The sequence below is a fragment of the Mixophyes fleayi genome, chromosome 4 (genome assembly GCF_038048845.1).
Source record: "Mixophyes fleayi isolate aMixFle1 chromosome 4, aMixFle1.hap1, whole genome shotgun sequence".
Lineage (NCBI taxonomy): Eukaryota > Metazoa > Chordata > Amphibia > Anura > Limnodynastidae > Mixophyes > Mixophyes fleayi.
In genome coordinates this window covers 126,357,882-126,479,255 of record NC_134405.1, presented here as the reverse complement: position 1 = coordinate 126,479,255, position 121,374 = coordinate 126,357,882, and the positions used below count along the sequence as shown (strand labels likewise).

The following is a 121,374-nucleotide window of genomic DNA, read 5'->3' as shown; positions in this document are numbered from 1 at the left end:
GATATAGCATATAGAGCTTGTGTTATACACTGCTTGCTCATAGAGAATTGTGCTTGATCATAGATAATTTTGTTGTGTTAGTAATAGAGATGAGCGCACTCGGATTTCTGAAATCCGAGCCCACCCGAACGTTGCCGATCCGAGACAGATCCTGGTATTGGCGCCAAATTCAAATCTGAAACTGAGGCTCTGACTCATAATCCCGTTGTCGGATCTCGCGATACTCGGATCCTATAAATTCCCCGCTAGTCACCGCCATCTTCACTCGGGCATTGATCAGGGTAGAGGGAGGGTGTGTTAGGTGGTCCTCTCTCCTGCTATATCTCGTGCTGTTCAGTTCTGTGCTGTGCTGTGCTGTGCTCAGTCCAGTGGTGCTGTGTCCTGTGCTCTGTCCTGCTGAGTTCAGTAGTGCTGCTGGGTCCTGTGCTGTGTCCTGTTCAGTCCAGTGGTGCTGTGTCCTGTGCTCTGTGCTTCTAAGAGCATAGTTATTTCCCCAATATTCCCAAGTGTTTAAAAAAATAAAAAAAGTTTTTTTAAAACATACAAAAAACTAATTTAATTTTTTTTTAATTACAACAAAATTTGCACAACCAATCCTGCAGTATAAGCCCATTGGTACTGCAATATTACCAAGTTCACACATTCAGCAGTAAAAGTCCAGTGGTACTGCAATATTACAAAGTTCACACATTCTGCAGTATCAGTCCAGTGGTGCTGTGTCCTGTGCTCTGTCCTGCTGAGTTCAGTAGTGCTGCTGGGTCCTGTGCTGTGTCCTGTTCAGTCCAGTGGTGCTGTGTCCTGTGCTCTGTGCTTCTAAGGGCATAGTTATTTCCCCAATATTCCCAAGTGTTTAAAAAAATAAAAAAAGTTTTTTTAAAACATACAAAAAACTAATTTAATTTTTTTTTAATTACAACAAAATTTGCACAACCAATCCTGCAGTATAAGCCCATTGGTACTGCAATATTACCAAGTTCACACATTCAGCAGTAAAAGTCCAGTGGTACTGCAATATTACAAAGTTCACACATTCTGCAGTATCAGTCCAGTGGTGCTGTGTCCTGTGCTCTGTCCTGCTGAGTTCAGTGGTGCTGCTGGGTCCTGTGCTGTGTCCTGTTCAGTCCAGTGGTGCTGTGTCCTGTGCTCTGTGCTTCTAAGGGCATAGTTATTTCCCCATTATTCCCAAGTTTTTAAAAAATAAAAAAAAAGTTATATAAAAAATAAAGAATTAAAAAATAAAATAATTATAACCAAATTTGCAAAACCAATCCAGCAGTATAAGTCCATTGGTACTGCAATATTACCAAGTTCACACATTCTGCAGTATCTTGTGCTACATATAATGGAGACCAAAAATTTGGAGGATAAAGTAGGGAAAGATCAAGACCCACTTCCTCCTAATGCTGAAGCTACTGCCACTAGTCATGACATAGACGATGAAATGCCATCAACGTCGTCTTCCAAGCCCGATGCCCAATCTCGTAGTACCGTCATGTAAAATCCAAAAAGCCCAAGTTAAGAAAAAGTAGAAAACAGAGAAACTTAAAATCATCTGAGGAGAAACGTAAAGTTGCCAATAAGCCATTTACGACACGGAGTGGCAAGGAACGGCTTAGGCCCTGGCCCGTGTTCATGACTAGTGGTTCAGCTTCACCCACGGATCTTAGCCCTCCTCCTCCTCACCCCCCTACAAAAAATTGAAGAGAGTTATGCTGTCAGCAACAAAACAGCAAACAACTCTGCCTTCTAAAGAGAAATTATCACAAATCCCCAAGGCGAGTCCAAGGGTGTTGGTGGTTGTGAAGCCTGACCTTCCCCTCACTGTACGGGAAGAGGTGGCTCGGGAGGAGCCTATTGATGATGTAGCTGGCGCTGTGGAGGAACTTGATGATGAGGATGGTGATGTGGTTATTGTAAATGAGGCACCAGGGGGGAAAACAGCTGATGTCCATGGGATGAAAAAGCCCATCGTCATGCCTGGTCAGAAGACCAAAAAATGCACCTCTTCGGTCTGGAGTTATTTTTATCCAAATCCAGACAACCAATGTATGGCCATATGTAGCTTATGTAAAGCTCAAATAAGCAGGGGTAAGGATCTTGCCCACCTAGGAACATCCTCCCTTATACGTCACCTGAATAACCTTCATAGTTCAGTGGTTAGTTCAGGAACTGGGGCTAGGACCCTCATCGGTACAGGGACACCTAAATCCCGTGGTCCAGTTGGATACACACCAGCAACACCCTCCTCATCATCTTCCTCCACGATCTCCATCAGATTCAGTCCAGCAGCCAGACTGAGTCCTCCTCAATACGGGATTCATCCGAGGAATCCTGCAGCGGTACGCCTACTACTGCCACTGCTGCTGTTGCTGCTGTTAGTCGGTCATCTTCCCAGAGGGGAAGTCGTAAAACCGCTAAGTCTTTCACAAAACAATTGACCGTCCAACAGTCGTTTGCCATGACCACAAAATACGATAATAGTCACCCTATTGCTAAGCGTATAACTGCGGCTGTAACTGCAATGTTGGTGTTAGACGTGCGCCCGGTGTCCGCCATCAGTGGAGTGGGATTTAGAGGGTTGATGGAGGTATTGTGTCCCCGGTACCAAATCCCGTCGAGATTCCACTTCACTAGGCAGGCGATACCAAAAATGTACAGAGTAGTACGATCAAGTGTCCTCAGTGCTCTAAAAAATGCGGTTGTACCCACTGTCCACTTAACCACGGACATGTGGACAAGTGGTTCTGGGCAAACGAAGGACTATATGACTGTGACAGCCCACTGGGTAGATGCATCCCCTTCCGCAGCAACAGCAACAGCTGCATCAGTAGCAGCATCTACAAAATGGCTGCTCGTGCAAAGGCAGGCAACATTGTGTATTACAGGGTTTAATAAGAGGCACAACGCTGACAACATATTAGAGAAACTGAGGGAAATTATCTCCCAGTGGCTTACCCCACTTAGACTCTCATGGGGATTTGTGGTGTCAGACAATGCCAGTAACATTGTGCGGGCATTAAATATGGGCAATTTCCAGCACGTCCCATGTTTTGCCCACACCATTAATTTGGTGGTGCAGCATTACCTCAAGAGTGACAGGGGTGTGAAGGAGATGCTTGCGGTGGCGCGCAAAATTGCTGGACACTTTCGGCATTCAGCCAGTGCCTACCGCAGACTAGAGGCACATCAAAAAAGCATGAACCTGCCCTGCCATCACCTCAAACAAGAGGTTGTGACACGCTGGAACTCCACCCTCTATATGCTGCAGAGGATGGAGGAGCAGCAAAAGACCATTCAGGCCTACACAGCCACCTACGACAGGCAAAGGAGTGGGGATGCGCCTGAGTCAAGCGCAGTGGAGACTGATTTCCGTGTTGTGCAAGGTTCTGCAGCCATTTGAACTTGCCACACGAGAAGTCAGTTCCGACACTGCCAGCTTGAGTCAGGTGATTCCCCTGATCAGGCTGTTGCAGAAGCAGCTGGAGAAAGTGAGGGAGGAGCTGGTAAGCCATTGCGATTACACCAAGCATGTAGCTCTTGTGGATGTAGCCCTTCGTACGCTTTGCCAGGATCCGAGGGTGGTCACTCTTTTAAAGTCAGAGGAATACATTCGGGCCACCGTGCTCGATCCTCGGTTTAAAGCGTATGTTGTGTCTCTGTTTCCAGCGGACACAAGTCTACAGCGGTGCAAAGACCTGCTGGTCAGGAGATTGTCCTCTGAAGAGGACCGTGACATGCCAACAGCTCCACCCTCATTTTCTACCACATCTATGGCTGCAAGGAAAAAATCTCAGTTTTCCTAAAAGAGGCGCTGGCGGGGATGCTGATAACATCAGGTTCGGACTGAAGGACCTGCCAACCATTGCAGACATGTCTACTCTCGCTGCATTGGATGCTGTCACAATTGAAAAAATTGTGGAGGATTACTTTGCTGACACCATCCAAGTAGACATGTCAGACAGTCCATATTGTTACTGGCAGGAAAAAAAGGCAGTTTGGAAGCCTCTGTACAAACTGGCTCTATTTTACCTGAGTTGTCCCCCCTCCAGTGTGTACTCAGAAAGAGTTTTTAGTGCAGCAGGGAACCTGGTCAGTGAGCGGCGAAGGAGGTTGCTTCCTCATAACGTTGAAAAAATGATGTTTATAAAAATGAATAATCAATTCCTCAATGAAGTACAGCACTGCCCTCCAGATAGCACAGAGGGATCTGTGGTTGTGGAGTCCAGCGGGGACGAATTGATAATGTGTGATGAGGAGGAAGTACACACTGTAGGGGGAGAGGAATCAGAGGTTGAGGATGAGGACGACATCTTGCCTCAGTAGAGCCTGTTTAGTCTGTACAGGGAGAGATGAATAGCTTTTTTGGTGTGGGGGCCCAAACAAACCAATCATTTCAGCCAAAGTTGTTTGGTAGGCCCTGTCGCTGAAATGATTGGTTTGTTAAAGTGTGCATGTCCTATTTCAACAACATAAGGTTGGGTGGGAGGGCCCAAGGACAATTCCATCTTGGAACTTTTTTTTTTGCATTATATGACCAATCAACAGTCGTTTGCCATGTTCAAAAAGTAAAACCAAATTTAAACAAATTCAAGAAATTAAACCAAAAGTAAAATGCCCTGTCATAATTTAAAACAAGAGGTATTGACGTGCTCTAAAACTACTGTATTGTTGTTTATATTTTATAAACACTACACTTGAAAGCTTGAGTCTTTCAATGAAAAAGTAACTCTCCATTGCACGAATATTTGCAACAGGGACAATTTTAGGGTTAAGAAAGTCAACAAATAACACTTCGACGCTGTGTGTCTTTATAAACACTACACTTGGAAGTTGGAGGAGGTATTGTGGCCCCGGCACCAAATTTACTACCGGGGCCACTCCACTGTGCAGTCCATATTTAGGTGTATCAGATATTAAACAACGGTGACAGTTGATGCCCAATTTTTTAATTATATTGTAAAAAATTGTGTTCCGGGCACACCACACTACGCAGTCCATACCCTTTTTAGGTGGAATTCTGACCCGTGGAGGGTTTTTTAATTATATTGTGGCCTCGGTACCAAATTGTGTACCGGGGCCACCACACTACGCAGTCAAGAAAGTTAGATGCGTTTCATAGATAAAGTACATTCAGTGTTGTGGGGCAAATTGAAAAATATTCAAAATGCACTGTCATTATCAAAAACAAGAGGTTTTCACACGCTGAAACTCCAACATGTATATGATGGAGAGGATGGAGGAGCAGCCGTATGTGCAGTGTAATGCAGACCTGTTGAAGGTTTTCTATATATTTTTTATTGTGGTGGCCAGTGCCCACTACTCTACGCAGTCCAGATACTATTTTTGGGTGTAATGCAGACCTGTTGAAGGTTTTCTATATATTATATTGTGGTGGCCAGTGGCCAGTCCTCTACGCAGTCCAGATACTATTTTTGGGTGTAATGCAGACCTGTTGAAGGTTTTCTATATATTTTATTGTGGTGCCCAGTGCCCACTACTCTACGCAGTAAAGATACTATTTTTGGGTGTAATGCAGACCTGTTGAAGGTTTTCTATATATTATATTGTGGTGGCCAGTGGCCAGTCCTCTACGCAGTCCAGATACTATTTTTGGGTGTAATGCAGACCTGTTGAAGGTTTTCTATATATTTTATTGTGGTGCCCAGTGCCCACTACTCTACGCAGTAAAGATACTATTTTTGGGTGTAATTCAGACCAGTTGATGGGTTTTTAATTATATTGTGGGGAACACTCCTCTACGCAGTCCAGAAAGATACCTCGTTGCAACGTTTGTTATTGAATGTTATTGAAGTTAATAATAGCGTAGGAGTGAAAATAAGCCCAAAAATTTGATTTTTACACTTTTTAGTTTTTTTTCAAAAAAAATCCGAATCCAAAACCTTAAATCCGAACCAAATCCTTTTGGCAGGTGTTTTGCGAAACAAATCCGAACCCAAAACATCGCGAAAATCCGGATCCAAAACACAAAACACGAGAACTCAAAAGTCGCCGGTGCACATCTCTAGTTAGTAATAGGAGTTGTAAATAGTTTCTTATATAAGGACTTGAGAAAGATTTAAGTAATGTACACTGTATATTGAAGTAGGAGTGATTAGAAGTAGGGCTGTCTTACTGCATGAACATGCTGGGCAGTTGCCCAGGGGCCCCACGAGCATAGGAGCCTTATAGGCCTATCAACTTTTTTCCTGTTCTATATATATGTATTTACAGAAGCGACCCAGCATTGCACTATGTGTGGCCCTAGCTAATGGGGCTGGTCCTAACATTGATTTGCTTCCTTGTGGCTGGCTCCTCCCCAGGAACTAGCCATTTTAATCCGTGTACCGTGTGGATCAGCCCAGGGCTGCTCTGGCTCTGACTTCCTGATCCTTACCTCCTTGCCTCCTACTAACATCTCTCCTGGGCTTCCGGCGGGTGCATGCATCTTGGAAGTCTGCCAGTCTTTAAGATCAAAGGAGTAATGACAGCTGCGGATTCCTCCGCAGCTGGCGAGCCCAATACTATTGGGCCAGTAGGAGTTCAGAACACATGTTACTAGGTATCTTAAAATATTTTTCTGTATGCAGTGTATGTTAATTACTTTTTAATCATCCTTTCTTGTACTGGGGGAACTACTGTATAGCATAATATGATTTGGGGGCAGTAATGTGGCATAATATTAACTGTGGGCACTATTGTGGCATAATATGAACTGGAGGCACTATTGCGGCATATTATGAACTGCGGTCAATACTGTGTGGCATAATTGCAACCAGGGGCACTACAATATAGCATAATATGATTTGAGGGCAGTACTGCATGTTTTTCAATGTTTACAATTGTAATGTATACAATGTAGCAATATCACCTCAAATCAGTGCCATCTTAACAGTATTATAGGCCCCCAGGCAAGGCAGCGCACTGGGCCCTAACTACATAACCACTCAAAGGAATAAAAATGAAAATTATTGTTAAAATTAAGCTTATATTCATTGGTATCTCCAGCAAAATCAATGATCTCAAGAACTCTCTCTGTGTATTGCATACCGGACACAAGAATGTTCTTTGTATTGTATGACGGTCATAAGGATGTCCTCTCTATTGCATGGCAGTCACTAGGATGCTATTTGTATTGTATGGCGGTCATAAGAATGCTCTGTGCTGTATTGTGGATACAAGAATGCTCTTTGTACCATAGCGGTCACTAGGATGCTTTTGGTATTAGATGGCGGTCACTAGGAGGCTCTTTGTACTGTATGACAGTCACTAGAATGCTGTTTGTATTCTATATGTATAATTAATTCTGGCCAAATTATCATGTAGAACAGTATAAACATTGCAATATATTTGGAACAATGCATCCATGAAAGTATTTTGCTTAAATTGGAAAAACAAATGTTTTAATAGTTCATGCTAGTATGCTTACATGTAATCACAGCTTGATTTAAAAGTATGTGTTTTTTATCTTTGAAATCACACCTCTAATTCCAAAAAGAGTTACAGAGGTCATTGGGATATAATAGAAGGCTTTGGGAGAGAGGATAAGGGCACACACCACCATGGTTGGGACCTAAAGTTTTGCATTCAGGTAGGCAGAGGCAATGTATTGTTTTATTTATTTGTACTGTTAGTGATACTTTTGAACAGGTGAGAGACTTAACTACTATTACATTAATGGTAAACCTGGGAGCTCCCTGCTGCTGGATTAAGCTGCTCCACTCATAACCAATGTGTATAATTCACCAGTGGACTATATATATATATATATATATATATATACAAGTTAACCCATGCATGATACTCATGCATTCTAGTCAAATCAAGCTATTTAAGGTGTTAAAAAGGTTCTTGTCATGCATTTGGGCCTAGCCCAGGCCTCCTCAGGGGAAGAACTTTACTTCCCGACGCAAGCGCCCTTTTTTAACGTGGTTAAAATGAAAAATGTTTGTTCCCCGGGGCGATGTTAGGGCGGGGCGATTTAGGCCCCGCCCCCTTTCCGACTTCTGAGGCTGACGGGGCTGCACAGTATGTGCAGGTCCACTCGGCAGTGACAGTGTGCTGCCCGGCTGCTCTGATTGTGTTTAAAACACAATCAGAGCAGCCGGACAGCACACTGTCACTGCCAAACGGACCTGCACATACTGTGTAGCCGTCGGCAGCAAACCCCTGCTAGGGGGGGCGATTGCCCTGATCGCACCCTACTGGATCCGCCACTGTACACATGTGTGTTCATGAGATAAAATTACCTCACGAAAATGAGTTTGACCCCTCAACTCGTCAATAATGTCAGTATACCAAATTTCAACCCTTTTTGAGGTTTTTTTCCACACACACTAAGAATTTAGTAGGTCAGTTAACCCGTGCATGATACTCATACATTCTAGTCAAATCAAGCTACTTATGGTGTTAAAAACTCCCCACTGTCACCCCCGGCAACCACCAACCACTCCCAATTGTCACTTCTCCTTCAAGAAATATATAGGTCAGTGTATAACTCTGCCCAGCAGGTAGCGCTGCAGCTTTCCACACACGCCACTAGGCATTTATATAGTATATATATATATATATATATATATATATATATGGAATACAAAAAGACAGGGGGCGCCACACATAGTGTATTACAGAAAATTGACAATGCATAAAACTCTCCAAAGATAGATATTTTCCGTACCAGATATTGGTAGACGTAGAGCCAGTAGAATAAAATTCTCATTAGAAATACTGGAAATTTGTGCCAAGCCTGGATAGCAGATGTATCCTTCCAATATGAGCAGAGTAGTATCCAGGAGACCTGCGGAATAAAAACAGTTAAAATTAGCTTATCTGTGCCCGTCACACAATCGTAGAAGAGGGTTCCAGCCGGCGACACCTCTAACAGAGGTCACAGGAAACAGACGTGGCAGAACTCTTCGATGCGTTTCGTCTTATCAATAAGACTTTTTCAAGGAGTAATATCATCAACATGACTGCGGTCTCCTAAATACTCAAGTCCTCTTTAACAAAGGCCAATCCAAGTGCGGTACCCGATCAGTGGGCGGCGATCTCCTGAGCCCGATACATCACATCCGGTTTTGTCACTTCCGGTATCAGAAGCATTACAACGCCCGGACTGTAGGAAATGATCTCTATAGCCTGATATGTCACATCCGGTTTAGCATTTCAGATTGAATACCTGATGTAAATCACTAACTGGATAACAGTAGAACCAACAATAAAAACAAAGGATATCACAAAAATAGAAGAGATCAGGACACAATGTCCAATCTTAACAAAAACAATCTATACAAATATAAATATAGAACAGATGCTAAATACACCAATACCACCAATTTAAATGGAAATAGTTAACTGTCTAATACATCAAAGAACTGACTAAATGTAAAGAAACACAAAATATATATATATATATATATATATATATATATATATATATATATATATATATATATATATATTCCACAATATGTGCCCCTAACATTGCCAGAGCTGCCTAGGAGGAAAAGAGACAAATGTTAATTACCAAAAACAGTACGATTTAAACTAAGAAAGAGGCCATCTCAAAAGCTTCATTAAGGCCTTTTGGTGCCATAGTGTCCAATCTATACACCCAATACATTACTCTACAAGTGAGTCTTTTAGCTAGATCTCCACCTCGTGAACCCAGCACCACATGCTCAATCCCTTTAAATTTAAGACCACTGGGATCAGCATTTTGACAAAACATAAAGTGTCTAGAAACTGTGTGTAGATCTGATCTATTTTTTATCCCCCTCACATGCTCCTGAAGGCGAAACTTGAGAGCCCTCTTAGTCTTGCCTATATAAATCTTTCCACAAGGGCATTCCAGTTGGTAAATCACTGACATTGTAAGGCAATCAATACGATCATTGATTTTTTATTCCTTCTGATGTGATGAATCATAAAAAACTTTATTCAATGGAGAAGTAAATTTACACATATTACAACTATTGCATTTGAAGAAACCTTTTCCCAGGTTCTTCAAAAAAGTACCCTTATTTGTCTTTACCTCTTTTAATAAACTAGGTGCTAGCATAGATTATAGATTTCTAGTTTTCTTGAAGACAATATCTGGTTTTGATGGAACCACAGAACCCAAAATAGGGTCCATACAAATCAGCTTCCAATGTTTATTTAAAACAGATTTTATTTTCCTCTCATCTTTACTATATTCCGTAATAAACGGGACAATATCTTTACGTCCCTCCTGATTTTTATTCTTATAAGCTAGCATTTCTTTTCTATCCGTATCAGATGTTTTGGTTAATGCATCTGTAATAATCGGATCAGGGTACCCTCTCTCCCTAAATCTATCAGCAAAGATGAGGGATTGTTCCTTAAAAGAGTTGTCATCTGAACAATTTCGTTTAATATGGTTAAATTGTGATCTGGGAATATTGTCCTTCCATTTCATAAGGTGACAGCTGTCATAGTGCAGATAGCTATTTATATCTACCTCTTTAATGAAAGTTTTTGTATGAATCTCAGAACCTTTACTTTCGAGAACCAAATCTAGATATTCTTTGCTGGTATCGTTAATCTTAGATGTGAACCTCAGATTGAAATCATTTACATTTAGATAGCAAAAAAATCCTCCAAAGGTTTAAGGGGACCATCCCAGATTAAAATAATATTGTCTATGTATCTACAATAAAAAATAATATACGTAGAGAAAGGATTACTCTCGCCATAGATAAACTTAGATTCCCATCTCCCCATGAGAAGATTGGCGAAACTGGGGGCAAACATAGTCCCCATCGCCGTCCCGCATGTTTGTAAATAAAAGTTCTCCAAAAACTTAAAGTAATTCCGAGATAGAATAAAACCAATCATTTTACAAATAAAGCTCTTATGTCCATCCTCTAAGTTCTCATCTAGCTGGAGATAGTAATTCACAGCTTCTATTCCTTTAGCATGATCAATAGAAGTGTACATATATATATATATATATATATATATATATACCTCCTGACGAAGTCCTCAAGGATGAAACGCGTAGAGGTGATTGTGGAATACCTGTGAGGATCACACTGATATGATATCCCCACTTGGATGCTAGATACCTACTGATTTATGCCTGAAAACTTTTCAGTTCTGGTACGTGCAATTTTAATGTTTTGGGAATAAACATTTTACTTGGATTTTACACTATGGAAGCGCCCCTGTCTTTTTGATGTTATAGGTGTGTTGCTGTTTCCACGTGGAGATCGGGTGTTTGAAGGGAATGACGCGCAAAGTATGGTCTGCTGGTGTTTAAAGTATCGTGGACTTATACAACGATTAAGAATTAGCACTACCAAATACTGAACTTTTAACTATCGTGCGCACCGTTTCTGTATTTAATATATATATATATATATATATATATATATATATATATATGTTCCTGGTGGAGGATTTATCACAATTTAGTTTCATATCATATAAACATACTACACAATATGTTTTTTTTTCCATTTTCTGCATTGTTGTCATTCTGCTGGAGAGTGGGAGGTATTACCTCTGAAGAGGAACTCCTACTATACCATAAGATCTCTGACGCCATCCTTACGGTACGCAGTTTATTACATCTTCCCAATTTATATTTGATACCACACATTGGGGCGCCCTACTTGTTTTTATTTGCAGTTACTACAGTCTTCCGGACTAACCATCTGGATACAAGTCATCTGAGGCTGCCGCTCCTAATTGAGCTATGTGTTTTCTCTTTCGGGACTGATCATTTAGTACATCATTTTACCAATAATTTATGTATTGGTGGTTACGTTGTGGTTATGCAGAGCACTGCATATCCTGAATCCTCTTGAAAAAGTCGAGTGACGAAACGCGTTGAGGGGGATAAGGCGTCTTCTCGCTCTTTCCTTTGGATTACCATACCTACCTTGGCCAGGTGGATTTGAGAGATCCGTGACTACCATCTGGAAAGATTGCAGATAAGCCTATATATGTTATATATTATATACGGGCGCATTTTATACAATTTTATCTTTGTAATAAATTTTTAATGAATTGACTCTGTTATGAGTTTATGTAGGTACCCACATTTGAGGAACTGTTGGTAGCCTTATTTGGCATACTGCACCATAATAGTTTTGTTCTGAGTCCATAGCGATCTGAATATCTGGAGCCATAAGGACTGGACATCAAGGATCTTTACTATATAGGATGTCGGGAATCTAATTACAGATAAGCTGTTTATTATTCGCTTTTTCGTACTAGGCCAATTCACTTGTTGTTGCACTGAGAAGATTACCTGTTGGTCATTTAATACACTAGGCACTTCTCTCTCTTTTTTTGTTTTTTAGAAATATATATATATGTATTTATATATATGTGTATGTATATATATATAATATATATATATATATATGTATATATATATGTATGTGTATATATGTGTATATATATTAGAGATGGTCAATGACCCCCGTGTTTTGGTTTTGTATTCTGTTTTGGATCTGGATTACCGTCGTGTTTTGGTTTTGGTTTTGCAAAACCGCCATTGCGTGTTTTGGTTTTGGTTTTGGTTTTGTATGGTTTTGTTTTGCTATTTTGTTGGAAAATAAATGTTTTTGGGCCTAACATAACCAAATTTAGTGCTCCACCTGTTTCTTGGATAAGTAATGTAATTGTAAAGCTAATAAATTATCCAAAAAACAGTTTAATTCCTGGTAGGTAGGCCTTCATTAATTCTACACACAAACCAGATTGTCTTCCTCTCCATTTATGCATATTGGCAATGCAGTCATTGTCTTTGGGTGTATATTACACCCTACACTAATAGTTAAATATGTAAAAAAAATGGACATAGGCAGTTTGGCTTCTGTCTCTATAGGCCCCCCCTCCACTTGTTGAAAATACAAAAAAAATCAGCCGTTATAGACTGTACAATATTATTTGAAATGGACAAAGGCAGTTTGGGGTCAGTCTGTGTATGACACCCTACCCATAATGAGAAATTGCCAAAACAGCAGCCTTTCAAGACGGTATGTGATATAGAAATGCCACAAGTCCTTGTCCTCTTTGGGGTTAGATTGCAACCTAGACTTAAATAGAAAGTTTTAAAAACATGTTATCATCATCATCTGGAGCTTCATCCTCACCCTCATCAGTGTATACGTCATCATCACAAACTATCAATTCATCGCCGCTTGAATCCGCCATTAGAGAACAGTCAGTGCTTGGATGTCTTGGATGGTGAAGGCGTTCCTCGTGGAAGATGTAGTTCATTTTATAAACATCATTTTCTCCACACTTTTGGGAAGTAACCTTCTACGGCGATCACTGACTAAGTTCCTGGCTGTGGTGAACACTCGTTCAGAGTACACACTGGAGGGTGGGCAGCTAAGGTATTGCAAAGCAAGTTTGTACATGGGTTTCCAAATGGCCTGCTTTTCCTCCCAGTAAGGAAAGGGACTGTCTGACATTTCCATATCAATTAACTCTTGAAAATAATCCTCCACCATCCTTTGCATGTTTATACTCGTATTGGATGGAGTTATGGGCAAGGTGACACATTTTTTTGAAAAATCCTTCAAACCAGCCCAGATGTTAAATTGTTCTGGTCTGCCCCCTGCGTCTTCCCTGCTTCTTTTTGGGAAATTTAATTTTTTACGAGCAGCAGCAGCTTGAGAAAGTGAAGGAGGACACGTCGTCAAGCCGAGGCCCAGTTCAGCGGCCAACTTGCTGAACAATAGCTACTTGCAAAAGTTCACATCTCACTCATTTACAAGTAAAGACTCAATGTAGGTCTTAAACCTTGGATCAAGCACAGTGGCCAAAACGTATTGATCCGAGTTCAAGATCTTAATAACTCGAGGATCATTGTGAAGCGAATTAAGTACTTGATCGACAAGGCCAACATACTTTGCTGAATTGCTTGCTTTCATTTCCTCCTTCAGTTTCTCAAGCTGCTTTTCCAATAGTCTAATTAAAGGAATGACTTGGCTCAAACTAGCAGAGTGGGCACTCACTTCTCACGTCACAACTTCAAATGGTTTCAGCACCTTGCACAGCACTGAAAAGATTCCCCACTGTGCAAGACTGAAATACATCCGCCCTCCTTTCCCAATGTCATGGCTTGTGCAATACACTTGGATGGCTTTGCACTGTTCCTCCATCCTCTGAAGCATGTACAGGGTGGAATTCCACCTAGTTACCACCTCTTGCTTAAGTTGGTGGCAGGGCAAGTTAAACTGCTCTTGGAGCTGCTGCAATCTCCTACATGCTGTGGCAGAATGCCTGAAATGGCCTGAAATCTTACTGGCCACCGAATGCATCTCCTGCACCTCATGGTTATTTCGTAGGAGGCTCTGCACCACCAAGTTGATGGTGTGAGCAAAACAGGGAATGTGCTGGAAATCACCCAGCTGTAAGGCTCGCACTATATTGTTGGCGTTCCAAGAAATGACATATCCTGGGGAGAGTCCAAGTGGTATAAGCCATGTATCAATCACATCTCTTAGTTTGTGTAACAAATTGTCAGCTGTATGTCTGTTAGTGAAGCCGGTGATACAAAAAGTGGCCTGCCTGTGACAAATGTTACGTAGTGGTGTACATGCTGCTGCTGTTGCTGCTGGTGAAGGTGAATGACCAACCCAGTGGGCTGTCACAGTCATATAGTCTTTGGTTTGGCCACTTCCACTTGTCCACATATCTGTGGTTAAGTGGACAGTGGGCAGAATGGCATTTTTCAGCGCAATCTCTACATTTTTGCACACTTTTTGGTATAGTTGTGGAATTGCTTTACGGGAGAAATGGTGTCGCAATGGAATTCTGTAACGCAGACAAAAAAACTCAATTACTGTGAAAAACCAGCTGCGTTTATTGTGGAGATTGGACGCAGATCTAACACTAACTGTCACGACTTGCACTCTGCAGCTGCTGTCTGCAGTGACTTTATTGGAATCATTATGTATTCTATTTGTAATACCACTGCCCACCAAAGGGGCCACTGTGCTACTTTGATCATTGTCCTTGATTGCTGAGAGTTGTGTCACCTGCATGAGGCCTATATCAACCTGCTTGCTTCGTACGGTCTGTGCCAGATCATCAGGTCACTCATGTGAGCATTTCCATGTGCTCAGCTCCAGTCTGCATTTCCATGTGCTCAGCTCCAGTCTGCATTTCCATGTGCTCAGCTCCAGTCTGCATTTCCATGTGCTCAGCTCCAGTCTGCATTTCCATGTGCTCAGCTCCAGTCTGCATTTCCATGTGCTCAGCTCCAGTCTGAATTTCTATGTGCTCCGCTCCAGTCTGCATTTCCATGTGCTCCGCTCCAGTCTGCATTACCAAGTTGTCAGCTGCTGTCTGCATTACCAAGTTGTCATCTACTGTCTGCATTACCAAGTTGTCATCTACTGTCTGCATTACCAAGTTGTCATCTACTGTCTGCATTACCAAGTTGTAAGCTACTGTCTGCATTACCAAGTTGTCAGCTACTATCTGCTATCTGGACTCCTGCATATTTCTTCATTGAATTCACTACTGCTGTTATCTGCTATCTGGACTCCTGCAAATTACTTCATTTTATTTTCTACTGCTGTAACCTGCTACTGGATTCCTGCATCTTCAACCATTATACCTGGTACTTGTAGTTCTACGCTGCCTGTTGAAATCTACTATTGCAGTTACCTGTTGTTTCTCATCTGCACATTGAACTGTCTCGTGGATTACCTTGTCATCTGTGTTTGTTAATAAAGTCATTATAACCACTTATCCCCTCTCCGTGGTCATACCTGGGAAATCCTGACCCTAACATTGCAGCCATGGCGTCTGTGATTCGCTTGGTGACTGGGTGACTGCTGTCATATTTGCTTCCCCTAGCAAATGATTGTTTCACAGTTAATTACTGAAATGTAGGACTGCTCATTTTCTTGACCTGCCTCTGGGCTGACGATTCACCCCCAGCAGCAGCAACAGCAGCAGCAGCAGTGGGACTAACGCTTTCTTCAGAGGAATCAACAATAGTGCAGGAGTCATCCAGCCTTAATAAATGAATGCCGGGCTAACTCTGAGCGCTACTGAGGATATTGATGAGGATGGTGTGGTGGGTGTATTTTGTAGCCGTTGTGATGTCGGTGATCGAAGGGTCTTAGCTGATGATGGAGTGGTTGTAATTTTTTTGGAAGAACTTTCAGCTTTTCCCAACACTTTGCCATGAACTCTCGTCAAATGGCGTAACATAGACGAGGTTTCAAAATGGTTAAGGTCCCTCCCTCGACTGACTGTGGCTTGACATACACTACAAATGGCTATACAATTGTTGTCTGGATTTGAGTAGAAATAATTCCACACATAAGAAGTGGATTTTTTTGTTTTATGCCCAGGCATGACAATGGCCTTTTTCTTGTCACGTGCCAAAACTGCTGCCACTGGTGCAGGACTTACACAAACAACCTCATCCTCATCAACATCCTCATTAGCGCCCTCGTCACCTACACAAATCTTAACTTTTGCTCAGTAACACTTCTTTTTCGCTTCAACACAGTACATTTTTTGGGGGTTTTTGTTTTTTGGACTGATTTCGAAACACTGTGTAGTTTGACATCGCCTTGCCCAGATGACGTACTGGGAACACGAACATCAGGACTAGTGACAGAACCTGGTTGCTCATTCTGATCATATGTGGACTGCTTTGAATCCATTCTGAGCGCAAAGCACTTGTAGTGGTAAAAATGATTTGGTAAGATACTGCTGATAAATATGACTTTTGACAGCCAGAAATATTTATGCACAATTATGGGGGACACCCCAAAAGCACTTGGGAGTGCTAAAAATTATTTGGTAGATACTGCTGACAAATATGACTTTTTACAGCCAGAAATATTTATGCACAATTATGGGGGACACCCAAAAAGCACTGGGGAGTGCTAAAAATTATTTGGTAGATACTGCTGACAGATAGTAATTTTGACAGCCAGAAATATTTAAGCACAATTATGGGGGACACCCCAAAAGCACTGGGGAGTGCTAAAAATTATTTGGTAGATACTGCTGACAGATAGTAATTTTGACAGCCAGAAATATTTAAGCACAATTATGGGGGACACCCCAAAAGCACTGGGGAGTGCTAAAAATTATTTGGTAGATACTGCTGACAAATATGACTTTTGACAGCCAGAAATATTTATGCACATTTATGAGGGACACCCCAAAAGCACTGGGGAGTGCTAAAAATTATTTGGTAGATACTGCTGACAGATAGTAATTTTGACAGCCAGAAATATTTAAGCACAATTATGGGGGACACCCCAAAAGCACTAGGGAGTGCTAAAAATTATTTGGTAGATACTGCTGACAAATATGACTTTTGACAGCCAGAAATATTTATGCACATTTATGAGGGACACCCCAAAAGCACTGGGGAGTGCTAAAAATTATTTGGTAGATACTGCTGACAGATAGTAATTTTGACAGCCAGAAATATTTATGCAGAATTATGGGGGACACTCCAAAAGCACTGGGGAGTGCTAAAAATTATTTGGTAGATACTGCTGACAGATAGTAATTTTGACAGCCAGAAATATTTATGCACATTTATGAGGGACACCCCAAAAGCACTGGGGAGTGCTAAAAATTATTTGGTAGATACTGCTGACATATAGTAATTTTGACAGCCAGAAATATTTATGCACAATTTTGGGGGACACTCCAAAAGCACTGGGGAGTGCTAAAAATTATTTGGTAGATACTGCTGACAAATATGACTTTTGACAGCCAGAAATATTTATGCACAATTATGGGGGACACCCCAAAAGCACTGGGGAGTGCCAAATATTGAAAAAAGAAAAAAAACTCTATCCTCCTCTCTTCTCTAGCGATTCTTGTTACAACAATTGGAATCAGAATATTGGATCCTCTGTCCCTGCTCTAATCAGCCTGTGACTACACCCTGCTCTCTCCCTCTGTCAAATGGCGATGGATTGCTGTGGAGGCGGGTATTTATAATCTTGAAGTATCGCGAGAACCGAGCCCTGAGAACCGACGACATCACAATGACGTTCGGCCTCGATTTGGATTCGGAGCGGGCGGGAGAGTAGCGAGCTACTCAGCTGGATCACTGATAAATAGCTTTTGGTAGAAATGTATTTAAAGAAAATAGCGCAGGAAGCTTATTTATATAAATTGCCAATGCACTTATTTTTAATATTGTATATATTGTGAGATAGGAAATCGTTATTTCTGAGACAGGTTAGAAAATTAGTTTTTTCTGTTTTAACCTTTCAAAAGCAAATACCTTATTTCTGATGTATAAATGATACAATAAGTCTTTGCTTTGAAAGCCTTTTTCATATCTTGTTGCAAGGAAATGCATTCATGTCTAAGGTATATGTTTGATTTCTGATAAGCATTTATAAGTCTGTTGTGTAGTCTAAAGGATGTCCTCATTAAGGATAATTAAGTCTATTCAATGTGAGTGACCAACACTTGAATGCCCTACAGGGGGGCTTTACCTGAATGCAGGTACTGTTAGACAGACAGGAACTCTAAACAATGGAGATCTGAGGGAATATTCTAGATGGGTTGGAGCCAGCTAGTTCCACTGGGCTGGCTTACCTCTGCTAGGAGTTATTACAGAACTGTATAAAAGGTGAACTGTTTGAGCATGTAATGTATCATTCTGATGTTCTATCTGACCTGACCACTGATACCTTAAATCAGTGGAACTGTCCTTGTCAGGACATTTGAGCAATAAACATCACTCTGCTTCAAGACCCTGCTTTACAACTTCTTCAATACTGCTGTAATCCTGTGACTTGCTGATTAGACCCTAAAATCTAATCCGTTCTCCGGCTGATTCTGAGGTTGGACCCAGCTCTCCAGTACCACCGCTCTGCTGCTACCCTGCAGCAGGGCCGGATTTACCGCTAGGCAACCTAGGCACCTGCCTAGGGCCTAGCGGCTGTCAGTGGGCTGAGAGGGTGAGGACAAGAGAAAATAAAAAAAAAAATAATAAAAGAAAAATAATTTTAAAAAAAATTGTGGCCCCTCCCCCGACTCGCGGCACCACCCCCCGAGTTGGGGGAGGGGCAGCTGGGTGCCACAAGTCGGGGGAGGGGCTAGTGTGGTGGCTGGTCTCCCTCCCTCCTCTGTGTGGCCTGCTCTGTGAGAGGGAAGAGTGCACAGCTGTGGATACAAAAAGGTAAGTTGTAGTATATTGCTATTGTGTGTGTGTGTGTATATTATATAATGTACAGGCATAAATATTAGAAATTATCCCCCGCACAATAAATTTTCTTAATGTGTTTTGTAATATACACAAGGACAACGTTAAGATATTAATACTGCTAGGTGCTACTTCCAGTAGTAATATATTACAATAAGGTTGAAAAGAAAAAGGTACTACTTAAATGGAAGGCACACTAGAAACATGGATATTAGTCTAATGATAAACAAACATTCCACATCAAACAGGAGTTCATTAAGGTGGATAATAAATAGACATCACACATCAAAAAACAAATATTTATTGATATGCACTAAAAATAATAGTTAAAAAAGCGAAATATTAAAATATCGGAGTCTGGGACAGGCTAATTGATTCAAAATAAATGTATTGAAATAAGCCCACGCTCGGTATATCACATATTATAGATGGTACCAGCTGCATGACAATATAAATGCCCATATATGTGTACAAAATAAAAAGACAGTTGTCAGCGTTTATCTTTAACACTGCATGTTTGTGTGAATCTAGCAAAATTATTCAAAATTATTTTGAACTTTGGCTTTTACTATTCCTCTGCTTGCTCATTCTGTTTGTCTAATCTGCATCCTGCTGACCTCAGCTATTCTGACTTTTCTGTCTTAAGTAGTCAGAAAACCCCAACATGTAGGAGGTACTGGGGAAGTCTCACTAAGCATATTATCTTGTATCAACAACAAACAAAACTCTCTACCGTGTTCATTTATAGTGCAATTTAATACCCCTAAGAGGCTAATTAACTCCTGCTGCCTTCCATGATACTGGGGCAGCAGGGATATTATACTCATAGATTACATATGAATAAAGTCTTGAGTCAAATGACAGATAATCAATTATTTTGCAAGCTAGAGAAGTGTTAATTCAAGTGTGAAAGAGTATAGTTCCTGGCTTAGATGATTTTGAGTTCCACTCTTTACAGATCCAGTAAAACTACATGCCTTTCTGAAATGGGCTAAACCAACATAGCTTAAAGCAACCCAGAGGCTTTTTGGTTTTACCAGTTATTACCAGCAATTCATCAGGAACTATTCCACCCGGATAGCTCCCATCAAAGCTCGCACTAGCAAGAACACTAATGCTGAACAGTGGCCTCTGGAAGCTGTTCTTACTTTTAAGCAGTTGAAGCAAACCTTTACATCCAGTCCCATCCTTCAACAGCTAGACTTGTCCCAATTCTTTTTTCTGGAAATTGATGTATCCTCCTTGGGGGTTGGAGCCATGCTTTCCTGCAAAGTAGTTTCTGGGAGACTCCATCCTTGTGTGTTCTTCTCGCATAAGTTTCTCCCTGATAAAAAAAAAGTTATAGGATCGGGGAAAGGGAGCTATTGGCCATCAAATTATTAAGACTACAGTATACCAGGACTGTGAAACTGGAGTATTTACAGGCAGTCCTCCGTCTGAATCCAAGACAGTTGAGGCTGGAAATCTTTTTCTCTCAATTAAACTTTGAGATTAACTTCCTTCCTGGTACTCAAAATAATAAAGCCAATGCTTCCTCTAGATTGTTTGATTCAGATGATGTTGAGGAATCTAACAAACCAAAGCTCACATTGGTTCTTGCTTGAATTGTGGGTAGAATTACTATAATTCCACAGGGGAAAACTTTTGTTGTGCCTAAAGTAAATACTAAGCTATTTCAGTGGGCACATCAATCTAAATTTTATGGTCATTCCGGTATCAGGTAGATGTTATCATTTATTTCTAGAAGCTACTGGTGTCCTACTCTCCGCAAAGATATCTTTGATTTGTGGCTTCCTGTGACACTTGTGCTCAACATAAAGGGGTCAGGGAAAAAACAGCAGGCCTATTGCAAGCCTTACCTAAGCCGGCCTAAGTTGGCCATGGACTCACATCTCTATGGACTTTGTAGTTGAGCTCCCATTGTCAGCAGGATGCTGTACTAAATGGGTTGCGGTAGACTGATACTCTAAAATGCCCCATTTTGTGCCTCTCTAGGATTTACCTTTTGCTGCCTCTCAAGCTGTTTGTAAATGAGATCTCTTGGCTTTATGGCTGCCTTGAAAAGATCATATCAGACTGAGTGACAAAATTTACATCTAAGTTTCGGTACTTAGAAAAAAAAAATATGGGCACAGAGCTCAAATTCTGTTCAGCATATTACCCTCAGACCAATGGGCAATTCAAGAGCGTAAACCAAGATCTTGAGAAATATTTTAGAGTGTATGTCAGTATAATCAGGATAACTGAGTAGAATTATTACCATGGGCAGAGTTTGCTCATAATTTTCATACCCATTGTAGTACCGCTAGGTCCCCTTTCTTTACTCTTTATGGGTATCATCCATGCCCAGCCCTGCTGTCTTCCTCCCAGCATTGAAAGTTCCTACGGTGAATTCTGCTGTATGCAAATTTGCAAATATTTGGTCTTGAGTCAGGAAGGAATTGAATGAGAGTTCAATACTGTATAAAGTAGTCACTGATAAGACAAGGCGTGTAACACCATGGTATTTCTCTGGAGATTGGGTATGGTTGTACGGTTATCTGCTCGCAATCTTAGACTTAGGATACCTTCCATAAAATTTGCACCTAGCTTCATAGGACCCTTCAAGACAATAAAAAAATAAATTCAGTAGAATATAAATTGGATTTACATGCGGCTCTGATGATACAAAACTCATTTCATGTTTCGCTACTGAAACCATTAGTCATCAACAGATATTCATCTTCTTGTCATCCTCCCCCTCCGATAATTGTCAGCAATAGGAGGAACATGAAGTTAAGCAAATACTGGATTCTTGCATCTCTAGGGGACTCTTGCAATTTTTGGTAGAGGGGAAAGGATACGGTCCTGAAGATCGTTCTTGGGTTAAAGCTTCAGACATACATACACCTATAGCCTTGAAAACATTTCATAAGCAGCATCCAGGGAAACATTTATTGTGTGTTTGGAGCCCACCTTTAAGAGGGGGAGGGCTGTTTTGACCAGCTTGTTGTCTTCGTGATTGGTTGGTGACTTGGGTCACCGACTATGTACTGTGCTGACAGATTGAATTTGGCTTTTGGATTTTCCTGACTATTCCTCTGGTTGCTGATTCTGTTAATTTAATCTGCATTCTGTTGACCTGCATAAGTCTGACTATTCTGCCTTACCTGTAGTGCTCCATCCACCACACTAAAAGCCATTGGACCACAAATTAGTTACTGCATGCTGTTAAATCCATCCTACTTTGTGGAGGGTTCTGGTGAATACTGGTAGTAACTTAGACTCCACACCATTGCTCTCTGGCTTTGTCAATCTTAGCTGATGTTGCTTCCAGACTTGATAGGTATATATGATCCCATAACAGGGTTTCTCTACTGCATCCGTACCATTACCTAAATGTCCATGGTCACACATTTACCTGGATTTTGTTTGGGAGCTTCTAGTTTCCAAAGTCTTTGCTCTTATTTGGGCAGTTATTAATAGATTTAGCAAGTTGGCCCACTTTGTACCTCTGTCTCATATCCCTACTGCTGAGATGCTAGACCCATTTTTTGACCAGCATATACTGAGGCTCCATGGCATTCCTAAAAATATTGTGTCTGAAAGGTTTACAATTCACAGCACATTTTTGAAAAGCCTTCTGTAATTTTTTTGGGCTAGAGCTCAACATCTCGTCTTCATATCATCCACAGATGAATGGGCAGATAGAGAGAGTTAATTAGACCATGGAACAATATTTAAGATGCTACCTCTCTTTTGTAGGCTTATTGAGCAGAATATCTACCATGGGATGAATTTGCTTACAATAACTCTCCACAGTTTGCCTCTGAAAATATTATCTTTCTACTGCATATATGGGTTCATCATCAATTCTTTTTCTACTACTGATCACGCATAATATTCTGGACTGTGATGCTGCCAGAACTCTTAAATCCATCGGGCAGGCAGTTCACAAAGCCTTGTCCCTAGCTGCTGTTCACGTCAAAAAGTTTTTTGACAAACATCACAGACCGTTTAAATTTCACAAAAGGGACCTTGTTTGGCTTTTGACAAAACACTGCTAAATTGGGACCATGGTTTATTGGTCCATATAAGATTATCAAGAGAATTAACCAAGTCACAGTACAGTTGGCTATACCCAGAACTTTTAAGATTCCAAACGCTTTCCATTGATCGTTGTTGAAACTGGCTTACAGAGCCCAAACCTTTAAGAGAACTCATTTCAAAGCTCCACCTCCATTACTTGTTGACGATCTCCTGAGTATATAGTGGAGAAAATATTAGATTCAAGAAAAGTTTGATCCCTCCTCAAGGGTGGGAAGTATTGTTAGGTTTTCATATTCTGTGCCTTCTGTTTTTTATTCTTACCTAGTATGCAGTTCAGTTGTGTCTCCCTCTGAGTGCTGAATGGAGGGCTGCACTTTGTAAGCTCTCACCTGTCCTGCACTCAATCCCATTGATAGCATTACACACTAGCGTCCTGGTTCGTGAATCTGCATTCTGTGGGTTTCTGACCTTTCATTGGTAGTTCCTGGCTCTGCAATCATTTGTCTTTTGTTTCCTTATACCTGGCTTTGCATCTTATATTCTGCTGGTTCCTGGCTTTGTATCTGCACGCTATTCATTCATTGCTTGTCAGATACGTGAACTATCCTGTGTCCTGTTCTATTAAATTAGCATCTCTAATATGTCAAGGAGCTACTCCTCGCTAACTTTTATTTGTCACAAACTGTACTCAGCACACGCATGACTTTGAGCTATTGTAAGGGGCCACACAGAATTACGGCACTGTCTTTTACTGACCTATCTCATAGCCTACACATCTAACTGGATCCCTCCCGAACACAGACAGTCTCTTCCAAACTCACCTACAGCTGCCACCATCTACTGTTTTAAGCCAATAGAAGCCTGTAAATTAATTGATCATATGCGCACTCTCTGAGTTCTGATAGCTAAAAGAGTTAAAACTTCCATACTTGCATTTAAAGGGTTAACAGTCAAGCAATCTATCTCTTCTAAAAAGACTATGGATTCGTCTAGAGCAATCAGAACATGGATTTATTAAATTGAAATTCAAGATATAAAGAAAGGGTACAATGCTTACAGAATATAAAAACAATTGACAACAATGACATGCAACATGGAGCAATAACAATTATAAAATAAAAAGAGATAATTCATTATATGAACAAGTTATATATCCGGCGTCTGGGAATGGCAGGAAAGATGGATAACTTACAATTTGATTGTGCTCCCAAAAGACTGACCTCGGTTATTAGGTGAACTGGTCTTTTTAAAGACTCTTTCTCAATGTCCTTCCCCATGAGATGTAACTGTCTGTGATTGGTCAATACTGATGACAGAAGTTTACAACCTCACCTGTACAACTCTCTTTTTAATCCCCAATGCTTATAAATTGCATATTTTTTTCTGGCGGGTGCCATAGCAGCTCAATTTCTTTTTAATTTTTTTTTTAAATATTTTTATTTGTAACATCTTATATTGAAAAGTTTTACAAAATCCTTGAAAGATACATCAGTTACATAGTTTACATGTATATATTAATACAGGACGTACAACACTCTCTCACAATGCTTTTACAATAGGAAGTTAACTGTGCATCAATCTGGAACTGTAAAGATGTAGTTTTTTAGCATTTCAAACAGTAGGGAATGGGGGGTATAAGACGGTGGAGAAGAAAAAAAAAAAAAGGGAAAGGGTGTAATATAGGATTATAGGGGGAGGGTGAAAAGAACAAGATGAGGATATGGGGAAGAATAGGGAATTCATGCATCAAGTAGTAAGGAATAGTCTTATCCGGTGGTTCTGGTCCAGGCCCAGTTCCTGTCAGAATTGGAGCAAAGGTTGGTTGTGGTATGAAGCCCATGGGGATCAGACTTTATAGAAGGACACGGAGGAGCCCCTCAATATGCTGGTGATGTGCTTCATCTGGTAGGTATGCCAAACCCGACCACAGACTATTTGGAGTGTTGTTGGTGTGGGATTTTTAAAGGAGGCAGCTATTTAACAAGTGGCTGCGCTGATGATATGTCGGAGGAGTTTGTGGGCATGAGAGGGAAGGTCTGGGAGAGGTAGTGGCAACAGTACATGCTTAGGATCAGAGGGTATGGGGGTGTCAAGGATTGTTGAAGCTAGTGTGAGCACTGCTGTCCAGTATGGGCATATTTTGGGTTTGTCCCACCAAATATGCATAAAGGTTCCAGTTTGGTTACAATGTACTTTAGAAAGCGTTCTACATTGTATATGGCTGCATACTTATATTACCCCCTTAACTGCAGCGATAACAGCATCGCGGATCTGAGTGACATCATCAAGTCGCGCCGGGTTATTGCTTCATCGCCATTGGGCAGCACGGTGGCGTAGTGGTTAGCACTTCTGACTTACAGCACTGGGGTCATGAGTTCAATTCCCGACCATGGCCTTATCTGTGAGGAGTTTGTATGTTCTCCCTGTGTTTGCGTGGGTTTCCTCCGGGTGCTTCGATTTCCTCCCACACTCCAAAAACATACTAGTAGGTTAATTGGCTGCTAACAAAATTGACCCTAGTTTGTGTGTGTGTGTGTGTCTGTTAGGGAATTTAGACTGTAAGCTCCAATGGGGCAGGGACTGATGTGACTGAGTTCTCTGTACAGCTCTGCGGAATTAGTGGCGCTATATAAATAAATGATGATGATGATGGTTCAAGTCGCTTCTAACACCAGTCGTCCTTGATCCTCGTCGGCAAGCAGCGATTCGGTGTACACATGTCGGGGTAAGTGGTGTCGGTGTAGTCAGCATCGATATGGTGACTACCACCGGTCTTTTGAGTGTGATTCTTTCCTGCATTACCTCAGAGCCTGTGTTATCACCTGTCTACATTTTGATTACTATCAAATCCATTGTGTTTGATTTCTGTCCCTCATTATATGCAAGCAATAAACTCCATATTGTTTTACTACATGACCACTTCATTATTCCTGTGTATTCCTAATTGCAAAGACTTGTCTATGTGTTTGTGCAAAATATCAACATTATTTAATTAAACATCCTATATGTTTCTTTAACCTCTCAATATTAATTACAAGGGGAGTCTTCTAAATTGCCTGAAGAATCACACTCTAATTGAGAGTATTTATCCTCAAATTCCATTCTTGTCTGAGACCTTGCCCTTTTTATGACTTGCACAGATATCTTCCTTGGTCACAAATGATTCCTTCAACCAGGCTATAAGTTACTTAAGCTTATCAGTGGGCTGATTTTTTCCTGTAGTTTAATAACTAATCTTAGTACAAAAGACTCCTTCAGATTAAGTTGTTAAAGGTTTATCACAGGCTCCACAAATTCTATGTTGCTGTACTTTGCTCTCCTTGATCCCTTCCATAGGTTATACGAAAAGTACTAAAGGAATAGGATATTATTAAAAGCTAACTACAAGAGTAATGCAGGAAACAAATACCCTTAACTTAGGGAAATAGCTAGAGCGGGTGCTCTTTGGGTGTTTGGGATTGGAATCAGGCTCTTGCACAAGGTATACAGTTGCTGTATATGAAAATAAAGTGAAGGTAACAGTGCTCTACCTCCAGGAACAGGGAACACTAAGAACAGTTCCGAGTCCTATTCCAGCCCGGTCCTCAATCTTGGCACCTGAGTACTCATAATGTGGCGCATATGCATATGCAAACGCCTGACTTCAGAGAACTGGCGTTGGATTTGAATAACAAACCAGATCTGCTCCCGGAGGTAGCAGACTGACGTTTCTGGTTATCCAACCCTGTCCTGATGATTTTAATGTTTCAAAAAAGTAATTGCTGCTCAAGGGGCTCACAACAGTCACATACTTTTTCCGACAAAGAAAAATAATGTTGGTTCATTTCGTTCAATATATTAAAGAAAAAGTATATCCTTTTGTGTGTTACTTGACTTATTGGGTTTTTATCTATTTTTACAACTCAGATGAACACATTTAAAGTCACATTTATGCAGAAATTCAGAAAATTCTAAAAGGTTCACAAACTTTCTAGCACCACTGTAGTCCCAATTTTTAAGAAAAAGTCATACAACTCTAGATTCACATTTTATAACAAGAAAAAGAAACAAAGGATGAAAAGGAGAATGAAGTTATACACTTTACTCAACAAACACATAATTAATGCTGTACTAAATACTGTTCTATATTAAAAACAGGAAATATTAGTTCCACATATTGCAATATATGTTAAGCTGACCAACTCATGCCAAAGTCTTCCCAATCTGGTCAGTCCTAACATGATCAAATGCTATGCTATTTATCTTGGCTTAAGGCTTACCTGCACACAGCTTTTAAAGGCAAGTCTTTCCCAAGCACTAGCAGCCATGGGAGACCTAGGACTCACCGGACACAAGTTGGAATTAATTAACGTAAAGAGGTGGGGTGCAAGAGTGATGGGACTTACATTGCATAAACAAAAACAGACATAGAGGTTAGAGAGCTCCAGGAGCGGCAGGCCAGGGACTGCTGCTCCAAGATCTAGTCCCTCTCCCTCTGGAACTGTTTGCGGCCAGGAGGGTGAGCCAGGCTCAGAGGCAGAGTTCCTGAAAGTATTTTGGACAGGAGATTCAAAAGATAAATCTCCAGCAGTAGACTCACTGGGACCAGGGAAAGTGAGGATGCCCTCCTCTCCCTGGCAACTTCTGGATGGGGGGGGGAGTACACTCCCCCGTCATTAGCAACATTGTAAAAAGGCATTAACCCCGCCAGACACTGATTCACATGCAGACTGCATGAATCAGTCTGGATTGGTTAAAGATTGGTTAAAGAGGCTGGATTACCTCCTGTCTGGGTAAGTGTCCCAAACTGTATAAAAAGAGCACCGTTTTACCGTAATATGTATTATGCCATCTGTACTTCTGGAAGATCATTAGTACCTAAACTAGTGTGTAACTGTCATTCCAAGAACTACTTGAGCTAATAAAACATCACTGCTTCAAGATCCTGCTTTGATGCCTACTTACCTGATTAGACTCTGTTATCCGGCTGTTCTGAGGTTGGTACCCAGCATCTAGTTCAAATGGCCACTGTGATAGACCAGGCGGAAATATCCACAGCCTGATCTAAAGGAAGAGGTCATGTGTACCAACCCAGGTGCCCAGCAACGGGGTACACTAGCAATAATATTTACTCAGAAGGAAGTGGTTCTAGGTGCCGTTGAAGAAACGGCACCTAGAAACAGCAGCCCCTCCTACTGTGTTTAGAGGAGTGCAAATGGGAACACGAAAGGTGATGGTGGCAAGGCAAGCCCAGCGGTCCCCAGCAACACGGACTGGGTACCATAGGAGGTCCATCTGTCAACAGAAAGTATTGGTAGTGAAAACAAAGTGTCTTTATTGTGAACATAGATCACACAAATATAAATATGGGCAGTCAATGCAGTCAACAGAATTGCATAGACTATAGAAACAGCAGATACCAGGTGCAGGTTGGAAACTGCAGCAGGAAAGACTGGTGTCCATGTACACAGATGAAGTACAGGGGACAAGGAGACTGAATACCAGGATAGTCAGGAGGCACAAGGCACTGGATGTCAGGCACTAGTGCAAATGCAGGTTACCAGGTTACCAAGAGATGATCCACAGGAGAATCAGGAAGAGTAAGGTCAGCCAAGCCAGGGGTTAGAAGGCGGAAGATCCACAATGATACAAGGGAGTATGCAGAAGTGAGATCAAATGACGACGGGGTCACCGCCAAAAGTGCAAAACGATGGAACAGGCAAAAGTCAGATTATCAGGAAAACAACAGGCACAAATAAACAGGAGTACAGACAGGGACCAGAAGTAGTAAACAATTGATGAACTGCAAGGATCAATGTTTGGGGTGAGTATATAAGGCAGAGGAGCAGGTGCAGGAGACGATCAGAGAAGGAGGTTAACTCCTGCAGGTGAGATGAAACTGTCCAGGCATCTCTGGTAGTACAGAGGTACTACAGGCCTAATTCAAAACAAGGACAGAGTCCTAACATACTAACTGTAACATCCTCACCCTGTCACCAGAAAAAAAAATATCATACATTTTAAAATCATCTTACCTATCTTTCTCTGCTTCTATTAACTGGTGATATATCACTTAATCCAGGTGCCCCCCACATCCCCCATACATGTATATCAGAAAATTGCCCAAATCAGCAAACCTCAAACACATCACCTATCTTCGATCACTTCCAAAGTCCTTTGAAATGCACGGTCGGCTTGTAACAAACTTAACTCCATACATGACCTCTTCCTCTCAAAAAACCTAACTCTTCTGACAATAACAAAAACATTGCTTACACAATCAGATACTAGCACACATGCAGCCCTTTCACATGTTGGCCTTCATTTTATCCACACCTCCAGACATGAAAGCAGACAAGGAGATGGGGTTGGATTATTTCTTTCCCCACACTGCTCATTCACCTTTCTACTTAATGCCCTATCATTCACGTTCACCTCTTTTGTACATGCTATATGGTTTTTTTAACCCATTCTCTATGCGTGTTGCTGTGATCTATCAACCCACTGGATCATACCAAAATAAATTGAACATTTCTTTGAATGGTTCCTTCATTTCTTATTTTTTGACATCCCCACCATCATTGTGGGGGATTTTAACATCCCCATTGATAATCCACATTCCACGTGCTTCCAAACTACTTTTTCTAGCTTTCTCCCTCAGCATCTCCAAGTGGACTGAATCCTCTCCTCATCAGGATGGCCACTGGCTTGAGCTTGTTTTCTGTAGTTTGTTGAGTTTCTGATTTCCTTGACACTTGTTTCCACATCTTGCATCATCACCTTATTAGCTACAACTATTTCCCAGTACTTTAACCTCTCTGCTGTCTAACTTTATCAAGCCTGCTCATGCCCACAGAAATCCTTGGCAGTACCTCACTTTCACTAAACCCTAGCAACAGCCTTTGATCAAGTGGCTCCAGCTACTCTTCATGCTCCATGTCGACTTCGATGTCAGCTGTGGCACACTAAAGCAACACAAAATCTAAAATAAACTCTTTCAAATCAGAAAATCAATGGCGTAAATCTTGTACCTTTATTGTTGTCACGGGCACTAGGAGTTTTACCCAGAATTCACCAGGTGTAACTACACTTACCAGAAGTGCGGACCTCTGGGTAGTGTGGTGAATCAGTGGAACCATACAGTAGAAAAGAGGAAAGGAATGTCAATAGTATAAATGCTGAGTCTTGGCACCGTGGAACTATGATGGTTCAGCAGTTTAGTAAACAGGATCAAATGAGAAAAGAGTCCAATTGCCTTAGCACGCAGGTAGCATATAGTAGGCCAGTACTTGATAACTGGATAACATTAGGCAACGACCAATCAACAATATAGTAGAAAAGTCAGCGACTTGCAGCTACAATACAGAGGCACTTGTAGACTTTAGTCCAGCCACTTTTTCAGAAGAGCTGGAGCATTAAGATCATCTGTACGGATCTAAGAGCGCTCCTCTGGACCAAAACCTTTCCAATGCACTAGGAAGCGAAGGACTCCCCTAGAGATTTTAGCATCAAGTATATGAGTAATCTCAAACTCCTCCTCTTGTTGAGCTTGAACTGGGCGAGATACTGAAGAAGGAACAGAAAATCGGTTGATGATGAGAGGTTTGAGTAATGAAACGTGGAAGGAATTGGAGATACGAAGGTTCTTTGGTAAAGACAGCTTAAAAAAACAGGATTTATCACTTGAACCATTTTATAAGGACCAATAAAAAGTGGAGCAAACTTCATGGAAGGAACCTTCAGGCAAATATTCTTGGTAGAAAGCCATACACGATCTCCAATTTTAAGTGCTGGCATTGCTCGCCTCTTTCTATCAGCAAAAAATGTATATCTTGAAGATGCCTTTTTCAAAGAGAATTTAACCTGAGCCCAAATGGATTTAAACTTTTGACATAAACCCTCCACAGCAGGAACTTGGGTGGGAGGGAGGGCAGGAAATTCTGGGAGAGGCGGATGGTGACCGTATACAACAAAAAATGGTGTTTTAGAAGATGACTCATGATACATATTATTATGGGCGAATTCGGCCCATGGAAGCAAATCTACCCAATTGTCCAATTGTTGGCTGAAGAAAAAATTCTTATGAAAGTCTCTAGATCTTGATTGACTCTCTCGGTCTGTCCATTTGATTGAGGATGGTATGACGATGATAGTGACAGTTGGATACCCAAGGTTTTGCAAAGGGCTCGCCAAAATCTGGAGACAAACTGCACTCCTCTGTCCGAAACGATTTCAGATGGACATCCATGAATTCGAAATATTTCCCTGATGAAATGATCAGCCATTGTAGCAGAAGAAGGTAATCCTATCAAAGGGACGAAATGAGCCATCTTAGAGAATCTATCTACCACTACCCAAATGGTATTGCATTTCTTGCTGAGAGGAAGATCAGTAACAAAATCCATACTTATATGGGTCCATGGTTTAGAAGGAATGGGTAGTGGTTGAAGTAGACCTGCCGGTGTTCTACAGGAAACTTTAAATTGGGAACAAACATCACAAGCAGCCACAAACTCCTTGACATCTTTCCTAATAGAGGGCCACCAGTAACTTCGAGAGAGAATCTCTAATGTTTTTCGTTCTCCAGAATGCCCAGCAAAATGAGAGGAATGATACCATGACAAAATCTTTTTGCGAAGAAGTGGGGGAACAAAGGTTTTCCCAAACGGTAGAACATTGGTGGAAGAAGCAGCTAAACTGACACATTTAGGATCCAGTATGGGATGATCAAAACAATCTTCAATATCAGAGGAAGAGGCCACCGCCCGAGACAATGCATCCGCTTTTTTATTCTTAGAAGCCGATTTGAAGGTTATAATTAAGTCAAAGCGAGAGAAAAAAAGTGACCATCTTGCTTGTCAGGGGTTCATACATTGAGCTGACTGTAGATAGAGAAGATTTTTATGGTCAGTAAAAATAGTCACAGGGTGACGAGCACCCTCTAGTAGGTATCTCCACTCCTCCAAAGCCACCTTTATGGCTAATAGCTCCTTATCTCCGATAGTATAATTCTTCTCAGCAGATAATAAACTTCGTGAGTAGAAAGCACAAGGATGGAATTTCTTTTGTTCAGATTTCTGAGATAGAATGGCTCCTAGTCCAACATTAGAGGCATCTACCTCAAGGAAAAAAGGAAGGGTAACATCAGGTTGTCGAAGAATAGGAGCAGTTGAAAACGCCTTCTTGAGGAACTGAAATGCTTGAGGAGCCTCAGGAGACCATTGCTTGGTATTAGCACCCTTGCGGGTAAGCGCCACAATAGAAGAGACAATGGAGGAGAAACCTTGAATAAAACGTCGATACTAGTTAGCAAATCCTAAAAAGCGTTGAATAGCTCTGAGAGTAGTTGGCTGGGGCCAATGTAACACTGCATTCACTTTCTCCGGATCCATCTCCAGACCTACTCCAGACACAATATATCCCTGGAAGGGAATCTGAGATAATTCAAAGGAACATTTCTCCAGTTTACAGAATAACGAATTTTCCCGGAGTCTAGAAAGGACCTCTGCCACATGTAATCGATGGGATGAAAGATCTTGAGAGAATATCAATATGTCGTCTAGATAGACAACGACACAAACATACAAGTACCGGAAAATCTCATTCACAAACCCCTGGAAGACAGCTAGGGCGTTACACAACCCAAAGGGCATGACAAGATATTCATAATGTCCATCCCTGGTGTTAAAAGCTGTCTTCCATTCGTCTCCGGCCTTGATCCGAATTAAATTATAAGCACCACGAAGATCCATTTTAGTGAATATCCGAGCTCCCTTAATGCGATCAAAAAGTTCAGTAATTAACGGAATGGGGTAACGATTTTTGATGGTTATGGCATTAAGACCTCGATAATCTATACATGGTCTCAAAGACCCGTCCTTCTTCTTAACAAAAAAGAAACCCGCTCCAGCGGGAGAAATGGACGGTCGAATAAACCCACGGTGGAGATTTTCCTTGACATAGTCAGACATCGCCTGGGTCTCTGGTAACGCAAGGGGGTAAACACGACCCCTAGGAGGATTTTTTGCCAGGTTGTAAATCTATTGGACAATCCCAAGCCCGGTGAGGCGGAAGACGTTCTGACTGGGCTTTATCAAATACAACAGCAAAGGAGTTGTACTGTGGCGGAAGACCAGGTGGACAAGGTGTTATAGATGATTTATTTATTTTCACTGGAACCACTTAAGTCAAACATCTGTGATGACAATCCGAACCCCAGGATATAACTTGCGGAACATTCCAGTCAATCTGTGGAGAATGGAGTTGAAGCCACAGAAAGCCAAGTACAATAGGACTAGTAGTAACCGGAAGAACTAAAAACGAAATTTGCTCTTGATGTAAAGCCCCGATTTGAAGGTTTACAGGAATGGTACGTTGAGTAATAGTTCCATTGATAATTCGTGAACCATCTATGGCCGCAACAGCAATAGCTGTTTTTAAAGGAGTCACAGGTAAAGACCACTGACACACTAAGGAACTTGAAATAAAACTCCCAGCAGCTCCAGAGTCCAGAAGTGCTTGCGATGTAAAAGACTTAGTAGAAGTGGAAACAGTAACAGCAAACGAGCAAACTTTAGAATTCAAAAGGTGTGGAGAGGATTCCAGGGACCCCAACCTTACCTCTCCAGAACAGGTTAGGGCCCCGCATTTCCCGACTTTCTAGGGCATGAGTTCAGCAAGTGATTAGGATCAGCACAATAAATACAGAGCTTATTCTTCAACCGTCGTTCCCTCTCTTCTAAAGTCAATCTAGAACGTCCGACCTCCATGGGTTCCACTGAAGGTGAGGGATGACGAAATCGAGAAGGCAGGCGACCCGATACTTTAGGTGAAGACTCCTTTTCGGAATTTCTTTCTCGGAATCTCATGTCCACTCTGTTGCACAAAGATATCAACGCATCCAAAGAAGATGGTAACTCTTGGGAAGCCAGCACGTCTTTAATCTTGTCAGCAAGACCTTGCCAGAAGGCAGCTATCAATGCCTCACTATTCCATTGGAGTTCAGAGGCAAGTGTGCGAAATTGAATTACGTACTGTGCTACTGAACGGGATCCTTGGCGTAATCGAAGAATACTAGAGGCAGCAGAAATAACACGACCAGGTTCATCAAAAATTCTTCGGAAAGTTGAAATGAACATGGCACTATCCTCCAGCAGGGGGTCATTTCTTTCCCACAAAGGAGAGGCCCATGCCAGAGCCTGTCCAGAAAACAGAGAGATTAAATAGGCCACTTTAGAGCGATGAGTAAGGAAATTTTGAGGTTGGAGCTCAAAATGAATAGAGCACTGATTGAGAAAGCCCCTACAAGCTTTTGAATCTCCATCAAATTTTGAGGGAGTAGGCAGGTGTAGAGTAGAAGCAACAGACACCTGGGATGGCACTGGGAGAGAAGAAGACTCCGGGGGATTATTAGTAGAAGATTCATTTTGCACAGGATTTCCCCGAGAGACTAGAGACTGCAAACATTGAAATAATTGTTGCTGACGAGCATCTTGTTGTTCAACCCGAGTAACCAGGTCCTTAGCTGTTGGTTCCGATCCTGGGTATGTCATGCCTGTTCTTACTGTCACGGGCACTAGGAGTTTTACCCAGAATTCACCAGGTGTAACTACACTTACCAGAAGTGCGGATCTCTAGGTAGTGTGGTGAATCAGTGGAACCATACAGTAGAATAGAGGAAAGGAATGTCAATAGTATAAATGCTGAGTCTTGGCACCGTGGAACTATGATGGTTCAGCGGTTTAGTAAACAGGATCAAATGAGAAAAGAGTCCAAGTGCCTTAGCACGCAGGTAGCATATAGCAGGCCAGTACTTGATAACTGGATAACGTTAGGCAACGACCAATCAACAATATAGTAGAAAAGTCAGCGACTTGCAGCTACAATACAGAGGCACTTGTAGACTTTAGTCCAGCCAATAGGTACCATACAGAGTAGTAGCTATATCACAAGGAAACATGAATGGTCTGCAGCTGGTAAGTTTCACCACGGATATGTAGAGAAGACTTGTGCAGCGCAGATGTGTAACAGAATAGCGTGAGTGGTCTGCAATTGGCAAGTTGTACCACTAATGTGAAGGGAAGACTTGTCCAGGCGCAGGCAGGGAGCGGAGTAACGTGAGTGGTCTGCAATAGGCAAGTTGTACCACTGATGTGTAGGGAAGACTTGTCCAGGTGTAGGCGTGGAACGGAGTAACGTGAGTGGTCTGCAATAGGCAAGTTGTACCACTGATGTGAAGGGAAGACTTATCCAGGTGCAGGCGGGTAACGGAGGTAGCGAGAGTAGTCTGCAGCGGGTAAGTTCTACTACCGATGTGGAGAGGAGACTTGTCCAGAAGCAGGCAGATAATGGAGATAGCGAGAGTAGTCTGCAGCGGGTAAGTTCTACTACCGATGTAGAGAGGAGACTTGTCCAGAAGCAGGCAGGTAACGGAGGTAGCGAGAGTAGTCTGCAGCAGGTAAGTTCTACTACCAATGTGGAGAGGAGACTTGTCCAGAAGCAAACGGATAACACGAGCAGAAACAGGAAACACCTCAGAGTCTCAAGGAATGAGAACCAAGAACAGGCAAAGGTAATAGGGCAACAGGTGCCTTAAGTACTGAGAGGTGATTAATTAACCAATGAGACTAGAGGCGAGGTATTAACAGTTCAGGGTTTCTGCACATGCGCAATCTTAGTCAAGATGGTGGACGGCCGCGGCTCAGGAGAGGCGCCTGTAGGAGCAAGAGAGGCCCATGTCCCAACCCAGAGGCACTAACAGTCCGGTGAGTGACAAATGTATCCTCACATATACTGCTTTCTAACACATACTGAAATTCTCTGGACACAGCAATACAAACATACTTCCAAACTGTCATCTCTGCTTAGGCTTCTAATCCCAAAAACCTTTTTAACACATTTAAATCTCTTGTCACTCCTCCTACCCTTAACCCTCTTACTACTTTCAGTGCCCAAGATCTTGCTTCCTGCTTCAAGGACAAGATTGATGATGGATTCATCTTCCTCAACAAACAACCAACTCAATTCCTTCCCAGCATCCCACACATGAAGATGAAGTATCTACTTTTTTATTGTCTTCCTATTCTACCAGCTGTCCTCTTGACCCTATACCTTCCCAAATCGGTTTGATGTCCTTGAAACGCATCAGGCTCTCATGTCCTGTTACTCACCCCTTAGCTGTCTTTCTAAGCTGTCCCTGTGGTCTGCAGGCTCTGACTGTCTCAGGTCTCTCTGCAGGGTGCTGCCCAGTCTATCTTTATTACAGCGATGCCTGCAAAACTAGTACATGGGCGCTGTCTTCTTTGTTTCAGTCACCTGCTCTCCCTCAGCCAGTCAGAGTACTGCTTCAGGTCAGCTGACTGCATCTTAAAATCAGGGGATAGCAGTCTCCACTCCAGGCATCCCTCTGAAACCAGTTGCTGGGTGCTGCTATCTTGGATCTAGTCCCCTGATCCCTCTCAGCCAGTCAGAGTGCTGCTTCAGCCCAGATGACTGCAGCCTCCAATCAGGTGACTACAGTTAGTAAAAAAAGGACTGCATGGAGCCTTATCTGGTTGCCAGTGTAACATTGATTCTTCAGACACCAACTTGGTTGCCAGATCTCTGCAGTCTTCCCAGTTATTCCTGCTCAGACAGTGCAGTCTGCAATTCGCTTTCAGTCTGGTCTAGCATTCTGGTTCCATTCTGGTCTCCTTTACTAAATCTGACCACCGTCATGCTATTCTTCACTACTTGCTAGTCTCCTGTGCCATTCATATACTCCAAAACTCACAAAAACCACCATATGTACCAGTCCTTTTTCTTCTATGCAAAGGAATGTAATCAAGCCATCAACTTTCACCAGTTCTGCTCCTGAGACACAACCCTTTCGCCAACTGAAACTCAGTCTTTGAAAAAGAGAATTAATAATACAAGTTACCTAGCTGACATTTCTATTTCTGTTGAGAACATGACAAAGTATCCCACCATGCAAGTTCGCTGCCTAGGTATGATTAGGGCTGCCAAGAGGAATTCAGGCCCCGGTACAGCAACTTCATGGGGACCCACTTATAGTTGATCATGGCAAAAAAAATTGCACCAGCGCTGTTGAAGTGTGTGTGGTCATACAATTGGGGAGTGGCTATGCATCATTGGGGAGTGGCTAGCAGGTGAAAAGTTCTAGGCTATCCTCTCACAAAAAAAAACCTGCATTGTTGTGTACACCATTGACACAAGGGTGCAGTGCCCGCTTGGCGGAGCGTGACATATGTCCCAGCACTCCTGACTTTCAGGACATCTAGCGCCATAGTGTAGTATATAAAGAATGCAGTGCGTACATAAAGAGTTCACAGTCTTGGCCTGCCCCTTACATTGGGCAGAACAGTCAGCAAAAATTGGGATTGTCCCACTACAATCCTAACATTTCACAGACTCTCCTGCTCTCTCCTACCTGTTCTTGTCACTTTCACCACCTGTGGCTGCTGGTTTCTTTAGTTGCGGTCTGTCTGGATCCTGGAATGTTAGGGACCCTATATGGGAAAAAAATGGGTACATTTAGAAAATTCAAACCAGCCCCACTGTTAAATAGCAACCATAAGTAATAATTAGGCCTTCCTCCAGCCCCAACATTAAAATACTAGTATTCACATTTAATAAATAAACCTATTTCCCTCACTGCAAACAGTCACAGAAAAAAATTAATAGTATTTACATTTCATAAATATACCTATTTCCCGCAACCATCACTGCCATTAAATAATTCATAGTAACATTTAATAGATACCTCATTCTCCCCAAACTCACCCATACAATCCCTTAGATTGTACGCTCCTCTGAGCAGGGCCATCTCTCCTCCTGTTTCCACCACTTCTAACTCTGCTCTCCAGCTACTTAGCCCTCCTCGAGGGTCCTCCACCCCACGTCCACTCTCGCTCCCTCCTCCCCCCTGGGGGTCTCCCTGTCTTCCGCGCCCTCCTTCTTGGGCCCCGTCGTTTGCGGATCCTCCCTCCCCCTTCCCCGCCCTCTCTAGCTGTGCATTGAGCGTACTGAGTTGCTGTGTTTACTGTACTGTGCTGTCTCCCATTGTATTGTGATTTTGTTTGTCTCTGTACGGCGCTGCGGAGGCCTTGTGGCGCCTTATAAATAAATATTAATAATAATAATAAATACATTCAATAGCCTCCAAACCACCTTAAATTAATAGTCCCCACTATGAAATTGCCACACCATCACCCCACAAACAAAATATCACTCATTAATTAGCCACCACCTACCTCACATACACACACTACATTGCAACAAGCCCCCTATACCATCACACAAACATTACTGTGCCCCTTCATCATCACCATGCGGTGCCCCATTATTATCACACTGCGCCCTCCATGCCGCTTTTCCCCCATCACCTGGCCCCCCTTCATCACACTGTGGCTCTCTCTCCCCCCTTCTTCATCACACTGTGCCTCTCTCTCCCCCTTCTTCATCACACTGTGCCTCTCTCCCCCCTTCTTCATCACACTGTGCCTCTCTTCCCCCCTTCTTCATCACACAGTGTCTTTCTGCTTTCCTCCCCTTGCCTCTGTTCCTTTACTTACATTTGCATTAGCTTCTTTCATCTCTTCTCTTTTCTTCTGTCTTCTGTCTTCTTGCTTGGTCCTCTCTGCGTGGCTCCTCACTGAATGTCGGGCGTGACTTGATGACGTCACGCCCGACATTCAGTGTGAACGGAGCAGAGAGGAGGAAAGGACGCTGGCGCAGCGATCACGTGAGTATTTTTTTTTAACTACTCCGCTCCCCCCACCAACTAACAGGGCGGAGCCAACCTCAAAGTCCCCCTCCCCAGTACAAAAAAAGACAAAAGCAAAAATTATTTGAGGCCCGGGATGAGCCCCCTGACATGTCCGGGTCCAGGTAAATAGTACCCGCTCCTCCCCCCCGCTCCTTTCAGCGGCCCTGGGTGTGATTCTTGACTCAGAACTAGTCTTTGCTCCCCCCATCAACCCTTTATCTAAATTTTGTTACATACATATAAAAATGATTTCCAGAATAAGCGCATGTCTCACACAAGACACTGCAAAACAACTCACATAAAGCAGCGCTGTAATGTGATAGATAAGTAAGTGACCAAAATAAAAATCAATGAAATTGAACCAAGGCAGGATACATATAGATCGGTCAAACCAGAGATATTACAATAAAATATTTAATAAATCAATATTTAGCAATACATTAACATCACAAGATGTAACAGCCAATAATTAAAAAACAAGAGAATAAAATCGTTGGAATCCAAGCTGCATAAGTAAAAATCATGAAAAGTTCTTATGTAAAAAACTATACTGTAGTCATAGTTCATATACACCTGATAATAATATGGCAGTCCATATACTAGGATAATCCAAGTGTAATCCTCCCAAGATGATAAGTGTAAGAAACAAATTTGCTGAATCGCATATACTTATCAAAATAGTGCAGTAGTCTCTCATGTAAATATTTTATTGTAATGCCTCTGATTTGACCGATCTATATCTATCCTGCCTTGGTTCAATTTGATTGATTTTTAATTTGGTCCCTTACTTATCTATCACATTCCAGCACTGCTAAAGCAGCGTGTGTGTGTGTTCTGCAGCTGCAGTGTGTGGATTTTAAGTGTGGTGTAGCCCAGCGCTGGATTTTTTTCCCTTATTTTACAAGACACTGCAAATATTTTAATTTATGCACTCATCATCTCCACGTTGACTATTGCAATCATCTACTTACTGATCTTCCCATGAATCAAAGTCACACCCCTACAATCTATTTTGCACACAGCAGCTGACCCACTCCGTTAGTTTCTACGGGTGGGGTATCTTTTTCCGGCTGAAATATTGCCAACAGCAGTTAAAACCATTTATAAAAGAAAAAGCAGATTACTGTGAGACCGACATAGAGGAAATGCAGACTTACCCTAAACACGGTTGATGCTAATTGTGACTGGAGAAGAAGCCCGCTATGGGATTCTCGTTACTTAAAATGGCCTCACGGAGACAGTTTTAAGGGGGCAATGGCAGGACCCGCTGCGTCGATAATATATGGAACACTTAATCCTAACCCTAACTGTAAGCCTAATTGCAAACCCTAACCCTAAACCTAGAGCTAAATGTTAGATTAGATTATAAACACGGGGGGTCCTGCTATTGCCCCCTTAATATTCCTCAACCATCCTCTTAACCTCTCTAGGTTACCTTATTACCATCCCTGCTGTGTGTCTGAATAATATAGCCAGTGTCGGACTGGGGCATGAAGGGCCCACCGGGGAATGCAACACTATGGGCCCACCAAAGGGGGTGTGGTCCGCCATCATAGAGGCGGAACCAGACACTAGAGGGGGAGTGGTCAGTCCACGAAAGACAGCTAGCACCTTAGTGTAGTGAAACTACAAGCCCCAGCATGCTTTGCCAATATATAGCAGCTTATTGCTGTGAGGATATGCTGGGACTTGTAGTTTCACAACACCTGGAGTACCACAAGTTAGCCAAGCCTGCACTAGACTCAGATCATTTGACAGACTGTCCTACCTGTTGTTGTCACTTTTACCACCTGTGGCTGCTGGTTTCTTTAGTTGCGGCTTGTCTGGATACAGGAATGTTGAGGGACCTATTTGGAAAAAATAATGGGTACATTTAGAAATGCCAACCATCCCTGCCATTAAATCAGCAGCACCCACATTCAATTATAGACCCAAACCACCTCAGCATTAAAGGTCCCATCACCCCCTCCCTATAGTGTTCTCTGTGCAGCCCCCCCTCACTAGAGTTTAGTATATTCATGCCCCCCTATAGTTTAGTATAGACAGGCAGCCCCCCTATGCCACATAGTAGTGCCCCCAAAACAATGCTATGCCACACGGTAGTGCCCACAATGTTACGCCACGCAAGTGTCCCCGATTCATATTATGCCTGCAATAGTCCTCTCAATTCACACACATTATATATATATATATATATATATATATATATATATATATATATAATGTATATATATATATATATATATATATATATATTGAGAACAGATGTAATGGGAGACCCCATTTACTTTTTACGATGAGCGCTACCTTAGTACTTTCTGGTAAAAATAAAAAGAAGGTGAAGAGGGTGATGCTGCCACTATTCCCAGGGGGTAGAGTATCCTGACAGTACTCAAAAAAATTAAAATTTACAGGGTTTTATGTAGGGATGAGCGGGCTCGGATATCTGAAATCCGAGCCCACCCGAACCTTGCCGATCCGAGCCGGATCCGAGACAGATCCGGGTATTCCCGCCAATTGCAAAACTGAAAGCGAGGCTCCGAGTCATAATCCCGTTGTCGGATCTCGCGATACTCGGATTCTATAAATTCCCCGCTGGCCGCCGCCATCTTCACTCAGGCATTGATCAGGGTAGAGGGAGGTTGTGTTAGGTGGTCCTCTGCCCTGCTATATCCTGTGCTGTGCTGTGCTGTGCTGTGCTGTGCTCAGTCCAGTGGTGCTGTGTCCTGTGCTCTGTCCTTCTGAGTTCAGTGGTGCTGCTGGGTCCTGTGCTGTGTCCTGTTCAGTCCAGTGGTGCTGTGTCCTGTGCTCTGTCCTTCTGAGTTCAGTGGTGCTGCTGGGTCCTGTGCTGTGTCCTGTTCAGTCCAGTGGTGCTGTGTCCTGTGCTCTGTCCTTCTAAGGGCATTGTCATTTCCCCATTATTCCCAAGTTACAAAAAAATTTAAAAAAAGTTATAAAAAAATAAAAAAGAAATAATTATAAAAAAAAGAAATTAAAAAAAATATCCAAAAACAATCCTGCAGTATAAGTCCATTGGTACTGCAATATTACAAAGTTCACTGATTCTGCAGTATAAGTCCACCAGTGGTACTGCAATATTACAAAGTTCAATGATTCTGCAGTATAAGTCCAGTGGTACTGCAATATTACAAAGTTCACTGATTCTGCAGTATAAGTCCAGTGGTACTCTCCTGTGCCGCATATAATTTTTAAAGGCTTTGCCGAGTGTGTGTGGCTTAGGGATACGCTCTCTTGTGCTACATATAATGGAAAACAAAATTTGGAGGATAAAGCTGCGAGGAAAAAGCTCAGTTTTCCTAAAAGACCCGCTGGCGGGGATGCTGATCACATCTGGTCCGGACTGAAGGACCTGCCAATCATTGCAGGCATGTCTACTGTTGCTGCATTGGATGCTGTCACAATAGAAAAAATGGTGGAGGATTATTTTGCTGACACCATCCAAATAGACATGTCAGACAGTCCATATTGTTACTGGCAGGAAAAAAAGGCAGTTTGGAAGCCCCTGTACAAACTGGCTCTATTTTACCTGAGTTGTCCCCCCTCCAGTGTGTACTCGGAAAGAGTTTTTAGTGCAGCGGGGAACCTGGTCAGTGAGCGTCGAAGGAGGTTGCTTCCTCAGAACGTTGAAAAAATTATGTTCATAAAAATGAATAATCAATTCCTCAATCAAGTACAGCACTGCCCTCCAGATACTACAGAGGAACCTGTGGTTGTGGAGTCCAGCGGGGACGAATTGATAATGTGTGAGGAGGAGGAAGTACACACTGTAGGGGGAGAGGAATCAGAGGTTGAGGATGAGGACGACATCTTGCCTCAGTAGAGCCTGTTTTGGACTAAAAACAATATTGTGAGGTGTGAGGTGTTCAGAATAGACTGGGAATTAGTGGAAATGATTGTTATTGAATGTTATTGAGGGTAATAATAGCGTAGGAGTGAAAATAAACCCAAAAACTTGATTTTAACACTTTTTATGTTTTTTTCAAAATAAATCCGAATCCAAAACCTTTAAATCCGAACCAAAACCTTTCGTCAGGTGTTTTGCGAAACAAATCCAAACCCAAAACCTCAAGGAAATCCGAATCCAAAACACAAAAAACGAGACACCAAAAGTGGCCGGTGCACATCCCTAGTTTTATGGGATGGGCGCAAATCAGGGGGGAAGTGGGACACACAAGGATACAAACATACGCACCTATTTGGACTGTAATGTGTATCTAATACTGGGTGTGTGTAATGATCAACAAAGCTAAATTAATATCAAAACCAATATTAATAACATTATAATCCAGTGTTATCAAGATAAAAAAACTGTAATACATAAATGATTTTTTAGCACAAACAATATAAACAACTGGTTAAAGTATACTTACCCAAAAGTTGATTGATGCAGCCTCTCTGAAATTCTCCCTTCAGCGGCGTGGGAACATCAGCTAACAGGGTGAGTGGGCGGTCACATGATCGCAGCTGCGATCGCATGTGAAAGGTGAAAGATGACTGACTGTCAGTGACAGCCAGTCATCCGCAGCAGCGGGGACGCCGGAGAGGAATGCGAGCACCCTGGTGTGAACAACGGGCCTCCAGGTAAGCTCCGCCCACATCTAAAAGGGGGTGTGGCCGTAAGGTAGCCGGGCCTACCGGTAATTTTACCGGTAGTCCTGTGAGCCAGTCCGACGCTGCATATAGCCCACTAAGCACTTTTTACCTTTGCAATTTGGCTGGAACAATATGCAATATGTAGCACTTAATGTCCTGTATCAAACTCCCATTGTCCCATAGATTGTAAACATGCAGGCAGGGCCTTCTTACCTCTTTACTGATAGTAAATAGCTCCCATTACTACAGTGGCACTGACTTTCTGCACAGACTACATGCTTTGGTCATGAGGGTCACAGTCACAATGGTAGTTAAATGATTAAAGGTATTAAAAAAGATCTTTTCAGAGTTCGGAGTACACCATAGCACTCTTTGTACAGCATAATGATTCCAGAGTACACACCTTTCCCAGCTTCATTCATTGTTTGTGAACCAGTGTTTGACACACAGTAACGTTACACTTTTCTGACTCTCAAGATGTATTTAGTGCAGACTGCTTTACTCTGGATTCCACTACTATGGATTCTGAAACGCATGTTCTTCTCCTACCTGTGGCAGGACTTAAAGTTCTTCTTGAGAGCAGCAGGCTATGTGCAGAAAATAGATCAGGAAGTTCGACGCTGCCCCTCTTTTGGCATGTTGGATATGTTTTCGAAACAGGTGTCCACAAGACCTAATCAGATACTTATTTTTTACCAGGACCAGTCATATACCTACAAGGAGATAGACCTTAAAAGCAACCAAGCAGCATGGGCTTTAGCGCAGTATGCAAAGCTGAAAAAAGGTGACTGTGTTGGTATATTACTGGGTAATGAGCCTGCATATATCTGGCTTTGGTTGGCACTAGTGAAAATAGGATGCCCGATGGCTTGTCTGAACTACAACCTCCGTGCTAAATCCTTGCTTCATTGCTTCAAGTGCAGTGGGGCAAAAGTGCTTATTGTTGCTCCAGGTAAGACACCTGTATAGTTCTGAGAACTAATTAAGATAGTGAAGATATAACCTATCCGCCAGCTTGAGAGGTAAACATGTAGTACTTGCAAGAATTTATTTGCAGGAATGTCCTACAGATGTTCAGGACGTAAAGTAGTCAAGTAAATTTTGTTTCTAAATATTGTATATTTCAGCATGTATATGTACATGGATATCTGTATCTATTCATGTATGGCCAAGATCTGCAGTCTCTACAGAAATTAAGTATAGGTATAGAAGGTAAAAAGAATGTTCTAAAGCTGGGAAATTCCTTATAGCTCAAGTGCATTTATTAATACTTTCAGTGCCAATTAGACAAAAATTAAGTCTCAGAAACTGGTTAACTAGTAATATATATTTCTAAGTATTGGAAACCTTGATTTCAGAATGTATGTACTTTTACAGTAAGTAGTAATTTGGAATATGTTTATCTTGCTATTTTATACATAACTATAATCAATTTAATTGAAAAATACAAATTACAGGATATAACACAATAGTTCCCCAGGGGAATTGCATAAAATACATGCTAAGATTATGTGTATATTGACGTTTGTAATGTTTTTTTATTGCACACTAAAAGGCAGGTAGAAACTAGAGATGCTCACTGACCCCTGTGTTCTGGTTTTGGTTTTGGTTGTTTTGGTTTTGGTTTTGGATCTCGATTTTTTTCTAAAATCCTTTTTTTTTTTCCTAAAATTACATTTTTATTTCCCCCCCCCTACATTATTATTAACCTCAATAACACTAATTTCTAGTTATTTGCAATCAACCCTAATAACACTAATTTCAAGTCATTTGCAGTCAATTTTGACCACCTCTCAGGTCACAATATTATTTTCAAACACTTTCAAAGACTGTAAATTTAGAAGACCAAGCCTGCCAGACCTATTATTTGTATTTCAGCAATGACAATTAGCAATGAAGCTCTCCTCTTTGTACATTACCCATATAACACAATACAATGTGACTGCAGATTTAGAAGACCAAGGGGTAAATGTATTAACATGCGGGTTCTTCAACACCCGCGAGTTCAGCGTCTTCGGCGATTAAATTTAAAGTGGCGCTGCATTGTAAAGGTTTCCCTTTACAATGCAGCGCCACTTTAAATTTAATCGCCGAAGACGCTGAACTCGCGGGTATTGAAGACCCCGCATGTTAATACATTTACCCCCAAGCCTGCCAGACCTATTATTTGTATTTCAGCAATGACAATTAGCAATGAAGCAATGGAGCTCTCCTGAATGTCTCTGGAGACTTCGAAGAACACTGCTACCCCTCCTCTTTCTTTTCTACCTATGACGCTGCCTAACTGCACTAGAGACTGCCAAGAACTGTGCTACCCTTTCTGTGTCCCTCTGTGAAATGGCGCTGGATCGCCGTGGAGGGCGGTACTTATAGAATCCAAAGCTTGCGAGATCCGAGATCCGACGACGTAACAATGACGTTTTGCCTCGTTTTTAATTCCGAGGGCGTGCGAAACTACCTAGCTGGCTCGGCTTGGTACTTGGATCTGTGCTCTGTTCCCCGAGAATCGAACACACCCGAACTTGGCAGTTTTGATATGTGTTTAGATGGTTTTATAGATGTGTTCAATTTGCATTTTTCTTATTATGTTATTATCTTGTTGAAGCCAAAAATGTAAACTCTTCTTAATCACATCTAATTGTATTTATTTACAGCTATTTAATACTCAGGCTTCTAACCACAAACGCCTCTTTAACACATTTAAATCTATTCTGAATCCTCCTGCCCCAAATCCTCCAACTACCATCAGTGCACAGGATCTTGCTTCCTATTTCAAGGACAAAATTGATAAGATCAGACTTGAAATGATATCATCTCCCTTGACAAGCAATCAGCTCAATTCCTTTGTAGCACCCTCTGACACTCTCTCTTCATTTGATCCCACAAATTGGGAAGTTTCTACTCTCTTCTCATCTTCCTACTCTACCTCCTGTCCTCTTGAACCCATTCCCTCACAAATTGGTATGTCCCTGTCTCCTGTGCTCATTCCCCCTCTAACTAAAAACTGTAATCTATCTCTCTCTAATGGTATTTTTCCATCACTATTCAAGCATGCAGTGATTACTCCCATTTAAAAAAAAACTGAATTCTGACCCTAACTCTCTCGTAAATTACCGCTCCATCTCTCAGCTCCCATGCCCCTCCAAGCTTCTCGAGAGAATTGCCTACACGCGCCTCACACACTTACTTACAGCAAGCAACCTATTGGATCCTCTTCAGTCAGGCTTTCGCTCTCAACACTCCACAGAGACTGCGCTGACCAAGGTTGTCAATGATTTGATCACAGCAAAAAATAATAACCATTACTCTCTTCTAATTCTCCTGGATCTCTCTGCTGCATTTGACACTGTTGACCACTCTCTCCTCATACAAACGCTACAATCCCTAGGTCTTGAAGGCACTGTCCTATCCTGGTTCTCATCCCTCCTATCTAATCGCTCTTTTAGTGTTAATTTCTCTGGATCCACCTCTGCTCCGCTTCCTTTATCAGTTGGAGTAGCACAAGGCTCAGTCCTAGGTCCTCTGCTATTCTCTATCTACACCACTTCTCTTGGAAAACTAATAAGCTCCTTTGGATTTCAGTATCATCTCTATGCGGATGATACACAAATCTATCTATCCTCTCCTGATCTTTCACCATCTTTGTTGTCTCGCGTTACTGACTGTCTTTCTGCCATTTCATCTTGGATGTCTTCTTGCCAACTCAAACTCAATCTTTCAAAAACTGAATTAATAATATTCCCACCCAAAAACAGAAGCTTCCTGCCTGACATTTCTATTTCTGTTGATAAAATGACCATAAATTCCACCCTGCAAGCTCGTTGCCTAGGTGTAATCCTTGATTCACAACTGTTGTTTATTCCCCACATTAACTCTATATCTAAATCATGTTACATACACCTAAAGAACTTTTCCAGAATATGCACATATCTGACACAAGACACCGCAAAAACATTAATTCATGCACTCATCATCTCCCGCATCGACTATTGCAATTCCCTCCTTACTGGTCTTCCCAAAGTCAGACTTGAACCCCTACAATCTATTTTGCACGCAGCGGCTAGATTGATTTCCCTTGCAAACCGTTATTCCTCTGCTGAGCCACTCTGTCAGTCTCTACATTGGCTGCCTGTATTTCAACGAATCCAATATAAAATTCTTCTACTAACATATAAGGCCATCAACAAAATTGCACCGACATACATTTCCTCACTTGTCTCAAACTATCTCCCAACACGACACCTCCATTCTGCACAAGATCTACTTCTTTCTTCCACTCTCATCACATCCTCCCATTCTCGGTTACAGGAGTTTTTCCGGGCTGCACCCACTTTGTGGAATTCCCTCCCACGCACAGTAAGACTTTCCTCTAGTCTTCAAACCATCAAGCGTTCACTGAAAACCCACCTCTTCAGACAAAGTTATGATATTTCTCAACCACCATCTTAATCTCCCTAGATTACCCTATTACCATCCTCTACACTGCTAACGCAAGACAACAACCCTCTGACCAACATTGCAACACACAAAGCCCACTTAATACTTTTACCTTTGCATTCTAGCTGGTCCATTTTGCAATATAATGTAGCACATGCCCTTGTGTTTCAAACGCCCATTGTCCCATAGATTGTAAGCTTGCGAGCAGGGTTCTCTTACCTCTCTGTCTGTGTGTATCACCCAGTATTGTCTTATTAATGTTTGTTCCCAATTGTAAAGCGCTACAGAATTTGCTGGCACTATAAAAATAAATGTTGATGATGATGATGATGATTTATTAAGTTATTTATATACTGCCTACAAATTATGCAGCACTTTACAAGGAATTTTTAATCATTCACATCAGTCTCTGCACCATTAGAGCCCAGTGCTGCTAGGCAGCAATGCTAACTACTGTGCCATAGTGCTGCCCATAACTAGAGATGTTCACTGACCCCCCTGTTTTGGTTTTGGTTTTGGTTTTGGATCTGGATTAACTTCTTGTTTTGGTTTTGGCAAAACCGCCCTTGCGTGTTTTGGTTTTGGATCTCTATTTTTTCTCTAAAATCCCTATTTTGTTTGCTAAAATCAAATAAGTTGGCTCTTTGTTTGTTTCTACATTATTATTAACCTCAATAACATTAATGTCCAGTCATTTCCAGTCAATTTTTGTCAAGTGACAAAAACACTGCTACCTCTCCTGTTTCTGTGTGAGCAATGGCACTGAGCATTGTCATTGGAGAATGGAGAGTGACAAGAACACTGCCACCCCTGTTTCTGCATGATCTCCTGGGGAGGGAGGTACTTATGGAATCCAAAACCCATGAGATCCCTCAAAGAAAGTTATTTAATTAGAGATGAAGAAAATCTAGTACACTTTAGTAGCTTTTAATGCATTTCTAGAAGCCAAACTGATTTGGATTTTTGGCAGTAATCTGCTTCCCTCTCATGCTTGCACTCACTGTGCTAACACTCACTGTGTTCCCTCATTATATTACATTACTGTAACAGAGCGAATGGTTGGCACCCCAGAAGTAGTGTACAGAAGGATTATACCGACCTGGTGGTATGGTAGAGAGGCAAAGGTCCCCCCAGTAGTGTTGGAATATAACAAGGAGCACAGGGCTAAAACTGCATAAACTAATGGGTTTACTCTCTTTGCTTGTGGCATAAGGTTTTACCATAGCAACTAATAAGTAGCGGTAGTGTAGGTAAGTAATACCACAATACCATCAACATTCAATGTTATTCAACATGTCACTGAATAAATATATCCCACTTTAGATGTAGGCACTGTACTTCAGTGAAATGGATTTCACTGGATAGATACTTTATGAGGCAACTGGTTGCTATGAGTTAATTAGACCATTACATTAAATGCTGCGACAGCAGATAATATAGACCAATCAATCACAATATTTTAGTGCAAATATACAGATTATACTTATCACACAAAAATGAGTAGGGATGCAACAAGGATTAATCCAGCGGGTTCAGGTTAGATGCTTTAGAAGAAATGACTGTAGACTATGGTCACTTTACGATATACAAAACCCAAGGGAGTAGATTGTAATCAACAGGTTTAAGCAAAGTTTCAGCTGACACATGAAGCTTATTTACTTGTACAAGTTGAAATCAGTAATCACCTTGATGCATGCATGACTCCTGAACTACGTAAACAATGGCAATTCTGCACAATAAACGATTTCCAGTATAAAGGACTCAGTGTCCACTTAGCAATCTGTCTAATGGAATAAGCAGCTCTCTCTCAGCAACTGTAGGGTTAAACAACTTGCAATACTCTCAACAGCAATCATTTTAGGCAGTTTCAACAACAGAATCAAACTTCTGATGCAATATAGACAAACTCTTGAGGTAAATGATTGCTCTCTATGACCCAGTCAACTTTCAGATAACTTTAAATACAGCAGATTTGGATGGAACAAACTCTTCCTTCAGAAAGTGCTAAAACACCTCTCAATAGCAATATTACAGTCCCGGTCCAAGGTTTTAATAACACAGTTTGATGTGTCACTTAAATAACTTGAACATCGCAAAGCAAAATAATCTTATCTGTCTTCATATGAGTCCTGCTGACATCTCATGGGCAGTGGCAAGTTAGTTTTTTTCTGTACTGCAAAGGTGCTTCTTTTTGGGCTGGCTGCAATCATCACTCAGGACAACAATTCAGCCATAGCATTCATTGGCTCTTTGTGGGAAGATCCTACGTTAGCTCAGTCAGCAGTCACACATGTCACTTCTCACACTAGCCAGTCTGTTTTTGGCTTCTCCCCTTTTTCTGAAACCTTCTAGTTCATTCACTGAAGTTTGCCCATCCCAAAATAGCAGATGCAATTTGTATTTAACTTCCCAGATGCACTCTGAGAAACTGTAGTTTTCTGAATGAGTGCATAAAGTAATATATCTGTGATTTGCAGGGTATAATAATACTACTGTGTACCTCCAATTATGTTACAACCAGTGCTAGGTGTTCTCCACATGCCATATGTTTTGCCAAGTTCCTTGCTCACAGATATTAGCCATTCAATATGCCAAGTGCCCTCCCTCCTCATATAAAGTCATGTTTTTTTATATGCCATGATACTGAGCCAGCCAGCAACAAAAAGCCCTTTCCCCATGTCATAACTGAGAATGTCCCCTAAGGGCCCTTATCAGTACTGATCTAGGTAATATCAGGCGCCGTCCCTCTTTCCTCTCCTCGGGACAGCTGTGTGCTTCTCTGTCATGCCCTGCGTCTGGTTCTTCGACAACCAGATGCAATATTTCCGGCCAACGGGACACAATGCTGAAGTCAAGTGGCGGTTGCTTACATCACTGCAGATGGTAATTATCTCCTGTGCTTCCCTATATAATGAAGCCTCTAGCACCATTAGGGTGTCAGAGTATTAGGTCGTCCTGATCTTAATGGTTACGAGAACTCTGACTCGCTTCACACCTACACAAAAATTCCGATTTGACAAAAGAATGAATACAATATAAACAGACTTACCTGAAAACCGAAGATCCAGATTTACGATGGCAGCGACTTGCTGACAGGCAGTCATTCCAAAAACCCAGCTTTCCGGCACTTTAGTTTCACGTCAGTGCGCCCTACATTAATGTTAATTTAAAGTGGCAATGTGTGAACCCTACAGGCTAAGTCTTAAACACTTATCCTGCGGGGTCCACACATTGCTGCTTTAAATTAAAATTAATGTAGGGCGCACTGACGTGAAACTGAAGTGCCGGAAAGCTGGGTTTTTGGAATGACTGCCTGTCAGCAAGTCGCTGCCATCGTAAATCTGGATCTTCAGTTTTCAGGTAAGTCTGTTTATATTATATTGCAGGGACGCATTAGACTCTGTGCCTCCAGACTCAGCAGTGCCAATGTTTGCAAGTAGGCAGCATCATATTTGATCAGTGTGACATGTAAGTGTATCATGAAAGCTAAAGCTCCTACTTCAGCCAGAAGAAAATTTCCTCCTTTTTGTTCTCCTCTTCAGTCTGTTTCTCTCCTTTACATGTGATATCACAGGACACTGACACAGAATAAATCATAGAACATCAGTGGTTCTTTGTCAATATAGTGCAGAACTATCTGCACTAGTGCCAATCAATACTGTACTCATTTGGCAGTGACAACCAGAACAGCATGGGGCCCAACATTGGGGTTTGTCTAGACACAAACAGCTCAACCTGTGCATACGCATATTGCTGTATTCTGTTTTGATATATAATGGTAATGAGGTAATTTTCTAGTTATCATTACAAAGGACATTGTTTTAATCATTGGACTATATACATCAGTATTTTGTTGTGCTTTAGTTTGTATAATTCTGACCATACTCAGATAAATAATGTTGGGCTATTTGGCTGTTTGATAGATGAAAATTACCTTTATGTGGGTGTAATCTAAAGCTGGCTGAATTTTAGCCACACTTATATGACCACTTTGGGGAGACTCAGAAACAATTGTTATACCCTATTTTTTTATTGCAATGTTTACATTTGTTTTTGTGATGTTCTGTCATTAAAAAGGAGAATTTAGCTATTACTTTTTTCTTAGTGATTTAACCCTACTAACTACATAGTTATATAGTTAGTAGGGTTGAAAATGGCATATGTCATGGCCTGCTGGAGAGATGTGACCCGATCATGGAGGGGGTGGGCCAAACTGATGTGTGTCTAGTACTCGGCCAACCTCTAACATCACCCTTCCAAACTAGACAGCAAAGCCACTGTAACGGTTTACTGGGATACAGACCCCTGACCTGCCAAGACTAACACTCACCAGAGGCGCGGAGTCTAACGTAGCGGCTGGCCTTCACCAAGAACCGCCGCAAGGTGGTATGCACTTTACGGCGACCGTCACGCAGGTTGCGGTCGTCTGGTAGTGGGGCAGGTTCCACGGAGTTTGGAGAGTCAGAGCTTGCTGGAAGCAGAAATGACCGCTGGGATAGCGAAGCGGTATGGAGTACTGCGGATTGCAGAATGACCGCTGGAATAGTGGAAGCTGTACAAGTTGCTGCGGATTGCAGGATGATTGCTGCGGATTGCAGGATGACCGCTGGAATAGCGGAAGCTGTACATGTTGCTGCGGATTGCAGGATGACCGCTGGGAAAGCGGAAGCTGTACAAGTTGCTGCGGATTGCAGGATGACCGCTGGGATAGCGGAAGCTATACAAGTTGCTGCGGATTGCAGGATGATTGCTGCGGATTGCAGGATGACAGCTGGGATAGCGGAAGCTGTACAAGTTGCTGCGGATTGCAGGATGACCGCTGGGATAGCGGAAGCTGTACATGTTGCTGCGGATTGCAGGATGACCGCTGGGAAAGCGGAAGCTGTACAAGTTGCTGCGGATTGCAGGATGACCGCTGGGATAGCGGAAGCTATACAAGTTGCTGCGGATTGCAGGATGATTGCTGCGGATTGCAGGATGACCGCTGGGATAGCGGAAGCTGTACAAGTTGCTGCGGATTGCAGGATGATTGCTGCGGATTGCAGGATGACCACTGGGATAGCGGGAAGCTGTACAAGTTGCTACGGATTGCAGGATGCTGTATGGAATTGCTGCAGATTGCAGGAGGAATTCACTAGGAACATCCAAACTAAACCTAAGATCAGGCTCAGAAAAGAGGAAGAGGCAGGTTTAAATACTGGAGGGAGATTCTTTAGCCAATAGAAGGCTGAGAAAGGCTTTAAAACAGTAATCGGGTCTGCACATGCGCAGACCCATCCAAAATGGCGGCAGCCACAGGGAGTTCGTCGGAGCGCCGGAGAGGTAAGCGAGCCGGGTCCCGGCTAGTGGGTACCCGGCGTGTGACAGCCACACACATCACTGCTTGTTTACAGCACTCCCTACTTCAAGTTCATAAAACCACCCCCAATTAATTCTCCCCTTGACACCCCTCTTTCTGTCCCCAACTAATCCTCCCCTAGATAATTGATAATGAGTGGCAATTATTTCCCCAATACACACACACTCTACTTACCTGTTGTGAGGCTGAGATAGCAGTGAGAGCAGACTGGCTCTAACAGTAGGTCAGAGCTGCAGTGTCTGGTGCGAAACTTATTCTCATTTAATTCTCTCAAGCCTATTAGTTCAGTATGTGATAGTTTGGCAGCAAATCAGAGTGCAGCTTATTAAAGGTCCGGAATCTGGTTACTTATAAGTTTAAATATAAGACAGCAGTATCATATAGGAGAAGCAGATGGAGTGAAAGTTGAAATCACTGCTTGTCCTAGTAGAGGCAAATTGGGGTTGCAGCTAGGCTCACGTTTGAGGGCCTGATTGTAGCCCAACCGCTGTGACCACTATTGCTACCAGTCTCAAATTTGTTTTTCATTGTGATTTTGTACATTTAAATTGTGTAATTTCCCACACCTGTGAATTTCTCACCCAGTGTCTTCTCTAACATTCCAATCTTATAACATAATCATTATAATCTTGGCGAGTGTGACACTGGAAACCCAATGGTCATGATTGTAAAATATAGGTAAATAGTGTTTTATATATTGTAACTGGGTTATAGGAACAGGTGACATCTCTTGGGGTAGATGGCAGTGTACAGCAGCAGAGAAGTCACACAAGTCCAAGGTTTTGGTACAACTGGCCTTAGCCAGTTTTATTAAGGAGAAAAAAATCAAATTTCAAAACAAAGGCCTTGGCAGTCCATCACTAACTAAACATATGTCATTTGTGACTATCAAACTAAACAAAACATAAGAAGTTCAACACATATATGTTGCTCACAGCCAATATCAGGCTTTCTGTTAGTATCAGGCTTTTTCTTTTAGAAACTACAGTCCCTTTCCTCAGGCATAGCAGAGAGAGAGACTGACTTGAAATCCCTTTAAACACACTTCACAGGTGCAACCATTAATCAGTCTACTGTCAGACTGGGAGGACAGAAGACCCAGACTGGGCCTTGTAAATGGAGCCCACCCTTCTTACTCCATTTACAACCTAGGGAACCTTACCAGCTTTTCCCTAAAGCTTTCCTACGCAAAACAATCTCCCTGGGGTATTTAAAACATGTAGGTCAGAAGCCTGGGGAAAACATCCCTGTCCAACAATACTAGTTTAGTATATTTGGCATTTTATATATATATATATATATATATATATATATATATATATATTTATTATACACACACATGCACACAGTGGCCAAAGTGAAAATTTAGAAGTGGTGGTATGAAAAACATAATGGTGTTGTAAGTGAAAGAAATGTAATAGTTTACAATGAAGTTAGTAGGAGAAGTTGCGATGTGGCATACCACAGTATACACCCCCCCTTCAACCACTGTGTGAGCAGCATCTGAGGGACTTTGCCAAGGGTCAAATTGTGATGGCTAGATGACTGGGTGAGAGCATTTCTAAAACAGCGGCATGTCTTGTGGGGTGTTCCCGGTATGCAGAGGTTAGAACCTACAAAAGTGGTCCAAGGAAGGACAACCAGTGAACCAGAGGCAGGGTCATGGTGCACAATGCTCATTGATGCTCGTGGGGAGCGAAGGCTAAGCCGCCTGGTTCAATCCCAAAGAAGAGCTACTGTAGCACAAATTGCTGAAAAAGTTAATGCTGGCTATGATAGAAAGGTGTCAGAACACACAGTGCATCGTAGCAGAAAGCGCCTACAATAGGCAAATTAGCGCAAAATTGGACCATGGAGACATGGAAGACGGTGGCCTGGTCTAATGAATCACATTTTTCTTTTATATTACGTGGACGGCCGAATGTGTGTGCCTTGTTTACCTGGGAAAGAGATTGCACCAGGAAGCAGTGTAATTCTCTGGGCAAGGTAATGTTGGGAAACCTTGGGTTCTGTCTATCAGTCTATCTCTCCCTGCACTGCAACCTTGATACTAAACCATAGTCCCGCAAAAAAATTTTAACACACAAATCTTCAGTTCTCCCCACCAGTTCCCTGTCTAAAACAAAACAACAAAAGATTTAGACCTCCTCTCCAAATGATATATTTCTCCCTCTCTCTTTCTACCTCTTGTTCTACTTTCCTGCTCTCTCCCTTGTCATTCAGTCACCAGCTCAGCTCAGCTTCCCTGCTCTGGCAGACCTTTTCTCCTCCTCATCTTTCTGTCTCCTGTCTCTCTGCCAGGCTCACACTTCCACTCCCGAGTTTCAAGGCTCGCCTTTTTCCTTCTCAGCATCCCTTGCTCACTTTCCCTTTCTGTACCACCTGTGCATGACTGTGAATGTCAGATCTCAACAACAGGCATGCTGGGAGATGTAGTTCTGTGACATCTGTGACATCTGGGACCCAGTCAGTTGCGCATGCACGGGCCATCCAGGTCGATGGCGCTACATGAACATGCTATAGTGTTTTCGAACAAAAAAGAAGACAACTTACAAAAGACACATAAAGGTTCCATGGCTATGTAAATGGAATTCTGAAATACAGTGAATAGACACTAATTCTACCCAGAGATGCAATTTTGATACTATACATTTTAAAACATATCAAAAGTCAGCACATAGAGAAAGATGCTAAGTTATTATTTTAGTCCTTGAGTGCTTTTTTTTTGTTTTTTGTTTTTTTTAAAGGTGAAGTGGAGAAGTACAACTCATTTACACTGCATAGCTTGGCTTATATCTAATATTTTGTAATTATATTTAATGTAATCTAAACAAAATTACCTGTCTATATTTTATGCCTTCTATTCAGAATAGATACATAACTTTTTAAAATAGTTGATTATGATTATTTTTTAATATCCCTCTTAATTAGGCAATGAATAGCGTCCTTTGATGTGTATAACATTTGCATAAAAGTTTTATTTACAGGGAACAGTGAAAACCCTTACATACATTGCAGGCTGCCATACTCATTACAGACCACTCTAGAGAGGTTTCTTATTTTTCCATTTTGATATTTCTTCATTCAATAATGACTTGTTCTCCTGACTGAGCCGCGAGACACCAGCTAGCCATACTATTTATACAGTGTAGAATTCCCATGCCCTGCCACTACTTCAGACCCATTATATTAATGTCCATAGGTCATATTGTGTGCAGATTCTAGGATATTCTGTCTGCCTATTATGGACCTGACAATTTTCACCTAGATAATCACTCATCATATAGAAATTCCATTAATAGTTGAAGAGGACTAATTGCAGTGATGCAGCCTGCACTCCTGATACATTTAACATGAAATGTGCCTCCATTCTTTTGTTGAATGTAAATTTATTATAGGCACATCTGTTAAAAGCAGTATAAAAACAATATCGAACATCTAACATATTTGTGATTAAGTTTTCATGACAACCCCTCTTTTGTTTTGACCAGAACGGAAGGATGCTGTGGAAGAAGTGTTGCCTGCTCTGGCAGAGGAAGGGGTGCTGGTGTTTTACCTGAGCAGAGAATCTCCCACTGACGGCATTCACAGCCTACTGGATAAAGTGGAAGCTGCTTCTCAAGAGTCAGTGCCTCAATCTTATAGATCCAATATTACTCCAAAAACCCCAGCAGTGTACATTTATACATCTGGAACTACAGGTAAACCGCATTTATTCTTTTGTTTCTTAAGAGCCAGAAACTTTTTATATGGTTATATCAGTGGCATATTACACTAGTTGCGCAACCCAGCACTCATACAAATGGTGAGCTTAAATGGGTAATTTCAATTTCCTGGAAACACTGGATACACATTACAGATATGGGATACATTAGCTTGAAGGCTTAGGACTTAGGGTTGTCAATGTAATTTATTATTCTGTAACTCAGAGGAATTAAAAATTAAACCTGACTTTCCCCACATCTCCTCCTCATTAAACTGAGTGTTCCTCACAGTGATTGTAGTAGTAAGCATGCAGTGATTATATGTTGTTTTATATGAAGCACAGTTATTGTATAAATACTAGATCAGGTAGCAGTCATGTATCTGTTACATTGATATTCAGTGCTTAAATTTGACAAGAAATAACACACTTAGGTGGCGAAAAGATTCAGGAACAAATGTGCTTGAGGAAAAAACACAACTGTACTTGTGTAACACCCCTTTCCCTTTGTCTATGGGGAGAGGTGCTTTTAATAAAATGCAGTTCTCACTTTTTCTTCTATGCAGTGCCTCCACCTTAGTCAGAGTCACGTTTGATCTTTGTTGGGTAATGTCCAGCAAATCTGCTACACCAGAGGGAGACTAAGAAAACCCATTGCCCTCAGACATACAAATAAACAATCAATGCTTCAGACTGGTCTTTAGAAGCCACACCAGCACATATATTTTGCCATATAAAGATTCATTTGCATATAGATATACGAAGAAAATGGCAACGCACGTATCAAACAGGACTTGTCAGTGCAATAAAATTAAACGCACCAGCAATACAATACATAAACAAAGTTCACAATGATGTTTCTCCCAATGGCTCCGTTTCATGTCTCTGCGGTTCACACCAACATCTCTTTGCTCTGACTCCTCCTTCACAGCAGCCCTTCCACCCCCCATTTTCCTGCTCTTGACAGCCTCTGCATGTCCCTGTGACTCCGGTCTCACCACAAAGCATTTTGGGGGACGTAGGCTCTGAGCAGCCTAATCATGTTCCATTCTACATACGCATCTCACTTTTGTCCATAATTAATTTATATTTTATTCAGAAAAATAAAGACTATTAAAAATATATATATTTAATCGGTCCCATCTAAACAGGAATGAGTAAATCCAAAACATTAAGCAACATGTTTCACAAACTCATGAACTAGCCTCAGCACTACCCAGCCTTGGCTAGTTGTCAATATAACAGGGAGACAACGGGCATTGGTTTTCTTGTAATGGTGAACACAGCATCCTGTCCCCATAGACTACTAGTCTGAAAAGCACTAGGGCCCTTCCCAGCTCTGTGGGCTGTCAGGGCAGAGGTAATAAAAGATTGAGATCCCTGGAATGGTAAATGTAGCACCTTAGAGGTCTCAGTAGAATGTTAATGGGTCCCTAAATTCCCCAAACCACTTGTTCACCACTTTACTATAAAATGCATGCAATCTCTTGTTTTCGTTATTTCTTTTATTCCAACTGGTTGTTTTTTTCCTATTGGGAAAAGAAAACAATCCCATAAAAGCCAACACTAGACTGCTCATTATGAGCACATGCAGGCAACAACTTTGAACTAGTTTCATTAGCCACTCACAATAATCACAATAGTTTTCCGACACTGGCTGCTTTTGATTAGCTAAGCGATTTCCTAGTTACTTTAGACCACAGTCATTCAAAACAGGAGATTGTGAGCAATCTATTAACTTTAAAATATTCATTTGTGGGCAGAATTTGGTCAGAACAGGGTGTGGCTTATTTTGCCCCAATTTCATGATTCTAAATGTAGGGAGGTATGCATTGGGAGTCCTTAACATGGAGTAGGAAGCAAATTCCCTGTCCTCCTACCAAAATCCAGTCTAGATATTCTGCTACAAGTGAATCTGTGCCCATATTTCCTTCAGATCCCACAATGGTATTTGCTCTCCCCTTGGGCACACTTATAGGTCAGAAAACGCAACAATTTAATACATTTCAGGTGAGGAAACGCATGTCATGTCTAGTCACTTTTCAAATAATTTTTTACTAATCGAATGAACTGCTGGATTCCTCTGTATAGCAAGGGGCAGTGGCTCCATTTATACTGGCATTTTTGGGTCGGATTACAGTGTGGAATCTCTCCAAGTTTTGAAACAACTGGGTACATTTTTATTGTCTTTCTTAATAAGTGTTGTATTTCAATATTTTCTTTTACATATTAACAAACTGTCCTCAGAAATTTTCTGTTCTCTGATTCACCCCATGGAACTAGTGACTATCATTGTAGGCAGACAAGAACATAACTACAACATTTACACGTATACATAGAAATGACGCAACCATAAGGGAGGAAAAAGATGTTTTAGTCAGTAGGAACCTGCTGTAAATGCTTTAAATACCTGAAGACAATTATCACCTACTGAGATGGATTTATGTCTATTCGGGTACCCATCTCTCGTGTACTATTTTTCCATCTAAAAATCAAATTATTCCATCTAAAAATAAATGTATGAATTTACCCATCTTTCATAAGTTTGCCAATTTTCATCAGAAAAAAAAAATTGTTCTTGTTATTTTGATTTATTTAAAGATATGTTTAACTAGGTCAGAGTCTCTTTTATTATCATCTTCATTTCCTGCATTTGAATATTTCCCAGTTGACGAAGGAAGTGTATATGTGTATGATAGGAATTAATAATAGTTGGGAGGTTTTGGGGGCACTGATGTTCTGGCATTCATGTGGAACAATATTTGGGAAACTCCCAATCTTAAGGATTTTTTCTTTAGTAATTACCTATTAGTATTCAATATGAATATTACTTGAACCTGTAATTATGATGACAAATATAATAATGTACATTTCTTCTAGGTCTCCCCAAGGCGGCTGTTATAACTCAAGCACGTCTTTTGTACAGTTCCTTGATAAGTGAGCTATCTGGACTTACAAGCACGGATGTACTGTACATACCACTGCCTCTCTACCACAGCGCTGGCCTTATGATTGGGGTTCGTGGATGCATTCAGCAAGGTACATTGCCTAATTTAAAATCGTTTTGTGCTTCCTACCTAGCTAAATACTACATTGCTCAATCACCCGGCATGTAGGGCTCTTCCAGCAGCATACTGCAATATGAAAAAAACATGTGGGCAGGATTTTAAATAGTCAGTGAAATATTTGGAAGAATTGTTACGTAACACAGAGTCAAATAAAAAAAATTCTAGAGACTTCTAAACATCACAGTTAGCCAATGTACAATACAGAGGCCACTACAGTGGCCGATGTACAAATATAGAGGTAGCATTGAACAATAGCCAGTAAAGCCCAGCATTGTCTGATGTCAAAAATAATCCACACAGTTGTTAAAGGTACAAGTGTGCTAATTAAACGTCCTGTGGTCATCCAATCAGCTGTTTCAGATTCCCCATCCCCATAGCCAATGTCCCATAGCCTGGCTATAGAGTGGGGCGAATAGAAAGATATTTTTTCATCTTCACTCGTGGGTCATAACTATTGTCAAAAAGGTTCATTAAGACTAGGGCTCCCATAATTTTGGAATGAAAAACTGTAACATCCATGTGACCAAGGGTGTAGGAACCGGGGAAGTAGAGGGGGCAGATATTCCCCATGATTTCTGTTGGGTGGTCAAAGACTGTGTTTTGACCTCCCCCTCCTGAACTACACAAAAGCCTTCATGCTACTTGTTGAAATCATGGTATCTGTTCTAAACTTGTGAAACTTTATTAAATGATAGATTGTCTTAGTATAACTACCAAATGTTCTTTAATATATATTGCCTTAGTGCAGATTTAATACAGATTGATTGATTTGTTTATTTAAAAAACAAAAAAAAGTGTTGTATTCATAAACATTTAATATATAACCTATATTGATGATGGACAACTATTCACTTTACTTTTACCCTGAATTTCGTGTGGTGAGTCCAGTAACAAACATTAGATATAGCAATATAAATTTATGTTAACAAACTGGATGTGGAAAAACTGCACTTCCTCACTTCTTCTTAGATGCATAATGCAGCCTATCAGGGAAGGTGTGTATAAGAGGAGGGTCCCTTTGCTCTAGAAAGTGGAAAAGTTTATTCCTAGGCGCAATGTAAGATGTATAGTAGCAAACACAAATTTAATGGCAAATGCAAACATATATAACCACATTGAGTGGTCTGGACCACAAATAAGTCAAGTATAGTACCGATAAATAGCAAGGTATTAAAAGTAGAGTATTCAACAAGATGGTGTTCGAGAATAGTCAAGGACATACAATATCAGTCCACACATGATAGTAAGGTAGTACCCGGTAAGGTAGTCATAACTGTAGTAGCCTAACAGGAGCACAGTCCTATATACGTGTGTAGGTATAACCACAAGGTAACACTTGTATGTTAGTGAGCCAAAAATTCTCAATAGGCAAAGATAGTTTCAATAGACAAACAAGTTCAAAGCTAAAAGATATCCAAAGGCATTGAAATGGCATTAGGCCTCAGGAATGTCACAATATAAATTGTCCTCTTAATAAGGTATGGTGTCTGATGCGGTTGTGAATGTACAAAGTATATTGCGTTAGAGATAGAAATCGCTTCAAACATTTTTGGGCAGTGGCAGCAGGTAAACAACAGGTCGTGGGTAATGACATACACTCGCCCTCTCTGTGGGAAAGATTCCCGGGGTTCCAGTGTCTGCTGAAGTCTTTTGCGCATGCAAAGCAGGATAGGCGGTAGTAGGGTTCGTCTTTACTGCACCTATCCAGGGGCAGTAGTTATGTTAGAATTCCAAGTGTAGATGATAATAACAGCTGTTTTGTGGTTAGTTTGTTAGAAACCTACGCGTTTCACCTGACAAGTGCTTCCTCAGGGATAATAACAATGAATGGAGGGCATATGCCGTTCTTATATTTAGTAGGTGATGATGAATCTATTTCAAAGGAGGAGCAAATCAGGTTGTTTAAGATTTGCATCAGTCCAGCCATTGTTCAGACGATACTGATGTGGGCTAGTCAGCTGTACATAGAGCTATAGGTTGTTGATCAGTCTATGTCCTCTGAAAGGCATTCATGATAGTATAGTCCAAAGTGATGGTGAAGTGGTATACATACTGAATAACCTCCTAGAGATCATAGCAATGTATGTGTAATCATATAGCTGTTACGAGCCGCGGCTCCCCAACGGGCCGCCGCGGCTCTCTTCCGGTTGTCCCAGGCGTCCCAGCCGTCTCCATGACGACCGGGACGTCACTTCCGCCCTCCGGGTCCCGGTTGCCTGGGCAACAACCGGGACGCTCTGTCTCTTCTGCCGCAGCGCCCGTCCAGCGGTCCTACAGCCGGGCACATGCGCGCAGAGGTAATTAAACTCTTTGTTTATTCCATGCTTATTTTTGCATGGCACATTAAGGTATTCACTCCACTTTATTGTTCATCCTTGTCCTTTATACAGGGCATTATGGCCTCACATAGGGGTTATTGGAGTGTAGGGAGGAGTCTCGCTGGCACTCTGCTTCTATTGGTGTTCCTCACTATTTAAGGCTGTGAGGACAGAGCCTCACTGCCAGTTATTGCTCCCAGTGTAGCTAGGCTCCTTGTTCCTGTTCCCTGCTCCTTGACTGGTTTTGCTAGACCTGATCTCCCGTGTATGAGCCCTGGCTTGTTTCTGGACCCCGTTGTGTTGCCTGTGACCTCTGACCTTGGCTTGTTCTCTGGATTTGTTGTCTGCAGCCGGCCCTCGACCCTTGCCTGGATTTCACTCTGCTGTTTGCTTTTACACTCTATTCCTGGGTTCTCCCCAGACAGTGCACATCTCACGACCCTCTGTTGTCTGCAGCCAAGTCTGTCCCCACCACTAGGGGCAACAGTGAACACCAGACTTTCAGAGCAGACTCCGAGTTTTGATGTACTGGCTGGAGGGGTTCCCAACAACAGCTTATTGTGATAATATAAGATATCAGCAGCATGTGCCTAAAAAAATACATATCAGTGAATAAGCAGGAGCAAAGCATAATGTAAAAATAGGGTGAAGTATAAAAGATCAGAAATGATTGGGTGCAGACAAGGAGCACCTATGGGTATGAATTAGAGGAAAGGGTTAAGGTCAAATTCCAAATTTAAACCCTTTGGTGATAAGATTCTATGGTTGAAAATCCACTTAGTTTCTTCTTGTGAAATAAGGTGAATGACATCCCCTCCCTGCCTTGGCTTATTGACTTTACAAATACCAGTGAATTTCAAAATGGAGGGGTCATGGTTGTGGGAGTATAAAAAATGATCAGGGACACTGTGAGTTGCCATTTGATTTCTAATATTTATGAATTTGCCATTAAAGTTGTATGTTCTACTTAGAGATGGTCACTGACCCCCGTGTTTTGGTTTTGGTTTTGGATCTGGATTACCTTCGGGTTTTGGTTGTGGATTTGGTTTTGGCAAAACCACCCTTGTGTGTTTTGGTTTTGGTTTTGGTTTTGTTTGGCTTTGTTTTGCAATTTTGTTTAAAAATCAATTTTTTGCGGGCCTAAAATAGCCTAATTTAGTGCTCCACCTGTTTCATGGATAAGTAAGGTAATTGTAAAGCTAATAAATTATGAAAAAAACAGTTTAATTCCTGGTAGGCCATCATTAATTCTACACACAAACCAGATTGTCTTCCTCTCCATCTATGCCTATTAGCAATGCAGCTATCGTCTTTGGGTGTATATTACACCCTACACTTATAGTTAAATATAAAAAGAAAGGGACAAAGGCAGTTTGGTTTCTTTCTCTCTAGGCCCCCCTCCACTTGTAGAAAATAGTAAAAAAATCAGCCGGTATAGACTGTACAATATAAATTGAAATGGACAAAGGCAGTTTGGTTTCTGTCCCTATAGGCCCCCCTCCACTTGTAGAAAATAGTAACATATTCAGCCACTTTAGACTGTAGAATATAAAAAGAAATGGACAAAGGCAGTTTGGTATCTGTCTGCATCAGACTCCCTCTCCACTAGGAGTAAAATAGAAAACTATTCAGCCGTTATAGAATCTAGAATATAAATAGAAATTGAGCAAGGCAATTTGGTATCTGTCTGCATCATCCTCATCAACATCATCATTAGCGCCCTCGTCGCCTACACAAATCTCCCCCTCATCCTCTTCGAATTCCAAAGTGGCATCCTCAATTTGTGTATCACCGGCTATACTCGGGCTGTTCAGGCACACATCAGCAGAACTGCTGAAAGGGCACTTCTTTATGGGTACACAAACAGAATGCTCACGATTAGGCATACCACTGGTGAATGGACTCTCGACAGGGATTGGTGTCATTTCTGATTCAGAGCATACATTATTCTCTAATGCCTTACTGTTATCTTGCAGCTCGGCTGTGTAGGCGGGTATTTATGCATTTCAAATATCGTAAGAGCCGAGCTCTGAGATCCGACTATGTCATGATGATGTTTTGCCTCGATTTCGAATGTGAATGGGCGGTACTCGGATAGGCGAAGTTCGGGTGGGTTCGGATCTCGGGGAACCAAGCCCACCCATCTCTAGTTCTACTATACATTTCACGTTGCACCTGGGAATAAACTTTACCAATTTAAGTTTATAGCACATACCATAATCAGTGAGGCAGTGACTATAGATTTAAAAATACTCCCAATCCAATGAGATTAGGCTATCAAAGAAATCTGAATAAAAACTAGGTTAATGACTATTAAAATGTAAATTTTTAAGATGAACAATTGAATGTATCTATCTTTCTATCACCTATTGTACTAATTGGTAAGTAATGTTATTAATAATATTTATTTAACAAAGTATAAATACATTTTTGGCCAACCCCTGAAAGACTGACAAAAATTAACATAGGATTGGGAGTTTTTTTATATCTACAGTCACTGTTACAAGTGTGGTAAAACAAGATACCAACGCAAGAAAAAGGGTCTCCAAGCCCCATAGTAGTCCTTGGCCTTTTGCTCCCCTCCATGAAAATTTTAGTTTCTACGCCCCTATATGTGATCTTAAATTTGCCATCATGTACGTCAAAACACTTATAAGAATCGATCCCCAGTTTTTCTGTTATTTTGGGCATATCATGAGTCTGTAGATTGAAACATCGTGCTTTTTCCAGACTAACTACCACAGCTCCTGGCTTTTCAGATGTCTTGCATTTTTGCTTTAGTATATCAAATTCACATGTTTTGTTGTTATCTAGACTGCTACAGCCAAAGGGTATTTTTCTTGAGAACCCCTTTAATCTTTATACCATATTTTATTGACTACTATCTTTGTATATTGGTGATACAGCTGCTGGGATATCTTCCTATCTGTATATTGGCTACATCTCAATCTTTGGGACCAATACCTGTTTTTCATTTATTCCTTTGTCTGGGAGGGTGCCCCAAGGCCCCTCAGTGGCTCCTATTCTCTTCTCTGTGTATACTCTCGCTTTAGGTGAATCCTCTTATTAGACTTTGATTAACATTTGCACATGGATGGCTCACTATCATATTAACAATAACATATGCTGAATTTGTGACATTTTCACCTACATTTTATTCCTTATCTGACCTTAATCCATTGTCAATAGTATGCAGATAGTGCATGAACTATGAACACTGCCAAGGCATTACATTTTGATGTTAATAAACAATGTGGCCATAACATGCATTATTCTGTAGTATTGCTAAAATATAGTGATTTTTAACGCCACTAATAAAATTCTCATGCAAGCACCCACTCTGTCACCCCTCCACTACTGCAGTCACCTGCTATCTGAATAACCTACTTCATAACTTCCTCTGCAGTCTATCTAAAAATATATACACTATATGGACAAAAATATTTGGAGACTTGACCATTACACCAACAGGGACTGTAATGACATTGTATTCAAATACATATACTTTAATATGGAGCTGGTCCCCTTTTGCAGCAATAACAGCTTCCACCCTTCTTGGTAGGCTTTCCACAAGATGTTGGAGTGTTTCTGTGGGAATTTGTGTCTATTCATTCTGTAGAACATTTATGAGGTCAGGCACTGATGTTGGACGAGAAGGCCTGGTTTGCAATCTCTGTTCCAGTTCATCTCACATGTGTTCAGTGGGGTTGAGGTCAGGGCTCTGTGCCGTCCAGTCAAGTTCTTCCACATAGAATTCATCAAACCATGTTTTTGAAGTCCTTGCTTTGTGCACTGGGGCACAATCATGTTAGAATAGAAAGGGGCCTTCCGTAAACTGTTGCCACAAAGTTGGAAGTATAGCATTGTCCAAAATGACTTGGTATGCTGAAGCATTAAGATTGCCGTTCACTGGAAATAAGGGGTCTAGCCCAAACCCTGAGAAACAGCCCCATACCATTATCCCTCCTCCACCACACTTCACAGTTGGCATAATGCAGTCAGGCAGGTAACCTTCTCCCGACATCCGTCAAACCTAGACTCACCCATCTGACTGCCAAACAGAGAAGCGTGATTCGTCACACCACAAAACACATTTCCACTGCTCCACAGTCTAGTGTTAGGGTGCTTTATACCGTTGCTTGGCATTGGTCTTGGTGATGTGAGGCTTGCATTCAGCTGCTCAGCCATGGAAACCCATTCCATTAAGCTGAACAGTGTTTGTGCTTACATTAATGCCAGTGGAAGTTCGGAATTCTTCAGCTATGGAATCAGCAAGCATTGGAGACTTGAGTTGCTGATGTTCCTAAATGCTTCCACTTTCTAATAATATCACTTACAGTTGACTGTGGAGTATCCAGCAGGGTTGAAATTTCACAAACTGTCTTATTGCAAAGGTGGCATCCTATCACAGTGCCACTCTTGAAGTCACTGAGCTCTTCAGAAGGACCCATTTTGTATCACAAATGTTTGCAAATAGAGACCGCAAGTCTGCCACACGCATGTTTTGAGACCTTTATTATTTTCGGATTTTGAGGAAGGTCTTTATGAATTTGACTCCACTAAAGTATAGTTAGAAAGTTATATATATTTTATGTAATACACATTTGTGCTAATGTTTTATGAATAAATATAGATACAATTTGTATCTATGCTTAGCGCTCTCTAATCTGTTTGGTTGAATGGAGATCTAGTAGAATACCGCTGGAATCACTGGATAAAGTATATATTTCCCATGATTCTTTCTACAATAAATTATTTGTACATCAATTGGGATAGAATCCAGAGGATACAAAGTGGAACCTGGAAAACATATGGGTTCAGCACATGGAAGAATGGAAGCACCTTTATAAACTCCAAGGGATAAATGTATGAAGCATCGATTTCTGCAAGTCGTCATAAATCGTCAAACTTGCCTTTAAAAGCCATTGCCGCTTTAAATTTTCCCTGCAATGTCGCTGATATCTGGCGACTTGCAGAAATCGATGCTTCATATATTTACCCCAGGACTCACTTCTGCAGATATTTGGGAGGGACTCATACATTTTTGGGCCAACATCAAAGTAGATACATTAAGGTTCTAGTCAAATGTCACAGTTAATCCTCTATGCTAAAAACTGAAAGTGATATGAGTGATCTGTCCGTATTTCTTTTATACTATTCCTGGATTTGGAATAGGGTCTCTTCCAATATTTTCAGGTTACGTTGCAACAGAATGCTGTTAGTAATGGAAGGCATAAATTAATCTTTTATAAAGTTAAAGTTAATTAATTGCTTGGGTTACCATAGAAAGGGCTTTATTTAGTGAAAGCATGTTGAGAATGATTATAGGAGAATTTGACGTTAAAGGAATATTGGACCAGTCTTCCTGTTGGTGACATATATAGCATCAAATATATTTTTACTGTGTCTAATTGTTGCACTCAGTCTGACCATTTAACTGGGGATGGAATGCAGAAGATAAATGAATTTCAATATTTAATGTGGCACGGAAAAAAAAAAATCAAAATTTTGATGTAAACACCACTATTCTGATACATCTTCAGGCACTTCATGAAGACAGAACACTTTTATAATCATTACTTTAGCTGTCTCCTGAACAAAAGGCATGATAAAACACAAAGTGAGCCATCTTTGTGAGGTGTCCAACAGCTAAAATAGCTGTCATGTATTTCAAAAGTAGCAAATCCAGAATAAAACCTATGGAGTTTGATATCCGGAGAAAGGACAAGCACAATTCAAATCAAGGACATTACTACCAACATAAATGCCCATGCAGCTGCTATGGGACCCAGCAGTAAATGGGCCTATGGAGATGTATATCCATAATATCAGTCCTCCTCCTAACCTTCCTTGTCCTGGCTCTCTCCCCCAGTTAGTACCACCCTATTTGTGTCTCCCGCTTCCTTTTAGGATGTTAGCTCTCATGAGCAGGGCCCTCTTTCCTTGTTTTCTCCTTCTACTGTTCCTTCACCCTCAGTACCTCTTGGCCTGCTTCGCTAGCCCTGTTTTCCCTGTCTTCTTAAGCTTTGGCCTTCTTCTCGCTGATTTTTACCATCCCTTTTACTATCTGTCCCAGATATAATCTGATTTGCTTTACCCTGTCATCTGTGTTTGTATACATTTTTGTATCATGTTGTGTCTTGGTTCTGTTTTCTGTATATGTAATGTACGGCGCTGCGGATCCTTTGTGGCGCCTTATAAGTCAAAGATAATAATAATAATAATAATAATAATAATAGAATTACTTTCCACTTCAGTGACCTCCTCTCTGCTCTTCTGAGCATGTGCTGGACTCAGTGCATTCACAGTGGAGCCCCTTTTGATTTTTCGGTTTCACAATTTTTATCACAGAGGAAGTCAAATCCAAAAGGGGCACCTGATCCCTGCATGTTTATAAGAGCAGAGGCACACAGAGTAAGGGGATGCAGACACTAGAATGTAATTGTTGGGTACTGGAATATGGGGGCACTTTCAAACTTTTGTTATTAGTTGAACCCCTGTTTGTAATAATCCCAAGGGGGAGCTGGAGATTTTAAACCTAGCACATGTACAGCATGATGACACACATTTCATCCTCTCAGAAAAAGTGGATAGCAGTTCTTGAATATTTCCTGCTATCCCTTTGTCCTATTAATTTTAATACCTTTCACTATGCTGCTGACAAAACATTAAAACAAAACAATGCGTGAAAAGTTAACCATAGATCCAAAGAAGGATGGAGAAGAACCAGATCTATCCTATAATCCTTCTTAATATGGAACAATAAATTGCTGGTGTAAGAAACTGCCAAAAAGTTGATTTCTATGGAGTCTTTGACACATGTTCTGCATAGGGCATCAAGGTTTCCATATTTGGATCCAGGAAGTCTTAGCTGTGCTTCAAACCCTACAACTTTCATTTGACTATCTTGCTATAGCTAAGAATGAGAATGAAGATTAAAGCTTATATCCAATAATCGCTGTAGAGCTGAGTGCTCCTCACCGGCAGACTTTATCAAAGATAAGGCTTCAAGAAGAGCAGTCAGCCGTGTTTGGTACACAGGAATGCATCTCTGGTAGGATTACCCTGAAGCACAGAACAGGGGGAAAACCAAAATGTATTGTAAGAACTGAACATAACCTGAATGTTTTTTTTTTATAAAACAAGGAAACAATGAAGTAGCATTGGCCATCTTGAATAAGGGCAGGAATAATGACCAAGGTGGTGGCCCCTGGTGGTTGGAAGTAGAAAGTGTAAAAGTGAAACAAAATATTTTAACACATATACAATAAAATAAATGGTAAACAACTACTGGAGAAAACCAATACAAGTGTAAGTACAGCACAAGTACACAGGTGAATACTGCAAAAATGATTTATAGGCATATTGGTTTTATAACCTATTATTGCAGTTTAGTTTATAACTGGTGAGCAAAAGACAAGAGAATTACAAACCAAACATTGTGAGATTGACTTCCAATACCACAAATACTGCATCATCAATCCTGCATTAAAATACAGAACTTCATTATCTAGAAAAGCAAATAATCAACATGTTATTCTGTGCACACCACTTAGCCATTCAAAGGAAGTAGATCCTTCAGTTTTGAATTCTCCAAACCTGAGTCTTTCTTGTTAAGCTGATAAATCTCATTGAACAAGTGATGTCACCCATGGTCTTTAGTTGTTTAGTTGCCTTTGCCCTGATAATGGAAAAATGAATATATGCAAATAGGAGAACTGTAGCCTTCATGCACCTTCACTGAAACTTTGTGCAAAAAGATAAATTACTGCCATTCAGTATGAATGCTGTGTGACTAACGGTATATTAACTTAAGCTGCTCACAGTTGTTTGGCCTTATCTGTGTTTTAAAATTTCAAATTGCACAGCCATATGAATACACTGTAAGGAGTATAAATAGGAAGAAAGTTGAGAAGCGTGAAGTCACAGAAAAATTTTGTGCTAATAAAGTTTTTCAGCAGAACAGACCATTTGCAGAGATATTAATTTCTGGTGATACAATCTTTGAGTTCTGCTTTTGCTTTGCCATTTGGCATTCACAGTGCCATGAAATATAAATGTAATAATAATAATAAAAAAAATGAACAGCATGCCCTCCATCCCCAAATGCTCAACCAGCCCAAGACAGCCTGAATTGTTCTCCACCAGAACAGGGAGATCATGGGTGTGGAATCCCCCTATTATTGTAAATGGGAAGGCAACCGTGACTGGTTTCAAGCATAAAAGGGAGACCACAAGCACAGGGTGCAGTGTTATGGTGAAAACCAGCCACGTGCATTTTTCCTAGCTCGCTATGATTGGCTGATGGATAAGGGGAATCACAGGGACTTCTGACTTTGATCATTTGGCTTTAGTCATTCTCAGTGTATGGATGGGTTGTTTTTATATGGGTAATTTTGGTGGTTTTGTAGTGGGAATTTCATTTAGAATAAAAATGACAGGGGGATTGCTTGAACATTTAAGGTCAAATTCTGTCAGTGAAATTTGCTAAACTTTGTAGCCAAATGAGGTGACTAAAGAGCAAAACCGTTTTGAAAAAGTCACTCTTTTTATGAAAGTTTTTGTCTGCCCATGTTCTTATCAGTGTAATGTAAATATGTCATGTGAAATTAAACTATCATGTAAGAATAGAACACCTTGTCCAATACATATAAGGTCATAAACCGACAACAACACTCTCTATTTCCATTAGTCCTACACTAGTATTTATTTACTAAATAACACTGAAATGCAGTAAAAGTTTTGTCACCATTTGTTCCCAGGAGCAACCTGTGTTTTAAGAAATAAGTTCTCAGCCAGTCAGTTCTGGGATGACTGCAGGAAATACAATGTAACGGCTTTCCAGTACATTGGGGAGATCCTCCGATATTTGTGTAATACTCCTAAGGTATGGCTAATATTAAGGACTTCCAAATTCATTGGTATGAGGCCTATGATAGTATGATTATTTTTCCTTGGATTGTGTCAGAAAAATTATTTCAATTTATGAAATGGCAAAATATGTTCCTCTCGCAAATCATTTGTACCTTTTTTGTGCAAGGTGCATAAATTGTGAATGTGAAAATGTTGGCATTTGAAAGAGTACAGTCTAGGCACATACATTTTCCTTGTTATGTACACATATTCAAAAATGAGATTATTTTAAATAAAACACATTCAATGGGGTCCTCACCAGTGTGCTGCTTACATTCTGGATTAGGAAAGGATTACAGAGCATTTGGTCCCCTCACTGAAAATACTTGGATATTACACATCCTCAGAATAATTAGAAACTAAATGTTGGCCTATACTTTCCATAGGATGCACCTTCCATGCATGTCTTACATGTGAAAAGGCATTTCTGCACTCATTTCTTCCAATGTAAACAAATAAAAACTTTTAAAAACACAAAAGTGACATATGCAATATAGACAACACCAATGTCCCTTTCTCTATCATGATTAATTTGAGACATAAACCAAGCAGTGTTTTATTGTAGAATTATCATCTGATTGAATAAAGTTTAGCCAGACTATGTAGTGACTTTTTCACTCTTTCAACCCTGCCCATTTCCGGCCAGACACACAATCCCAAAAAGTAATTTAACTGTGGAAGTCCTCTATGAAATAAATAGAAACGTACACTGTAATGTCTATTAACATGACCAGTTTTTAATCTATTTCATACTGTACTTCTGTCAACAAATCCTAGCTCTCAATCATCTATCCAGTTCATCCAAAAGAGACAAAGAAACATACCATATTATGGTTATAAACCAATTTAAATAATCAGAAATGAGAAGTGAATTTCAATAAAAATGTTATGCAATGCTCAATTCTCATACTAAAAGGGAATTATACATCTATGTATAACATAAAAAACAATGCAAATTACCAGTCAGTAAACCGATATTAGAAAACAGACACCAAAATAATTATATTAACGAAAAATGTAATTAATTTGCTGAAAAAATACTTAGGAGACATAAAAATGTATACAGTTCATACAAATTTTTATAGCCTTCAAACATTTTTAGAAGTCTTAATAATATAGTACCCTTTGAAAAAATCCAATGTAAAGCTTACAAGTCATCATTTGACCTTCTCTGACCAGCACAACTTCCATTGGTCTGGGGAAAAAGGGATATGAATACACTCACAGCGTGCCTTAGAATAGATTACTGACAGTGTGGGAGATAGTAGTTGCTAAAAATAACTACTGTAGCTTGTCATATTCATACTCCCTATAACCCCCACACTGTTCTTTATTGCCTATGTGTCAGTTTCTCACCTTATTATGTCCATTACTGTTAACCCTACCTACCTGTCCCAGTCAACTTCAAATTCTAATGTCCTTCCCCTTAAGAAACAATGTAATCAACATTAAATGGCACCTGTCACTTTCACACAGTGGATTAACGGATAGGCTACAGTCTCTAAAATACTGGAAATGTAAAACGGCTGACTGCACTGTGGGTATTCGATAATTGCACTTTTCTATACTATTACCTTCATACAAATGTAAATGTTTTGATCAGTATGTCTGTGATCTGTGTTGCACCAAACCCAATTCACACATTGTAATATACAAAATCACAATTGAATCCCTCTTGCACCATTTCTCCATTTTCTAGAAAGACAATGATAGAGACCACGGTGTGCGACTTGCTCTGGGAAATGGTCTCCGACCCGATGTTTGGAAAGAGTTCATCAATCGTTTCGGTGACATCAGACTAAATGAATTCTATGCAGCAACAGAAGGAAATACGTTTTTTTTTAATTATACTGGAAAGCAAGGAGCAATTGGCAAATACAATATATTCTTACAGGTAAGCCGCACACTTTTGTAGACTGATTAGTAATTTCATATGTTGACTCAAGAGTAGTGGTGTTACTAGCCAACAAAAATGTGTAATTACATTGTCAGTTGTATCTATGGCCTGTTATATTAAGCTGTGAGATTGGTCCACGTTTTCTCGTACTGACCATCTACTACATACAGTCCTAATAGCAACCCTTGTGATGATTATCTTGCCCGAGATATTTTCTTTAATAGTCTCAGAAATGAAGGTCAATGGGAGCAAGTTAATTACATTTTCTATTCAGCCACAATTTGCAGTTTGAAAGGATGAAAAGTCTTTAAAAAATTATTTGTTTTTTTATGGGACAGCAAAAATAAATGCATTATGCTCACAAAGTGATATTTATTATTCTTTATGTATTGCAGCCTTCACCAAAACTATGCACAAAAAGATAAACTACTGCAATTCAGTATGAATGTTGTGTGCAGAACGGTTGAATAACTTAATCTGGTAATACCGGTATATAACATACCGGCACTTCCGACTGCTCAGTCTAACTCATCACTTAGTGATCAATTGTTACAAACAAATTTAACAATTGACAAAATACAGCGCTGTAATTGGTCAAATATATAAAAAAGAAAACCACGATGCTAGTATAACAAATAATTTATTTAACAAAAACACATATCTACATGATTGAAAAATATATTAAATATACATGTACAAAATATAAAATAAAATAGCTGCAATAAGCAAGAAACAATGAAAGCTGTGTACCTTGTATACATTTTCTGAATAAATCTGTTTGTTGGATTCCTCTTATATATGTGGGTCACAATATCAAAATTTTGATGAAATGTAAATGTATATCATCAATTATCACCATCCAATAGGACTACAGGAAATCTAATACAAGACCATTTTTATTCCATATATGTTAAGCAGAGGAAGAGATGGCAAGTTGCAATGTGTAAATAGCATCCAATAATCCTCCTATTAAAACTTCAGCAGGCAGAGGTAATGTGGAGTACTTAGTAGTGAACTTGGAAACAACAGTTCATTTGCACCATGCTGTGCTAGTGATTAATAGTGAGTGACAGTCTGAATTACCTGACCTACCAAGAATCCGTTTGACCGCGATCAGTGGCAGAACCAAGACCTGGTTACAGCTGGAGAATACATTTCTTATGATGTTGAAATCGATCGGTCACATGATGAATCACTTTCAGCCTGGGTATGTACCAGCCGTTGGCTGTCATGAAAATCAAGATAGCCTCTGCACGCTGTTAGTAAATATAAATTGCAGTAAGAGAAATTCCAAAAAAAAGCTTCTTGTTCCCAATTAGATAGAGGAAACATTCAGACCAGTAACAATCAAATTTGTCTACAATGCAGAAGGCCAGAAGCCATAGTGGGCGAACTATATACGTAGACTTACTTAATCAATAATAGAGAAACACTGTAAGATAGAAATTAATACACCTGAAATTGATGTTCTGGCAAAATTTTATTTAGGAACTTACCCTCAGCAGAATGAATAAACCAGGAGTTCTATTATTTAATTCTTCATTTGTTTGTGTTTTGAAAATATTATTGTTGGTTTTAAACTAAAAGGTTAATCTTCCTGTTTTTTTACAGAATATATAAATATATAAGTTAACCCGTGCATGATACTCATGCATTCTAGTCAAATCAAGCTACTTAAGGTCTTAAAAAGGTTCTTCTCATGCATTTGGGCCTAGCCCAGGCCTCCTCAGGGGAAGAGCGTTACTTCCCGACGCAAGCGCCCTTTTTAATGTGTGTTCATGAGGTAAAATTACCTCACGAAAATGAGTTTGAGCCCTCAACTCGTAAATTTAGCCTTTACTACCCCTCCCACGGGGGGAAGGGGGGATGATGGAAGTTAACTGACTGCACTATTCAAATTTTTTTGTCAAATAATGTCAGTATACCAAATTTCAGGTCAATTGGATGAGTCCTTTCTGAGAAAATAGTTTTTTCCACACACACACACACTAACACACGCCGCTAGGCTTTTACTTTTATATATTAGATAATGCTAAGAATTTAGTAGGTCAGTGTATAACTCCGCCCAGCAGGTGGCGCTGCAACTTGTGTTTTCTTTTTTTCACACACACAGAATAACACACGCCGCTAGGCTTTTATATTATAGATTATGGTCATATTTAGTTGATCCTCCAAAAAAAGCCTATATAATGTTTAGACTCTAAGGGGTAAATTTACTAAGAATCGTGTTTGGTGGCAGTGTGAAAGAGCCACACATCGCCGGCGGTTTAGTGCTCCGCCGCATTTACTATAGGGCGGTTTGAGGCTGCGATGTAAAATGCCTGAAGATGGGTTGCGGTGAAAAACCACCATCAAAACTGCCATCAAAAATACAAGTTTTTTAATACCTGTTTCTGATTGGTTTGATAGCTCAAATATGCTGTTTGAGCTATCTTGCCATTCAGAGCATTAGAGGAGGCACCATTCACATAAAAATTATGGGGCAATCATTATTTATTGATTAAGGGACAAAATTAATTTGTAATTCACTTACTGGGCAAATCCGACTGTTTGTATGTTCTTCATTGTTAAATTCGGAATGGCAATTTGTAAAGTGGTGGTTTTTAAAAATATAAATTCTGGCTGCTTTAATGGTGGTTTGGCCTTTAGTAAATCCGGGGGGTTTTAAAAATTCTGTGAAAACGTCCGAAAACTGGCGGTTTCATCAAATCGCCCTTTAGTAAATCTAGTCATAAGTATTTTTCTGTTTGCTAGGTAGTACATTTAATCCTGCAATCAATTAATATAATTACATAGCCTCACATATCACAGCAAATATGAGGCTAGTATCATCAAAATGTTCTTTACTGTCAATGTAATCAATCCATTGAATGTTAAAGTGAAATTTGGAATGATGTCTGTTCTCAGTTTATAAAATTAATAACATATTTACCAAATAAAAAGAAAACAAGATTTTAAACCTCTAGATTTTCCAACTTATGACTAACTGTGGTTGCATTATATTTCCTACACAAAATCACTTCACTTGTAATTTGTGCCCGTAGGAAACTGATTAAGGAAACTACTGGGATATCTACATAACAACAAGTAGAATGTTTCTGATCAGTTCTTTACTTATAAACTGATTCAAAGTAGTTATACAGAATGGTAAGGTATGTTTAGAATTACATTGAATAATTGTTCTAATATGTTGTCTTTCAGTTTTTGCGTCCTTTTGAACTGATCAAATACAATGTGGAAAAGGATGAACCGCTTCGAAATGCTTCGGGACGCTGCATCCGAGTATCAAGAGGTAATATGTGTGCGATAATCTCAGTCAGCAGAAATGCTTTAGAGTTAGTGTGCTTATGTAAATGGTCTTAAAACATACCAAACTATATGGGGGAATTTGATACACAGGTATTGGATTCATCAGCTACGATGCATGAAACGTACTGCTTTTACACTGACCTGGTAGATGTGTTAAACGTCTTGAAAGATTGTTTATGGAATGCATATAAAAAATTAAAGTAGAAGCAATTTTGAGGACAAGGGGTTTAGAAATAATAAGTAGAGAGTTAACAAGTCGACATAGACCCTAAGCATTGGTACATGCTCACTTTTTTTTTAAACTAATGACCCCAAGAAATCCTTGTTTTCAGAAACATTTGTGACAATTGGCAACCATGGGAAGAAGTCACCTTTGCACTGGACAAAATAAAGCCCAAATAATTGTGGGAGTTGAAGTGAACTTATTCTGCCTGTTCTCATGGTGAAAGTTTTATGGACTGTATATTTAGTGTATACAAATGACAGAGAGAAGTGTCTCTGTTTAGTGTGTTGTCAGGAACTCTTATTATATTATATTCTTTTCTATTGTTCAATACTTGTCTATTTTGGAATGGTCAGTCAGTGAAATCTATATTTGAAAAAGGCTGTTTGGGAGGGTCAGCACGCAGCTGAAACCCCCCAAAAAATGCTGTATATTTTAATCTTTTCTATTTTTCAATACTTGTCTATTTTGGAAGGGTCATTCAGTGAAATCTATATATAAAAAGGTCTGTTTGTGTGTGAGGGTCAGGAGCAGACACACACCCCAAAAAAAGTAAACAGGGCGTTCTTGTCTTTGATTCAGAGCAGCAACCTCTCTGTTAAAATATAAAACTATAAAAGTATATTGTGCAGCAGTGTCATAAAGATTGTAAGATAACATTTCTTCCATTCTCTCATTGGGCGTTACCCTGGTGTGGAGGCATTTACAAGTAGCTCCAATCTGTACAAGTAGCAATACTCCTCTTGGCAACCATGGATCACTGTTGTCAGGCGCCGCTCGGCGGCCGCCCGCCCGTCTGCATAGCACATCTGGTTGCCTAGCAACCAGACGCGTCACTTCCCCTTCCGCCCGGCCGGCCAGCTACAGACCTGAAAGCGTTCCCTAGGCAACGGGACGCTGCATGAAGATAGCGCTACAGCGCTAAAGGATGACAGCGCTACGGCGCTGGAGTATGACAGCACTACTAGTGCTGAGGGCATTGGCTAGCAGCACTATTTAAGCCTCTTTGACCCCACCTCCTGTGCCAGAGTTTCAGGTCCTTTCCTGTCCTCCAGCGTTCCAGTGTTCCTGTGATTATCTGTTTCCTGACCTTTTCCTTCCTCCAGTTTATTGCCGTTTGCCTGTGACCATTGTGACCCGGATTGCCTTAACTACCCTTTTGGATCTCCCTTTTGTACCTCGCTGTCAGAATGTTATCGAACCGGCTTGACTCACTACCCCTTCAGATTCTCCTTGTGTACCTGCATTGCCCGCCCCGTTGCCGAACCGGCCTGTCTGACATTCCTCTCGTACTTCGCTATCTGACTCGTGGAAGGACCGCGACTTGCGTGTGTTTCCTGCAGCTAAGCCCATACCTTCTTGCGGGGGTCCCTGGTGAACACCAGGGGCACATTAGACTCTGCACCTTCCTCCGAGTAGTGCCAACGATAGCAGGTACGCTATACTAGTCATGACAGTAAACTCTGGCGATGTCTACCGAAGGAACTGGTGAACCCTCAGCCCGGGACCTTCTCATCCATTTGGCTCAGCGAGTAGAACAGCAAGAAGCAGCCCAAGCACATCTCCTACAATGTGTTCAAGGTATCGCTACACGCTTCGATGCTTTACAAGGCTCTCTGCCTGCTACTCCAGCCATTACCACCTCCACAGTGGTGTCCTCTAGTGTGGTTACTGTATCCACTGCAACTTCTGGCATGTGTATCCCCACGCCTGAAAAATACGATGGAGATCCCAAGAAATGCAGGGGTTTCTTGAACCAGTGCTCCATCCAGTTCGAGTGCAATGCAGGAGCATTTCCTTCAGAGCGTACGAAGGTGGCGTTCATGATCTCCCTCCTGAGTGGTCAAGCACTAGCCTGGGCTTCGCCTTTGTGGGAGAATGGAGACCCTCTTCTTAATAACACCGGCTCCTTTATTGAAGCTTTCAGGAGAGTCTTCGATGACCCTGGGAGAGTAGCCTCTGCTGCCACCAGCTTGCTGAACCTGCGTCAAGGCAACTTATCTGTCGGGCAATATGCCATCCAGTTCCGGACCTTAGCGTCAGAGCTGAAATGGAACAACGAGGCGCTGGTCGCAACTTTTTAGCAAGGTCTAATCGACCGTATTAAGGACGAACTAATTTCTCGGGATCTTCCCTCTGATATTGATACCCTAATTGCGCTATGTATTAAAGTAGACCTACGTTATCAAGAACGCACCCAGGAACGTCCTGTCTCTAAGCGGGTGGTTCCTCGTCTGGCTCCTCAATTTCAAAACCCAGTTTTGCCTATGGATGAACCCATGCAAGTAGGATGTTCCCGTTTATCCCCAAAAGAAAGAGAGAGGCGCTTCAGGCAGCGTCTCTGCCTTTACTGTGGCGATTCCGGACATGTTCTCAAGGTGTGTCCTAAGAGACCGAGAAACCCGCCCTCCTAAACAGTAGCAGGGAGGCCGGTTTAGGAGTATCCACAGTTGCTCCCTACTCAAAAAACACCCCTGAGCTTCTTATGGCAGTCACCCTGAGCACCACTAGAGGTCCCTTCTCCACCACGGCCTTTGTGGATTCCGGCTCCTCCGGGAACTTCATTTCTGCCACTCTCGTTGCTGGGCTTCAAATTCCAACTCTCCCCTTGCCTCAATCATTACCATTGACGGCAGTGGATGGGAACCGTGTCAGCAGTGGCTCCATCTCCTTCCTCACCTCACCTATTCGGTTAATGGTAGGAGCCCTCCATAGCGAGATGAATCAGTTATTGGTGTTGCCAAAATCCATCAATCCCATTATCTTGGGGCTTCCATGGCTACGAAGACACTCTCCGCAGATGGATTGGGATCGAGCTCAGGTTACTCGTTGGGGTACAGGATGTCATCATAGATGTCTACCTAGTGTTCTGCCTCCCGGTTCCCAAGTTGTTGCTCAGTCCACGGTTACGGAACCAAGCCTTCCAGCTGCATACGCCGACTTTCAATATGTATTCAGTAAAACCGAGGCCGAGTTATTACCTCCCCATCGGCCCTGGGATTGCTCCATCACCTTACTTCTCGATCAACCTATACCCAAGGGGCGAACTTATCCCCTTTCTCGCCCAGAGACCTTGGCAATGTCTCAATATATCAAGGAGAATCTGGAACGTGGTTTTATTCGCAAGTCTACCTCTCCTGCTGGGGCTGGATTCTTCTTTGTCAAGAAAAAAGATGGGTCTCTGCGCCCATGCATTGACTATAGACCCCTGAATCGTATTACCATCAAGAATCGGTACCCGTTACCTCTCATCTCCGATCTATTTGACAGGATCAGCGGGGCTCAAGTGTTTACTAAATTAGACCTACGAGGGGCCTACAATCTCATTTGTATAAAGAAGGGTGACGAGTGGAAGACCGCCTTCAATACGAGGGATGGTCATTTCGAATACCTGGTAATGCCCTTCGGTCTTTGCAATGCAGCTGCCATCTTCCAGAGTTTCGTTAATGACATTTTTCAAGACCTGTTGTATACCTCCATAGTCGTTTATCTAGACGACATTCTAGTGTTTTCTAAAGACTTGAGTTCTCATCAAGAACAAGAGAGGGAGGTCTTACGAAGACTGCGCAAATATCATCTCTATTGCAAATTGGAAAAATGTGTTTTTGAAGTTCTCCAAGTGTCCTTCCTTGGGTTTATTGTGTCTGGCTCTGGGTTACAGATGGATCCCTCCAAGGTGTCATCCATCTTGAATTGGCCTCAACCGCAGGGTCTTAAAAGTATCCAAAGATTCATTGGATTCGCCAATTATTATCGACAGTTCATCCAAGATTTCTCTTCCATTATTGCTCCAATTACAGCATTAGCTAGGAGATCTGCCAATCCTAAGATATGGTCTCCAAAAGCTGTTTCTGCCTTTACTACTCTGAAGAAAGTGTCACGGGCACTAGAAGGCTTTACCCAGTATCACCCGCTGATGGTCTTATCAGAGCAGTAGAGTTGGTATATGATACTCTGATGGCAGGGTGATAATGGAACTGGAAACAGCAGATGGTTAGAGAATGCTCAGAAAGTCTATGACTAGCAGCACTGGTAAACAATAGGTAACTGAACACGAGGATCTGGATGGACAAGGACACGTGAGGGTAGTCAGTGGTCTGCGCACGGCAAGTTGTACCACTGCTATAGTGAGAAGAATGTCCAGGAGTAGAAAGGAGGTGGAAGTCAGCGGTCTGCGTATAGCAAGTTGTACCGCTGTCTGTAGTGAAGGAATGGAATCCAGGTGAAGGTAACGGGGAAGTCAGTGGTCTGCGAGTAGCAAGTTGTACCACTGCTTATGTGAGAGGATATATGCAACTGGTGACACAGGGAAACAGGAATCAGTGGTCTGCCTCTAGCAAGTTGTACCACTGAATATATATGTGAGGAAGGACACGAGGAGATAAATGCTATGCAGAGTCTACACGGGTACACTGAACTTGATCCCACGTTGAACTGCACACAATGATAATAATGAATGAACAGCACTGCACAGATAAACAAAGTCACTCAAATAGTCCAGCAAAAGGAAACACAGTCAATAATAGCAGTAGTCTCAGAGGATGGAAACTCCGGAGGAGAACAACTCAGTCCAGATGGATATGCAATACACCAGCACAGTCAATGAGAAGTATGCATACCGTGGTTCAGATGAGCAGGCTGTTAGGGATAGCTGCAGGGATACCTGAGCGGCCGGGAACAGACGAGATGCGAAGTCCTTGCAGAATGGAAGCGGCAGGTAGGTGCAGCGCACTGTAGGTAGGCCAGCAAAGATAACAAATACTCAGGAAGCAGTAGTATATTGAATAGAACAGCAGGAGACCACGGGAGAGTTGAAGCGATGTAGCAAAGCTGGAAGCCGAGGAGCATAGACTCGATGCAACAGGCGAGTTGACACAAATGGACACACTGTAGAAGCAGTAGGCAGCGGGTCAGCTGACGGCAGGTAGAATGCAGACTGGAGCGCTGAGACGAGCAGACTCTGTAGACACGCTGAAGTAGCGAACAGGAATCAGCTGGAACAGTAGCGATGTAACACAGGAGAGTTTGCAGTAATCTGTAACTGTAGATACACGGAGACAGCGGATAGGAATCAGCTGCTGGAGTCACGATGAAACACAGGAGAGTTTGCAGTAATCTGTAGCTGTAGATACATGGAGGCAGCGGATAGGAATCAGCTGCTGGAGTCACGATGAAACACAGGAGAGTTTGCAGTAATCTGTAGCTGTAGATACACGGAGGCAGCGGATAGGAATCAGCTGCTGGAGACACTAGGAACACGAGGAATAGAAGTGGTCTGGAAACCACAAACGGCAAACAGGAATCAGCATCAGCTGAACACACGAGGAGGCACTGGAACACCTTCAGAGACTCATGAGGAATGAGACTCCAAGATCAGGCAACGTGGTATTGACCACAGGTGCTTAATATAGGGAGAGTTGCCTGATCAGCCAATTAAGTAAAAGGAACAGAACTGAAGGTTAAAAGGGACTGTACATGCGCAGTACCTCATAATAATGGACGGACACGGTTCCTAGCTACCTTAGAAGTAGCACTCACAATCCGGTGAGTGACAGAAAGCCTTTTCCTCGGCCTCTGTTCTCTCTCAGCCGGATCAACAGCGACCTTTCTTTGTGGAAGTAGACGCCTCTTCAATAGGCATTGGAGCCGTGTTATTCCAAAAGACACCTTCAGGTACCCATTCTCCATGCGGGTTCTTCTCTAGGCGGTTTCTTCCCAACGAGATTAATTATGGAATCGGAGACAAGGAGCTTCTCGCTATTAAAGCAGCTTTGGAGGAATGGCGACACTTATTAGAGGGAGCCTTATTTCCGGTTACCATCTTTACAGATCACCGAAATTTGACATTCATTCGTGAAGCTCGCTGTTTGAATCCTCGGCAGGCCCGCTGGGCATCATTCTTTGCTTGTTTCAATATGATTCTTGCCTTCTGTCCAGGTGCTAAAAATGGGCGGGCAGACGCTCTATCTCGTTCTTTTGATTATACAGACCGCCTGAATCCATCGATTCCTCATTGCATTATTGACCCTTCTTACATCGTTGCTATTACCAATACTGTGAAGGATGCTCCGCCCACAGGACGATCATTTGTGGAACCACAATTACGACTTAAGGTATTGCGTTTGGCCCATTCATCCTGTATCGCGGGTCACGCTGGCATAAAGAAGACCACATTCCTTCTCTGTCGTCGTTTCTGGTGGCCTACCATACGTGCTGATATACGGGACTTTATTGCAGCATGTACCAATTGTGCCCAACACAAAACTTCCAGGAAGGTTCCTGCTGGTTTGCTCCAACCCCTGCCTATGCCTGATGCTCCCTGGGAGAGTATAGCCATGGATTTTATTACTGACCTTCCTTGCAGTTCTGGATTTAATACCATCTGGGTTGTCATTGACCGATTTTCTAAAATGGTGCACTTCATTCCTCTTTCAGGTCTACCTTCGGCCAGTCACTTAGCCGACACATTTATCAAGGAGATCTTCAGACTTCATGGTTGCCCTAAGGAAATTATCTCTGACAGGGGAGTGCAATTCATCTCCCGGTTCTGGAGGGCCTTCTGTAAAAAACTGGGTACGGAGTTAAAATTCTCATCGGGATATCACCCCCAGACCAATGGTCAGACCGAGCGGATCAACCAGGATTTAGAGACTTTTCTTCGTTGCTTTACCGCTGATAATCAAAGCAGATGGTCAAAATTCCTTCTCTGGGCAGAATTCTCACACAATCACCATGTCCATGAATCTACCGGGTTTTCTCCATTCTTTATTGTGAATGGGATGCATCCTATTATCCCAGATCCGTTTCCAAATTCTTCCTCCTCAGTTCCGGCGGTGGACTCACTCTATCGAGAATTCTCTCTCATTTGGGCCACAACCAAAGCAGCTCTGCAAAAAGCATCACAGCACCATAAGACCTTTGCAGATCGCCACCGAAGAGCTACTCCTCTATTGAAGGTAGGGGATCAAGTATGGCTTTCCACTAAAGATTTAAAACTCAAAGTACCATCTATGAAAATGGCTCCACGTTTTATTAGTCCTTACATCATCTCACAAGTTATTAATCCTGTGTGTGTTAAGCTAAAGCTACCTGCTTCTTTACGATGTCATAATACTTTTCATGTGTCCCTACTCCGGCCATTGGTGCTTAACAGGTTCTTTGTACCTCCATCTCGACCTCCTCCAGTTCAAACCTCCTCTGGAACAGAGTTTGAGATCAGCCGGATTCTGGATGTCCGTATTCGCTATGGGCGACAACAGTTCCTTGTGCACTGGAAGGGATTTGGTCCGGAAGAAAGATCTTGGGTGGATAAACCGGACCTTCATGCTCCTCAGTTACTCAAGAGATTCCTTCAAACAAGGGGAGAAGGAGGAGGGCATACTGTCAGGCGCTGCTCGGCGGCCGCCCGCCCGTCTGCATAGCACATCTGGTTGCCTAGCAACCAGACGCGTCACTTCCCCTTCCGCCCGGCCGGCCAGCTACAGACCTGAAAGCATTCCCGTTGCTAGGCAACGGGACGCTGCATGAAGATAGCGCTACGGCGCTAAAGGATGACAGCGCTACGGCGCTAGAGTATGACAGCACTACTAGTGCTGAGGGCATTGGCTAGCAGCACTATTTAAGCCTCTCTGACCCCACCTCCTGTGCCAGAGTTTCAGGTCCTTTCCTGTCCTCCAGCGTTCCAGTGTTCCTGTGATTATCTGTTTCCTGACCTTTTCCTTCCTCCATTTTATTGCCGTTTGCCTGTGACCACTGTGACCCGGATTGCCTTAACTACCCTTTTGGATCTCCCTTTTGTACCTCGCTGTCAGAACGTTATCGACCCGGCTTGACTCACTACCCCTTCGGATTCTCCTTGTGTACCTGAATTGCCCGCCCCGTTGCCGAACCGGCCTGTCTGACATTCCTCTCGTACTTCGCTATCTGACTCGTGGAAGGACCGCGACCTGCGTGTTTCCTGCAGCTAAGCCCATACCTCCTTGCGGGGGTCCCTGGTGAACACCAGGGGCACGTTAGACTCCGCACCTTCCTCCGAGTAGTGCCAACGATAGCAGGTACGCTATACTAGTCGTGACAACTGTACAGATCAGGAGCAACCCAGTACCAGTACTGGCAGTGGTACTACTCTCCTAGTAAAAAAAAAGGTAATGCGGGAAGAAAGTTGATGAAAGCGTCCTCAAAATCCAAACACTATTTGTCAAATTCAATCTCAAAGAAAACATCAGCTCTACATGTAAGGAGGAGGATTAAGAGGGAATTTTATGATGAATGTGGTGATTTGTCCAAAAAAAGGAAAATAGCTAACATTCCATACACCACCGGCAGTGGCAATGCAAGGGTCAGATATGTCCACATTTTGCAAGTAGGGGTCCTGCTATTGCTCGTACTAGTATACGCACTAGAATGGCTATTCCAAATCAGATTGTCCAATGCGGTCGTGCATCTTCCTCAACTTCACATGCACCGCCTTGCCGCTCACAGTGTTCGTCTGTTACCGAAAACTCCAAAATAGACAAATCAGTGCCTGAGGATAACACTGAGGTTGAAGAACTACTTGGGCATTGACAGAATCCTGAGAGAGTCTAAATCAGGAATCCATGTATGCTACATGTGAGTCTGAGGTTTCAGATTCAGATACTGTAATAATAGTGCAGCCTCCTTCGAAAAGTCGTCAACCATTTAGAAATGTGAGGATGGGTAGTAGTAGTATTAGTGTTGATGATGACCCATAGAAATTGAAGAGGCTACTATGGAAGCTGCAAATGTGCAAGAAGAAGAGCGGGATAATTGTGGATCTGAAAATGAATGTGTTGTACATGGACGAGATAATGAGGAGGAGGATAATGATTGTGTTGAAGTAAGGCAGCCACCAGTAGATGCCCATGATAAGCGCATTATTATGCCAGGGCATAAGATGGAAAAAAACACAGCTTGTGTTTGAAATTTTTTTTTATTCAAACCAAGACAACATTTGTCAAGACATCTGTAGCCTTTGTCAGGCCAAAATAAGTAGAGATAGGGACGTTAGACATCTAGGCACCTCCTCCCTGTTATGTCATTTGCAGCAAGTTCATTCAAGTCGTGTTTCCAAACTGTTACGGTTAGCGTCTCAAACATGCACTCCTAGAACAGACAGTAGAGGTGTTCGCCTATAGCATCCACCTTTCCCATAGAGCTAAACTTGCTTACAGGCACTTGGATACCTCAGGTCTTAACTCTAAATAGTAGGAGCTTATGTTTAGAGTCTGTAGCGCCGGAGATGAAAGGTAAACCAGAGAGTACGCCAAACCAAGTACGGTCCAAGATAGTGAACTGCAACAGGAGTCAAATATACCAGCAAGCGTCAGGGCTACAGGCAGACAGGCAAGTCCAGTATCCAAGCCGAGGTTAGGGCAACAAGCAAGCAGGCAAAACAATAGTCTGGCATTGGTCACAACAGTAAGCAATCAGAGATCACAGGGTAACACAGGAGAATCCTGGAGCAGGTCAGCAGAGTGAAACATTGAAGCTTTAATCGTCAAGGAGGCTGAGCCCTCCCTACCTTGAATATTGTTGCCCAATGAGAATGCAGGATCACCCCTGCAATAATAAGTCTCAGGAGGCTGTTAAATAGAAACTGCACGCGCCCAGCTGTTTAACAGCTCGCTCGGCGCGGTGGCAAACAACTGGGACGCTCAAACCGGAAGTGACGTCCCGGCTGTCTGGGCAATAGCCAGGATGCTGGAAGACACAGGCAGACCACTGCGAGTAGCGTGGCAGCCCGTGACACAAACGTGGAAAATTGTATATAGTAGAAAGCAGCCCAACATCATCTACCAGCCAAATGGATAGACACTTGCAATCGTCACCGGTGTCAACAACTTCATCATCATCCAACCCATTATTATTATTTGCTAGTCCAGCATCAAATTATCAAATTCCAATTAACTCTCCTAATGCAATTTATGATTCCCAAGAAATATTCTTGCACTCTACAGCTGCTGCTGAGGGAGAAAAATCTATACAGAAGATGAGGAAGTGTTTTACATAATTATCTGTGAAGCAAGCATTTTCAAGAGGAAACAAGTCAGCATCCTGTTGCACCAGGGCCGTCTTTCCCATTGGGCACAATGGGCAGGTGCGCGGGGGCCCTGCAGCCTAGGGGGGCCTGTCGGAGGCAGCAAAAAAAACCAAAAACCTGAAAAAAAAGAAGAAAATATTTACCTTGCAGTCAGCTGGCGATCCAGCTCCCTCCATGGTCTCCTCCTCCGTCGCACTCGCAGTGCATTTCGGGCGTGATGTCATCATGCCCGCCGGACATCCATTGCAGAGCGCAACGGAGGAGGAGACCATGGAGGGAGCCGGATCGCCAGCTGACTGCAAGGTAAGTATTTTCTTCTTTTTTTTCAGGTTTTTTTTTTTTTTTTTTGCTGCCTCCGACGGGCCGCCCTGGGCTAAAGGGCCCATATATATAATCATTTTTTTTTTTTTGTGTATATAGGGGCCCCAGTGCACTGCTGTGCCTGGGGGCCCAAAATGTTCTTAAGAGGGCCCTGTGTTGCACAGCAGATCACTAAGGCCATGACAGCTATGTTAACATTGGATGTGCGCCCAATTTCAACCATCAATGCAACAGGTTTTAGACGATTACTTGAGGTCATGTGTCTATGCTATAAATTTCCATCTCAATTCCATTTCTCCAGAACATCAATTCCTCAGTTGTACTGTGAAGTTAATCAAAAAGTCATTCAGTCTCTAGAAAATGCCATTGTACCAAAAGTCTGCTTAACTATGGATATGTGGACAAGTGGTCATGGTCAAAACAAAGACTATATGACAGTGATAGCCCACGGGTTAAATGTGTCGCCATCAGCAGCAGCGCCGGAAGGTTTTCCATCATTTTTCTCATCCTTTATGCATAGTAGACGTAGCACTCACTGCCAGATCATTCACAGGCAAGCTACTCTGTGTATTGCTGGTTTCACAAAAAAACATACTGGTGTGAATCTTTTGGAAAAACTCAAGAACGTGATAGCAAAATGACTCACTCCGCTAAGACTTACCTCAGGATTCCTCATTGCCGATAACAGAGCCAACATTGTGTGTGCATTACAACTTGGTAAATTTCAACACGTACCATGCTTTGTACTCAATATAAACTTGAAAAATGAGAGGTCAGTGCAGGAGATGCTTTTTGTGGCCCATAAAATTACTGCGACCGCATGAAGAACATTGCAGCAGCTGCCAAAAAAAATGTAATCTGCAATGCCATCAACTGAAGCAAGAGGTAATAACAAGGTGGAATTCCACACTTTATATGCTACAGCGACTAGAGGAACAGCAACAAGGGGGAACATGTTATCTTATACCAGCAGATTGGAGAATCCTTACTGTTTTATGCAAGCTACTGAAACTTTTTGACATTTTCACAAATGAAGTGAGCTCACACACTGCTAACCTGAATCAAGTCATACCCCTAAACAAGCTACTGGAGAAGATGAAGGAGGAAAAGAAAGGTAGCGATTCCACAAAGTATGTTGGCCTTGTGGATTAAGTTCTTTATTTACTTCACAAGGATCTAAGGGTTTGCAGCATCTTGAAATTGGATCACTACAGTTTAGCAACCATGTTTGATCCTAGGTTTAAGTCATATGCCATGTCTTTCTTTCAGAATGACCCATGTAAACAGCTCTTTGTGAGCAATCTGTGGGCTCATTTTGGACAATGCTATGTTTCCAACTTTGTGGCAACAGTTTGGGGAAGGCCCTTTTCTATTCCAACATGACTGTGCCCCAGTGCATAAAGCAAGAACTACAAAGACATGGTTTGATGAGTTTGGTGTGGAATAACTTGACTGGCCCGCATAGAGCCCTGACCTTAACTCCATTGAACACCTTTGGGATGAACTGGAATGGAGATTGCGAGCCAGGCCTTCTTGTCCAATATCAGTGCATGACCTCATAAATGCTCTACAGAAAGCACAAATTCCCACAGAAACACTCCAACATCTTGTGGAAAGCCTTCCAAGATGAGTGGAAGCTGTTATCGCTGCAAAAGGGGGACCAACTCCATATTATAAATATATATATTTGAATAAAATATCATTACAGGCCCTGTTGGTGTAATGGTCAAGCGTCTGAATGCTTTTGTCCATATAGTGCTTGTGTGTTTGTGTATATATATATATATATATATATATATATATATATATGTTTAGAGGTCTTGGAGTGCCTTTTAAATTGTATCACGCAGTATAAATATAATCCATTCACGGTGCACCACCCGCTGGCAAAAAAAAAGTAGTTTAAAAAAAAAGTAATTTAAATAAAATTACCTGGCTGCAAGTACCAGGCCCTGCAGGCAGGCACGGGTCCCGGTAATTTGTACCCGCCCCCCATCTCAGCACCCCTGCATGTGTGACCCCCTGAACAGGGAGATTCACAACACCAGATCAGAATAGAAGTCAACCTGAACATTCAACCCTTCTCTCTAACCACTGTGGATCCAAACACTGCAAACCCCACTGCATGAATTGGGAATGACAGCAAAGTCTAAAAAACACCATGCACACAGCCTGAAAGAAGGTGTTCCAGATCCTGGGTAAGTAGTCTCTATCATCTTAAGAGCCAACACACTCCCTGGAGCCTCATAACAGTCTCAAAGAGGAGGAGAAAGAGAAGGACAGTCAGTCCCAAGCTATACTAGGTACTAGGCGGGTACTCTGCAAGCACTATTAGGCAGAAATGCTTTTATTACTTTTCAGAAAAGACATTCCGAACATTGGTATAAGCATTGTTGAGGTGATTTCACTTAGACGTAATATCACTCGTAGTTGCTACAAAAAGCCCATTTTGACACGGATAAAGAAAATATGATTTAACAGGTCAGTATTAACATTGCAGGATTTGGAAAATGTCTCTAGGTGACAAAATGTGAGAATCAGGGGTAACTGAAATGCAGTTGCTAACCTCAGCATTACGTGGCTCATCTGTTACAGCATGAGTCCACAGAAACTAAGCCCCATGCAATAGAGATGCAAAGCACAATAGAGTGATTTTAATGTTTCTGTATTCCTGTTTCTAAGCAGGAATACAGAGTGACATTCAACATCTGAGGTGCAGTGGTTAACTTCTCCATAGTTTCAGGAGTTGAGCAACCTTGTGTCTAGGTTTGAGTGGGGAATGCATGGTGAAGCCAATTTCCAGAAGTCAGGGTATTTAACATTTAGTAAGCAACACAAAAAAATTGTCTTGCGTACATTAGGTTTATATTTTAATTCAATTATTTTGAAAACACTGAACGCATATATTTCTACCTGCTTCTGGTCTGACCAGGTTACGGTCTCAATTCATATACTAAGGACTCAAAGGAAACCTCTGCAACAATAAAAACGTAATGACAATCATCATCATCACCATTTATTTATATAGTGGCACTAATTCTGCAGCGCTATACAGAGAACTCATTTACATCAGTCCCTGCCCCATTGGAGCTTACAGTCTAAATTCCCTAACATACATATACACAGATTATGGTCAATTTGTTAACAGCCAATTAACCTATCTGTATGGTTTTGGAGTGTGGGCGGAAACCAGAGCACCCGGAGGAAACTCACGCAAACACGGGGAGAACATACAAACTCCACACAGATAAGGCCATCGTCGGGAATTGAACTCATTGATGTGAGGCAGAAGTGCTAACCACTGAGCCACCGTGCTGCCCTAACACAATGACTCTTGTTATTATTCCCCAATTAAGTGCAATTGCAAGAAACATTAACCCACCACTTTCAAGAACATATAAATTCTGTATGTAATGTATCTAGTGTTTGGGCTGTGCATAAGGCAGTCTTAAGAGGCCTTCTGTTTCAGATGGGGGCAACATGTAATAAGTTGTGATCAGCAGATTAATTTAGCTATTATACCGTTATACAATTATATACGCATCTCAACGATATCAGAAAAACACCCTTCCTGAGTCTTTATTTGATTAAACTAGATAAAAACTACTTAATTGTACAAAAAAGAGGATCTTAGATGGACTATAACTAAATGCTACTAAAAAGCTAATAAGCTAGATACTATGCTGGTCAATAAGTTGCATTTTATACCACACTTAAAAATGATTAATCTGTTTAGGCAGTATTTTCATATGCCACATTTAAAGAAGGAAGCATCCAGACAATTGATAACAGAGAGAGGTTATTTCTGCAATTGTTAGTCTTAAAGTTTCAAAAGTGTCAGACTGATGGCTTAACAGCCCAATATTTAGGACACTTTGGTTTGATTCTTGCATTTCTTGCAAATATGTTTAATGGCCTTCTGCAGGAACATACTCTCCTGATATAATTCTTACAAGCAAATGTATTGTTTATCCATATAACAGGTACTAATCTTTGAGTACCCTGCCAACTACTGCCCAATTTTTATTTTAAACACTGACATCAAAATATTAGCAAAATTCCTGACTTTAAGATGACATAATGGTTTACCTAATTTAAAACATCCTGCCCAGCTGGGATTCATATTACACTGAAAGCCTGTGGATAATATCAGAATAGTCTCAAATGTACGTCACTTATTTCAAACACAAAATGTTCCCTCAATGCTGCTTACACCCCCCCCTCTCAGTTTTAATGTTATGGTTTAAGCACTCTGTCTCCCCTGCAGCTAAAGTTAAATTAGGACGCCAGCCCTTACATCTTCAACTTTACAGCTAAATAATGTTACACCCCAGGGCCGCACTATTATCTTTGATCATCATTACTTTTGCCATTAGCAATTGGACCCCTAGAGTAGCAGCTATTAGATGCCGTAAGCCCATTTATGAAATTAAAATTGAGGAAGGGGTACATAAGGTCTCTCTTTTAGCTTATGATCTACTCCTAACGCTAACTAAACCTATGACCACCTTGTAGTACCTTGTCTCATTAACAGAGGATTTTGGTCACTTATAAGTAGAGATGGGCGGGTCCGGTTCTCCGAGAACCGAACCCACCCGAACTTTGGGTATCCGAGTACCGAGCTGAGCAGCTCGGTACTCTCCCGCCCATTCCGAATCCAAATCGAGGCCAAACGTCATTGTGACGTCGTCGGATCTCGGGGCTCGGTTCTCGCGATACTTCAACTTTATAAATACCCGCCTCCACAGCAATCCATCGCCATTTGACAGAGGGAGAGAGCAGGGTGTAGTCATAGGCTAATTAGAGCAGGGATAGAGAATACAATATTGTTCTTGCAATTGCTCTTAATAAAATCGCTAGTGCAGAGAGGAGGATAGAGGTTTATTATTTTTTCTTCATATTTGGCACTCCCCAGCGCTTTTGGGGTGTCCCCCATAATTGTGCATAAATATTTCTGGCTGTCAAAAGTCATATCTGTCAGCAGTATCTACTAAATAATTTTTAGCACTCCTCAGTGCTTTTGGGGTGTCCTCCCTAATTGTGCATTAATATTTCTGGCTGTCAAAAGTCATATCTGTCAGCAGTATCTACTAAATAATTTTTAGCACTCCTCAGTGCTTTTGGGGTGTCCTCCCTAATTGTGCATTAATATTTCTGGCTGTCAAAAGTCATATCTGTCAGCAGTATCTACTAAATAATTTTTAGCACTCCTCAGTGCTTTTGGGGTGTCCTCCCTAATTGTGCATTAATATTTCTGGCTGTCAAAAGTCATATCTGTCAGCAGTATCTACTAAATAATTTTTAGCACTCCTCAGTGCTTTTGGGGTATCCTCCCTAATTGTGCATTAATATTTCTGGCTGTCAAAAGTCATATCTGTCAGCAGTATCTACTAAATAATTTTTAGCACTCCTCAGTGCTTTTGGGGTGTCCTCCCTAATTGTGCATTAATATTTCTGGCTGTCAAAAGTCATATCTGTCAGCAGTATCTACTAAATAATTTTTAGCACTCCTCAGTGCTTTTGGGGTGTCCTCCCTAATTGTGCATTAATATTTCTGGCTGTCAAAAGTCATATCTGTCAGCAGTATCTACCAAATAATTTTTAGCACTCCTCAGTGCTTTTGGGGTGTCCTCCCTAATTGTGCATTAATATTTCTGGCTGTCAAAAGTCATATCTGTCAGCAGTATCTACTAAATAATTTTTAGCACTCCTCAGTGCTTTTGGTGTGTCCTCCCTAATTGTGCATTAATATTTCTGGCTGTCAAAAGTCATATCTGTCAGCAGTATCTACTAAATAATTTTTAGCACTCCTCAGTGCTTTTGGGGTGTCCTCCCTAATTGTGCATTAATATTTCTGGCTGTCAAAAGTCATATCTGTCAGCAGTATCTACCAAATAATTTTTAGCACTCCTCAGTGCTTTTGGGGTGTCCTCCCTAATTGTGCATTAATATTTCTGGCTGTCAAAAGTCATATCTGTCAGCAGTATCTACTAAATAATTTTTAGCACTCCTCAGTGCTTTTGGGGTGTCCTCCCTAATTGTGCATTAATATTTCTGGCTGTCAAAAGTCATAACTGTCAGCAGTATCTACTAAATAATTTTTAGCACTCCCCAGTGGTTTGCGCTCAGAATGGATTCAAAGCAGTCCACATATGATCTGAATGAGCAACCAGGTTCTGTCACCAGTCCTGATGTTAGTGTTCCCAGTACGTCATCTGGCCAAGGCGATGTCAAACAACAGAGTGTTTTCAAATTAGTGCAAAAAACAAAAACCAAAAAAAAATTTACTGTATTGAAGCGAAAAAGAAGTGTAACTGAGCAAAAGTTAAGTGACGATAAAAAAAAAATTGCAAGCATGCCATTCTACACACGCAGTGGCAAAGAGAGAATGAGGCCTTCACCTTTGGCTATTAGTGGCAGATCCCAAAAAGTTACCCAGCCTACAATTGGTGCACAACTACTGTTACGCGTCAAAGCCGAGCTGCAAGATAACAGTGAGGCATTACAGGAGAATATTTGCTCTGATTCACAAATGACAACAATCCCTGTGGAGAGTCCATCCAACAGTGGGATGTCTAATCATGAGCATTCTGCTGATGTGTGCCTTAATAGCCCGAGTGTAGCCGGTGATACCCAAATTGAGGATGCCACTTTGGAATTAAAAGAGGATGAGGGGGAGATTTGTGTAGGCGACGAGGGTGCTAATGAGGATGTTGATGAGGATGAGGTTGTTTGTGTAAGTCCTGCACCAGTGGCAGCAGTTCTGGCACGTGACAAGAAAAAGGCCATTGTCATGCCTGGGCATAAAACAAAAAAATCCACTTCTTATGTGTGGAATTATTTCTACCCAAATCCAGACAACAATTGTATAGCCATTTGTAGTGTATGTGAAGCCACAGTCAGTCGAGGGAGGGACCTTAACCATCTTGGAACCTCGTCTATGTTACGCCATTTAACGAGAGTTCATGGCAAAGTGTTGGGAAAAGCTGAAAATTCTTCCCAAAAGAATACAAGTACTCCCTCATCAGCTAAGACCCTCCGCTCACCGACATACAGACGGCTACAAAATACACCCACCACACCATCCTCATCAATATCCTCAGTAGCGCTCGGAGTTAGCCCGGCATCCCACTTAAGGCTGGATGACTCTGGCACTATTATTGATTCCTCTGAAGAAAGCGTTAGTCCTGCTGCTGCTGTTGCTGCTGCTGGGGGTGAATCGTCATCCCAGAGGCAGGTTAATAAAATGAGCAGTCCTACATTTCAGCAATTAACTGTGAAACAATCATTTGCGAGGGGAAGCAAATATGACAGCAGTCACCCAGTCGCCAAGCGAATCACAGACGCCATGGCTGCAATGTTAGTGTTAGATCTGCGTCCAATCTCCACAATAAACGCAGCTGGTTTTTCACAGTTAATTGAGGTTTTGTGTCCGCGTTACAGAATTCCATCGCGACACCATTTCTCCCGTAAAGCTATTCCACAACTATACCAAAAAGTGTGTAAAAATGTAGAGATTGCGCTGAAAAATGCCATTCTGCCCACTGTTCACTTAACCACAGATATGTGGACAAGTGGAAGTGGCCAAACCAAAGACTATATGACTGTGACAGCCCACTGGGTTGATCATTCACCTTCACCAGCAGGAACAGCAGCAGCATGTACACCACTACGTAACATTTGTCACAGGCAGGCCACTCTTTGTATCACCGGCTTCACTAACAGGCATACGGCTGACAATTTGTTACGCAAACTGAGAGATGTGATTGATGCATGGCTTATACCACTCGGACTCTCCCCAGGGTATGTCATTTCAGATAACGCCAACAATATAGTGCGAGCATTACAGCTGGGTGATTTCCAACATATTCCCTGTTTTGCTCACACCATCAACTTGGTGGTGCAGAGCTTCCTACGAAATAACCGTGAGGTGCAGGAGATGCTTTCGGTGGCCCGTAAAATTTCAGGCCATTTCAGGCATTCAGCCACAGCATGTAGGAGATTACAGCAGCTCCAAGAGCAGTTTAACTTGCCCTGCCACCAACTTAAGCAAGAGGTGGTAACTAGGTGGAATTCCACCCTGTACATGCTTCAGAGGATGGAGGAACAGCGCAAAGTCATCCAAGCATATTGCACAAGTCATGACATTGGGAAAGGAGGGGGGATGTATTTCACTCTTGCACAGTGGGGAATCCTTTCAGTGCTGTGCAAGGTGCTGAAACCATTTGAAGTTGTGACATGTGAGGTCAGTGCAGACTCTGCTAGTTTGAGCCAAGTCATTCCTTTAATTAGACTATTGGAAAAGCAGCTTGAGAAAATGAAGGAGGAGCTGAAAGCAAGCAATTCAGCAAAGTATGTTGGCCTTGTCGATCAAGTACTTAATTCGCTTCACAATGATCCTCGAGTTATTAAGATCTTGAACTCGGATCAGTACGTTTTGGCCACTGTGCTTGATCCAAGGTTTAAAACCTACATTGAGTCTTTACTTGTAAATGAGCGAGATGTGAACTTTTGCAAGGAGCTATTGCTCAGCAAGTTGGCCGCTGAACTGGGCCTCGGCTTGACGACGTGTCCTCCTTCACTTTCTCAAGCTGTTGCTCGTAAAAAATTAAATTTCCAAAAAAGAAGCAGGGAAGACACAGGGGGCAGACCAGAACAATTTAACATCTGGGCTGGTTTGAAGGATTTTTCAAAAAAATGTGTCACTTTGCCCATAACTCCATCCAATATGAGTATAAACATGCAAAGGATGGTGGAGGATTACTTTCAAGAGGTAGTTGATATGGAAATGTCAGACATTCCCTTTCCTTACTGGGAAGAAAAGCAGGCCATTTGGAAACCCATGTACAAACTTGCTTTGCAATACCTAAGCTGCCCACCCTCCAGTGTGTACTCTGAACGAGTGTTCAGCACAGCAGGGAACTTAGTCAGTGATCGCCGTAGAAGGTTACTTCCCAAAAATGTGTAGAAAATGATGTTTATAAAAATGAACTACATCTTCCACGAGGAAGGCCTTCACCATCCAAGACATCCAAGCACTGACTGTTCTCTAATGGCGGATTCAAGGGGCGATGAATTGATAGTCTGTGATGATGACGTACACACTGATGAGGGTGAGGATTAAGCTGAAGATGATGCCGATAACATCTTTTTAAAACTTTCTATGTAAGTGTAGGGTGCAATCTACCCCCAAAGAGGAAAGGGACTTGTGGCATTTCCATATCACATACCATCTTGAAAGGCTGCTGTTAGGGCAATTTATCCTTAAGGGTAGGGTGTCATAGACAGAGTGACCCTAAACTGGCTTTGTCCATTTTTCATAATATTGTACAGTCTATAATGGCTGAATTTTTGGGTATTTTATACAAGTGGAGGGGGGCCTAGAGAGACAGAAACCAAACTGGCTTTTTCCATGTCAATTAATATTGTACAGTCTATAATGGCTGAATTTTTTGGTATTTTATACAAGTGGAGGGGGGCCTAGAGAGACAGAGTGACCCCAAACTGTCTTTCTCCATGTCAATTAATATTGTACAGTCTATAATGGCTGAATTTTTTAGTATTTTATACAAGTGGAGGGGGGCCTAGAGAGACAGAAACCAAACTGGCTTTCTCCATGTCAATTAATATTGTACAGTCTATAATGGCTGAATTTTTTGGTATTTTATACAAGTGGAGGGGGCCTTGAGAGGAAGAAACCAAACTGGCTTTTTCCATTTCTTTACATATTTAACTATAAGTGTAGGGTGTAATATATATTCAAAGACGATGGCTGCATTGCCAATATGCATAGATGGAGAGGAAGACAATCTGTTTTGTGTGTAGAATAGGCCTACCAACGAAGAATTAAACTGTTTTTTTGGATGATTTATTACCTCAACAATTAGATTACTTGTCTCTAAAACAGTTGGAGCACTAAATTGGGTTAATTTAGGCCCAAAAACATGGATTTTCCAAAAAAATAGCAAAACAAAACCAAACAAAACCAAAACCAAAACCAAAACACGCAATGGCGGTTTTGCAAAACCAAAGCCAAAACCAAAACACGACGGTAATCCAGATCCAAAACCGAATCCAAAACCAAAACACGGGGATCTCTACTTATAAGCTTGCTTATCCATATATCTAAATTTGGAGCATCGATCTGGCCCCACTAGTAGTCTAACTATTAGATCTAAACGTCCCACTTATGTTGAAAAAAGAATGGCTAGGTTATCGAGGAATCAAAATAACCCTTTTTAGCTTCAGTATATGCGTGCAACAAAGATATTAGAGGCTTATATACGGTCTAATTATAAATCTGTGAGACTAGTGCAACTTATTTCACTTCAACTATGTCTGTTCCTTTTGCGTATATGACACTTGATGATATCATATTATGTAAATTAGGGTTATGCAATTTTAGCATTAACACTGTCAGGTCTACGTACATTTGGAGTGCAAATATGTCCCTCTCCAATTGAGCCTCTAAGCGTGGTCATGTTTTAGCTGCTTAGTTGATATATGTCTTGCATGAAAATATTTTCATTCCAAGGGGGGAATTCAATTAGTCTAAATTTTTTTACAGAATCTCCACTGATTTTTCCTCACAAAATATGAGCAGAGATTTTATCGTAGTAACAGTAAAAATGCGCAGCTGCGATGTTCTGAAGAACATCATGGCTAACTGAATTCCCCCATATGTGCATCAACAATGAAACAGCTGTATCGTTTAAGATTTTCTTTCATTTTCTCATAACAAATCTTTAATTACAACTCATATGGAAAAAAGGTATTCCAACTAGAGAAAAGACAAGTTAATAACTAACAGTTAGTTTTACTCAGTAACTTCCATGGAAAATGCAACATCCTAGAAATCATTGTGCTGCTTCTGGCCACCTAAGGTTGGAATTTAGAATTATTGGGCCTGATTCATTAAGTAAAACAATTGAGTAAGTAGTCTCCTGAACAAAACCATGTTACAATGCAAGGGGTGCAAATTAGTTTTCTATTTTGCACATAAGTTAATACTGTCTGTTTTTCATGTAGCACACAAATATCAACTATAAATTTCATTGTAAAAATAAGCTATCAAGTATTTGTGTGCTACATGAAAAAACTGATGGTATTTAACTTGTGTGCAATATAGAAAACTAATTTGCACCCTTTGCATTGTAACATGATTTTGTTCAGGAGACTACTTGCTCAATTGTTTTACTTAACTTTCCTTAATGAATCAGGCCCATTGTCATTAATGCAAGGTGACCAGGAGAAGGAACAAACTCATGAAATGCAGTGCTCAGCTGTTATAGGAAAAATAGCCAATTGTACTATAATGTCAGAATAGCATCAGGGCCGGCGCTCCCATTAGGCAGCCTTAGGCAGCTGCCTAGGGCGCCGGCCTCTGGAGGGCGGCACTAAGGACTTCTTTATACATAAATAATGCGGGCCGAGGACAGATCGCCTGCCCGCCCGCCCGCCCGAACTCCCGCCCGCAATAATGCGGTGCTGCACTGTAGCAGCACCGCATTTTGAAATTTACCTGGCGCCTAGTTCCCGGCTTCTGGCGCCGGGTAGTGACGTCACGCCACTGCCGCTGCGAGTGTAGAGTGTAGAGGAGCAGAAGACAGAGAAAGAAGCAAGCAAGAAGAGAAAGGAAAGAAAATGAAGAAACTAAGGTGAGTACAGGAAAGAGGAGGCTACAGAAAACAGGAGAGGACGGGGGACGGATGCTATACATATGGGGGAGAGAACGGAGGCTACATAAAGGGGGGGGGTGGAGGCTACAGTAAGGAGGCAGAATGGTGGCTATACAAGGAGTGGGGGATGGAGGCTACAGCAAGGAGGGAGAATGGAGGCTATACAAGGAGGGGGGGATGGAGGCTATACAAGGAGGGGGGATGGAGGCTACAGCAAGGAGGCAGAATGGTGGCTATACAAGGAGGGGGGATGGAGGCTACAGCAAGGAGGCAGAATGGTGGCTATACAAGGAGTGGGGGATGGAGGCTACAGCAAGAAGGGAGAATGGAGGCTATACAAGGAGGGGGGGATGAAGGCTATACAAGGAGGGGGGGTGGAGGCTACAGCAAGAAGGGAGAATGGAGGCTATACAAGGAGGGGGGGATGGAGGCTATACAAGGAGGGGGGGATGGAGGCTACAGCAAGGAGGCAGAATGGTGGCTATACAAGGAGGGGGGATGGAGGCTACAGCAAGGAGGGAGAATGGTGGCTATACAAGGAGGGGGGATGGAGGCTACAGCAAGGATGGAGAATGGAGGCTATACAAGGATGGAGAATGGAGGCTATACAAGGAGGGAGAATGGAGGCTATACAAGGAGGGAGAATGGAGGCTATACAAGGGGGTAATGGAGGCTATACAAGGGGGGGAATGGAGGCTATACAAGGGGGGGGGGGAATGGAGGCTATACAAAGGGGGGGAATGGAGGCTATACAAGGGGGGAATGGAGGCTATACAAGGGGGGAATGGAGGCTATACAAGGGGGGGGGGAAATGGAGGCTATACAAAGGGGGGGAATGGAGGCTATACAAAGGGGGAGAGAGAACGGAGGCTACAGAAAGGGGGCGAGAGGAGAGAACAGAGGCTACAAAAAGGGGGGAAGAATGGAGGCTACAAAAAGAGGGGGATAATGGAGGCTACAAAAAGGGGGGGAGAATGGAGGCTACAAAAAGGGGGGGAGAATGGAGGCTACAGAAAGGGGGGGGGAATGCAGTATATAGAAAGGGGAGAGAATGGAGGATACAGAAAGGGGGGAATGAATGCTACAGAAAGGGGGAGAATGAATGATACAGTAAATGTGTGTGGGGGAGAATGGATGCTACAGAATATTGGGGAGGGGGAGGAGGCTGGAGAAAATAGGGAATTGGGGGATAACAATTAGAAATGTCCTTGAGTTAGAGACTCTGGCGTCTTGTACTAAAATAGTGTCATGACAAAATGCAGCTATGCATAATGAAGCACAGCTTTAATTCACCTTGCTGGGGCTACTCTAGGATAGTTAAGGAACCATTTATGTGTTTTAGTATTTGCCCTCTATTTGGCTCTCCTCTGTTGCCCTCTATTAGTATAATTAATTTTACATCTGCAGAATACATTAACAAATGCAAATAAAATAGAACGGTCTAGATTATCTGTCATTTAGATTACCTTTCTCTATTTATTTGCATGTGTTAGTATATTTAATATATCATGTACAGAATACATTAATAGACAGCAACAGAGGAGAGCCAAGTAGTGGGCAGGGGGGCATGTGAGTAAATCTGGTGTTATGCGGCTGGCATATGTGACACAAGCTGATGGGCAAGGGGTGACATATGTGAGAACAGCTAGTGGGCAGATGGGCATGTGTGAGTGAAGTTGGTGGGCAGGGTGGTACATGTCAGTGTGTAACAGGTGAGTGATGTCATGTTTTCTTTTCTTTCATTTGTTTTGTTCTGAAGTCTAGCATATGGAGCCTCCCCTCTAGATATCCTGGTGTTGCTCCTGGGCAGCAGTGAAGCCTGGACAGCATTCTGCATCAGACATCAGTGCTGCGTCAGACATCTGGACTGCATCCTAGCCAGCCAAGAGGAGGTAAGAGTTATTATTTTTAAGTGTGTTAGGGGCTGGGAAAATAGATTTTTTTTTTGGGGGGGGGGGGGGGGGGGCGGCAAGCTTAAGCTTTGCCTAGGGTGCTGGGCAACCTTGCACCGGCCCTGAATAGCATACTGCACTTCCAAATATGTACACCTGGATAACATGAATTTGTGTATAGGTGGCTGTCCTCAGTAACATACTCCAGTAGATCAGTAAGTCTATAAGTCACATGTCTTTACAATCAGTTGAAGTGTTATCTCCTGTGACCTTTGCATGTATATCCAACATCATTTTTTCAGTTAATGAACATAAGATTTTGTTTCTGTTAATATCACCCACCAACATGCACACACCATATAAACATTCAGATTCCAATAACACTGAAATAAAGAATCCAGCAGGAAAATTAAGGCAACAACAGGAAACGTATTAAATGAACACATACATTTCTTACTGCAAATTTTCAGATCAGTGGTTTAAGCATTGTTGGTAGATTTGATCATGATTAAAGTGACGGTTTTTGTATTCTAAAGGTTGCACTACTCCTATACAAAATGTACCTGCCAGGATGGAAAGAGCACTATTTTTACATGTAACATCAAAATTACTAGCCAGACTGTAATTAACCTATAAAATGAAATAACAGGGAGAGGACCTGACCATTGTCCTTCCTCTACCACAAAGAATAGTAGAAGGGCCGTATCCAAAACCTCTTTCAAACACCATGCACTCACTGTCTCAAAACACCCTCACATATACACACAATTAGCAAGAGGAAACTTGGGATCTGGTTCAGTTATAGCATCTTCCCCCCCCATAGACAGTGTGCATCCTTTGCAAAATAAAGTGATGCACACACAGCATAAGTAGTGAGACTGCAGAAACAACCATTGGCATAAGCCATTGCAGCACACCCAGCTTGGGGGCATGTGACTGCAAGGACCAGTTGGAAGCTATTGGTCTGCTTGGTTATCTGCTCCTGCTATACCCTGCACATAATTGAGGCAGGAGCCATTAATGGTCAGATATGGCAGGAGCTCACCTGGGCCTTGGAATGTTGCCCCATTCATGCCCATTACAGTCCACTACCGTCAAGACCCCAAAGCAGGCAAGGGCCACCCTCCTCTTGGTGCCCCTGCCTACACATACTATTGACACAATATGCTAGTATGTTAGACATACGTACCAACATCTGAGAAGGCTAAAGCTAGACATACTTACCACCCCTTAGCAGACATATTGATACAATAATCACCAATCACTAAAATGCATAAGAGGCCTGTGAAGCTACACCTTTTTTCAATTTGTAATGGGTTATAGAGCAGCTTAAAGCACCTACTACTGAATAATAACAATAAATATTGTTCCTTTATACAGTATAAGGTTTTATTTCTAATGTTTATCTTATTTTTATTCAGGGACAATAGCAATAGTTCTCAACTGCAGCCATTGGTGACACTTATGGGCCAGATTTCAGACATCTCTCCTATTTGATCCATATTTACTCCATTGTATTCCTGTATACTTAAAACATCCTATAGATTATAAGCTTGCGAGCAGGACTTTCTCACCTATTTGTCCATACTACCCAGTATTGTCTATTACTATGTTTGTCCCCAATTGTAAAGTGCTACGGAATTTGCTGGCGATATAAAAATAAATAATGATGATGATGGCTTGTTTAACTCCATCAAGTACTGCTTCTGAGATTGCTGCACCTACACTATCACTCATTTACGAAAGCACTTTTTTATTGTTGTGAACATTTCTGAAAGAAGAACATGCAGAAGATAAGGACTGATAGCAATAAGACCTCTGAGCTTAGTCAAACAAACCCTAAAAACCAGCAGTACACTTAAGCAGCTACCATGGATATGTATAATACCTTCTTACATCAGTGACTGTGTATCATATTATAAATCATACAAAGTATTTATAGCCATGCTACTCCAGATAATTGCAGTTTATTTAGCTATACTATAGCACATGACCTAAAGCTCTTGTGTAGAGTAAAAAAGATCCATATGAGCACACCCATATATTTAAATAACAATAAGAAACCATTTAAAAAGATGTCAAATAAGGATCAATCCACTTTATACCCCAGTCAGCGCAGGTCCACCTATACATACCCATGGTCGGCACGTTTGTTCTGACTCATGGGAATTTGGAATTTATGCCCATGGTGAGCGGTGCCTCTAGTGCACATGCATTATGCCATAGACATGTCCCCTATCAGGTGAGACATGGTCATATCCCACTTAAGAAGTTTCAAATGTTGACAGATATGTCTATAGACAGGTTGGAAAGCCCTAAGGGAGAGCACAAAAAGTATTTTTCAAAACCAGGATTTGGTTACATCAATCGCACCTGCCTAGTTAATTGTAAATAAAAAAAATGCTTATCTGAATGTACTCTCTTTGTCTCAATTTCTTGGTATCAATGATTCTAGTTTGGCGCTACTGTTTTGTTTACAGGATTTCAAAGTAGGCTATTCATATGGTAATATGTATTGAACAACTTTCTTATATAATGGTTAAAAACTGTTACTGTAAAAATTCTAAATATATTACAAAGTTATATGACACATGACCTATAAAGCACTTTATAATTATATATATTTACTTTTAAGTTAATGTTCATTTTTCAAAAGTCACTAACAGCAGCTAAAGAGGGTTCATGTGATTTTGTTTTCTGACACCATTGGTGAGTGAATCTTTGTGTTATTGTGCCTCTTACACTACAATAGTATTTGTTTTACAAGTTTACAATGAGTAATTTGTAATATTATTTGATCACAGGTGAGACTGGGCTGCTAATTTCCCAAATTACAACTACAAATCCTTTTACTGGATACGCAGGAGAGGAGTTTCAGACTGAGAAGAAAAGACTTCGAGATGTATTTAAAAAGGGAGATATGTATCTTAACAGTGGAGATTTGCTAATGATAGACAAAGAAGGTTTTGTATATTTCCAGGATCGTGTAGGAGACACATTTCGGTAAGATATCTGCTGTCTTCTTTCAGCATAGCTCAATCATTAGACAAATGCTGCAATCTGATAGGTATGACCCCCTACACTCTGAGCACTAAGAAAGCTCATACAATTGCTATTACATAACATTATATCTTTGGGGTCAAAATGTTACTTTACCTTATTGGTTGTATAGTATTTGCCTTCAATGTCCTATTGAGATGTTCTAAATATGGTAGGATACACTCTAAAAACCCTGTCTGCAATGTTCTTATATCTTTTCCAGGAAGCATATTGTAAGCTTGCCATTCTGTGCACTCATTCAATCTTCGTCTATTGCCTTTGGCTTGCTAAACCAGCATGACCGATTTGGTGCACTCACAGGAAATGGGACGTTGATGTGTAGCCCATTTCCTTGGAGCTCCCAGATAAGTGTGGATGCACCTATGTAAAGATTAGGCCTGGTGTTCATCGGGAGCCTTTTATAGGTTCTGTTTTGGGTTTATTGATTTTTCTGATCCTTACTGTGTTTGACAATTCGCCTGACTTAGACCTTGCCTGATTGCTCCTTTCCCTTACTTATGCCTAGAACTTGTCTTTGCATTTCTATTCTAGTAGTTTACTGTCTGAAATGTTACGGGACAAGCCTGACTTTTGACCTTTTACTCGCTTGCTGATTTGGTGTCTTACACCCCAGTGATCAGCTGCTCAGACTCCTACCGCTCATCATTATCTCTGCCAACATAGTCTGGCTCCTTGCCATCCTAAACAATAAATACCTATGACTCTTTTAAAAAGAGTTGGGACAACTGAGTACCAATAAAAATATAAAGCTTTATGGGAACATTGAGGTGAAGAGTATAATAGTCTGATTACTTATGTTTATTGATGGGATTGGATTCAGATTTGAAAGATCTATGCCCCTTCAGTGATCCTTCCTAACAAACTTTTCTGCCATAAAGGTGGTTAAACTGATCACAATCTTATCCATACAAAACATGCTCTTGGAGAGCAGTTAGAGATTATGTTATTTCCCCATTTATAATTCCCCATTTATAATTTACGTTTCAGTATTACCACTATTTTACTTGGACTGGACTGAATGCCTGAAGAAGAATGCTATCACAAGTGGAGATAGAATAGGACTCCACATAATTGAAATACAATAAATGAATAGAATTTATTGATTCAAAAGAATATAGAGGACCCAGATTCGTGGATTATACCTTATTTTGTCCCCTTTTAATCTATATTCACACATAATCTTTTCTTGAATAACGTATATTTAACTTTATATTTCACAAGAAGAATTAACCATGAACATGCTGTTTACATTTATTTTAATAATATACCAATAAAATGTTTTTTTTTATGAAGTTTGGATTTATAGTTGAAATAACATTCTTGTACAGGTATTGATAACATTAGTGCCTCTGGTATCAGAACCCCTTTCTCTTGTATATCAATATTATTATTGTTCTGGGAGTGCACCATAACAATATTGATTGAGGTTGATATACCAGAACTAGCACAAAAGAGGTAAGAAGATATACCTGGTGCGAATATCTTTATTAACAGAGTAGAAACAGTTTCTTGATGCATTTCTCACATTATTAAAGCTTATGTAACCAGTCTATTTGGTGCTGCAATTTATTATAATTTAACCTAAGGTCACTTAAAAAAATAAATGTTAATATTTACTTCCTAATAAATCACAGGAGTTTTGTAACCTATGTGAGTTATTTAACAATAGTTTTTTCACAAAGGTGGGCCTATTTCTTAAAAATCAACGATAGGGCTGGTTTCCTATAGCTGCATTTAACAGCGATAAGACACCTATTGCCTTATTTTATCAATAAAAACTCAGTCAGCCAAGTGATATTCAGCTACCTAAATGGTAACTTACCACCAGTATAAGGGGATCTGCCCATGCATGACAGGAAGCTCAGACTTAGATTTCCAGGTCCACATTGTAGAAAAAAAAAGTTATAAAAAGTATTTTAAAAAAACATAAATATTTTAAAAATATTAACATCTCCATAAATAATTTTTTCACCTATTAACTCCTGTTATTACCATCATTTTTAGGATTGCAGCGATACATGTCAAATAGGCTTCTCCATGCTTTTAATGAGGAAGGCTCTCACCGGTGATAGCTGGCGAATTTCTTTGCTGTGGGGGCTTCTGTTGGTGATAGCATGGCGGTTGTCCTTGATAGATAGGGAGAAGCCCTATCTCTGGCAAAACTCACGCAAATATAAAGCTTTTCTCCCTATAATAAATAGACTCCTGCGTATATTTTAAGCCAACTCAATCTTATTGTTTATGGAAATTATAACATGAACAACAAATTGCACATATGCCACACTGATGCTAAAGAAAAATACTTTAATTGCTATTCTGTATAATGCTGTGCATCACCTCAGGGGAATTTCTTGTTGCTAATTATGGAACTGTTACATTACCTGTATTCACTCTCAGTATTTGGTGATAAATGGGAAACTGATGTACTATGGATTGCACGGTTATTGCTTATGGCACTCCCGTGTCCTGGTTTTTATCAGTGAAACTGTGATTTGTAACTCACTGTAATTTGCAACTTACTATTATTTTCTTGAAATTAGATCTCTCTTGTATGTGTATTAGTAGGATTCAGAGGAATAGACACCTACAGTGAAAACAAGGAAGGACTGACTGCTAAAAAGATATGTTCTCTTTCAGACATCTCCCTCCCTGAAGTTAGTTTGCACTGGTAACTGTGTTATGGTTAGTCCTCCACCTGATGGATTCAAGATCTCAAGAGAAGCCAGCAGTAGTTTACATTCACCCACTCCAATCCTGCTTAAACTTAAAATGTAGTGACATGTAACCTGGGTGATGCAGTGGAAGCAATGTTGACAGTAGTCAGTTCCTTAAAAAAAGCGGTAGATTTATTATCCATGCAGCATTATATTATGGACATTTCATTCTGCTAAATAAGGTACACATGAATTAATTCTTTTGCAGCTGGAAAGGGGAAAACGTGGCAACTACTGAAGTGGCAGATATTGTAGGGGTGACGGATTTTATTGAAGAGGCTAATGTTTATGGCGTTACTGTGCCTTGTGAGTATTCATTGGTACTGTAGCAAAATATGGTAATTAGGCATTCTTAATGTTTCTGCTACTAGAATATGTTGCTAGGTTTCTTCTAATTTATGTACATAAATTATCAGAAAATCTTGTCACTTTTCCCATTCGTTTCAATGCCACCTTACTTTCAATGATTTTCCAGTATGTGTGCAACACGTAGAAACCAGATTGAAATCAATGTTAAAAATTCCAGTAATAAATACAAATATATTTTTAAAATGCTGTCCCATATTTTCCCCAAATTCAGCTCTAGACAATCTGGCTGGTTTCCATTACAGGGGCACAAACAGGATTTTTAAGGGGAGGGCTTCCCCCCACCCAAAGAAAAAAAAAGCGAGAGAGCTGCTGTGCATGCTCCGTTTCGGCAGCACTGTACTATACAGGCGCTGTCAAAGAAGCGTCCGCGGCGGTGCTGTATACAATACAGCACCGCCGCGGCTGCTTTATAGTACAGTGCCGCTATGTAGGAGCACTTCTTTAGCGGAGGGGGGGGTGTTTCTGGAGACCCAGAAACCCCCCCTGCGTGCGCCCCTGCATTATACCAGGGAGACAGTGAACATGTGGCCTCTCTGAGAGAGGAAGGTGCAAATAAAACAACATACCTTCCCCCTCCCAGAAAATGCCAGCCCTCTGCTGAAAAGTGCCAGGGCTATTTCCAGAACCCCCTGGGCTCTGAGGTAATGAACAATATTATGACCACTGGAGTGGTAACATTGCTACACTAGTGGTCCCAAAACAATGGGCTTAGGTTCCTAAGACCTTTGTCCATTATAACAAAAGAGTAAAAATAAGTAAGCACACACACAACTTAAAATTAGCTTTAATTAAGACTCCCTTGTAACATTTATTCACCATCTTCATTCCTGATCCACCGTAGTCCAAAAGGAATATGAAATCTTATTTTCTTGTGTCTGGATTCACCATAAACCAAATGAGAAAACTCCCACTACCCACCCAAAAAAATCAAAGCACACGCTCACTATTTCTGCCCGCCAGTAAATTATCACAACGAGGAGTCTCAGAGTTTACCCTTTTCTGCCAGTCAGTCACAAATGGCCAGAGTGGAAAACCGCTTGTGATTGGCTGCTGGAAAAGGCCTGAGGAGACCCTGCTTTGACCATTTAGCAGTGGGTAGTGTTAGTGATAGGGTGTGTATTTTGGACTGAGGATTCCCTACCCCATATTTGGGCTACAGCTATGAAGACAGTAGAAAGCAGGAAAGAAGATTTTATTTCCCATTTGGACTACAATGGAGCAATAACAATGATTGGGTCAGGACTGCAGGGAAGCAGGCAGAGAGTTGACTTCAGATGGATTCAACACAAGACAGCTGAGTAAAGATTATAGTTGGTTCTTATCCGTTGCTCATAGTATTTCAGCAGCTATAGTCTCTTTTTTTTCAAGTCTTTGAGGATATGTCTCCATCTTCTTTTTCTCTTAGTCAATTTTTTTTGTACAGATAATTACATGAAAAAATATAACAAAGAAATCACAATATAGTGTAGTATCTCTGAAAATATTTGAATAAACATCATTTACCAAAAAGAGATTATGATTTGTTATATTTTCTTTCATGTACTCTTCTGCACAAGAGAAAAAGACAGAGACACCTCCTCATATAAAGTGTTTGAAAAAAGACTCTCTGTTTATGGTATGTGATTTATTTTGAACACACATGCAATTTTGTAATCGCTATTTATTAGATCAACATTTGTAATTGGTACAGAGACACTGTTTATGGTTATGTGTAATCAAATCTGTTGCCTAGGTTGAGGTAGGGTAGCAAGAAATTGTATTATATATGGAATTCAAGGTTGTTAACTGTACTCAAACACTGTAGAATATCACACATAGGAATCATGACAATTGAATCAGGCAATTAGCAGACCACTCTGCAAGGTTTATAAAGGTTCAGGCAAGAAGATGTTCTAGAATATATGTAAGAAATGTAATTGAGGGTAGATGCCCTTGCTGTATTGACCTCTATGTTTGTGATTCCTGCCAGGAAAGTAATATTGTAGCATCTGAAACCTGTCAATGTGATCGAGGTTGTACGTAGGGTGGCTCCAGAGTGGACAAACAAACCAGCATATAAATACAGATTATATATATTCTAATACAAATAAATTATAATCAAATAAATGTACCATTTCTCTACAGCAGCGCTTAACTTTTCATTTGTCTAGATCATGAAGGGAGAATTGGAATGGTATCCATCAAACTTAAGGAAGGACAATCATTTGATGGGGAAAAACTGTACAAACAAGTGGCAGATTATTTACCTAATTACGCGAGACCTCGTTTTGCAAGAATACAAGTAAGCAAATTCTATATATCGTTAATAAATTAAAAATCCAGACCAGTAATCTCTCATCAACTACTTTAGGACCAACATTATTTTATCAGAATATATTTTCAAATTTCATATATCAAGAATGATTTATTTATTTTTTAAGATATCTGTTAATATATATTTTTATTATTGATAGGCCAAATACACATAAATTGCACATTTTGTATTTTCAGCCTGCAATAATTTATATGCATCCTGAATGTCTGTTTAGTAAAAACGATCAATCTGGTAACCCTAACATTGGAGTATATGAGTCAGACAGCAGAGTTTAGGATTCAATTCTATCAAGCAGTCAACCATAGCAAAAACGACTTCTCCTCCTCCTCCCCATGAAAGCTCCTCAGCTTCCTAAACATTCCTGCTCTATGAACAGTAGGGATTTCCTCTGGAGGGACATCCATGGGTTCACGAGCAGGGTATTGGGAGTTTCCTTTTAAAATAATATTCTGGCTGAGGTTCCCTTTTAAAATGTAAATCTTTGTTTTGCTTTAGTTACATAAATTTGGCATTTCTCCCCACTATTAAACATTCTGCCTCATTTTATAAACAGCTTTCTTACTGTTTAATTATACATCTGTACTTTTGAAGCTCCAGCTCCAGATGTTAAGTGACTATATCTAATTAAGCATTGCTTAAATGTACAGGACATCATGGAAGTTACTGGAACCTTCAAGCAGCGTAAAGTGGAACTGGTCAAGGAAGGCTTCAACCCACTCACTATAAAAGATCCTCTGTACTTCTTAGATGAAGCCAAAAGACGATACAGACCAATGGATTCCCAGACTTACAATGCCATTTTGGAAATGACATTGAAACTGTAGTTTGATACACTAAATAGATCAAAGTTTAATTATAGCTGTTCATGACTCAAATTAGCATTTTAAATGCTGTAATCAATTTCTCATGGATGTTTTGTGTGAAATGACCAGACCATTTAAATAAAATGTGTGTGTGTGTCTATGTGTATGTATAAGCAGTGCTCAAACTGGGCCAGTATATGGCAGAATGCTATACCAACACTATTCCCATCACATACAGCTATTCACTACGGGCGGCAAAGTACTAATCCTGTTGCTGCAAGGGACAGTAGGGAACAAATAGAGACATTTCACCTCCTTCGCCTTACATCTGCACAGGACACCTGAGAAGAACCAATATATTTGTGTGCACACAGAGAAGTCCTTAACGGACTTCCTCTTCGTGGCTGCCTGAACTACCAAAACCACTGTAAGGAGTCTTACCGAAGAAGAGTGTTTGTGAATGGTATGCTGCTAATCAGACAAAATAAAGCAAACCAATACCCTACACTTGTAAATCCTCAAAACGGGGTAATGAGTGACACTATATTAGGTAAGAATTCCATAACATGCTTGTGAGAATTAGGTTTGTGCTGCTACTTTTCTGTAAAGGACATCATAGTAACATAGTTGATGAGGTTGAAAAAAGATACCAGTCCATAAAGTTCAACCTATTTTGGATCTCCTGCGATCCTGCACTTATATTTGAAATTGATCCATAGTAAGCAACCGCCAATCTGTTTCAATTGTGAAAATCCCCCCAGACTCAATATTGCAGTCCTATTTTTACCCTATATCCACTACTATCCTTCATTTTAATTAACGGTCGTATCCCTGGATACACCTTTCCGCTAAAAATTTTGTCTAACCCTTTCTTAAACATATCTATTGAATCTGCCATCACAACCTTCCCTGGCAATGAATTCAATATCTTGACTTCCCTTACTGTAAAGAACCCCTTCCTTTGCTGGTTGTGAAATTTCCTCTCCTCTAACCTTAGGGGATGACCACATGTCCTGTGTATGGTCCTTGGAGTAAAAAGTTCCCATGAAAGCTCTCTGTATTGGCCCCTAATGTATTTGTACATAGTAATCATATCTCCCCTTAGATGCCACTTTTCTAAAGTAAACATGCCTAAACTGGCTAACCTTTCCTCATAACTTAATGACTCCATACCCTTTATCAATTTTGTCGCCCTTCTCTGAACCCTTTCTAGTTCCAAATTATCTTTTTTATAGAGTGGTGCCCAGAACTGTACTGCATATTCAAGATGAGGTCTTACCAACGATTTATACAGTGGCAAAATTACACTGTCTTCCCTTGCATTTATGCCCCTTTTTATGCATGCCAATACTTTGTTTGCCCTTGCAGCTGCTGCTTGACATTGAGCACTATTGCTAAGTCTACTGTCTACGAGCACTCCCAAATTCTTTTCCATTATAGATTCTCCTAAATTAATTCCATTTAATTTATAGATTGCGTTCTTGTTTTTGATCCCTGAATGCATAACCTTAGATTTATCTGTGTTAAACCTCATATTCCGCCAAATCCTCCAGTTTATTTAAGTCCCTCTGTAGAGAAGCTACATCTTGATCTGATTTTATTACCTTACAGAGTTTAGTGTCATCTGCAAAAATAGAAACTTTACTCTCTAAACCATCACCAAGGTCATTAATAAATATATTAAAAAGGAGTGGCCCCAGCACGGAACCTTGAGGTACTCCACTTAAGACCTTTGACCAATTAGAAAATGTTCCATTTATCACAACTCTCTGTTCCCTATTCTCTAACCAGTTTTCGATCCAAGTACAAATGTTGATTCCTAGACCCAGTTCCCTTATTTTGTAAACCAACCTCTTGTGTGGACCTGTATCAAAGGCCTTTGCAAAATCTAAGTAGACCACATCTACTGTCCTGCCCTGGTCTAAGTTCCCACTAACTTCCTCGTAGAAACTAATTAGATTAGTTTGACATGACCTATCCCTCACAAATCCATGTTGATTCCCACTAATAATTTTATTGCGTACCAAGTAATCCTGAATACTGTCCCTTAAAGTACCTTCCAGTAGTTTCCCCACTATTGATGTCGGGCTTACAGGTCTATAATTCTCTGGTTGTGATCTCGTCCCCTTTTTAAACAATGCCACCACATCTGCTATTCGCCAATCCCTTGGTACTGAGCCTGATGAGATTGAATCTCTGAAAATTAAGAATAGCGGTCTAGCTATTTCTGAGTTTAACTCCATAAGTGTAATATATCACTACTGAATCATTATCTTCCCAGAACATCCTATACAAGGAGACTAATGTAAAGCTGGTTAGATACAAGAGAAATATAGCTTTAGTTTCTCTCTATGCCGTCACAGATTGAGTGACTGATTTTGTAACTAAAGTCAACGACCGTTGTTGCATTTGAATGAAACATGGTACACAGCACTTGTGACTCCTTGCAAGAGATTATCTACAAGATATAAATAATGCTATTACTAAAACGGATTATAAGTGGAATGTTACAATGTTAAAGTCAGTAAAAGTAGGAATAGCAGACACTGTAGCAATTTGGTTGATTGTGGACAGCATAGTGACATATTTACCTTTATGTAGAGATTTCTCTCATAAGGAACAATGGAAGTTATACAGACTACTCCTATAACAGCCATTTGCTGCAACTAGTTCCCCAACACATTGTAATATAGTATTTTTGATTTCTTGATCACAAAAGAAGTCTTGTTATATCACACATTATGCAACAGGATGATCATGTATTTACTATCCATATTTTTCCAGCCTGTATTAAATAACTTCTCATGACCTTACCTTGTCCAACATCCAGTGGTTGAATTTAGCTGGTATATGGTGGTATGCTATACTGCCACTTCTCCTACTGCCTTCATTGTAAAACTATTAAATTCCCACCTACATTCCAATTATATTTTTCATACCGCCACTTCTTAATTTCCATACTTCCACTTTAATATCAATTCAGTATATTCTTTATGGCAGAGGTCCCATGGTCCCAGTAAGTGCCATATTACCCTCTGAATTGTATTTGAGGAACATTAGCACAGATGTACTGTATCGCTGTTCTTAATGGTGTAATGTAAGTATGCGCCTATGTACAATGTAGAAGGCTTTGTAAACTACATTTTACATAGGAGCATATTTACATTACCCCATTAAGAACAGTGATAATCCCGTCGCCATGGTGAATGACGTCATGAAGGGGAGCCGGCGTATTACTTGTTCGTGATTGGTTCAAGTTGTTTTCAACAGTAGTTGTCATCGGTGATCGTCAGTAAGGAGGCCTTCGGAATCATCAAGTCGTGGTAAGTGTTGTCGGGGTAGTCAGCATCGATATGCTGACTACCACAGCAAGAGAGATGTGAGGGATTGGTGGAGGAACATCAGGGAGAGGTAAAGGGACATGTGAGAGGTGGGGAACATAGAGGGTATAGCCTTGCATTATTTATCATATCTTTCACATTCAGAGGAATAACATTTTCTATACTTCCACTTCTAAATTTCCACTTTAAAAGCATGGCTATGTGGTGTTATGCCACTTCTCCTAGTTATGGTGGAAAAACTATCAAATTCTATTCACCTACATTTTTCATACCGCCAATTCTAAATTTCCAGTGGAAAAAAAAAGCACCATTTAGATTGAACAGATTAACACTACACTGGAGCAAGATCAGTGTTGTGAAAAGATTATTAATGTTCCTGAATAAGGGTCACATTCCTCAATACCAATTACAATGACTGATGTGAATTATTCAATATTCGCTGGAAAGTGCTGTGTAACATGGTGACTCTATACAAATAAACAATAATAAATAAAAAGTCACAACCGAATTACAAATATATTTGTAATAATTTACTTGTATACCAATGTAAGAGTTAATTTGGTATGTTCAGATAAATATTGCTTTACTTGTAAAAAAGTACATGAAAATATATAATTGCAAGCAAATATCAAGAATATAATGCCACACCAGTACAGTTGTGTAGATATGGACATAGCAGAAGAAATAATACCTATTATTGAGGCTTAAAATGAAAATAGCAAGCAAATTAAAACTATAATAACTGGTATACAGAACCACAGAAGTGATAGACCAATTGGTATCCATATTAAATATCTGCGTAAACATAATTTGTCAAATTTCAAAGCAACAACCAAAAAGCCTCCGTACAACTTGCTCCAGAGAATCTGAGCCCAAATTTTAACAGATTAAATGAATCCACTAGGAGTGCTGGTAAATGTATTGAATCCAAATGGTTATGTGAACTGCAAGGATAAAAGACCCATAAAACCTCTCTGGGCAATAATATATGACTGTTCAATATAGTAACAATATTGAAAGCAGGTTTATTACAAACGTCCTCAACAGCATAAGAATAACACAGGATTAGTACTTGGCCGGTCAGTGTTTTATGTTAGCTCCTCCAAAATGCTGTTACTCAGTGAGAAGCTTCTACATAGATATAAAGTTCCAATAACGGTAAGTGTCAGGGGGTGTGATGATGGAAGTAGCGCTGTGTATTTACACTTGTCGAGTTTACGCTACCACCAAGGTACTTCAAAACACTCCTCCAGGGGACAAAGTGGACACATGATATTTATAAATCTCCTCTACTGTTAGAAATGCCACTAGTGCTCAGATAAAACACATGTGAGCTTCCATGTCAAAGGTTGGGTAATAAGATTAATCTTCTGAAGTTGTCCTGCAGTACATCCCTGCTGATTTATCTGTGATATTTGTAAGTTTCTACATTTGTTAACTCATGCTCACTACTTGTAATCAGGGCCGGTGCTAGGGTCCACAGCGCCCTAGGCATTTTTAAAAAAGCGGCGCCCCCCCCCTTCCCCGCAAAAATCGCCGCCCTCCTCCCTCTACTCCTTACCTTGTCTCACCACCGCCGTCTCTCTGCTCCGTCTCCTCCCCTCCACTCACTGACACTAGTAAGTGGAGGGGAGGAGACGGAGCAGAGAGGCGGCGGTGGTGACAAAATAGCCTCTTCCCCCCTCCCAGTGCATCTGAATGCTGTGCGGCGGCCGTGACAGGTATGGTCAGTGGTCGCCGCACAGTTTTAAAGTCTTTTAGTATTCTGTGGCGCCCTCCAGGCGCCCTCCAGAGCCCGGCGCCCTAGGCAAGTGCCTAACCTTGCCTAATGGGAGCGCCGGGCCTGCTTGTAATATGTTTTTTTTTTTAAGTTTCTAAAGTAATATCATTGGGCCTGATTCATTAAGGATCTTAAATGAAGAGGATCCTTATTTCAGTCTCCTGGACAAAACCATGTTACAATGGAAGGGGTGCAAATGAGTGTTCTGTTTTGCACATAAGTTTAATACTGACGGTTTTTTCATGTAACACACAAATACTTGATAGCTTATTTGTACACTGACATTTAAAGTTGATTTGTGTGTGTTACATGAAAAAACAGTCAGTATTTAACTTATGTACAAAACAGAACACTCATTTGCACCCCTTCCATTGGAACATGGTTTTGTCCAGGAGACTGAAATAAGGATCCTCTTCATTTAAGATCCTTAATGAATCAGGCCCATTGTTGCTTTATAAGACCATTATTTGATGGAAGAAAAATGCAATTTCAATAAAACATTGTGAGGATACAGAGTTTATCTGGCCCAATTCTACCAACTTTACACTGGCTGACCACCCAGGGGTGCCATATTATACCAGTGAATCCCACCCAGTACCATCTAAGGTTCCTATAGTCACTCAGGCAAATGCAGTATTAAGTAAAACAATACATTTATTGTAATAGAATCACTAAAATATTATATACACACAGTAAATTAATGCCAGGCAGGTTTATCACATCATCTGTCCCTTACCCCACTAGATTAAGGAGTTACAGTCACCTGGCTGTCCTGATTTGAAGGCCCATGGATCTGCAGATGTAGTTCACTGGTAGAGAACGGCAACTCAAATCCAGCCACCCTTCAGCTTCTAGCCATCAATCCTCAGAATACAGCCCTCCTCCCTTCCAGTGACTCATATCCAGGGTGAAATTTCTACACTGCTTTCCCTGCCCAGGGCAATCCCCTGGCTCTTTCTCTCCTAAACATTGGTAGGTGCTGGACTAGGGTGTTGGAGGGGGGAGTGGAGGTGAGCTCTAATTCCACAGGGCTTCCCTAATGGGTTCCAGACGAATGTCTGCACTAGTCCTGTGGAGGACAAAGGATACTAATTGGCCTTCCCCACCTCCAGAGATAGGATAGCAGTCAGACCCTCCTAAAGTTAACCCCCTCTACTTGTCACACAGTCCCCAGCTGTTCCATGCTTCCTGCAGAGAAAGGAGAGGGAGAATGAATGCAGCTCCAGCCCCCTCACCTGTATTCTGGACACCACCTGATCCTTTCCTATAACCCACCTGCCTTCACTTTAAGAACAATGAATAACAGCTTCACTGCAATATAAACAATATACATTTTTTACAATGAGTAACATATAGTGAAAAGGTACAATGTCCCCTTATCCACATGTAATTAGACACTCTTGGGGGACATGGGGATAAAAAGTAAATATTCAACGGTGTCGTCACATATTTGAAGCTTTGTTATGAAATGGAGCTCAAATATTATAAGCTTATCTAAATATCAGTTACTGTTTTGACAAATGCAATGTAAAATGGCTGTTTGTTTTAAGCCTCCTAAGATATCAATTCAGATACTTTAATATAGTGACAGATGAGGACAGATCTTTGAACATGGACAACAATCCACAACTGGATTGTCTATAACATTATGAAAGTATGCAAAATTATCAAAAGTATATTTCAGATTTATAGTAAAGCACTCTGTGACAGGATGGACCGCCTATGCCACCCTGTCTGTTGTTGCTGGGAACCAGCTGGGCTTGCTTTGCTACCGTCCCCTTTCGTTATTCCAAATACGCCCCCTCCTGACGCAGTAGGAGGAGCCTGCTGCCACCACTGGGGTCCTTTATGGTGCCCAGAACCACGTTCCTTCTGGGTAACTGTCACTGCTGGGGTGCCCCCTTGCTGGTGTTCCTGGGATGGTACTCCGGACCTCTTCATCATCATCATCATCACTATTTATTTATATAGTGCCACTAATTTCGCATGTACAGAGAACTCACTTACAGTCTAAATTCCCTAACACACACTCAGACAGACAAACAAACAAACAGCCTGACTAGGGTCAATTTGTTAACACCTCTTACTATGGATCAGAGTTGCAGGGTTGCAGCGAAGCAGTGGTACTGGAGAGCTGGGTCCAACCTCAGAAACAGCCGGAGAACGGATTAGATTTAGGGTCTAATCTGCAGATCACAGAATTACAGCAATATTGAAGATGTTTTCAAGCAGGTCTTTGAAGCAAGTGATGTTTATTTGTTCTCACACTGGTTGAAGGTACCAGGGGATCAGGTCAAATGGAACATCAGAATGATACATTTCAGTGTACAAGGCAGTGCTTTCTATACTGATTTGGACACAGGCTATTTTTAGAATCATGATGCAATATGTTTAAACAAACATGGATTTACATGCATTGCAAAGCTAAAAATATTTATACTTATCTGTGAAATTCTAGAAATACTGATGTCCTGCATCTTGTTTTCAGACACAGGAAATCTATTAGCAAGTCAAAAGGTCTAATTGACATGAATACTGTGTTCAGACAGTTGCAGAATACACATTCCCAAAGAAAGGTACAAACGCCAAACAAGCCATTTCCCCACATCACAATACACAAAAGACTTTCAAAACAGAGGCTCATTGTATCAGATATATACATCAGAAATAAGGAATTTCCTTTAGCAAGGTTAAAACAGAAAAAAGCGAATTTTCTACCCTGGTCTCAGAAATAACGATTTACCATATCAAAATATACACAATATAAAAAATAAGTACATTGGCAATTATATAAATAAGCTCCCTGCGCTAGTTCCTTTAAATTAATTTATACCATAAGTTATTTATCAGTGATCCAGTCACACACATTAAATGCAAATTGCTTCATCTTGATACATACGTCTTCCAATAATGTTTTGCCTTGCACAAGAGAATTACTTGTAAAATCCACTATTAAATGTGTCAACTTGCTAGGGGCTCATGCCGAGTTGAACACATATGCATTCCAAAAAAGAACCTAAAAAAACTGCACATAAAAATATCATTTTTACACCCATATGCAGTCAGGGACAACTCCCGCCTCTCCACCTTCACCTTCAGTAGTGCTCGTTTATGCCTGTTCTGTTATACAGTTCTCTTTTAATGAAAACAAAATGATTGACAAAGATTGCTGTGACCCAAGTGGATCTGAGGTTCGAAAACATGGAAACAAACATTGGTGGGTGAGGTGAAGGAAGCCAGATTTTAAATATAGTACAAGTTATTTTTCAACTTCTGCCTTGGATAGAAGGCGAGGGTGAACTACAATTGCAGTAGCCTAGGGCAGCCTGAACTGTTAACAGTTAATTAGCCCTGCGCACAGTACAAATTTGTGCATTGTACAAATGGGTGTATTCTAATCAATGAATCCTAATGAAGAGAACAGTATCGAGCCAGTCAGAGCTTAAAAAAGGGAAGTATCTTGCCCATATGCAAGGCAAATTATAAAGACAAGCTACTAAACAATAATTTCAAATGCTGCATAATCCATTGTGTGGGTTTCTCCTTGAAGACAGTGTGATTTGTAGACTTTTTAACAGCATGATATACAGTATAGGCCCGATTCATCTTAAGACGCTAGTCCATTTGCGAACCGCATCTTGCGTGTAATAGCTGTGTGCATGCTCTGAAACGGACCTTACGCCAATGAACGTATTTGCAGGTGTAAAAGGGTTTCTATTTTTGACTGGTGTTTTAATCTCCTTAATAATCTGGCAAATGTATGGATGACCATTTAATACCGTTAATTATGCAACCAACTCCTCGCAAAAGGTACTTCTGATTTAACCTGAGAAATATAATTCTTATTTTCCCTTAAATCCACAGGACCAATATTCATATAATAAGCTTATCCTCATATCTTCAAGAAAAACTATGCACAAAATATAGTTTCATTTAAACGTGTTGTATTATTTAATATTCTAATTGTAAAACTTATGTATATATTATAAAACAGTAAACAGCATAACAATATTTTACACAAAGTCTAGATTTTGGTGCAATACATTATTTATTGCCTGTTATATACATATACAAGTCATTGTGTCTGTGTAAGTGTGTGAGTCAAGCTTTACCTATTGTTGCAGGTGTGTGAATGCATTGTGTGTGTGTGTGTGTGTGTGTGTGTGTGTGTGTGTTTAAGGTGAGAGAGACACACTCAAGCATACAATTTAACCTTCCAAATATTTTCACATACTCTACCACATTTATCCCTCTATCATTTCATTTATCTCAGTCAAAGTCAAACAGCCATTATTCACTATCCACATTCCCTTCACTACCTTTTAATAATCTGACCACTTCCTGAACAACACTATCAATGAGCAGGGCCCAGTTCTTAAACCTCTAATAATATGCAACAGTCACAAATGCTACCATTTAAACCAACAATCCATCCTAAATATAACAAGAACTCCAGGAATTGTATAGTATTACAGGAATCAACACATTGTCAGCCATCTTAAGCACATGTGTTTGTAATGGCCTAATTTACTGCCAATGCAACTTTCATAGCAACAGGGCCCAGTTCTTATTAGTCTACTTAATCACATACAAATCAGACTAACAGCATACCATTACCTATGTTATATCTACACAGCCTTTTAACACTATTACAAGGCATGCATTTATGTAACACTATCCATACCAAAGTCTTCACTAACTCCATTTTATCTGAACTCAGACAATTCCATTCAAATAACCTGACAAAACTCCATTACATTAGTCAACCATCTTCCATTCAAAAACACATTAAACTATGTTTACAGACTCACTCCTTTCATTCATCCATTCAAAACTTCATTTTCCTGCTAGCCAGGTTCTAATACAAATGGCCTCTCCAGGCCCCTTATACAAACCATCATTCCATTCCAGCAGTTCAGCCATGTGTGTCCTCCCAGGTAGAAAAACAGCCAGCAAGTGAGCTTCACTTCCCTTGTTACATGAGATTAAAAAAAACAACCCTTTCTTGTGGGCAGAGTTTACCTTTCCACGGGAAACAGACCACAGCCTTTTACATGTTAATTTGACCAACTGCTCAAACCTTGGTTCTTGGGTATTTAAGTTCCATAGTAACAGGTGGGGGGAAGGGATTGTATGTGCACAGTCAGTGTGCTCCTTAAACTATGGCTGAATTCTGATATATATTATAAAATGAGATATAAAATAATAGATTATTTATATACTCTTCATCAGCAGGCAATTCATGTCTGAACGCAAATGACATTAACGGCTGCCTATGACTTGAAGGGCAGAACAGGGGAGGGAAAGGGTGTTCCAATGCAGATGTGGCCAATTCAAGTCCTGGGTTTCTATTAGGTATGTGCTTTTTAGAAGTATCATTTGCACCAGCTGCAGGGCAAGTGTAAGTGCCGACTGATGACCGTCATGGCATAATCTTTAATTAAAAACTACTCGCATGTGTGTCAATAGCTAGCACAGAACATGTGTATGCAAGGACTATAAAAAGGCATTGTATGTACAGTAGATATTAAGAACATCCTTATTTACATATTTGCTATTAAAACAAAAATGAAATATAAAGAAAAACCTTTTTAACAATTCTTTTTATTAATGATTATAGCATTTAGGTTTTTTTTTAATAGATTCATTTAGTTTATAAAAAAATAAATTTGTGCATGTGTTCTTATGTGCTTTTATATTGCACATATGCATATTCGTATCCTGTACTCTCCTGTCCACATACAGCAAGTAACGTTTAGTCAGAGCGTACTTCTGCCCAAATTCAAAGGAAACTATATTGAGATCCGCTTGTATTTGAATATGGTCAGAACTACGTTCAAGATCTGTGCTCGTTTTTTTTTAAACACAAGCTGCGTGCAGACTGCGTCAGAATATTAATTAGGTCCTATATGTCTAGTGCCCTATAAATGGTGTATACCCATTTAAATATCCATCCCCAAATAAAGAAGTGCCAATCAGCAATCACAGGGGGAACCAGCAACTGACAGGAACGGAGCTGCACACTGCTGTATTCCCGCACTACAGAAAAGAAAAGAGGAGTGATTGGAACAAAAGATGAAAGTTAGGGACAGAGTTTAAAGAGAAGAGTCCGAATGGAAAAGAAAGAGTTAACCGAGGAGATTTAATGGGCAGAGAGTAAGAACTGGCAGAGAGAAATGATGAAGTATAAGGGATAAAGCAGATGAGGAGAGTAATAAGTACAATAAGTAAAAAGAAA

General features: G+C 41.1%; 1 protein-coding gene across 1 annotated transcript; it reads left to right on the top strand.

Annotated features, from left to right (window-relative positions):
• The first annotated feature begins 44,054 nt into the window (after positions 1-44,054).
• LOC142151996 (long-chain fatty acid transport protein 2-like) lies at positions 44,055-110,036 on the top strand. The gene is made up of 10 exons (XM_075208170.1): positions 44,055-44,529; positions 56,865-57,074; positions 59,957-60,115; positions 71,225-71,349; positions 73,075-73,269; positions 76,474-76,564; positions 103,560-103,758; positions 106,738-106,835; positions 109,049-109,179; positions 109,860-110,036. Exons 1-10 carry the CDS (start codon positions 44,055-44,057, stop codon positions 110,034-110,036), a joined length of 1,860 nt encoding a protein of 619 aa, XP_075064271.1.
• The last annotated feature ends 11,338 nt before the right edge of the window (positions 110,037-121,374 follow it).

Excerpts from the sequence above, each read along its gene's own strand:
- LOC142151996 (XM_075208170.1), top strand. The coding sequence starts at position 44,055 with ATGTATTTAGTGCAGACTGCTTTACTCTGGATTCCACTACTATGGATT. Across the intron at positions 73,270-76,473 it reads AATACAATATATTCTTACAG|TTTTTGCGTCCTTTTGAACT; the intron begins GTAAGCCGCACA and ends GTTGTCTTTCAG. Across the intron at positions 76,565-103,559 it reads CTGCATCCGAGTATCAAGAG|GTGAGACTGGGCTGCTAATT; the intron begins GTAATATGTGTG and ends ATTTGATCACAG.